Consider the following 144,179-nt stretch of genomic DNA (forward strand, 5'->3'; position numbering starts at 1 on the left):
GACCTATTCTCCAAAGCACCTGAGGATAGGAGAAGGAGTAATGGATGGAAACTTATCAAAGAGAGATCCAGCCTAGAGTTAAGGAGAGATGTCCTATCACTGAGAACAATTAATCAGTAGAACAGCTTGCTTCCTGAAGTTGTGGGTGTTCCATCACTGGAGGTTTTTTAAAAAGGGGATGGACAGCCCTTTATCCAGAATTGTATAGGGTATCACTGCTTGAACAGATTGCTGGATTAGAAGACCTCCAAGGTCTCTTCTAATTCTTGTAGACAGGCTGTAAGATCAATTGTTAATTTACTTTGAACTAGTCCCCCCTCCCCATTCCAATGGCATGATCGCTAGCCATGGTCCTGAACAAAAGCCAAAAATGTCAGCCAGGACAAGTCAAAGCTCTTAAACAGGGAGAACTGTATCAGGCATCCTTACAAGTTCTGACTTGTTTTGTTATCTAACTTGGACATCAGTATCTCCAAGTGAGCAGGACAGTAAAGAAGAAAGAATTGCATAAACAGGTGGTTCAACTAATGGGAGAAATTCAGTTAAGCCAAGGCAAAATGAATTAGCCTGGCCCATCCCCTGGGGAAAAGATTCATTGTTCATTTGCATTTCAAATAGATACTGAATAAAGCAAATCAGGTTGCATTGTTTGTGGTGAAAGATAACATCCCAGCAGGCAGGTATGTACGTCTCTAGATTATGTTAAAATTAATTTCATTTCGCATCAAAACCCCACCTTTTCCATTGGATTATGTTTCCCAAGGTTTTATAAGAAGTAAACTTTCTTCTTAGAATGTTGTCTGCAGAATTCAGGAAGAAATTGTTGCTCCACGCACATTTAATTGCCATGGAAACAAAGTCATGGCACCAAGCCCAGAAGCAGAGAGGTGACAAAATGCAAATAAAAGCCTTCCCCTACCTCCTCCACAAGGGCTGGTGTTAGCCTTGTGGAGACAGAAAGAAAACAATACATATCCAGAAAGGAGGGGAAATTGATCTAAAATGAGGCTTTTCACATTTGAAGTTAAGCCACTCTGAAGTAAAATTGCATTTGCCATAGTGGAAAAAAATATTTTCTGACACCTTCAAATCAAAATATATTTTCAAAAAATGAGTGAGAGCTACCTGCAAGAGTCTTTGCCTGGATTTATGCAACACACTAAACTCTGAGTAAAGAAAATACATTTGCTGTGTTCATGCAACATAGCACACTCAAACAGCATGTAATGAGAAAAGAACTCTGGGTTCTGTAATGATTCCCTGATCTTCCATGTTAGAATGCTTCCTCTTTTTTTTAATCATTGTATTCTATCTAATTTGTTATAGCAATAGCAACAGCACTTAGACTTATATACCGTCTCTCTAAGCGGTTTACAGAGTCAGCCTATTGCCCCCAACAATCTGGGCTCTCATTTTACCAACCTCAGAAGAATGGAAGTTTGCGACAACCTTGAGCCTGGTGAGATTTGAACTGCCAAATTGCTGGCAACTGGCAGTCAGCAGAAGTAGCTTGCAGTACTGCATTTAACCACTGTGCCACCATGGCTTATCCTCTTGTTCTTTTCCTAGAAGCAATAAATTCAAGATGGGCTACTCCTACCAATACAATTGTGTGAAAGGCATTTAAAAATCATTGCTGGTCCAATAAACACCTTTCAGTTCAATACCCTGTTTCCCTGAAAATAAGACCACCCTGGATAATAAGCCCAATTGGGCTTTTGAACGCATGTGCTAAAATAAGCCCTCTCCCAAAAATAAGTCTTCCCCCAAAATATCGCAACACAGTAGCAGCCATGAGGTGACCACACTCATTGCTTCCTGCACCTCAAAAATAATAACACCTCCCCCAAAATAAGGCCAAGTGTTTATTTCGGGGGGTCAAAAGAAAATAAGACTCTGCCTTATTTTCAGGATTTATTTTCATAACTGGTGATGAACATGAAATCAGAGAGCCTTGCAAATGACCATCCTCTCACCTTTGAACCTAAAAGCAATCGCAGAGCTGAAATTGTCAACCCCAGATTTAAAATAGGAAAAAAAGAATTGCTCAGAGCTTCTGGAAAGTTTTGATGTGTACAGTAAACAGGAGTGGTATCAAAGGGATGGGAATAATCATGACAGCTTCTCCATCAGACTTTGCTTAATATTGGCTTGCTGTCAACTTCCCTTTCCTACCTTGCTTATTTCTACTTTTTTTTGGTTCCAGGGCATCCTAGGGCACTCCAAAGGTGTGAAGCTAACAATTGCTGGAGTACAAAACGATCAACTTTTTTCACTGGTTCAGTGGCTACATCTCTGCACTACTGAAACCAGTGGATGAATGCCTATGTATGCTCATTTGAAGTAAATGTCCCTTTGCTCCTGATTCTGTCAGGAAAGGGTTATAAATTACCAAAGGAGTATGTGGCAGCACAATGTGCTGCACATTGCAGAAGTCGAGTCTTGAAATTAGAAAATTGATATAGAGAGCATGGGATAGGGAAGAATTTAAAAAACACACACACAAGTCCACATGACTGAATGCTGGTTCCTCCTGCTACCTGACCATCGGGGGGGGGGGGGGGGAGACTCAGCACTGGAAACATGAACTGGTAGTATCTATGGGCAGCTGACCTTCTGTCCAATTTTTCCTGCTTGAAGGACAGACTGCTGCTAGGACATTATGCTAGTGGTACCTGCTTGGCTTGAGTTTGTTGATGTAGAGGAGAAATTCATGCCAATGCTGCCTACTTGAAATACAAGAGGTTGGCCAATGTCACTTTGCTAGAGGCTGTTCTGCTTTGAAGACTCCTTCCCCTAAAGCAGAGGTGTCAAACTAGTAACATTGAGGGCTGTATTAGGGTTATATTTGACCTCAGGGGTGGAGTGTGCATGGCCAGGGTGGGTGTGGCCAGCTCTATGTCACTCATGTCAGGGGCACCTGTGGTTCCTGCAACCCTCTGCCAGTGAAAATGGAGCTCGGGAGGGCCATACGTGGCCCTCACAAGCTCCATTTTCACTGGCAGAGGCACCACGGGCCAGTTCTTCACTGTTTCCACAGTGTTCTGCGGGGCAGATCTGGCCCACAAGCAAGCCTTGAGTTTGGCACCCCTGCACTAAAGAAACTCAGGGTTGTCCTCCTATAGTCATAAGAGAGGACAAAAAGGACCCTCTGGCTAGTTAATTTCTCACTTCTCTTCCTATGCAACCTATAACACTTTCACCACTTTCATCAATCCCTCTATCTCAAGTCACTTGCTTGAGAGTCGTACCATGTCTCCTGTGCCATCTTACATGCCTATTTTTTTTTCAGACAAGGGGGTGAAGTGGGACTTTACATTAATCCCCTTCCTGTTTAACATCTATATCAATATATTGGTCCAAAAAAATCCCATTGATGACTGAGAGAAAAGATCCCACTGTCCTGCTGTTTGCTGAAGTTGCAGCCATCTTTTAACTTTCAATTGTAGTCTAAGAAGGGCCTCTGGATTTTTGCTTCCTATTGCTCTGAGGTAAAAATAATTTATTCAAAGATCAATGTCCTGATTTTTTTTTTCTAAGTGTTTAATTAAATACAAGTAGCAGATCAATGGACATAAAGTAGAGCAAGCTGAAATATTTAGATATCTGGATGTTGTTGTCCAGGTCTTGTGTTCCTGGATGGCCCACAAGATAATACAGAATCTTTCCTGATGTGTGTCACCATGGTTTTCAGTTATTTTTCCAAAAGGTGGGATTGCATATCCCTCATTTCATTCTTTGTTAGAAATAGGACAAATGAGAGATAAAACAAAATGTGACAGTGTGAAATGTTCCCTTTGTAGAGTAGCAATTCATTGTTTTCTGTCTGCTTCTAGTTTTCTTAACTCTCTAGTCAACGTTAGATGTTGACTGACTAGTCAAAACTAATTGGAGGGGGGGGGGAGGTTGTTGAGGAAATTTGTTTCCTTCTCTGAGTTGTTTTGTAAAAATGTTTTGTACTTCCGTGGATCTCAAGGTCTAGTAAAAAAGGCTGATAGAAAATTTAGATCCCCCTTAATATACAGGTAGTCCTCAACTTATGGCCACAATTGAGCCCAAAATTTATGTTGTTAAGCGAGAAATTTGTTGAGTTTTGACCCATTTTACGACTTTTCTTGCCATATTTGTTAAGTGAATCCCTGCAGTTGTTAATTTAGTATCACAGTTAAGTGAATCTGGCTTCTCCGTTGACTTTGCTTATCAAAAGGTTGCAAAAGATGATTGCATGACCTTGGGATATTGCAATCATCGTAAATGTGAGTCAGCTGCCAAGCATCTAAATTTTGATCACATGACCATGGGGATGCCATAACAGTCATAAGTGTGAAAAATGATCATAAGTCCCTTTTTTCAGTGCCATTGTAACTTTGAAATTACAGAATCCTTGCAGAATAACAGAGTTGGAAGGGACCTTGGAGGTCTTCTAGTCCAACCCCCTGCCTAGGCAGGAAACCTTATACCGTTCCAGACAAATAGCTATCCAACATCTTCTTAAAGATTTCCAGTGTTGGGGCATTCAGAATTTCTGGAGGCAAGCTGTTCCACTGATTAATTGTTCTAACTGTCAGGAAATTTCTCCTCAGTTCTAAGTTGCTTCTCTCCTTGATTAGTTTCCACCCATTGCTTCTTGTCCTACTCTCAGGTGCTTTGAACGGTTACTAAATGCACTGTTGTAAATTGAGGACTACCTGTATACCGAGATTGAAGGGATTTTTGGACCCCTTTAAGTGTTCAAATGTATAAAGTTACCTTCTCTGTGGGATATAAAAAGAATCACTATAACTGTCCATTTGGATTTTGTAACTTAAGTATATGGAGCTCCATAGTTTCAACTCTTTTTTTTTTCATCCACAAAAATTGCAATATTGATTGTGGTAGACTGCAAGGAAGGGCATTCAATCCTTTGCCTTCATGATAAAGCCTAAATCTAAATCACGTTCACAGTTTCTATAAGCCGTAAAGGCAAATGTGATAATTTAAATGCATGATGTGTTAGTGGGAGTTATTCACACATAATTTCCTTTTGACACAGGAAAAAATAAACTAAAGAATTCATAAGTCACCCTCAGGTATCATGCTCACGTTGACTCTTTAGGCTGACCACCTTTGTACTGGTAATCATTGAAGAGAGTATATTTGTTTCAATTTTGTTTATGTGGTAGGAAATAGTATTTACAATAACAAACCAATCATGCAAACCAAGTGGCATTGCAGTTCTTTAGAGATAAGAGACCAATCCTTTGGGTTCGTTGCCACTGCCCAAGAGTTGGCAATAGATAATATTTCCTGCATCAAATATACAAATATATACACTTCTTTAAGATCTAACGTTATTCAAGCACTGGCTCTATTTTACATGCTCCTTCACTGAAAAAGCAGTGCTGCAGCAGAAATTAGAAGCAAAGGTGTTGCATTATTTATTCTAGCAGAAACAAATCAGGGTTTCTCTCTCCTGCTTCCATTTAATAGCTTGCCCAGAGCTGGCCTCTATATACAACTACAACCATTTTTTTTTATCACACATTGATATGGTCTTAGTCTTGTTTTCCAGGTTCTTAATTGCTATAATTTTTATTTTTGTTAAACTCCCTTTCTTTTCTTGGCCCTTTTCTGCCAGTGTGAAATGTGCAGATGGCACACATCCAGCTGGTTTCTATTTATTTCTCCAACAGGAAATTGAACCAAGTTACTCAACAAAATAGATGAAGGGGGAAAAAAAATCTTTATAATAGATCACTTGCTAAGATGCTGCAATTTGTAAAAAGAAGTTTTAGTTTCCATAGGGACAAGATAATTATGCTTAAGATTCTTTCATAATCAGTGCTATCAAATATATTTAAGTATTTAATTCATTGTGCTTTGCCTGACACTTGATGAGTCACAGAATGTTAATAAAAAAAGAGAGAGGGACTATGATGTTGTAAATAATCATTTGAAGCAAAAAGATTTGCTTCCTAGGTTTGAAACAGAAAGAAAAATATGAGATTTTCAGTCCCTGAAAAAGTTAACACTGAAGTCAACGGAAGTCATCAAATACTTTCAGATTTCCAATTATGAATTTTAAGAATGTGCTCGTGATATATAGGCTGGGCCTTACTACAAAACATTCTGAATCCCAAATCCTTGATTTGACTTTTTACTGATGGAAAACAGTTTGGCCTTTTTTAGATTAAGTTTCCTTTTGTTCACTTTCATTTAATGCATTATTTACAACGTATAATGAATTAGAGATTCAATAGCTTTCCTGAATTGATCTGCAAAGGAAAAAGAATGTTGGCTGTCTTTCAGATATGTGATTCAAACACTAAGGAAGCTGTGGAGGAAGATAATGGAGAAAGTCTTTCTGGGTTGCAGGAAGTTCTCAGTCTGGCGAGAACAGCATCTAGAAAAGAAATGCTGGGATTGGAGATGTAGAAGGGAGGTGGAAATGGCTACAAATGGATATGGAGTATGTTGTAGTGCTGATGAAACTGGAAAGATTGGAAAAGAAGATGGGATGAAATTTCTCCATGAGTTGGGTTGAGGTATGAAGAGTATAGAGAGAAGGGGAAAATAATGAAATAGTGATAAGCAGGAAGAATGAATGATAGGACGCAGACCATCCTCAAGGAAAGGAGAGTAGAAATCCAATTCGAACCACATCTCCTGACCTTTTCTTGGAAGCTTTGGTGAATAATGAACTACATACTATTGAAGGCTAGCTAGGTCTGCCTGTAATTTCCTCCACAATTTGGATGAGAAATGAGCTCCTATATGCATTACTAAAACCAGGCATGGAAAGTAAGAGGATGCCGGTAGTCCTTGACTTACAACAGTTTATTTAGTGACCATTCATAGTTATAACAGCCCTAAAAGAAGTGACTTATGACTAATTTTCGCACTTATGACCGTTGTAGCATCTTCATGATCATGTGATAAAAATCCAGGTGTTTAGAAATTGACTCATATGTATGATGATTGCAATGTCCCAGGGTCACATGATGTCCTTTTCTAACCTTCTGACAAACAAAGTCAATGGAGAAGCCACTTGAGTCAATGGAGATTCACTTAACAACAGTTTGACTAATTTAACAATTATAGAGATTCACTTAACAACTGTGGCAATAAAGTTCATAAAATGGGACTCTCTTAACAAATGTTTCACTTAGCAATAAAAAATTTGGGCTCAATTGTGGTTGTATGTATGTATGTATGCTTATACATACATACATACATACATACATGCATGCATGCATGCATGCTCTAATGGGTAAAGGAAATGGTTAATGACTAGGTTCAGGAGATGTATAATTTATCTCTCTTTTAGGCAATCTTTTCTACTATTCAAAAATGATATGTTTGGCATAGATTCCATATTTTTCAACAATAGATTCTTACTTTCTACTTTTAAATTAGATGTTTTCATACTATGTTTAATTTTAGTATATACAATATGTGATATAGAGAACCAGTTTGGTGCAGTGGTTTAGGCATGAGGCTGGAAACAGGAGACTGTGAGTTCTAGTCCTACCTCAGGCATAAAACCAGCTGGATGACTTGGGGCCACTCACCCTCTCTCAGCCCTAGAAAGCAGACAATGGCAAGTCCATTCTAAAAATCTTGCCAAGAATATTACAAGGTCTTTCCCATAAAATTTCCGGAAGCTAAGAATGACTTTAAGGTATTGTATATCAAACTGTGTAAACATTTTTTCTTTTACTGTTCCTTTTTGTTTTAGTTATTATTGTCAGTTATTTATTAACTGGGGTTTATGGGGGTGTGGAAATGGAGTATTTTGTATATTCTTTAATTTAATAATAGCATTAAAATATTTTCATAAATAACTGAGAATATTGACAACACTCCTATACAAGAAATGACTATGAAAAGATTCTGAGAGGGAAAGAAAGTTGAGAAAAGGGGCCACAGAATTGAAAAATCTTTATAGAATTACAGAGTAACAGAGTTGGAAGGGACCTTGGAGGTCTTCTAATCCAACCTCCTGCTCAAGCAGGAAACCTTTTAACAGGGATCTCTAAAACAATCTCCCCTTCAAAAGAAGACAAGCTGGCTTGGTGAGTTTGGGCCAATCACTCTCTATCTGTCCAACCCACTTCACGAGGTTTTCTGCTGTGGGGAAAACAGGAGGGTGGAACATCATGCATGTTTGAGTTTATAAAAAAGGTGAAATATAAATCACATAAACAACAAATAGATTCCAAGAAACAGCCCAATAAGCTTTTAAATATATTCAGTGTGCTTCTAGTTAACTGTTAGCTTAGAAGTTTTAAAAAAAACAGTTTAAAGGAGAAATGGAATGGGAATGACTGGTAAAGTCAGGAATAAAAAACATACAGGTAACTCTCAGCTTATAAAGATTATTTTAGCAGTCCTTTGAAGTTATAGTGGCACCATACTATATAGTTGGTATTGCATGGTTATTATGACCAGTCTTTGGAATTCCCTGCACAGCTATAAATTAGGTAGATTTGTGGTCACTTGTGGGCCTAAGAAGGACAGTGTCAGATGAAACTAAAGGCAAAATTCTAATTCAGAATTTTGTGGTCAAAGAAGTCCAAGCAAAACTTCAGTACAATGGCATTACTTTTGTTTCCCAGCAACCATGGAAAAGCATATTCATATTGAAGGAAAAATATAAACACTGTAGACAATAATTGAGAAAATAATCAGTTCAGTACACTTCTTAAACTAATGGTTATTTCAGCATTTTGGGGCAATTAAGTTCATATATTATGTGTCTGGTTATGGATTCTTCTATTTATACCTTTATTAAATGATCCCAAATTAAGGTTTTCTGGGAAACCATGCCAAATTCACTATTTACTCTCTCCATAAATTTGTATGTAACTATCATATCCTATTTTTCTGGTTGAAAGTAAGAATGACCTAAATCTCTAAATCTGTGTTTGTTCACAAATAAGTTACTGTTCATTAACTTCTAATTTTCTGCATTTTTCTACCTTTTCATAATGCTTTCTAGAAAAAAAGCAACAGAACTTACATGCAATGTTCTAAAAGTGGGAGTTCAGCAGAAATTCAATGGGTGGCAGTATCATATCTCCTATGTTCAATCATTTTCCTAATAATCCTTAGCAGAGAACTCTTTTTTTTTAGTAGTATAGCAAATTGCACTTACATTTCCCAGAAACTTCCTGCTGTGATCTAAAGATCTATTTCCTGGAAACCTCATTAGCATATATGTAAAGCTGCTAGGGTTCTTTGTTTGTTTTAATTCTATCATTTTGCTCTTGGTGATTTGAAAACCCTTAAAAATATTATTCAGGCCAATCATACAACATGGGAAGTTATTCTAGAGTGCCTGACAGTTTATTTGGGATTTCATCATTGTCAATAAACATGTATCATCTGCAAACGTTACTGCTACAAATCCAGATTATTTGGAAATTAGCAAAATGATTTGATCTCAATATAGATCCACCTGGCAGTCCTACCATTAGACAGGATGAGATATTTACCTGAACTGATGGATAATGTTGAGTTGGTGAAAGTGTAACACAATCTGGCCTGTACCTTCTAAAACTAATCTGCAGTCACATCATTATTGCTGCAGTAAAAGTCATATGCTAGAGTTTGTCATTTTGGGAATGGTGGTTATGAAGATGGAGGAGCACCAAAATCCCAGTCTTCAGTAATCATATATATCAGCCCTGTACTTCTACTAATCTTGCTTTACTTGAAGCATTCAGTCATGTCAGGTTTCAACTTTCCTATTGACCAGCCATTTCTTCTCTAAATATATCTAGACAAAACGAATTTGGGGGATTCCATTTTCTCTCCTGAATGCTTGGTCAGCAGCTTAGTGGTATGAAGACCAGTGAGGCCATATTTGATATGAACTTCAGGATCAATTCATGTCTGAATCCAACCCTTCCTAAATCTGAATTTATCCACCCTGCTATTCTATTAAGCTCCTGTGTATTTTCCCCTTTTTATTCCTTCTTTGTTTCTCTTTTTCCCCTTCTGGAAGATCCTTCTAGCTACAAAGAAAATATTTAATTAATGACTCTGGGATGGTTATGGAGTTCATAAAGGCAAAGCTTAGAAATGACACTAGTTGTCCTCTTCATTTCTGCCTCTGATGAGAGTTGCAATGAACAACTCTCCTCTTCCAATTCCTCTATAAGACAAAACTGTAGTCCAACAAACAATTATCAATTTTAAATTCTTCCACGTAGTCCAGCAAGATACTATGGATTAAAATAATAAAATCACATAACTTCATCTTTTGTACTTTTTTTCTCAATTCCACTAGCAAAAGAAAGGATTGTGCATTACAGATCCGAATTAAATTCAGCAGCAATAGCAAAGCAACATAATTATGTTGAGCATAACAATATTCACCAGGAGACCTAACATATTTCAAACTTGAAAAAGTTATCTTTAGAAGAAGACTGTTCCCTGGACTCCCTGAAACATGTCCTGCAAATCCAAATCTTGTTCAAGCATTCATTCTTCTTTTTCTTGTATTAGAAATATACCCATTTGTCAGCAGAAGCCAAACTTCATAAGGGAAACATAGATGAAAGAAATGGAATTGCTAATTTAAATTTCCTGAAATTTATAGCAAGTGATATTTAGACTACAAAATGTATGGCAGTAAAATATCTTGAGCATAATGCCATTGCATTGGAGGTAGCATGCATGTTTGTTTTGTATTCCGTGTGATGAAAAAGGAAGGGTGTTACTTGTCCATAATATTACTGAAACTTCCTGATCCATCATCCTGTTTATTTAATTACCCTTGCTAGTAGCAACCTCTTCTAGACTGGGTGCTGAAAAAAGCAAAGCAGTTTGATACAAGGAATTGCTCAGAAGCCATATCACTACTTCCTTGATTTCATTATTAAGGTTCACTCCCAGCCCTTATTTTGTAGAGCTTATTTGAGGAAAAAGTTCAATTAAATATGGGTCTTGTCCATGTTTCATTTATTGTTAAGCACCAGTCTTTGATGATGACATATGGCTAATTCAAATAGCCAACATCCCACACTAGTGATTGTTTCTCCTAATACAAACACCATGTCAGTTTTCAACAGATAGTTTTATATGAAATCAACCTTGCGGTCTCTTCTAGACAGCCACAGTGAGGAATGAGAAAAAGGGCTCTCAGTTTTAGAGTGCTTTTATAAGTGTCAGAGGTGATCAACCAGATCCACAAATGCAGAGCAGGCTAATTACTTCGTTATGTTCTGCATATAATATCACCCCTGTCTGGCAGGCCATTCTTGGGAACAAGTAAGGGTTAGGACTAGCCTGGAGTAGGGTCAGTCCTAACCCTTTTGCAGTTGCATAGTGATTCCAGGCTAACTCTGCATTTGACCCCTCCTCCCTGCCAAGCCATGTGCTTCCCGACAGGAAGTTTTTCTTAGGATCTTACTATGGTAGATATTCAGATACAATGGCAATCAAAGTTCAGCTGGGTGTCTTAAGTTCAAAATAAACAACTAAGTAGCATCTTCAACAAAGGTTAAGGGGATGGTGTTGGTCATGGTGGCATTGCAGCATCACAGTGCATAGAGAGTAAGACAGATGCTATTAACAGAAAGATGCAAGAATCCTAAGAAAAGAATGAAAAGACTGAAAACATTATTGAAATCCTAGCATGGTAGCACGTAAAAGCAGCTAAGGCAATCACCTTCTTTATTCACTGGGTTATAAGAACAAAGAGAAATTGACCTCAGTACCAGGAAAGATTCTGGAAAAAATAATCAAGCAAGGAATTTGCGAACACCTAGAAGCAAACAAAGTAATAGCCAAAAGTCAACATGGATTTGTCAAAATCAGATCATGCCAGACTAATCTTATTGCATTCTTTGATAATGTGACAAAATTAGTGGACCAGAGGAATGCCGTTGATATAGTTTACTTGGACTTCAGTAAGGCTTTTGATAAGGTAGACCATAACCTACTACTAGATAAAGTAGAAGAGTGTGGGTTAGACAGCATCACCACCAGATGGATTCGTAACTGGCTGACCAACCGCACTCAACGTGTAGTCCTCAATGGAACTGCATCTACATGGAGGGAAGTATGCAGTGGAGTACCCCAAGGCTCTGTTTTAGGCCCAGTACCCTTCAACATCTTCATCAATGATTTGGATGAGGGAATAAATGGGGAACTCATCAAATTTGCAGATGACACCAAGCTGGCAGGAATAGCCAACACTCCAGAAGATAGGCTTAAGATACAGAAGGATCTTGACAAACTTGAACATTGGGCACTATCTAACAAAATGAAATTCAATGGTGAAAAGAATAAGGTTCTACATTTAGGCAAGAAAAATGAAATGCACAGGTACAGTATAGGTGATACCTTGCTCAGTAGTAGTAACTGTGAAAGGGATCTTGGAGTCCTAGTGGACAACCATTTAAATATGAGCCAGCAGTGTGCAGCAGCTGCCAAAAAAGCCAACACAGTTCTAGGCTGCATCAACAGAGGGATAGAATCAAGATCACGTGAAGTGTTAATACCACTTTATAATGCCTTGGTAAGGCCACACTTGGAATACTGCATTCAGTTTTGGTCGCCATAATGTAAAAAAGATGTGGAGACTCTAGAAAGAGTGCAGAGAAGAGCAACAAAGATGATTAGGGGACTGGAGACTAAAACATATGAAGAACGGTTGCAGGAACTAGGTATGTCTAGCTTAAGAGAAAGAAGGACTAGGGGAGACATGATAGCAGTGTTCCAATATCTCAGGGGTTGCCACAAAGAAGAGGGAGTCAAACTATTCTCCAAGGCACCTGAGGGTAGAACAAGAAGCAATGGGTGGAAACTAATCAAGGAGAGAAGCAACTTAGAACTGAGGAGAAACTTCCTGACAGTTAGAACAATTAATCAGTGGAACAGCTTGCCTCCAGAAGTTGTGAATGCCCCAACACTGGAAGTCTTTAAGAAGATGTTGGATAGCCATCTGTCTGAAACGGTATAGGGTTTCCTGCCTAGGCAGGGGGTTGGACTGGAAGACCTCCAAGGTCCCTTCCAACTCTACTATTGTATTGTATTGTATTGTATTGTATTGTATTGTATTGTATTGTATTGTATTGTATTGTATAAATGAGCAGCATAGTGATCTAGAAATGAAGAGGCTCGCCTCACATTCGGAGGCTGAGAGTTCAATCCTAGGCAATGACTGGGGTTTCTCTATCAGGACACAAAGAGAAAATATCTGCTGTGAACTCCACATAGGCGTCAGGAAGGGCATCCAGCCAGTAAACACTCAGCTTTATTCAATTGCTCCCACACCATCCCAATAAAAGGGTCATAAAAAGAAAAACAAATAAGAAGGGGGAGAGATACCACCCAATCAAACTCACAAGACTCTGCTATGATAGCCTATCTCAATACAGTGAAATTCTAGTCTTGCCATGGAATTGATTTCTTGTCCTTTCTGCTAGAGGAACTGACACCGTGCAAGTCCTGGGCCTTTTCTATGTGCATCACAATATTGCATGCACCTCCAAATGAGGCGGAGCTTGCCACAAGATGGAGCAAATGTATCATTTGTTTCAATTAAAGCAATGAGTTCCTATGGCCACCCTTGTAAATCTGCTTTTTCTTCTTCTTTTTAGATGATTATTCCTAGGGACTATGTTTGGGCAGAGATATTTGAGTGATCTCCCTTTCAAATCTTTCAAAAGCCTTTCTTTCTCCAGACTGAATTTCCCTTTCAGACTAGAATGCTTTCATTCTGTGTTTTTTGTTCAGACTTCATTTGTACATGTGACTACTTTCTTTCATTGAAATCTTTTTATTATACCCCATAGTGTTTGATACTCCCATTACAGTTGTTCTCTTTCTCTCTGTCTTTTAGAGCAATAGTATTAAATTGAAAGTGTAAAGATAGCAAGTCTGGTTGGAACTCCACCACGTTTGATTTGAGGGCTTTTCACCAATTCACTGTGCATGTATTATTTATTTATTTTATTATTTATTAATCAAATTTACATGGCTGCCCATCCCATGGAAAGTGTCTTTTATTATACTCACAGAAAATACATTTTTGCCTGGGAATGTATTAGTTAACTAACTATTATTAGGGTCAGGTTAGGACTGATCCTACTCCAGGCTATTAATTATTAGGGAATTAGTTTTACCACTAATCCTACTGGAAGCGTCTTCTGCTTCCGAACTTCCAGGACTGATGATCCCTGCATGGCATTGTCACCACTGAAGTGTTTCTCCAAACAGCTTGCACACTAAAGATGTAATCATATAGTCACAATGAAAAGGAAGAAAACCCTATTCTCTAAAACAACCCTTAATTTCCTTTGCTTGCTTGTAAAATAATTAGATGCCTGGTCTAAATTACACTGGTTCAAAACTTTGCAAATTTTAGAGTGCAGATCTTAGGGTCCCCCCCCCCATGATTTCTTAGTGCTGTGCTAATTTTAAACACAGGTTTAGAAATGAGGGGAGCATTAGATTGTATCCTCTCCTCCCCCCCAAAAAAAAACCCTTGTGTGAACAATTGCAGATGCAAAGGCACAGAGGCAGTTAAGCTAACTAACAAGCAGGCAAGAAGAGCCTGTAATGAGTGATGAGCACATTTCCTGCATGTGAATACCAGCTGTTTTTCTTTTGAAAAGATTAAGTATATTAATAAAAAAAGCCACACACGCATGGCATGTCTGCAAGCAGTGTTGGCTTTGTCAGCTGATGAAAAGCCACATACATAAAACTAATTTTATATGCTCTCATCAAGACCATTTAAACAGCAGTGTTTTACATTTGTACATCTAATCATGAAAGGATGAATCTGGCAGTTTTATTGTAGTCATGTGTTTAAAGCAACTTAAAACCCACAATTATTTCCAGGCCCTGTGAAGAAGTGTTGGACTTTTGAGATTAATAGGAAAGTATTTCTATGACAGAAAATGTATCAGGAAACTTTTAGTTTCTGTTTTGGAAATCAATCTTCTTCTGGTCTCATTATTTCAAACTATAACAGAAGGTATCAAAGCTTTTTACTTAGAAGCCTACATCATCTACAAATGCAGACATTTATCTTGGTTGGGAAAAGTGGGGTGGAGCATTCGGGCTCCAAATTTGGCAGGGCTCACTGTCGTGTTCTCAACAGGCACTTGAGACCTCCGGTTCCTGTGTAGTTTTGACCCCTGTCTCCCTGCTGAAGATGACATGACAGTGACATTTGGAGGACGTTCACCTTTGCTCTCCTGCCCAGTCTTTTGTTTCATCCCTGAAGTCACCCCTGAAGTGACGGCAGCCACTGCACTGATCAACATCTATTGTATGCCAGTTGCTGGCTGAATTTGACGAAACCAATCTCTCATGTGTTTGCTGATGTTCTTAATTTGGCTGAACAAAGCTGCCAAAAGGTTCATCATTTTGGTAAAAGGTTTATATATATACACGTATAGCATCCAGTCTAACAGCAAAACACTTAGTTGAAGTTTACAATTTCTGCAATGTGATTCCAAAATGTACCCCATGTTTTCTTATTTTCATACTTTTATACCACTGAAATAACTACTGCTGATGCTGGTCATTGTGAGTCACTTGCCTGACTCTTTGCTATTCTTTAACAAGTGATTCCCTCCTATGCACAACTTGTATTCTTGCCAAGGATGACAACAACCTACGAAACAACTGGAAACTTGATTTCCCTATTCCACCCTGGGTGAACTCCGTGTTCTCATGCATTCATCTTCCCAATGTATGACAGAGGACATACCATACTTATATGCCTGGGTGTTTGCATTGCAGAAGGGTAGGTATTTTGTAGGCTATTTGCATTTGTGCAAAACTGAAATTCAAGAACCCTTTTACAGGAGTTTCAAAGCATGTAGTTTTTGGCAGCAGTTCTTGGACTACTTAGCTTGCTTACGACAAGCTACTCTATACTTGGGTATATTCTTTTATGTACATTGTGACCAGGGGTGGGTTCCTGCCAGTTCTAATCTTTTCTATAGAAGAGGTTCCACAAATCTACAGTGCCGTTTAGAACCAGTTCCAGCTCCCTCCCCCCGCCTGTCTGCACATCATCAAGTGAGAGGAGGAATTCTGGGAGTTGAAGTCTACAAGTCTTAAAGCTGTCAAGTTTGAACACCCTTGGGGGTTTTTTTCTAAAGAGTTAGGGGTGCAAGGGTCTTGTAACTTGACAGCTTTAGGACTTGCACACTTCAAATGCCAGAGTTTCTGAGCCAACATTTTGGTTGCTAAGCAAGAGCATTGTTAAGTGAGTTTCACCACATTTTACAAGTTGGCCATGCCCACCCAGTCACATGGCTGGCAAGCCACTCCCACCAAGTCACATGGCTGGCAAGCCACTCCCACAAAGCAGACCACACCTACAGAAGAGGTTCTAAAAAATTTGGAAACCCACCACTGGTTGTGACATCTTTATATATTTTGTGTGTGTTTCAGAAAAAAGTTACCATTTCAGTGATAATCATGTATTACATTTTCATGTGCATTGTTAATAGGAGACTAATGCATAGCTAATAATAGTTATTGTCAAAGTACATTGGGATTCATGAGAAGTAGCAGAGCTGTAATGTTCTTCAGAGAACATCAGCAATTGCTACTAATTTAAAAAAAAAGGACCTACTTTTATAGTTTTAAAGGAAAAGAAGCTAAACAATGGTTACACTTGCAGATATAACCACCAGCATTGGAGATATATGGCTTCTCACTTGTGAAGCATGAACTGTGACTTGATGGTTCTGGAAATTTTATGAGAGGACTGTGATTTTGAAAAGACAAAAATACTTTGTTGTTGTTTTTTGTCCCTTCCATTACTGTTTGAGATTAATGTAGGTAAGTGCTGTTGGAACGTAGTCCCATCCCATAAACAAAGTCCCTTCTAAAGCAATAAATATTCACTCAAAACCTGTTCCAAAACTACCGATAATGCCTTATCCTACACTTTGATGTAGATTATGCACCAAGAGCACCAAACACAAAATCTTTCCAGAATTCCAAAGAGATGCCTGTGACCTTTAAGAGGTCCTTAGCCTGTTGACAATGTGACAATATTGTATAAAATATCTGGGGATTTAAATTTTCTAGATAAAAATAAAAACTTTACTCAGCCCATGCAAAGCATGAATATCTTAAAAACAGATGGTTTGAAAGGACAGGAACAACAATGTAATTAGCGATCCTGATTTTCAAGGACATAGATTCATCTTAAACTTAAGATTCCAAGAAATGCTGTCTAATCAACACATCAACCACTATTACTAGAAGGTGAAATCAAGACTTAATTTCTAAAGTTCACTAATCTATTGTCTAAATGTCTAAAATGTTTATTGGTATGTGTGATATGTTTTTGCAGATCTGGTGATGAAATAATAAAAGAAAACCTCTTTAGTTTAGTTTCTTATTGTAGCCTGTAATAGCCATGATACATGTTGCGTAATTATTAAGATTCTTTAATAATATATTTGGTCAGAGTTGCTCTTCATTTAACCTGTTGTTGTTTCTTAGTTCACACCACAAGCAAACATTCAAGTATTTCTAAGAAGATGTGTTTAGTCAACCTTTTCTCTGCAAGAGAAATATCCAAAATCAATTTAAATATGATGCAAGAGTTCCATTAAATAGGAAAACTTAGTGGTTTTTTCTTATTTTTAAAAAGCCACAGCTATTTATAAGTCAAGCATGTATCAAAACTTCAGCATCAGGAAAAAGCTTGACCATTTCTTGTGCACCCTGTCCTTGAATGAAATGCTCTAAACCACAACAAGCTGCTTCTTATTTGCAACTAAATTCTTAGAAAACTCTCACTTCCCTCCATCTGCAGCAGGCATGGGTTAAGAAGGTGATTTGGGCTTTCACTGTGTCCCAAAACTAAATTACATGTTGCTGATTTCTCGGGATCTACAAGAAAATTACTGGGAGAGAGTGGGAAAATTTGTTGCCTTCCGGTCTCTTGCCAAATTGCATGCTTAAAGTTGGAAAAATGTCACAGGGGTGGGGGTGGAGGGAGGATTATTATGTCACCTCCTGATCAGCATAATCACATGTATTATAAACTCCACATACAGGAATATAGTCCAGTTTGTGGATTAATTGGCTAAAAAGTTAATAGTCAAGTGAAGATGCCATCACTACCTGGCATCACTAATGGAGCAATAAGGGGAAAAAGAACCAACAGGATATTAGTTATCAGTATCTTTCATTAAGTTCTCCCCTGAATGTGTTTCTAGATCTGTAGAACAAAAAGAAAACAGTAGCTGGTAGACCTGGATAGATCTCAGTAGATTCTGGACATCACCATGCAATAGATTCCTTTTTATTTTGGTTGAGCCAATGTCTTCCTATGGGTTTCATCATTGTCTCTCCTTAGAGAGGAACCCTAAGAAGGCAGACAAACTTTGCAAGTTGCTCTTACAATACAATCAGCTAATAAATAAATAAATACATTTCACAACTGGAGAGCAGCACTGATGGAAGCCCATTGCATCTCAACTTCACAGCAAAAAAGATAGAAAGAAAGCCAGGCAGAGTCCATTTTTTTCCATTCCCTCTTGATACTTAAAGGTGCAGGATCTAAAGCAGATCATACATATAGGTTCACATGTGCATACTATCCTTGAGTGCAAACTACAATACAATCACTGGTCAACCAAAGCTTCTGTGCAGACGGATAGCTTTCTCGGAGTTTACAGGACAGGAATTCCTTCTCTTAAATCAGAAGAGGTGAAGAATTCTGCACAACACTGAACATGAAATCCATGTAGAAGAGATCGGAAACTGCGTCCATAAACTTGACTCATTCATAGAAGAGCATCAGGCATTTTTTAAAAGTCACAGATAAGCCACTCATGGCCAATGAGAGGCACATGGCTCTCAGTTGCAAAAAGGGCAGTTGGGGAGAAATAGGAAGTCCTTGCTGCCTATTTTACTGATCAACTGCACAACGTTGAGCTGGCTGGCAGGGAAAGGACTGACAGTGAGTTCCTTATTGTCATCTCATAGGACAAATGTCAAATAATCAAGAGTAAGAACCTTTTCTTCTGCATTTTTAAAGCTGAGTATCACTTTCAAGGCTCAAATGTTTTACATCTCAAAATTCGCAATGTATAGGTAATGAAGGCTTGTTAGAAAATCAGAGTTTTGAAGGTTCTCTTTTGCTTTGAGGTCTTTCCACTAATCAATTTGTACTTCTCACTACTTTCTCTGGGGCTCCACTGTTTTACTCCACTTTATATTAAGTCTGTTCCCCTTTTTAAAGCGATTTGGAAATTCATGAGCTGGCACAAGTCAAGCAGAAAAATCTAGATCTCTCAATATCCAAAAGAATAATTCAGTCCCTTCCCATCAGGAAGGGGAGGGGAGAAAAAGAGCAGGGGGAGAGGAGAAGAGATAGGAGAGACGGGGAGGAAGAGAGAGAGAGAGAGACATTGTTTGGTTTTTTTAACAGTAGAGAGAAAGATATGAGAAAGAGATAACATTTATATATATAGAAAGAGAGAAGAGTGTCTTCCAACCATGTCCTTTTTCAGTTATTCTTTAAAGCAAAGTGGACAGATGTCTTTGACACTGAAAACTGATGGGAAAGTGATTCTGTAAATGCTGAGTGAAAGTTAGTTAAAAAGTTAATCAAAGTTGAGTAATGTTTTTGAAACTATGCGGTAGAACATGGCTCTCTAAAGATTTGCAGGAATAGAAACTAGCTTGAAAATGCATTGTAAACCCATTTTGATAGTGCTTCCCTTTTTATGAGTTCCAGGGCTATTTTTTGTTTTCCTAAACTTGTGATTATCATGGGCTGCACTAAGACCTGGTTCCAATCCTAACAATCCACCAGCTAAAAAGCCTGCTGTTGTGTGTCCTTTTTATTAGTAGACTAAGAATAATATGGGAAAGGATCTTCCCAAGCTTTCAGTTCCTTGAGATTTCCTGTGGGGTTGTGAAAGATAGTTTTAACTCTTCCCCGGCTTCTGAAAACTCATATGACTCAGCTCCATGAAAATGTTTTCATGATTGCACTATGAAGGTTTCCCCAATCCAATCTCAAGCAGTACTTTCACACGATGAATTTGGTTTCTCCCAGTTGGGTCCCAGAATGATTCATTCCCTGCAGATTCCTCACGTTTCACAATCTGGAGCTGACTCCATCTGCCCATTCCTTTGTCCTTCTTTGAAGGAATGTGTAGCTCTCCCATCCTTACAGAAATATGGCTGAACTTGAACTTGTCTCTTCACAAGCTTCTGCAAGTTGCAAAGGGTGAGGAGTTCTTTGTCCATTCAACTTTCAACCATTCCAGGGCACCCAGGAATTTCTGTGGATAGAAGGAACTAATGTTAGTTAGCTGATGGTGATATACTGTATTAACTCTGGAAAAGTTATATCACAATTGTTAATTATTTATTAGATTTATATCATACCTTTCTTTATAGCACTCCACCCTCCCATTTCCCTCATCATCATCATTAACATCATCTTTTAATGACCCCATAATCTCTTGAGGGGTGGAGTCTGGGCAACTGAATGCAACTGAGTCAGCCTGCCCGGAGCACCACATACCGTTCTGGTACGGTGCTCCGGAGGGCCCATCCGCCCGCCCTAGCTCCTTACTGGTCTTTTAAATCTTTGGTGCTTCCGTGCACACACACGGCACATACAGCACCTGCGCGATGCTCCGCTGAGCAACTGGAGCATCGTAGAGGCGCTAAGATGCATGCGCGCATTGCACGCGTCCATGTGGATGCCGCCGAGCCCGTTCCAACTGTACTGGTTGGAACGGGATCCAGAACCCACTACTGAGCTGAGTGTTTACTGGCCAGATGCCCTTCCTGACCATCCCATTTCCCTCCCCCTCCACCCCAAAATCCTCCAATATTAGGTTGAGTAGATAGAGAGTGATTGACTCAAAGTCCCTTAATGAGCTTCTGCCATTGAGGATAGACAGAATCTGGGTTTTTCTTCTCTTGGTTTTTCTTCTTTTACTCAACACCTTAACTGTCACACAAAACTTGGCTTTTAAAGATCTTTCTTAAAATAGTTTATCGTTCTTCACTGTTATCGTATCTCAAACTGCTTTTAATATTGTATGCTGCCAAACATTATGGAATTGGGTTAAAACATGCCTCTGCATTCACACCTAACCAACAGCAGAAACCTCAATGCTTCAGTGCTGCTAGTTTAGGCCCATTATTGCAGTGAAGAAAGAAGTCACTTATAGGGAGAAGATCTGCCTGATGTGGGAAATAAAATCACACAATATATCAGTCTGTCAAACCTAAATTTTAAATCTTACATCTGCCCTTTCAGACCAATAACCTTTGACACTCTTTTTTTCCAGCTTGAAGATTGTAATCTACCTGTTCTATAAATACACAAAGCTTCTGTTTCACTGAGCAGCATTGATTCCTGCCTCACCAACTGTAGTCCTTACACTATTTATCATTTGTTCTTTTGTTACCCTAATATCATATTTCTTTCTAATTAAAGTCACGGCCCTTGTTCAGCTCATAATCATATTCAACGACCCCCCAAAATTATCAAGAAGGTTTTAAAATGTTTTAAAGCAAAATTGCAAAGAACTTGAAATGCACTGGGCTAACGGCTGAGAAAATAAAAGATGCATTAAATGTAACAAATAATAAACCCAGCTCCATGGAAAGAAGTCAAAAGCAATACATATTGGAGCAAAACACTGTCGCTTTTTCCACTATACTGATGGGATCTAAGTCAGAGGTGACACACGCCGTTGACCTCTCCTCTATAAACTTGGAATTGTGCAAGAGAGAACACTGAAAATGTTGATCTAGAATGCAAAAGCAAAGAAGGAAAAAAACACATGAAGGAATTCATATTTTTGAAATAAGAATGAAAACACAATTGGGACTGCCTGCACTTAAGCGATGAAAGCTATCAAAATATACAAAAACATTTGCCCAGGCATCACATTCTTTTGGCTTTAAAGCAAAGCTGGTGATATTTTTTTTTCTATTACCACATCACTTTTGCATTTTATTCACTATTTGAGCTGGAGATGCACAACCTCTGGATGGGATACAGCTTCCAAAAATATTGTTTATATATGCCTCCTACCTCTAAAAATTATCAGATTGGAGGAAAAGAATAAACATGTGGAGTGTTTTCATTAATTATTAAAAGTATTTATACAGTGTTTTTTATTTTAAGTACTTCAGAGTGATTTTTAATATTTGTAAATGGATAAGATAAAAAGGGTTTTAAAAAGACAGAGGAAAAATAAAATAAGAACAATTCATACAAAAGCAAATCATAAGGAAAGTTAATGACTGAAGAAAGCTAGTGAAAAAGGGTGTTGGTACTTACCTGATACGCCTCTTCTCATAGTGGGGGAGGAGTATCCAGGATGGGTTGACCTTGTCCTCTCTTGATTGGACTGAGTCAGATAAGCTCTTTTAGCCACGCCCTGGTCACCAGGCTCCACCCAGTTATCGGCGAAGAACTCTATCCGACTCGCTGTGTCATCCACTCTAGACTTTATTTTAGTTTAAAACCTTTATTTATTACTTCAACAGAACAATTCAACAAACAACATAACAATTTTGCAACATACCTATATCAGGGAGGGGCTGGATACTCCTCCCCCACTATGAGAAGAGGAGTATCAGGTAAGTACCAACACTCCTTCTCCATAGTTAGGAGAGGAGTATCCAGGATGGGACGTACCAAAGGCTACACGTCCCTAGAGAGGGTTACACATTTGAGTATATGCCCAAACTTATGCCTGGTGAGACCTCTCCCCCGCCTTGTGAACAGCCTGCAACACCCTATGTCTGAACGAGGCTTCCACAGAAACAAAGGAGTCCAACTTGTAATTACTCATGAATGGTGAGGGGGAAGACTCCATGGCTACCCTACAGATCTCAGATAGTGAGGCCTGGCCATGGAAGTGGCTGCGCTTTGTGTAGAATGCGCTGTGATAGAGCTCGGTGTTTGCAGACCCTGTGCCTGATAGGCAGAAGCAATACAGGTTTTTAACCACCTGCCTATCGTGGTGGAAATCACCTTGTTCCCCAGGGACCCAGGCTGGAAGGAAACAAATGGGCCTTCCGACTTCCTGTTTGGCCTGGTTCTTCTGAGGTAAATCCTCAGAGCCTTCCTCATGTCCAAGGTGTGCCACTTCCTCTCTAATGAGTGAGAAGGGTCTGGGCAGAAATTGGGCAATATCAGCTCCTGCGAGTGATGGAAGCAAGAGCACACCTTGGATATGAAGGAGGGGGGTCTAACCTTAGCACTACCCTGTCCAGGTGGAACACACAGAGATCTTCCCTGGTAGACAGAGCCTACAGTTTGGATATCCTCCTGGTGGAGGTGATGGCCACCAAAAAGGCCACCTTAAGTGTCAGCAACTTCAGAGAGACAGTACGTAATGGATCAAACGAAGGGCCTGTCAGAGCATCCAACACCTTGTGTAAGTCCCAGGAAGGGTACCTGTGCACGGTGGGCAGTTTAAGATTGGAGGCCCCCTTGAGGAACTGCCTGACCATTGGATGGTGAGTCAGTGTCTGAGATCTACCGCACAGGAGTACTGATGAAATGGCCGAGACCTGTCTCCTAATCAAAACTGCAGCTAGCAGTCAGCTGAAGTAGCCTGCAGTACTGCACTCTAACTCCTATGCCACTAGTTGCTTTAGTTGCTCTAGTTGCCAAGGCTATTCTGCTAGTTAGGTTGTCAAGCTGACTCTCCAGTTTTTGGAATTCCTAAGGGTCTTTACCCGAACTCGGAACCCGTCTTGGACCTGGCTAGCTGGGTATCTTCTATAGGGGTTGAGCCCTTCCCAAATAATAACCAATCCACAAGAGCATAACAATCTCTTCAGCTGAACTACACCTATCTTTTGGCCCTTTGGCTGCCCAAAGGCTTTGCACACACAAGGTAAGCTGATGTTGGTATGGTTGGGGTGTCTTTATTGCCCCTCGTTGTCAGGAAAACTTATCATTAAAGTTCAAATGATTTGGGAGGTCTGGGCTAGCTGACCTCTTTTTCATTCAAGTTTCGTTTCCATGAAGATCTTTCCACTTTTACAAAAGTGGAAGGCTTTTACAACCACTTAAGAAGTAAGGCTTGCAATCCGCATCAGGTTTCTCTTTCTTTGTTAGGCCACATGTGTTTGGCCTTAACAACAGGAGATCAGATTACATAGGTTGGGTGGGGTTGCTTTATCATGGAGCCCTTCCCCTGGAGCTCTATTAGATGGAAACAAGGTCGATCTTGCTTTCAAACAAGGAGAGAGAGGAAACATGCTTTTCTTTGCAGGATCTGCTTTCTCAGTGTATCAGAGAAGAACAAAAACAGGCTTTTCAAAGCAGATTGAATCAGCTAGGTGGTAGACGCTTCATTTCTCATGCAACTCTTGGCCCCTTTTTAACACATTTTCTTAATCACAACAGAGTCCTTCATCTCAGGAGAGATAAACAGCCTTTCTCACTGAAACTGGATGTTCCTCTTTGCTCCAAGAGGGGGTGGGGGAAATCCCGGCATCTGATTTCAGCTGACTGCAAACAGAGTTTGGGATTCAACTTCAATGTCCCTTTTACTCGAGGGGAGCTCAAAATAACCTCATCTTTACACTGTTCTGCCTCGGGTGGTTGCCCCACCCCCATGCCTGCAGAGGTAGAAGGGAGGCTTGAGGAGAATGCCCCGTAGTGAGGGTGACTGCCATTCCTGGATAGAACTCCAGATCCCTGAGATATCAATGGGAATCCTCACTTGCTGGGAGGGATCCTCCTCTGTGATTGCATCAGGCTCCAGACCAGGGGAAGCCTTCTTGCTGATGGCGTTATGGCAGATGCGCCCTAGGGCTTTATGCCTCTGCATTTCATATTTAGAGGCAGGTTTGGGAGGCTTGGAGCTGGATCTTGCCTCTTTAGCTGCCCTGGAGGAGGTGTGCTTCATTTTGTTCTTTGCCTTGCCACCTCCATCCTTGGATGGACCTTCAGGGGTAATCTCTAACCTGATTGGAGGCTCTTCTGCCCCTCCAGTGGGGCTGCCACCTTTAGAAGTGAGGACTTGATTCTTGCCTGTGTCCTCTGAGCTGCAGGAGGCCACCATCTTGGGCCACATGGGGACTCTCCTCCCCCTTCTTTTCAAATGGTGCTGCGTGGTAAATACAACAGCCCTGCCGGTCAGGGCTTTGAAAAAGCGGCTTGTGCTACTAAGAGCTGCTGCACTCTCTCCTTTGGCCTCCTGCTGTTAACAGCAGCTCGCTGAGAGCCTTGCCGTCCCCTCCTCCAGCTGCTTTCCTTTCTCTTCCTTAAAGGGAACATTTTTCCTTAAAGGGAAGATCTTCTTTAAAGGGAAAGCCTCAGCAGCGATCTGAGCCTCGTTGCCTTGTCTGGGCTTCTCCGGCTAGTCAGGCACTCAGAAAAGAATTGAACATGGCTTGCATAAATTGTGATAGCAAGGTTGTCGGAACACAGGATGACAAAGCCTGAGGTGTCGAAGGGAATCCTCACCTGGAGGGAGGGGTCCCCTTCTGCAGCCCTGCCAGGTGAAGAGAAACCTGGTAATCTTCCCTCAGGTTCCAGGCCAGGGGGGGTCTTCCTGTTTCTGGCCTTATGGCAGATGCGCTCCAAGGCTTGGTGCCTCTGCCTTTCAAACTTGGAGATAGGCTTGGGGGGTTTGGATCCACAGCCTGCCTATTTAGCCCCCTCAGTGGAGATATGCTTCCTTTTGGCCTTTGCCTTGCCTCCCCCGCCATTGGATGATGCCTCCGAGATGGTTTCAAACCATTTTAAGGGCTTCTCAGTGCCTCCGGTGGGGTTGCTGGCTGCAGGTCTGAGTGCTTGGCTCCTGCCAGCCTCCTCTGAGCTGCTGGGGGCTGCCATCTTGGACCACGTGGTTTCAAAATGGCTCCCGGCTCCAAATTCAAAAAGCTCCTCTTCCTGGGAGCACATGGAAGTGATTTGTGCCTTTGCAGGCTTCTGCTGCCGCTGGAGGCTCTCTCTCGCCTCCCCCTGCCTCCCACAGCTCTTTCTCTGGTGATCATTGTCAGTGCGGGCGCTCCAGAGCGTTTTAAAACATTATGGTTCGTCACTCAACCCCTGGGGAGAGCGGTGGAGTGCTCCGGTGCCCTTAGAGCCTCCTTGGGCATCGCCCTTGCTGCAGAGGCCTCTGTGGAGCTCACTTGCCTGTCTTTGGTGAGAGTCCTCACATAGTGCCCTGATTCTCGCTCTGTGACCTGGGCTGCGTGCCACCTTAGCGGTTGCTGCGCTGGCTTTCTACCCCCGCTGGGGGTTTCCTCAGCCTCTAGTGATTGTTCAGGCTGTGTGGAGGCAATTTCGATCGCTTTTGCAGCAATTTATAATTTTTCCTTTAAGTTTCTTCAGGATCTCAGGATGAACACAGCCGTCTGTTGATGGACTGAGTTGATAACTGGGTGGAGCCTGGTGACCAAGGCGTGGCTAAAAGAGCTTATCTGACTCAGTCCAATCAAGAGAGGACAAGATCCACCCATCCTGGATAATCCTCTGCTCACTATGGAGAAAAAAGATGCCTAAAATAAATCACTGTCAAGCCTTAGCATTTAAACTACAATATTTATATCTATATCACATGCATTTTTTAAAACCTGGCCTCTTGGTATGGACAAAGCTATATACTAGGAAATAGGAAGAACAATTACTGCTTACCCACCTCAGTGAACTAATATGCCTATTAAACCAGAACAATGAAAGGATTCCATTCAACATATTGAGCAGAAAATGTGGGTGTAATTAAATGATCAGAAAGAATATCTAAGGATAAGATTAACTTAAATGTAAAAATACTTAAGAAAAATATTCCTCTTTCATGATATGAGAGGGAAAAATGAGGCTTCACATTAAGCTGCAAGTCAGAGGTGCCAAACTCTCTTCTATGAAAATCATTGAGACTCCTGGATTGCACCCAGGCTACAGTAAGCCTACAGTACTGTTCTTAAAAGAAAATTCTGCCCTCTTGGATCACACTGCAAGCCTTGCCAATGGCCCATAATTCAGAGACTCAGAATGGGGTAACACCACTGAGAAGATGCTATGAAACCTGGCTTCCCTTTTGCAAGAATATGATTTGGTATCAGCTCTGAATTTAGGAGAACCCCAAATTCCTGGCCCATTCTTTCAGAAAGAATGCTACCTCTTACAGTACTTACTGTAATTAAGATATGTAAACCTGTTTCATATCTTCTGGGGAAAAGAAGGTATGGGCAGTTATATAGAAAACCCTGTTGGTGCAATAGTTAGACTATTGCAGGCAAACTTTGCCCACTGCCAGGTGTTCAATTCTGACCAGTTCAAGGTTGACCTAGCCTTCCATCCTCCCGAGTCAGTCAAATGAGGACCCATATTGTAGGGGGCAATATGCTGACTCTGTAAACCACACAGAGAGTACTGTAAAGCACAATAGAGTGGTATATGAGGCCAAATGTTATTGCTATATAATATTTATTGCATTTATTAAAGCTCACCACAAAAGCTACTTTGTCTGCTCACTTTATACCGCTGGCCTCATTTATACTAATTTACATTAATTCTAATTTCATTTGGAATAAGAAGGTTGGAGTAATCTAAGAATGTCTTTTTAAATACTTTTATCTCAGCCTAATTATAGAGCACATTAGATCTCTGCCAATTGGGGATCCTAGTATGTCAAAGAAAACATGACCATTTACAGTTCCAAGGGAATGAGAAATACTGCTGCTGTTTTATAAATCAGGAAACAATCTGCATGTTGGATTTGGAGAAGGAATTTCCTTTCCCCAACTCTCTCACACTAATAAATTGTAAAGCTGATCTCAAATGTTTAATAAATATAAGGTAGTAGAAAATAACAGATAACAAAATAACATATTTCTCATTAATTAATTGTTATCAAACTAAAAAGGAGTCATGTGCGACTAAGGATTAAAATATTAATTGTGACATTTGCTGATGGTTAACATTCATTTTACAAGGGCTTATGTCAGGGTAGAACTGCTACTACAATCTCCAATAGATACTAATAGGGCTTGCAATGACGGGATGTTGGGAGTTCTAGTTCAAACAACCTTGATCTATTCTATTTGTTTGGTTTGCTCATGACTATCCTCTTGGAATTTGTCTCTCAAAGAATAGAAATTCTTCAAACTCTGGTAAAATTACAAAGACAGACAACCCATAGTCCAAACTATATAAGTTTTTCTGTGAAACACTTCTATTATATTAAGCAATATTCATGAACAGATGGCTGACTATGGACAGTGTCTTGGCTGTAGCAAGGAAGTTATATTGCACAAAACCTTCAGCAAACATCGACAGGAATATACACATAAGAAACGGAACAGTGGAACAGCTGTTCCTTAGAAATTTGTTGTGTAAAGTTTAAAGTTGGTTAATGGGAAGAATAGTCTAGTTGCCAATTAGTGATAACTCCTTTCTAATAAATTCAGGATTGTTGCTTTGCTATACAAGAATGCCAAACCCTATACTTCTGTGAAAGAAGGGGACAATAAGGGTGCTATTCATCAGCCTTGTTGAGTATATTACAATATATAGAAATTCTGGATCCTCTACATGTCATATATATTATTTATTTATCAGCACAAATACAACACAAATATATATAGGTATATGCCATACCAGGGGTTGTAACACAAATACATACCTATTTCCCTGGCTTATCTGATAAGGACGAGAGCCTGTGGCTTAGTGGCTAAGACTCCTGCCTAATATGTAATACAGCCCAGGTTCAAATCCCAGTAAGGGTATGGCTAGCTGATGAGAGCTAAATAGCTTGAAATGGATCTATACTAGTCTCCCTTTATTTATTTATCAGCGCAAATACAACACAAATATAAAAAGGCAACATTAAAAATAAAAATATGGTTTTCTGCCTGGATGGTTTTCTGCAATGAGCCGAAGGACAGAAAGAGGGAGTCATGAACTTCCTCCCATATTTGGGCATACCAGGGGTTGTAACACAAATATATATATATATATAAATTAGTAGTGGTCCTGTACAGTTTCGTGTCCTGTACAGGACACGAAATCAACTTTGAAGGAGCCAGGTTAATCTCCAAAACAGAACACCTCCACAAGAGAATAATCATGGAAGCCATCGAAATAGAGAAACACCCCCACAGCATGAACAAACGTGATGATACCTCCCGCCTACCAAACATCTGGAAACCAGCCCTAGCCAACAAACGAACACCACCCACCACCCAAGCCGTTAAAATACAAAACTACAATGCACACACAACCTGCACCAATCAGCACCAATCTACCAATCATGATACAACCACACAACCAATCATTCCACTTACTGAAACAAAGCCACCACCCCATCCCCTCCCACCAAGACTTACAGAAAGACGGCAGCTCCGTTCCCATTTTAAGCCCACAGCTTGAAGATGGCAGGTGTGATCCTGCCGAAACGTTGCAAAGACAATCTCAACCTTACACGGGAAAAGACCCGAATACAACAAAATCAGCATATATATATATATATATATATATATATATATATATATATATATATATATATATATATATATATATATATATATATATATATATATATATATATATATATATATATATATATATATATATATATATATATATATATATATATATATATATAGGGTTGTATTTGTACTGATAAATTCAGACATACCAGGGGTTGTAACACAATATATATATATATATATATATATATATATATATATATATATATATATATATATATATATATATATATAATCTACGAAAACAAATATATATATATATATATGTGTGTGTGTGTGTGTGTGTGTGTGTGTGTGTTTTCGTAGATTTTACATATACATATGTATGTATGTATGTATGTATGTATGCATGCATGCATGTCTGTCTGTCTGTCTGTCTGTCTCTGTGTTTGTGTGTGTGTGTGTGTATGTATTGTGTCACAATCCCTGGTATGCCCAAATATGGGAGGGAACACACTGCTTCCCTTTTCTGTCCTTCGGATCACTCCAGGAGACCATCCAGGCAGAAAACCATATTTTTTATGTTGCCTTTGTTATTTATTTATCAGCACAAACACAACACACACACACACACACACACACATATGCTGAGTCTCACTTGCCATTTTTAGCCTGGTGTTTTCGGCTTTAAGCAGAAAACACCAGCCTGAAGATGGTGAGTGAGACCTCGCCGAAATGTTGCCAAGACAATCTCAATCTTACATGGGAAAAGACCCAAATAAAACAAGACCAGCATATATATATACATGTGCATATATATATACATGTATATATATATATATATATATATATATATATATATATATATATATATATATATATATATATATATATATATATATATATATATATATATATATATATATATATATATATATATATCATATATATATATATATATATACATAGCATATATATATATATACATAGCATATATATATATATATATACATGTGTGTGTGTGTGTATGTGTGTTGTATTTTGTGCTGATAAATAAATGGAGACTTTATTTATTTATCAGCACAAAATACAACACAAATATAAAAAGGCAACATTAAAAATAAAAATATGGTTTTCTGCCTGGATGGTTTTCTGTGATGAGCCGAAGGACAGACAGAGGAAGTAGTGAGCTTCCTCCCATATTTGGGTATACCAGGGGTTGTAACACAAATACATATATATGGTTTTCTGCCTGGATGGATATATATAGCCTGCTTTTATATAGCATATATAGCAAAGCAGGCTAAGTGGCAAGTTATAATAATTAATTTTTTTAAATTCACATAGCTGCTTATGTGAAGGTAGCTCCGATTTCTATTGTTTTATCCACATGTGAAATAGACTGGCAGGTTCCACAGCTGGGTGACAGGAATAAGATAGCAAATAAAAACAAATGAATAATAAGATGTGATAATAGTACTCTTAATTTTTTTAAAAAAATAATTGCACTCTATTGGCGGAGCATCATGGTGCAATTGTATTATTTGGGAAAGTTTATGAGCAAAATGGAATAGATGTAGAATATCCACATTCTATATCTGGATACATTCTGGGATCAGAATTGCATCACATTATTTCTAAAGGTAAAACAATGGACTTTCGGATCTGTAACCCAAAGCCCAGCCTGGTGAGATAATGCATTAAGGTCAGATTATTACCCTAGTCCTATGTCATTTTTGGAGCTAGAAAGGAAGGGCACGTGCTTACATGCAAAGTGTATATGTTCACAGCTTTAATTGTATCTTTCCTTTTTTTGCTCCTTTTTTTGCTCTTTCATAACTGAAGCACTAATGCACATATATGAATGGAGATTTCAAAGTATGCTTATTAATCCTCTTCTTTTCGCTGTTAAAATTGCAACTGCATTGTTTTGTTGCAGTGTCAGGGAAGCCTGGGAGAACCAATCTAAAGAATAAGTGGACTTTCCCTAAGAAACTATAGGGAATTTAAAAAAGCTCTTTCTTTGACCTTTAATCAAATTAAATCATGATGCTGGGTCATTTCCTATTTTCCTCCCACTCACAATACAACGGAGGTGAGGGTGATTTCCAAAGCAATTCCTTGAACCAATAATACCAAGAGGATAAAATGCTGAACTTTAACTGATGATCCTTACGCTCTAAATATTGTTATGTCACTGCTGTGGCTGTGGAATGAAGGTTAAATCATTTCCTTCTCCTGCTGCTGTGACTACCCATCCACATATTAAGCATTGTCACATTTAATTTCCTTGCAAAGTGCTTCCTTTTTGATTCCTGCTCGTAACCTTTTGCTATCAGTTCAGCAGGCAGACGTGAATCCAGATAGTGTTTCCCAAATAGTGTTGTGCTCTTGAAGCCAACTCAGACACATTGTGGTGAAACCAAACCCAGAACTGAAGAAGCTTCTTGGATGAGTAGTGAAATGTCTTCAAGGAAAAGCAAGATAAGTCCAGTTGCCTTTTGAAAAAGCACCTTTGGGGCCCATAACTGCTTGTGGCAAAAGACAGCAACTCTGCTTGTTATTAGTTAAAAACAAATTAAATTTGATAAATAAATAAAAACACCATTTTTAACTTGACCTTATTCCAAATGAAGTAAGAATATATTATATAACCTTTGTCCTCTCACACCAATCCTAATTTAGCGCCTCTGAATTGAGAAGTCAAAACCAACTTGGATTTCTTCAACTTCTTTTTTTCTTTTTTTCTTTTTTATTAATTTTTTTAAATAGGTTTTACAATTATCACCCCCCTTACCCTTCCCCCTTCCCACCCTCCCTCCCCCCGACCTCCCAAAGCAAAATACAGGGTATAAACATTAGACAACCATGCGCTAACATAAGCTAACTAATTTTAACATGTTACTATTCTTGTGCTTTAACTCCCCCTTTATTAAACTAGCTTTGAATAAATTGTAGCATTCTTTATGCCTTCATTCATAAGCTAACTGAAATTTTTTAGTCCGGTATTTGTTTTGAATATAGTCAATCCATCTTCTCCAGTCCAGCTTGTATTTCTCATCTGAATGGTCCTTCAGATACGCTGAAATTTTGGCTATCTCTGCTAAGTTTACTATTTTTAACGTCCATTCTTGGATAGTGGGCAGCTCTTCCTTCTTCCAATATTGCGCCACCAACAATCTTGCTGCCGTCGTTAGGTTCAAAATCAAATTAGCCTCTATAACAGTACAATCTGCAACTATACCTAACAAAAACAACTGGTGTGTGAACTTTATCCTCTTTTTCAAAATATTTTGAATAACCCACCATATTTTTATCCAAAATGCTTTTAACTTTTTTACAAGTCCACCAAATATGGTAATACGTGGCACTAACACAGTCACATCTCCAACATTTAGATTGTAGATTCGGATACATACAGGCTAACTTTTTTGGATCTAAATGCCATCTGTACAGCATCTTGTAAAAATTATCTCTCAAGTTCTGAGCTTGTGTAAATTTTACATTTCTTACCCAGATCTCTTCCCATGTTTCCATCATTATTGGTTCTTCAAAATTTTGTGCCCATTTTATCATACAATCTTTAACTAATTCTTCTTTCTGAGTCTATTTCTATCAATACATTATACAACCTTTTTATGTGCATTTGACCCTGGTCCCTAATTTGTTTTATCAAGTTATCCTCATTTTGGATAATACCAGATTTCTGGTCTTTTTTCCATCTAGCCTGTAACTGACCATACTGAAACCAGGTTTGAATTACCCTTTCGTCTCTTAATGCATTCAAAGATTTAACTGTGGTACACCTCTATCCATACTAAGAAGTTCTGCATATGTAGTTACATCTTGTTTTTGTTCTATACTTATGTTCTCTATAGCGTGTCTGGCCACCCCCCACATAGGTATCTTGTCATTTAGCCTATATTAATATTTTTTCCAAACACGCAGTAAAGCATTCCTTAAAATATGACTTTTAAAGATCTTGTCGGCCTTCTTGTCATATATTAGATAAGCATGCCAGCCATATACCAGATCATAACCCCCAATATTCAATATTCTATCCTCTGTTAGGTTAATCCAATTGCTAATTGTTGTTAAAACTGCTGCTTCATAGTATAATTTTAAATTAGGCATTTTTAAGCCTCCTCTTTCGCGTATGTCTTGCATTATCTTAAGTTTTATTCTCGGTTTCTTTCCTGCCCAAACAAAGTTGTTAATACCTTTCTGCCATTCTTCCAAATTTGCGTCTTTTTTAAGTATTGGTATCATTTGAAAGAAGAATAGAAACTTGAGCAAAACATTCATTTTAATTGCTGCTATCCTTCCCAACAAAGACAGTTGTAGTTTTTCCATTTATTCATTTCTATCTGTATTTTATGCCATAATGGTTCATAATTGTACTTATATAATTTTCCATTTGAGGTTGTAATATAAATTCCTAAATATTTAACCTTTTTTTACTATCTCACATCCTGTTACTCTTTCTAATTCTTTTTTTTTTTTTTTGGTTTGTAGTCATATTTTTAGCTATCATCTTTGTCTTCCCTAGATTTACTTTGAACCCAGATACTTGACCATATTGATTAATTATATTCATTGGACCTGCAACTGATTCCCCCGGGTGGGTTAAAGTTACAACCAAGTCATCTGCAAATGCTCTTACTCTGTATTTGTAGTGCCTAATCTTAATTCCTTGTAGTTCGTCAGACCCACGTATTCTGTTCAATAACAATTCCAGGGTTAAAATAAACAATAATGGAGACAAGGGATACCCCTGTCTTGTTCCTTTTTCAATTTTAAAAGATTCTGTTAAGCCTCCATTAACTATAATTTGTGCTGTCTCATAATATAGAGAAAGTAGAATATAAAGGGAAATAAGTTTTTCAACAGGATATGATTAAAAAGACTTTTTTAGAATCTTACACCAGATTGTATGCTGGTGACAAAATACAAGAGTCAGACGTAGACCGATATTTGGAGAAAGAGAAAATTCCTATACTTACAGATGAGCAAAGGGGAAGATTGAATCAACTTGTAACTACAGAGGAAATCTTCCTGGCAATTAAGCAGTTAAAAATCGGCAAAGCTCCTGGCACAGATGGCTTGACAGCAGTTAATTATAAAAAGTTACAACTAGAAATGATGGAACCTCTTAGGGAACTATTTAATAAAATCCAAATGGAGGGCAGGGTCCCACCATCCTGGAAAAGAGCCTTTATTTCATTGATTCCAAAAGAAGATCAGGATCCTACCCAGCCAAAAAACTACAGGCCTATTTCATTACTTAATACAGATTATAAATTTTTTGCTAAAATATTGGTAAACAGGTTAATGCCAATTGCGCAATAAACAATTCACAATGATCAGTCTGGTTTTATACAGGGGAGACAAATGAAAAGTAATGTAAGACAAATCATCAATATAATGGAATATTTGGGAAAGTATAACCAAGTCCTGGCAGTGCTTTTATTCTTAGATATGGAGAAAGCATTCGACCAAGTCAATTGGCAATTTTTAATAAAAATATTACAAAAGATGCAGTTTGGAGAGCATTTCATGCAATCTATCAAAGCAATATACCAGACTTCTTCAACTTCTTGATGTGAGTTTTTCCCATTGACCATCTGAAACAGTTAATCAGCTGGGAGAAACAGGGGAGAGAGGGAGGGAGAGAGGGAGGGAGAGAGGGAGAGAGGGAGAGAGAGAGAGAGAGAGAGAGAGAGAGAGAGAGAGAGAGACTACCCCCTAATTTTTCTCTCCTAAATTAGGAGAAAACCAGGGACTCATTTCAGGTAGTCTAACTGATCCAGATGTCTGTCTGTTGCTTCTTCACACAGATTGTACTTTGTGCATATTAGAACTGCATATAGTGAGTGAGATACAGGTTGCCACCAATCTGTTATTTCTGATGTGGAATAAAAATTTACTTGTGTTTACTAGCTCTCTGCTTGTATGCACACATGTGCACATGGTACTCAGAATCCCAGATCTTATTTACACTGAAACTACAGATCACCTCATACATTTTAAGAGGATAATTTTTAAGAAAGGTTTTCAGAAGCCTTAAAGAAATCCTATCATCTTTCACAGTTTTGCAAAATGAATTCTGCCCCTGGAGCTCATTCTTAAATCCATCTGTAACTCATGGAGCAGAACTAACAATATATTAAACAATGTGCATCCTCACTACCGTAAAAATTAGTCATCTATTTTAAAATTAAATCTGGGAAATGGGTGGCTCAAAACAAAACAAATACGGGGAATATCATTTATTGAACCTGGTTACATTCTGAATGATAAAGATGTTAGCACCATAATTATTATACGTAAAACACGAGTTTATTACCAATCATGCGAGAAACACTTTAAGTTCCTGTAACTGAAAGAGATTTTAGTGTTAGGTTGTCCAAATAAGACTTCCATATTATTTGATCTCAGAGGTTTTTTTTTTTACAATTATTTGATTATGAGTAATCTGTTGTTCATCTGATCAACAGAGAATGCCCTTGTAAAGAGAAAGGACAAACGTTCAGACTAAATCCCTTTTGAATTAACTAAATTTTGGCAAAGGTAGGAGCTGATTCATAATAAATTAAGGGAGGGACCAAAGAATCTGGAGCCAAACCCTCATTCCTGGAAACCACCCTAATACCTTAATGATTGGAATGCCAAATGGTTGCCATTTTTATACAAGTTCATGCCAGAGGCTTTTCTTGTGGATTCTGAGGCCCATCAAGATAATGAATCATTATTTATTCATGCATTTATTTATCCCATTTCTATACCGTTCAGGTTTTTTTTCCCTCCTCAACCTCTTCTCAAAGACTGATCTGCCTATTTCAGTTGTTCCTCATGCTGCATTTGCATCCCAGCAGAATAACTTTACACTCCCTTTCATCTACCTGGAGAAGAACAGTCTGGAGGCATTTTGGAAAAATATATTTGGAGTAAACAAATTGATTTATTTCCCTGGGTTTTTTTTAGATGATGATGATGATGATGATGATGACGACGATGATATGCATCAATGAGGTTTTGTGGAATTTTTCATACCAAGCAATAAACTACCCCCTTTTTTAACATGGCACAGAGAGTAAGATGAATGAAGGTAAACCAAGCAAGAGATCAAAGATTACAAAATTGATTACCGAGTTTACTAGCTGGCCTGGAAATCACATAATAAACAACTTCCAAATTTTGTACTGTATATTAAAAAGAATGAATGAGAAAATTTTATAGCTACTTGGCTGCATGTGATGGAAATACTTCTCCAGATGTAAGGCAATTGTTTATGGAATTTGAAAGAGCTGTGCTATTCCTAAGAGTTAACTAGTTGTTTTGAATATTTCTGGGAAATGTTACTTCCTCGTGATCAGACTCCCAGATTTCTTTTAGATGATATATTTATCTGATGCTAACATGTACATAGGGGGCGTATGAAGCATATTTTCAACATAATGTTTATGTTCTGACATCACATTCCTGTATATCAAGGTTATCATAACTAAAGAGGCCTGTGAATTTGTACTGTAATAATGCCTACCATTTAAAGCCACCCATAGAAACTCTTTATCCATATGCCTGCCAAGATATGTAGCTAATTTTTCAACTATTAACAGGAGAGTAGATTGCATTTCAATGGTGTGTGCAAAGATATAATTATGAACGACATGTATTTCAATATTGGTAAACATTAAAGCATTTTAATATTGGTAAATACATTGAAAAGCTATTAAAAAATACAGCCATATGAAATCACTTGTTGGCACAAGTAAGAGAAAACCATAACATATCCAACGGTGACAGAACCAGCAAAAACACAGCTAGCAGAACAAGTCCCTCTTTCTTAATTGAAAGAGACTTCTGTACAGAACCTGGTTTAAAAATAGTTCTAATGGAAAAGATCACTAAACCTATGTTTATAAAGAGTCTGCATAAGTCTGACAAGCAGAACGAAAAATGCCTGTTGGGCATTACATGGATGTATGACTCTGCAGAAGCCAGGGCTTTAGCCTTGCCAGCATCCCAGGCCAAAATGGCCTTGGAATGGATGGCTCTGCTCTGTGACTAGAGGGGAAGAAGCATGCCTCTATCAGCCCCTGGGGCCTATAAGAGCTTAGCAGATCCCAACCGCTGAGCCCATCAGCAGCCAAATGGTCAGGGAAAGGGGCCAAACACCACCCAAAGCAAAAATTAAGTTAGGAAAAGAGAAAGAAACAATTTTAAAGCATTCCCACCCATCTCTCTCTGTTTCTCTGTGTCTGTCTGTCTCTCTTTCTGTCTCTCCCTCCCTCCCTCTCTCTCTCTCTCACACACACACAATTATACAAAAAGAGAGATGCCCCAGGAAGGGGCTGGGAATGAGTTGAGGGCAATATAACGAAGACATGGAAGGAGAAAAAAGCAATTATTATTTATTAAATGTATTTAATCTTAAATACATTATAATATTAAAAGTATTAGGGCGCATCCTTGTTATGAGCAAATGAGGAAGAGGCCAATGCTATAAAATTAGTCAAAGAATTCTCACAGGTCAGGAAATCTGCCCCAAAGCCCCTTTTCCTGCCTCAGTCTCGGACCACAGAACCTGCCTGACACTTTTCATGCTACTAGCCAATTTATTCTGATATTTCAGCAAGCCATTGTCAGCCGGCGTATTTCATCATTTGGTTGCCCATTGATTTTTTCTTCTTTGTTACAAGGATTCATGTTCTTTAATCCACAAATATGAGTAATTTGAGGGTCTTTAGGGACATCAGAATTAGCTCTTCAAGATTTATAAGTATCTAACTTTTATTTATGCCAGCTTTCGGTAGACTTCCCTGAGACTATTTGCAGTGGCAGATTGCTTAAGAGGATCTCCAAGCCCTTCTTTGGCAACACGAAAAATGAAAACATCTGTGAAAAGGAGACATTGTGATCTAAATGATCGGATACCAGATTTGAGTTGTTAATGGAATGATATGGCATACGTATCTTGTCTAGCCATAAACAGGTGCCTGAGAGATCCTAGAGAGAGCTAATTGCATGCAGCCAAATGAAACTTTCTGTGCAGGCATTTTGGAGAAATTTGAGTCCACTATAACCCTATCAAAGTGGCATTAAGTGAACAAGAACTGCCTATTTTGGGGAGGAAACACTGGGGTAAAGAGTAGTTATTCATTCAGATGCATTCTGAACAGGGACAGACAGACTGTCTCAAGGAACCTACAACAGTTCCATGGTAAAGGGGAAAAAAAGCTAACTAAGACCATACATTGCTTCAGATTTGATTTAGAAGTGGTGGGCTGGAAGACACAAGAATGAAAATGCAGCGCCTAAACTAGCTGTGTTATTTTTCCGACTCATTAAACTAGCCATGGTATTTTCCAGGACCATTGTTTCTGCATGGCTGCTGCAGAGAAGCTTCTGCATTATCTGTTGACTCTGGAAACAGTCATGGCTGCTTTGCTGATTTATGGCTTATAGGTTTTCAGAAAACTTGAATAGTGTGAATCCCATAAATCCAACGTATTGCTTGTATTTGCAAATGCAGGCCATTTATTCCAATTCAAACAGCTAATTTTTTTCCAAGTGTGAATAGTTCATTTCTTTATGTGCTTAGATATCGTATGCAAACTTTTGCATAATGAAATTGTTATAAGGCAGCAGCCTCATTACTTATCAACAAGCACTTGTTAATGCAGTGAGTTTTGCTTCTGATTAACATGGCTGACACTGCACTGCAAGTGAATTAAATATCCAAAAGAAATAATATATGTACTTTGGGGCTCAACTGTGGAATACTTGGTGCTCTCTGAGCTTGGATGTTGGCTTGCAGCTGTTGCATTTCCTTACTGGGCAACATTGCCAATTCTAGTGAGTGTAGGGTTTGCTCCCTGTTTAAATACTTTAGCTTGCTCTGTCAGTGTTGGTGGGGAGTAATTTTCTCCTTGGTAGCAGAGGTAAGATTCTGGCAAACCAGTAGCGGAAATTTTGAGTAGTTCGAAGAACCGGCAAATACCACCTCTGGCTGGCCCCACCCCCTGATCTATTCGCTGCCTCCTGAGTCCCAGCTGATCAGCTGGGTCTTCTTTTGTTGCCTTTCTTAGGAGAACGGAGCTGGAAAGCTGGTTAGTGGGGTGAAGAGAGAATGGGGATTTTGCAGTAACCTTTCCCTGCCATGCCCACCAAGCCAAGCCAAGCTCACCAAGCCACGCCCAAAAAACCAGTAGTAAAAAAATTGAATCCCATCACTGCTTAGTAGGTCTTTGAATGGGATATTTTCTGCTTGACAATTGGTCCGGTGTTAATCCCTCCTCATCCTGGGTGTTGGCTGCTGGAGAAAAGGGTGGTGACTTTTTTGTTTTCTTCATAGCTTTTATACCGTCTCTTTTGAATGGTGTTTAAATGTGATTTATCTCTATCTCAGCTCATTTGTCTGAATGCCACGTTGCCAAGAATTCCCTCACATTTTTTTAAAATTTAGCCTGCATACTGTTCTCTAATTGGAAAGGATGGTTGAGTACGTCTATGTGTTGTGAGATTCAGTCATGTTCATCTTGTCTTCTGACTGCTGTTAATGTTCATGGATGGGCTCTGCTAGACTTCTGCCTCTTTGTCTTACATAGTGACTGTAAGAGTCCTTATACTGAATGTTGTAAGTGACATGTTTTTTTTCTTTTGGGCTCCTCTGTCTTTAGGTTTACTTAAGGTGCTTTAGAGGGCTTTAGTTAGTTTGTGTGCTACAGGGATACCACATAGTTGTAATAATCTATTGGTTATTTCTGAGATGTTTTGATATAGCTTGTGTTGGTTGTACATGTCTAGTACAAACACATTCCTGCAACTCAGAACAAAGAAAAGGAAACAGACTTCAACATACACCAACTTCCAACAGAATGGATGACTAGACAACTTCATCAGAAAATGCTTGACCACTCAATCCATTACAGCACAATCTATTAAACTCATCACTCAAAGAGACTAGTAACCAATACCCAGATAAGGAGGAACAAACAATCAAGCAGAAAACAATCCCTTAATCAAAGAACTACCAAGGAGAAAATCCCTACCAACTGGCAGGACAAGTTACCATATACAAAGACCAAACCCTACATTCTCTAGCATTGATGAAGTGCAACATCTGCAAGCAAAAACCCAAGCTTAGAGAGCACCAAATACTCCAAAGTGAATTAAACCTGTTCCTATCCTCAGCAGTCACATGTACTGTCTTTAAAAAATATTTAAAGCTATTTGGAGCATATTATTCATGCCCACCTCCTGAACTCACTATTGTAGCTGGAGCTTTCACAGCTTGAATGGCTACCTTTGAAATTTGAAGGATTTATCAGCCTCATGTAGAGAAAGCATTTTAGCCCTAAATCTAAATGTTGCTTGAAAAACCCAGTGTGATGCTAATAGACTAGACATCTGGATAAATGACTCTTTCAGTAGATTATAGTGATTTGGGAATAAAAGAGGGCATTTAGATGGTGACTTAGGAAAACAACATTAAACAAATGAAGCAACTATTCCATTATTCTACACAATCTAAATAAACACTTTTGTCCTCTGCTCATCTAGCTGGCTTACTCCTTGGAGCCAATGATTTTGTCAAGTTTAGTTTTGTAATTTACAGATCTACTTTCCTCTAACATCAAAGGAGATAATTAAACTAAATTCTTTGGAGCTGAATAATTATTTCACTACAAAGAACATTCAGTTTTCTCTACAGTATTCTAATGTGCTACATATTCTGCTTCCTTATTTTCTCTTCCTTGTGGTTAAGGATACTTTCTCTGGAATCAAGATTGCAGGAAAACTATGCAGTCTTTAAAATGTCTGATAGTCCTGTCCTTAAACAATTACTAGTTGTTATAAATATCTGATGCTTTAAGTCAGTCTATCCGCATGCAGGACCCCAGTGTGAACAAACAAAACCTCAGAAATTAGGGATGTTCTTCTATCTACAAAAATGTATCACTATAAAGGACATTTTCAGGAACTTTTACCATCTCCCTGTTTTTCTTACATTACTGAGGACACCCACATTCAAGATTACTGTTGTTTAATCTACAAAACATGGGATCTCTCAAATCAGAATAAGGTTCTGAGCAACCATTTGCAGATCAGATAAACCTTGAATAGTATGTTTGCAACAAGATGCATGTAAGAGTAAGTACTGAAGAACCCACGACCCACTGAGTCATTATTTCAGAGATGTTTTCTTACCAGGAAACCTTCAATGCCTTCTACCATGGCAGAGCCTCCAATGTACATTAATGTTTCTTTAAAATCCGAGGAAATATTTGGAGTTGTATCTGCCTTGAAAATGGCCCCTATTGAACTGTACAGCACAAACATCAGCAGTTAATTATAGTAAATGTTTTGTCATATTTTGTATTATGTCATAAAATGAGTTTATGATGATTTTATGCAGTGGTGAAATCTAATTCCGCCCCCCAAGAGTTCTGTGGGTGTGGCTTGGGCGGGGTCATGTGACTGGGTGGGCATGGCCAACTTTTTATTTATTTATTATTATTTATTTATTAATCCAATTTATAGGCCGCTCCCTCTCCACCAAGGGACTCGGGGCGGTGTACAATTCATTACACAACAAATAAATAGCGAGGAGGAGATATACAAAAAACATTGTACAATACATAATAAATAAATAATCGATTAGTTAAGAACAAGATAAGGCAATGACCTCCCCCCCGATATCAGAACCACTACTGACCTCCCCTCCTTCCGACAGAAACTGAAGACACACCTGTTACGACTGGCTGGTTTGGCATAATTTTAACGTCTACCTCCTGGCATACACATTCTTACTGGTTTTTAGAGGGATATTGTTTTAAATTTAACTTGATATCTTAAACTTTTGTATTGATTTATTTATTAGCTGTACAGTTTGGCATATTTTACCCTCCTCTTATACATGTATTTATATAGTTATTTCTACGTTTTAATCTGTTGTATTTTAATACGGACTGTACACCGCCCCGAGTCCCTTTCGGGAGAGGGAGCGGTATATAAACGCTAATAATAATAATAATAATAATAATAATAATAATAATAATAATAATAATAATAATAATAATAATAATAATAATAATAATAATAATTAAAAAAACAATTAAAATACCCAAAGTCAAGCATAATTTAAAATTTAAAAATTATCCAGGGGGATTAGAAAATATAGTTATAATTCAGGCCAGGCCGGCTAGTTGGAACAGGTGGGTCTTGAGTTTTGTGCGGAAGGAGCAGAGATCGGTAGCTGTCCTAATGTCCTATTTCACTTTCAGCTATTTTTTTTAGCTTTTTTTAGCTTTTTAAACCAGCAGGGACAAATAGCTTCTGAAGATTGTGTGCCTCACCTTTTACAATTAAAAGTTAGAAACGTAAGAGTTTGGGTATTATATAGATGTATGAGTATGTAATGTACATATGTAAATTTCTTTTCACAATTTGTTCAGCAGCTATCAAGAGGGATGTCTATATCTCATACAAGGCCACTTTAAGTATAGTTAGAAAAAGGAAACCGCAATTACATTTTTACAATAGAATCAAAAGAACTAATATTCTATGAGCACACTGGAAATGGAATTTCAAAGACTATGCAGAAAACAAAAGGACATTTCCTATGCAGAATTTAAGCTGCCAAAGAAGCCTAAATTCCTAACTAACCTAATTTCATTTAGTCATACTTACATGTACACATACAATTTTAATGGCTGCCCATCTCTCCTGCAGTGACTTTGGGCAGTATACAAAGTTTAAAATAACAATTCAAACCATTACACACAAGGTCACCAAAAGGCCAAACATCTTCACAGGCAATGTTGTTTGGCAAAAAACCAGACTGCTTAGGAAGGTGATGGATTGAGTTCACCTGCAGCAGTTAAACAGAACCTAGTCCTAGACCAATGATGGTGAACCTTTTTTGGCTCGCATGCCAAAAGCAGGGGGAGCGCAGGCGTGCCACACCCATAATGCTATGCACACGACCCCAGCATGCATACGCGCATGACCAGCTGCCCCCCCCATTTTTGGCATGCTTTTTTCACCCTCCTTAGGCTCCAGAAGCTTTATAGCCTGGGGAGATGAAAACAGCCCCCACCCCCTGTGGAGGCCCTCTGGAGCGTGAAAAACAAGCCCTACAGCCAAATCAGAAGTTCAGGAATGGACTTCTGGTTTGTTTGTAGGGTCTGTTTTTGCCCTCTGGAGCCTTCAACCAGCCCTATGAGCAAACCGGAAGTTCGTTCCTGAACTTCTGGTTTGCCCATAGGGCCAGTTTTTTGCGTTCTGGAGGCTTGCCTCCGGAGGGCGAAAAATGGCCTCAAAAGAAGGCCGAAGTTAGCTGGCCAGCATGCACATGAGCACTGGCCAGCTGACAGGGCAAGCCTCGCGTGCCCTGACAAATGGCTCCGTGTGCCACCTGTGGCATGTGTGCCATAGTTTCACCATCATGGTCCCAGACAGTCCCAGGGGAATGTAGTTGAGCTTCCTGAATGGTAAAGTCTGCATTAAGCAGGGAATTAAACCAGAACACCTTCAGGTCTGCTCCACATCTAGGATTCTATCACCCAGACCAGTCACATTCTGTGAGTGGCATGTGTTGGACTTGGGAAGCTGGTCTGTGCAGTTATATGAACCAAGTAGACATTTATTCAATGCAAAACTGCATTAGATTGGACTTGTTTTATCTGCTTGTTTAAAATATTTGCATACTGAGTTCCCATTAAGGAAAAAAAAAGGCTCAGCACAATTCTCAATAAAATTTTATTTATCCAGGACACTCAGCAGTCAGGAATGGTAATCATTACGCAAAATGGTCTTTCTCCATGAGATGGAAAATGATTGCCTATGTTATCTGATCGGTACAGTCATGCATATTCATTTCGGAACTTACTCAACTATTGTTGGAGATAAGTAATCAGCTAGAGGCTCAGTAGATGTTCCAGGTAAGATAAAAGATGGTGTTACCTAGTTCAACTTTCTCCACATTGGTGCCATTGGATAAATTGCCAGGGAATTATGAAAACTATAGTTAAGGACATCCAGAAGGCATTGGCATGCAGAAGTCTGATTTACATTCTAACCCTAACACTGATTTTCAGTATAGCAATCAACAATAGAAATGTCTCCCTGTAAGTTCATTATTCAGCATTTTTTTGGTTGATGATTAGTAAAGATTTCCACAGGACCCTCCTTTCCCTCTTTTGTTTACATTGTTGTTTACATTGTTTACATTGAAAATATATTTTATCATTGCAGAAGAAAGCTGTCTGTCTGCTTTTAAGATAAGATAATATCACTAAGGTTTCATATATGTTAAATATGGTTATGCCAGACATACGTTGATGATAGTTTGCAAGGGTAGACCGTAAATGGTTCGGCAGAATTAGATATAATTCTTTTTTTTTCTTACTACACACTTTAATTCCTTTCTCTTACTATCTTTTACTCATTATCCACTCTGTGTGTATTCAAATATTCAATTTTTATCCATCATGCCAAAAATTAAAAGAATGGCAGGGTTTTGTAAGGCCTAACTGCAAATACTGATAGAATATAAATTCAGAGTAAAGAAACTGTGTGTATAAACCTTTCCTATTCCCCTTTTATTGGCAAATACAGGATTGGCCCATCATGAGCTAAATTCTTGCCTTGTCCTTGGCCTCTAGCTGTGGAATATGGATCAGAGGAGCAGTATCCTAAAGCCTTTTCTGCTCTAGGAAGGCTAAACAAATGAGTTAATTATGTCGACATTAGAGGATTAAGAGTAAGATTACATCTCTGCTGCAAGATCTATTCTAGTTGCCAATTACCTTGTGGGCCTTGCTTAAGCTGTTGACTTTAACATGCCAAGTCCCAAACAGCCCGGGGATTGGTAAATACTTGAGGAAAGCCTTAATAGAAGACTTCTCAGATATTAGGGGTCTCCTACTTGCTTCAGCAACACATATACTATAATTAGAACGATACCAGGAGGATGAGTAGATATTAAGAATAATATCTATAGATTTCATTCTTCTCAGGCCAGTGGGAACATCCCATGTGAAGTCACTTCCAAATTATGGAAAAACACTCCCTGGGATTCTGACTGGTTTCCACTCGGTAACAAAAAGAGCCTCAAGGCACATGGCTCATTCTAGCGCTTGTGTTTTTAGTTTTGTTTAAATGTTAGGCTACCATTATTGCCTCAATTTTGTTTTCATTGTGTTTTTAATTAATATAGTCATTATATTTCTTTTTATTGTTGGTCATCCTAAGAATGATTTCTTTTTGGATTTAAATTGAGATATAATGTTCCTCAAAAAATCATCATCATCATCACTACTATTATTACTATTACAGTATTGTTCACCCTCAGTGTTTGCTTGTTATATAAGCTGCTAGCTATTATTAAATGTAATAATTACTTGGTCTTGCAACAGCATCCAACATTTAAATAATCTTTCTCTCTCATTTTCATATGTGGATTATGGGTGTGAAATAAACAACCCAAAATTATCTTCTCTTCGGAGAACCCATCACACTTACACTTTTTCAAGGTTTTGTTTGTGTAGGGAAATATTATATACAAGGCTATTTTCCCTAGGTCTCTAAGCATTTTACATGGAATAGTTACTCTTACCAAAACTATGACCAAAAAATCCACAAAATAAAACAGGGGAACTATATGTGGGGCTATTCCTCAGCTCACTTTATTCCCTCTCCCTCTCTGCCATTCAACCTGACTTCCAAAACAGTTTGCTTCCCCATGGGAATGGTTCACTCCACACTCCAGCAACCAATTTGAAGTTCTTCAATATACTCAGACACTCCCAGACACTCAGCATTATTACTTGACCTGCTCTGCAATGCTTCTGTCACTGTTGGGTTAGCAAAATTAGGAACACAAGTTGAAATAGGGAAGAAAATGGTAAGTGAGCACCTGTCTACCCTAGATGAGTTCAAATCACCAGGACCGGATGGATTACACCCCAGAGTTCTGAAGGAACTAGCAGACGAGATCTCAGAACCACTGAATTATATCTTTCAGAGATCCTGGAACACCGGGGAACTACCAGAGGACTGGAAAAGAGCTGATGCGGTTCCCATCTTCAAAAAAGGGGAAAAACAGATCCAGGAAACTACAGACCTATCAGCCTGACCTCAATACCAGGAAAGATTCTGGAAAAGATAATCAAGCTACGAATTAGCGAACACCTACAAGCAAACAAAGTAATAGCCAAAAGCCAACATGGGTTTGTCAAAATCAGATCATGCCAGACTAATCTTATTGCATTCTTTGATAATGTGACAAAATTAGTGGACCAGAGGAATGCCATCGATATAGTTTACTTGGACTTCAGTAAGGCATTTGATAAGGTAGACCATAACCTACTACTAGATAAAGTAGAAGAATGTGGGTTGGACAGCATCACCACCAGATGGATTCGTAACTGGCTGACCAAATGCACTCAATGTGTAGTCCTCAATGGAACTGCATCTACATGGAAGGAGGTATGCAGTGGAGTACCCCAAGGCTCTGTTTTGGGCCCAGTACTCTTCAACATCTTTATCAATGATTTGGATGAGGGAATAAATGGGGAACTCATCAAATTGACACCAAGCTAGCAGGAATAGCCAACACTCCAGAAGATAGGCTAAAGATACAGAAGGAATCATGACAAACATGAACATTGGGCACTATCTAACAAAATGAAATTCAATGGTGAAAAGAGTAAGGTTCTACATTTAGGCAACAAAAACGAAATGCACAGGTACAGTATAGGTGGTACCTTGCTCAACAGTAGTAATTGTGAAAGGGATCTTGGAGTCCTAGTGGACAACCATTTAAATATGAGCCAGAAGTGTGCAGCAGCTGCCAAAAAAGCCAACACAGTTCTAGGCTGCATCAACAGAGGGATAGAATCAAGATCACGTGAAGTGTTAATACCACTTTATAATGCTTTGGTAAGGCCACACTTGGAATACTGCATTCAGTTTTGGTCACCACGATGTAGAAAAGATGTGGAGACTCTAGAAAGAGTGCAGAGAAGAGCAACAAAGATGATTAGGGGACTGGAGACTAAAACATAAGAAGAAAGGTTGCAGGAACTGGGTATGTCTAGTTTAATAGAAAGAAGGACAAGGGGAGACATGATAGCAGTGTTCCAATATCTCAGGGGTTGCCACAAAGAAGAGGGAGTCAAACTATTTTCCAAGGCACCTGAGGGTAGAACAAGAAGCAATGGGTGTAAACTAATCAAGGAGAGAAGCAACTTAGAACTGAGGAGAAACTTCCTGACAGTTAGAACAATTAATCAGTGGAACAACTTGCCTCCAGAAGTTGTGAATGCCCCAACACTGGAAGTCTTTAAGAAGATGTTGGATAGCCATTTGTCTGAAACGGTATAGGGTTTCCTGCCTAGGCAGGGGGTTGGACTAAAAAACCTCCAAGGTCCCTTCCAACTCTGCTATTGTATTGTACTGTATTGTAAATGCAAGGATAACTGGTCTTCAGGAGAAGAGGGGAAATCCCAGGAGCCAGGACAAGGCAGGAGTTCCTGCCTATGAGAAACCGCCCATCCTGCCGCTCCAAAGGCCACACAGCAAAATTAATTAGGCAGCATTTATTCTGAACCAGAAGCTGAGCCAAAGCTTCATCAGCTCAGCTAAAGACCTCCTCAAGATGAGCAGTTCTGTAGGAACAGAGATGCACAGCACCGATCTTAGACCACTGAACCAACGTTTGCAGAAGGAGCCTCCAAAATGATGTCCTCTGTAAAGCATGGCCTATTGCCTTCTGTTTCTAAATAAGTCGCTTTAACAGAATTCAATTCCGGCCAGTTATTGAGATATCTCAATATGTAATAGCAAATTGATAAAAAGAGGTAGGATTATTACTGTTTTATGTGTAATTTTATTTCTTCTTCAGTAGACTCATCTTGGATGTTACGACAAGGCATATCTCTAAAATGTAATAATTTTGATATGAGATTCCCAAATCACAGCATTTTGACTAATGAAAAAATCAGTGAACCGCATCTTTATTTATTTTTTCTTGCACATTTGAAACACCCTGCAAACGGACACACACCTTGCAAACATGTTAGGACATATTGATTTTTTTAAAATAACCAGTAAAACAAATATGTAAATTAATGCCAAACAAAATAAACACTCTTACATTTCACGCTTGTTAACAGGAAGAATTATTTACCTATCCCTAGTTATTATATGTATTATGGTCTTCTAAAAGTACTATGTATCTTTAGAAGGCCAGATCCTGAAGATGAAACTCAAATACTTTGGCCACCTAAGGAGAAGAAAGGATTCACTGGAGAAGAACCTAATGCTGGGAAAGACTGAGGGCAAAGGAAGAAGGGGACAGCAGAGACGATAGGTGGCTGAGTAGAGTCACTGAAGCAGTAGGAGTCAGCTTAAATGGACTCTGGGGGATGGTAGAGGACAGGAAGGCCTGGAGGATCGCGACTTTGTCCATGGGGTCGCGATGGGTTGGACACGACTTTGCGACTAACAACAACAAATATTATGTGGCATAAAATATTCATGGATTTTAATATTTAGTAAAGAGCACTTCATTCTCCTGTGATCGTGGAGACAGCAGCCAGAATGGGTTTGCTCTATCTAGTAACCAATTGCATTGAGTCTACACTTATGATGTCATCGAGCCCTTGGTGACTCCTCCCAGTTTTAGACTCAATCCAACCAGGACTAGCTGTGAGAATTGATCTCTCCTCCAAATTTAAACTTTCTAACATTAATTGGTGAATTTTTTCCAAATTCTTTCCCTTTAAATTGAATTTTAAATGATTTTTTTCTCCTAAACATTTTTGAGGGAAATTCAAACTTGCTTCTAGGCTGCCTCCCTTCAGCTGTATGACTGCCTGTGGCCACGAGTTTCCTCAGGAAGCCTGCCTTGCAGTCAGATCGGCCAGCTCACGAGCTACAGTTTCACAGCTGTTCTAAACGGCGCTCCTCGTTTCTGGACACTTGGAAGGACGTGTGACCAGCCCTTTTGCGTGCAGTGGTTCCAGTCCATTTTGAGGCTCCAAGGCCATTTTGAGGCTCTGAAAAGCCTCAGAGAAAAATGTGGTGGCCATTTTGAGGCTCCGAAAGGCCTCAGAAAAAAGCGGTGGCCATTTGAGTTTTTTTTTTTAAAAAAAGCAGGAAGGCAGCAGCAGCCATTGGAAGTGTCCAGCGACCCAGAATCTTCCTAGCAAGACTGGATCAGGAGTGCCTGGACATCAAGCAGGTGAGACCGTTGCCTTTCTTTATATTGACCTTGACCTATCTCTGGAGAGATGGCTGACCTGCCTGTGGCAGAAGATAAAGGCTTAGAGGAGGCAGGGTCATTGGGAGTAAAGAGCAGCAGGAAGAGACCATCCAAAGATGCTCCTTCCTCAGGGGTAAACCCCAAGGCCTCTAAATCTGCTACCAGAGCAGAAGAGCGCAGACAGAAGGCCCTAGAAAAAGAATTTCAGAAGGCCCCAAAACAGCAGCAAATTCAAACTGCTCAGACCTCTCCCCCTCCTCCCGAAGAGCTCCAAGTTACCTCCCCAGAACCTCCAGTCTTATCTCCTATGGTTCCTTGCCCATCAATGACTGATTCAGATGGAGAATTGGCTTTTTCAGAGTCTTCCTCCTCTATTGAACCTGAAAACAGAGGCTATCTGAACTCTCTTCCAATCGGAGGTCACTTAGCGTTCTTTGCCTACTGCTGGGAAGAGACCACGATAGACAATTGGGTACTCAAAACTGTAAAATTCGGCCTTATGCTGGAATTCCTCTCCACCCCCCAGGAGCACTTTGTACCAGGCTGGACTCTCAGTGTTCTCGCAGGAGGTTGCTGATGGAACAGGCCATCCAACACCTGTTGGAGATCCAGGCCATCCAACCGGTTCCTCCTCATCAGAAAGGCAGGACTTTTATTCCCGCCTCTTCGTGGTAACAAGGAGCTCCGGGGGATGGAGAGCAATTTTGGGTCTAACATCATTGAACCACCATATTGTCCACTGGTGGTTCAAGATGCATTCTCTGCACACCATCCCGCAGAGAGTCAGAAAAGGCGATTCTTCACGTCGGTAGACTTGACCAAAGCTTACCTTCATATCCCCATCTTCATAGACTACCGAAAATAACTCTGTTACTCCTATGGAGGGAGGCACTTCCAATACCGAGCTCTTCCATTCGGACTGCCCTCAGCCCCCAGGGTATTCACAAAGGCACTGTGAGCACTAGCCGCCCACATAGAGTCATCTCCAGTTTGGATTCTCTGCTACCTGGACAACATTCTCCTATTGTCCAGGTCGCCGTCTAAAGCAGAAAGGGATATCGCTCTTACCATCCACACCCTGCGAGATCACGGGTTTGGGGTGAATCTCAAGAAGAGTCACCTCATACCTGGAACTAACATTCTTCACCTCGGGGTCTTAATAGACATTGTGGTGGAAAGGGTATATCTGTCCAATGACCGCATACACAGTCTGAGGGAAATTGTTTGGAAAGTCCTGCGCCTCCACAAGCCATATCTTCTTCTCTCCCAAGTTTTGGGCAAGATGATATCTTGCTTTGGGGTTGTCCCGTGGGCCAAGTTCCACAGCAGGACCCTTCAATGGTTCATGCTTCCGTATCAGAAGGCCGACAGGAGCTTCTCTCCTCTCAAGGTCTCCCTTCCCAGACAGGTTTTATGGTCCCTCAAATGGGGGCAGTCCCCAGCAATTTTGCAGGGAACCTTGTTCAGAGATCTGAGCCATCTCACACTTATGAGGGACACATGTCTGATGGGGTTGGGAGCACACATGCAGGAGCTAGTGGCTCAGGGTCAATGGTCCCTCGAAGAAAGCCAAAACAGCATAAATTGGCTAGAGTTGTGGGCGGTACGTCTTGCCCTCATTCAATTCCAACACATGGTCCAGGACAACCATATCCTAGTCCTAACGGACAAATCCACGACCAAGGCACACATAAACAGGCAGGAGAGAACACGTTACTGGTCCCTAATGCAGCAGTCCACCATGTTGTGTTGGTAGGCAGAATCTCACCCGTCATCTCTCAGGGCGCAGCACATCTCGGGGTCCTCCAACGGCCAGGAAGACTGGCTGAGCTGGACCAGGATAGATCAGGCAGAGTGGAGCGTCCACCCGAATCTCTTCCATCAACTGACGCTTCAATTCAGCTTGCCGGTCCTAGATCTGTTTGCGACTGCGGAGAACAATCAGGTACCCAGATATTATTCTCGGTTCGCGGATCCCATGGCAGAAGGAGTAGACGCCCTCAGGTGCCATTGGCCCAAAGGTCTCCTGTACTCGTTTCCGCCCCTCCCTCTCATCCAGAGAGTGATTTGGAAAATGTTGGAACAAGAGGCAGACCTCTTACTGCTGGCACCCAATTGGCCATGTCGGCCTTGGTATGTCAATCTAGTGTCTCTGTCGATCTCCAGTCCATGGCACATTCCACGGTAACTCCTATCTCTACACCAAGGGTCAGTTTGTCACTCCGACCCACAGTGGATGCAATTAACCACATGGCGATTGAGTGGCAAGCCTTAACAGCTGATAACATCTCCCTCAACATCATTGCTACCATTCAAGCATCACACAAAAGCTCTACTAACCACATTTACGATGCCACCTGGCGGGCAATTGCACTTTGGTGCTCGAACATGACTATTGACCCACTCAAAGTGTCCATTCCTCAGGTACTGGACTTCTTGCAGAGGGGTCTTGATCAGGCAGTCTCTTTTTTATAGGCAGTCTCTTTTAAAACGGTAAAAATTCATCACCAGGTGAAAATACTTTCTCTTTCCGTATCCTTCCGTTTCGGAGCCTTCATCAGCCTGGTGGCTGGACTTTTTGTCGCTGGCTTGAAGAACTTATCTGGGATCGATCAGGGACTTTGCAATGTCCCTGAGATCAGCAAGACGTATTCTTCCTGTTCCCCATCTCTGCGGGACGGTTTAGATCTGATTGGACCACCCAGGGGCAAAAGTATCGGCTGCGGTCTTGGCGCATCGAGACAGCATGTCCATATTGTTGCAACATTGGCTCCTCCTCCCCCGTAAGTGGCACACTCTTGACGTATGCCGAGCCCTCAAGATCTACATCAACCGCACAGCTTCGCTCCGCCATTCGGAGGCTCTCTTCGTGTCCTTTCGCTGAGCCTCATTCGGTAACAAGGTTTCACCGTCGAGTCTGGGGTGGTGATCAGGGCCTGTATTAAACTGTCTTATGAACTTCAGTCCTTGCAGGTACCTCTGAACATTACAGCCCACTCTACATGGAGGGCTGCGACCACTGCTGTTTGGTCTATTCAAGCTACGTTGGAAGAAGTTTGCTGATCAGCCACCTGGACATCTCCTATGGTCTTCATACGTCATTACAAGTTAGACAAGTATGCGTCGCCTGATGCAGTCTTTGGGCACAGAGTGCTGCAACAAGTACTTGTGCTTTAATTAACTTTTTTTATCTTTCCCACTCTAGTGGACAGCCCATTCTTTGGTATGTCCCATTCTGGCTGCTGTCTCCACAAACACAGGAGAATGGGTGTTGATTCTTACCTGATACGCTCATTCTCTGTTGAAGTGGAGACAGCAGCCAGACCCACTCTGGGGTATGTCACTCAGATATGAATTTTTTGTGTGGAGGAGAGAGAGTATGGACTTGATACATGTACATTTTGATCTCACAATTCTCACCTGAGTCTACAGTCTGCTTCTTCTAAACTCAGGGGAGTCACCAAGAGCTCGATGACATCATAAGTGTAGACCCAATCCAATTGGTTACTGGATAGAGCAAACCCATTCTGGCTGCTGTCTCCACTTCAACAGAGAATGAGTGTATCAGGTAAGAACCAACACCCATTCTGCTGTTGATCCATTAGATTCTTTTGCCTGGAATCTAAAAATCTCTGCTTCTTCCGACTCACTCCATTTCTTGGGCTCCAATAGCAACTGGTTCTCAAATTCACCCCAAGCATCATCATTTTCTTCTTGCACTCTTGAGGCCATAAATTATATATTACCTACAGAGATACTACCTCCTGGTGGTGCAATTCTACTTCATATACTAAGGCCCTTACCATTAATGGCAGTATTAAGAAAAGAATATTTTCCCTACTGTCAAGTAAAAGTAGCTTTTTCTACAGGTGCAACTATAATTCTAGCCACCTTAATGGTTCTTTGCATTATGATAAACCATTAAAGCAGATTTATATACACGAGTTTCATGTAAACACTCAAATGCCTTGTCTTGGGTCTGAACTAGGTTATGCCTAGAAAATTATACAGTTATGTAGATAGGAAGGAGATCACAATATTTAATTTTTGAAATAGCTCATTTTAACTTAGTAATCATTTATATTGTTTCCCATAAACCATATAAAAAGCAGGTCAACAGGTTTACTGCTCTCATGCAGCTTTTGCCACGACTGCATGAGAATATTACAGCATGCTCATAAGGAACTCAATTATAATCTGCCAAGCTTGACCAATTTCATCTTTTGAAAATTACAGAACGAGATGTTACAGGTTGGATTTTATAATGCCAAGCGCAGCCTCTCACGCGACTCACTGACAGTGGCTTGCTGTAACACAGAGCTTGAGAATCCAAATTCTAAAATATAAACAGAAGACAAGTCCCAACTTGGATTTCCTGGGTGGAGTGTATTAACACCCACACTTAGGAGCCCGATTGCACCATAGGCATCCCTAGGCTTTTTTTTTTTTTTTTGGCAACCACATTTAATAATAGGGCTGAACAAAATGCAGGAGCCATTTGCTTAGATATTTCAAAATTCGCCACATCCTTTTGGGGTGATTTGTTACAATTTGTATTAAAAGAGAGAACATCAGTCTCCTGAACTCTAGTCTGGGATGATGTCTCAGATGATGTCACTCTAGTCAGAACGTGATTCTGTCAATCAACAGGTTTCTCTTTAGGACAGAAGAAGAAATCTCAGTGCCTCTAAATAAAAGGTGGGGGAGGGAGAGACAGAGGTCTCTTCTTTTTTCAAGTGTGGGAATCCACCTCTTCCCAGAAGAATGAAATATTTTAGGAAATATTAAAAAGGCAGAATATTATATTTCTCTAAAGGAGAAATAGAGGAACATGCTCTTGGAGACAGAAAGCAGCCCCCAAGTCTTTCTTAATAACCCCAAGCAGATATTTTGTGCCCATTGAGAAAGACTGGGCCAGACTATCTACAAAACAAAAGATCTCCAGCTCCAGGATGATGGGATTAAGACATGAACCCCTCAGGACACAATAGGATTAACCCGCTACCATCTAGCAGCAGAGCTCACCACGTTGCACAATCTCCTTGAGACATTGCATCATCCTCCAGGCTTCAACCAAACTAAGCTCAGACAACCTGCAGAGCCAGCTATGACCTATACAACAGCCAATAGAATACATGTTCTTGCACAGGAATAGGAAGTTCAAGTGCAAAGCCCAAGAGAAGGTATAAAAGGTATAACCCTAACCCTAAACCCACACTCTCAATTCCATGTGGTCAGCTACCCAGAACCTATGTGGTTCTGCTTCATCATCAAACCGTCTTTCTAATCAGCCTCCATGTTTCTGGTGTCTTTCCCCCAGCTTGGAACTGAACCAGATGGATATTTCTTCCAACACAAAGATTTCTCTTTGCCCAAAGCAATATGGGGGCCTGGATATTGAAATGCAAGTCATTCTATGCATTTTAAACTAGCTCATTTATTTAATTCAGGTCCCTATTTTATGAATATTTTCAGCTATCCCAACACTCAGTAACTGAGTAGAACCCATCTGTTTGAACCCTTTGTAAAAAAAAACCCAACTCCTACCCCCTCCTCTGATTTATAACATTATTCATGGGCAAACTTTTTTCTAAATCATCTCTTCCCAACAAGACACCATCTAGATATGGTTAGTTCTCAAATTTTTCAGTCAACATTGATCAGGCTGACTGGGAATTCTGGGTTATTTCTAGAAGGTTGTCCAAACTTTTTGTTCCTTCACTAGCTCTTCTACAGACATAAGCATCATTTAAGAATGCAGGCTCTCTGTTTCTGATAAATAATTTCCATGAGGCAGAAGTGCTACCTCAAATGTAGTTGTAAGTTTAGAAAGGTACAGTTAATTCACAGACAATGTTCAACAAACAAGACAACATGGGTACTCTAGCAACTGCCAGAAAACACAGGATGCTTTCTAAATAACTGAGATGCCAGATCAAAATGCAGCACAGTAAGCCGGTTAAAAGCGTTGAGGATTACATACGGTTTTGCACGAGAGTGATTCAACATTCAAGAATCAAGTTACCTAATGTTATTACACAGGCTTAAAATATTGAAATCAAATTACCAAGACAAGTAGACATCACGGAATGTATTCGGTTCAAATCTGGCCTAAGAATGTACAGTAAATCCAAGGAAATCTTTTCATGGTATAACTTGCAGAACACATGATGAAATATTACAGAGGTGATAATAAGTACATACAGGATTTGCAAAATCTAGTGATTATTTCCCACACAGAAGATATACTGTAGCAGGCAACTCTGGAAGTTTGCCATCTTAGCAAAAATGAAGTCGGTGAAGTCTAAGATAACAATTTTAAACAAATTTACTTGGAATAGAAGTGAGAAACCCGTCACTTTCCAGATGTTGCTGTACTCTAACTCAGCATCCTCTGAAGAACTTCCTCATTCTTGACTTACAGGGAAACCCTACTGAAACACAGTACTGCGAACATGTTTTAGGAAGGGTCAATAAGAAGTTTACTTAGAACAGTTGATAGTACTTAATCAATCTTGGATGATCATGGACAAATGAAAATGCTAGGCAGGATCAAATCCAATTAATATTTGGATAGGAGACCATCAGCAAATCTCAGAATGTTATAGACTAGAATGGGAAGTTGAAAACTCGTGCCAGAATGTGGCAACAGCAAAACACACAAATATATTTGCCAAGAACATCACATAGAGAACTTTGTGAAGCCACCGGAAATTGAGGTCGTCTTGGGCGAATACATATTTATAAGTGCATAGGATAAGAATATGGCAGCATGAGCAATTCTGGGTGCCCAAAGAAGGATACATGTAACACCTTTGCTTTGCGAACTGCATTGGGTGCCACTTTGCTTCCAGGTTCAATTCAAGGTATTGGTTGTGATCTATAAAGTCTTACTTGGTATGGGCCCAGATTACCTACATAACCGTCTTCATTCTATTACATTGGCTCATCCACCCAGGCAGGGAAGGTATGTTATAGATCCTGTCAGTTAAAGAAGCTCAACTGGTGGGGTCCAAAAAAGAGCCTTCTCTGCCTTGCCCCCACCTGGTAGAATATTTTTCCCTCTGGAGGCAACTCAGGTCTCCACTTTCCCAGGCTTCCAAAAAAGGAGCCAAAACATGGCTCTGTGGCCTCAATTGGGAAACCCAGAGGAGCACCTAACCATAGGGCTGGCTAGTCCCCCAAAACTCTCAATTTTCAATTAATGTTAACAGTTTCTAATCATCTCTTGCTTCTTTTTATTATTTTTTTAACTTTTGTATCCTGTTTTCATATTTTAATATTTCATTGTACACCACCCAGAATCCCTCTCTGATGGAGATGCATGGTTCAAAAATGTGAAAAATAAAAGATAGATAGATAGATAGATAGATAGATAGATAGATAGATAGATAGATAGATAGATAGATAGATGACAGACAGACAGACAGACAGACAAGAGGGAGGGAGAGAGAGAGGGAGAGAGGGAGGGAGAGGGAGAGATGATAGATCATTAGACACAAATTCTAGACACACTTCTATGATAAGAAGTGTATAAACATGATAATGATCAAGTTAGCAAGAATTAACAGCAGCCTTGGTTGTCCGTGAAGCGCCATGAGAAGTGAAAGTCACAACCAATTTTGCAGTGTGGGATTTGCTACTCCCCAGAGTGCCAGGAAGTAGAACAGAACATAATAACAGAGTTGGAAGAGACCTTGGAGGTCCAACCTGCGGCTCAGGCAGGAAAACTGAGTAGTAGGATCTTTAGGCACTGGATTAGCACAGCTGACAGGCTGAACCTCCACCATCCCAGTCAGTAATGGAGGACCAATTCTGGATTGACCTGCTCTGGCTGTCAGCAGCTTCGGCCACATAGACTCTTCAATGAGGCACTGAACTGGATAATGGAGCAGTCCTTTCTCCAACTAAGCACCCACAAGTCAGATGCCTCTGCAGACTGCCTATGGCTGTGAATATTTATTCACTTATTCTATTTGCAGTGCACCTTTCTATTTAATTAAAGGCTTAATGCAAGTAATCCCAGCAAGGTACAAACATTCCAAAACCCTGACTAAAATCTAAACAATTGAGGGAAAGGGGTTAACGTTTCAGCTGAGCCTTGTCCACTTTGCCTAACTATTGCTCATCTTTATACTGAAACTGAGGTCAAGATAGCTGGAATGCTGACAATGTGTGCTGTGCTGCGTGTTTGATGGGTTCAGCACACAGTTTTTCAGCTTCTTATGATCATGCAGCAATGCTTCCCCTAGGGCTGGGCTTTTGCAGAACAAACAAAAGACTAAAATCACCACCAGAAGAATGACATTAGGCATTTTTAAAAAAGCCCTCGTAATAATATATGGAAAGAAGTGGGGAAATGGAGGGTGAACAAAGAACTGAAAAATTAGAGCCTTTGGAATAATTAGCCTAGGTTCAGTAATGTTCCAGGAGGGCACAAAACCACGTGCTCTGTGTTGACAGAGTTTGCATGAACGCTGCAGCTGTCCTATGAAAAGCTTCACATGTAAAGTTTCCTTAATTCATCATTGCTCAATCAGCATTTCTGCCTCAATACCTTTTTAGTTGAGACTCTTGACTAATATTCATTCTGGCAGGAAGAAATGTCTAGCTTTCACATTTTTTAAAAAAGTGAAGGCAGAGCATAAGTCTTTTAGGTTTTCTGTTGTTTTTTTTTAATATGCATCTTTGAAACAGAATGTCTGTACAGCCAAACTTGCTTGTCCAGGTTGGGCAACTTTTTTTTTTAAAAGAGCATGAATCAATTGGCCGGAAAGAAACAACTATCAGTACTCAGCTGAAGAAAGTTGGATGGTCGGGGACTAGATCCTGGATAAGGATAATTACAAAGTGTTAGGCTGATCAGCTCAACAGTAACAAGCTAATCTTAGGTGATTGGCATAAATGAAAAAAAAATGAAGACATACAGAGGTGGTATTCAGCAGGTTCTGACCAGCTGTGGAGAACCAGTAGTGGAAATTTTGAGTAGTTTGGAGAGCCAGTAAATACCCCTGCCCCCATCTATTCTCTGCCTCCCGAGTCCCAGCTGATTGGGAGGGAATGGGGATTTTGCAGTAACCTTCCCCTGATTGGGGATGGAATGGAGATTTTACAGTATCCTTCCCCTGCCACGCCCACCAAGCCACACCCACCAAGCCATGCGTGCTCACCAAGCCACGCCCACAGAAACGGTAATAAATTTTTTTGAATTCCACCACTGGAGACATAGGCAGATGAACAGACTCTGAGATGAGAATGAGTCGATAGGTCTAGTTCCCCAAACCCATTTGCACATTGTTGCATTCATTCTTGTAATAATTATTATTATTATTAGAGCACTCCTCTAGCACGAAATGTTTCAGACATGAATCTTGGAAATAACTGTTTCAGCCCTTTAAGTGCAGGAGAAATTTCCAGGGAACATAGTGAGGTACCAACTATTCAATACTTGGCTGCCTAATTTCCCTTGGTTCACCCAGGTGGTTCAGAAAATATCACCCCTGCAGTTGACTTAAGATGTTTAGAAAGCTGTTATTACCTCTGCATCATAAAGAAGAAGAAAAGCGAAGTGTTTGAAAGACTGTGGAAAGAGCTCCTTCTGTGGTTCATAATGCCCTTCCTCAATTGGCTTTCAAGAGGGAGTGTAAAACCCACCTCCTTTTGCAGTTGGCTAATAGGTTTGTTTGGAGCAATTTGTTCTGGATTTAAGAGAAGCAGGGAGCACAGCAAAGAGACATCCACTGCACTGGTCTCAGCCTATTTTTCTCTGACACATGTGGGTAACCAATTATTTAAACGATAATAAACAATTAATGAGCAAAGAGGGATGAATGGAAGAGAATCTGGTTATCAGCAGCATTTATCTGTACATTTCACTGCTGCTAGGAATGTGTCCTGAAGATTGGTATTTTATTGACGAGCCTGCCTGCCTTCACCAGCTCTGTTCCTTATTGCATCCCAGCAATGTGACTCATATTGATTACCTGTCTACAAATGAGTTTTCTTAGAAACAAGTTAGGTGTGTTGCTTTTCTATCAGTAGGGTGGCCACCAGCCCTCACCTTTTTTTTTGCCATGAGACAACTAAAAGAATGTCTCACAGGGCTCTCCTTTTCATCCCTGAACAATGAGGGCAAGACCGGCAAACTGCAACATGTTCCACACCACACCCAGCCATCAGCTTGGACTTGCACACAGCTCAGAGAAGACTGGATAGAAATAGCTGAAGGAAATAGAAAGAGCCAAGGGAAATCTTTGCGTGACATGCATGTGAGCTGTAGCCCAAGATAGAGAATACTACGAAACTAAGGGAAACAGTGACACAACTGCGCCTTGCTATGATAAATAAGTCCTGATGGAGGAGTCTAATAATCCTCAAAGGCAGAGAATATTATATACTCTTCATCCTCCTCCGTTCCTTTCACAGACGAGGAAGAAAAGGGCTCAGGTAGTTCTCTGTTCTGAGTGTTAAAATAGTACAAATCGGGAACAATTAAGGCTCTAAAGACAAGAAAGCCATACCTCAGAGAATGGATGGTTGGAATAACCCAGCAGAGGACAAATAAACTCAAGATACAATCTTGTCTGTAAGCCCAGCCTGGCTTCCATCTGTTTTCAGGCCATTGTGTGAAGGAGGCCTCTCTCTACAACAAGTGCAAAGTATGCAAATATAGTGTAGTCTGTACTGTGCAGAACTTGACTTATATTGGGAAAGTGCATACAGGAACAAATTTGGATTAACAGCAGGAGAAATAACTGCCTTTGCCTTATTGTCATGCCACCATGTTTACCCCATGGAGAAAGGCTGCATACTTCAAAATCTGGTCTCACCTGCAAATGGTTCGTGGTTTTATCCCAAAGGATCTAATGGTTTAATCCTGCTGTTTATATTGCTTTTACTGGTGCTGGTGGTGCTGCTGAGATTACAATAGTTTTCTGAACTGAAATATTTTCATCCTATTTTTCCATTGCAATCACAAAAACTAACTGCATCTGCCCTTTTCTTCAGATTTGGCAGCCTGGGAACTCCAGGATCACACACAACTCTAGTCCTAATTTTGCATGGCTTTCAGATTAATTTCCAAAGTTCTTGCCAAGCAAGAAATTCAACATTTGAGAAAAGCAGAAGTTGCTATTATTTAGCTGGTACATACCCTCACTTTCCTCCAGATGTTCTGTGTAGCATAGATGTTATTATCTTCTCTAATTCTCTAACCCTGTGAAGGAGGTTGGCCTGAAGGAGAGTGACTGACCCAAAGTCACCAGGCTGAGGTTGGATTTGAATCTGGTTGTCTTCAGCCTCCATCCAACTTTTTCACCTTTACATCACATTGGCTGCCATAACCTCCTTTCCTAATACTCTTAGGAACCTTTCTAGAAGGCAGATATCGTAAAACCCAGGCAAGGAAGATATTACATACAATTTATGGTTAGAATAGTCAGAAAACTCAGCAGTCTTCATTTGAGTGAGAGGCAGTGATGGGATTCAAAATGTTTTACTACTGGTTCTGTGGGTGTGGCTTGGTGGGTGTGGCAGGGGAAGGTTACTGCAAAATCCCCATTCCATCCTGATCAGCTGGGACTTGGGAGGCAGAGAATAGATGGGGACGGGGCCAGTCAGAGGTGATTTTTACTGGTTCTTCAAACTACTCAAAATTTCCACCACCGGTTCTGGTCAGAACCTGCTGAGACGGTTCTGAAATTAATATTCTGCCCTCAAGTCTTCAGGTTCTTAAAAATCCCCCTAGTCCCTTAGTTATTATGTTAGAAATGCAGCTCCCCCCCCCCAAAAAAAAAGATTGCCTGCTTCTTTAAGAAAAGTACATTCTCAAACACAGGAAGCCAGGACCAAAAGTAAAAGAAAACAATTTGCTCTCTGGATAGATAAGTGGTGTTTGTCTTAGATAAAAAATGTCTGAGTGGTTATTCATAAGCAACAGAAATCTGTCAATAAGTTGAAAAACAGACTTAGGAGCAGGCAAGGAAAGCAAACAAAATGCTTATGGGGAGCAAAGAGACTAGCTGATTGAAGTAACAAAGCGTATCCCTGGGCTTTCCCAATTTAAAAATATGAGTTTCTTTTTTTCCTTGAAGATTTAAAATAGGTGTAGATCAATGCAGAAAAGCTAAACAATGGATATGGAATTTACAACAATATTAGCAAGAATTGTTTTGCTACCACCTATCCATTATGAGGCAAGAAAATGGTTTTAATTTAATTTAATACTGATAAAATCCTCTGATTCTCTGGAGCAGACCTTTCAATTTCTTATGTTCTTAGTGTATGTTCTGTCTCTACTTACTACTAGTAATGTGCGGTGACTTCCCAAATGTCATAGATTTTTTAAAAAAACACTACAGCTATTTGCTAGATCATATGAAAAATGATGCCGAAGAGGCCTAACTCTATAGAAAAAGTCAATTCTAGACAGCAACTTCCCACAGTGTTTAAAAATAAAATTTAAAAAGTCAGGGAAAATAAGAGTGCTAGTTTCCTATCAGATATAGCCTTATCCTCACATTTTGGCAAGGAAAAAGACCCCAAAGAACACCAAAAATACAGGCAGTTGGCAATAAACTGCGTTTTAAAAATTCCCATATGGGGATTGAGTGTCAGACTTACAACATAACTGCGGTTAAAAGGGTTAAATAACCTAATAATATCATATCACAGGTGTATACCAAGAACCACCTTTATCAAGTGATGGATTCACCACTATGATATTTAATTAACATGCATGCTAGTTTTTGCACACCCAAAAGAAATATTTAAAAATTGAAAGCATAACAAAAGAAGAGAGATGGGAAAAAAATCAAATCAATACTCAGGAGAAAAATATCAATAATCAGTAGATTGAAAAGGGAAATCAAAATAAATCTAGGACTGCTGAATAGTCTGAAGTTGAAAAAGCTTCTTCTTCTTTTGGCATAGCAGAGTTTCACCTAAAATGATATGTCCTATAAAATGAAAATAGCAAATACCAAATTTGGGAAAGAAAGTAATTTTTGGCTAAGTCTGAAAATGAGCGCTGTCAAACCAGAAATCCATACAAACTTTGAATATGACAATGAAGAAATTCCTCTTTTTGAAATGAAAACAGATAATGAAACATTGCTAATGATTAAGAGCAAATATACGTATTCTGTATATGCACACAAAGCTGAGCCAAGTCTAGCAGGCACTTTATGTCCTTCAACACATAATCACAGTTATAGATGTGCACCTAGAGAGATTTTATGATATTCTTCCTACTGCCAGATTACAGACTTTACCAGTTGTGCTGTCAAGGTAAGACTTTGAGGGACAGAAGTATAAAGCTCACTCAATAGGGTGAGAACTACCTGGCTCACCATCTGAATGAAATGAAATAATACAAAACCAGCATAACAATATGCAAACCACATAAGGCATTCAAAGAGAGGAGAGATGGCTACAACAGGTAAAACAAACCTGTTACAAGTAGTCCTTGACTTACAACAGTTCGTTTAGTGGCCCTTCAAAGTTACAGTGGCACTGTAAAAAGTGACTTATTACCATTTTTCACACTTAGGGCCAGTTCAGCATCCCCATGGTCATGTGATCAAAATGTAGACACTTGGCAACTGACTCGTGACAGTTACATTGTCCCAGGGTCATGTGATCACCTTTTGCAACCTTCTGACGGCCAAAGTCAATGGGGAAGTCAGATTCACTTTTAAACCATGTGACTAACTTAACACCTGTTTAAGTTACTTAAGCACTTAATTCACTTAACCACTGTGGCAAGAAAGGTAATACATTGGTGCAAAATTCACTTACCAAATGTCTTATGTAGCAACAGAAATTTTGGGTTCAATTGTGGTCGTATACCTACCTGTATAGTCTACTGTACAGCCATGAAGACCTAGCTTTTTTTTTTTTGTCCAGTGGACAAAGATGATAGGTTTGTGAGAGTGAATAGCAATAGCACTCAGATTTATATATCACTTCACAGTGCTTTATAGCCCTCTCTAAGCGGTTTATAGATTCAGCATATTGCCCCCCAAAATCTGGGTCCTCATTTTACAGACCTCGGAAGGATGGAAGGATGAGTCAACCTTGAGCCAGTGAGACTCGAACTGCCAAACTGCTAGGAGCCAGCAGTCAGCAGAAGTAGCCTGCAGAATTGCATTCTAACCATTGACCTATCACAGCTCTTGCAATACCCAGTCTCCTCTATGTGTTGATTGTATATTGTTATGCTGGTTTTGTATTCGTTTTATTGATGCACTCCATTCACTCATATTGTGAGTGGAGTACTCGTATAAATGCTTTGAAACAAATAACCTGCAGCTGTGGTGGCACAGTGGTTAGAATTCAGTACTGCAGGCTACTTCTGCTGACTGTTGGCTGCCAGCAATTCAGCAGTTCAATTCTCACCAGCTCAAGATTGACCCAGCCTTCCATCCTTGCAAAGTCAATAAAATGAGAATCCAGATTATTGGGGACAATATGCTGACTCTGTAAATACATCTTAGAAAAAGCTGTAAAACACTGTGAAAACAGTATATAAGTGCTAGTCTTCTTGCTATCTACAAGTCTATTAAAAATTATAGTGTATATGATGAAGATAGCCATGAATATTCACCGGTCCATATATTTAAAAAGTCATCACCAAATCACATATTTCTGTGAGCAGAGTCCACCAAGAGTTTACTTGCTAGTTACCATAATGAGTAGTCCAAAATGGAGATTGTGAAATCCACTCCAAATGATAAAATCATCTTCAAACAAGACAAAATATTTTCTGTCGCAAGAAAAATAAGAGGTTTGTACTTAATAGAGAAAGCTGAGAGTGGGATGAAGAGAATGATGCAAGAAGAAAAGAACACAATGCGCTGTATCTGGAGCTGTATTCATAAAAAGAAACATTCATACTTTGGACCACCAAACACCTGTCACAAACCTTAACTGATGATAGAGGAGGTCTCCAGTAGTAATAAATCCCATCTGATTCAGGAATTATTGGACCATGGCAAGATTTAAATCATAGAGCAAATCATCTTAAAATCATAGAGCATCTATTAAGAAGCAAAAACAAATCTACTGTATGTCTGCCAATATATACTGAGGCTGAAATTACCAGAGATAGCCAAATCCTTAGCCAAATTCCCAAATCCTTAGCCAAATCCCCCCCCCCTGCTCCCAGAGCAGAGAGACTAAAATCCCCCTGTACCAGCAACCAAGAGAATTCCAATATTAGCTTGGCATCAAGTTCAGAAGCTCAAGAAGGGATCCTGCCAACCGTAAGTGTGACTAGTACCCAGTTAGAGCCTCTCTAACTAGTCCCTAGAGCTTAATTGAACACAAATACATTCATATCCTGCCAACCTGAAGACACGGTATCTGGTCTGGTCTGGACTATTTTAAATAATCACTTCCAACACCACTACCACCACAACCACACTTCATCAGTGCTGCTGCTGTTGCAGAACCCAAACATGGGATTGCAGATGTTCAGGTCTTGGTAATGCATGCCAGAACTGTCTACTTTGTTATGGATGAATGTGGTCTTTTTGCTCAGTGTATATAAGCAGCAGTTGGATTATCTAATTCTGTTCAATCACTGAGGTATATAAATGTGTCCTGATCCTCTTTAAGGATGTAAGCAATTCCAACTTCAGGTTTTCAGGGAGCCCCAAACAAATAGCATTAAATGAAACTAATCTTAACTAGTCTAACGTCAACACTAGTTTTCTTTTGTTTCCTTATTAGCATTGGAACAAGACAGACATATCAGTTCTGGCATATCTTTGAACAAGCCGCAAGAAGGAGCTTCTATAGTTTCTTTTTGTATCACGGTTACTTACAAGAGATACCAACCAAACATTAGGTCAAATCCAACTGAATGGGACATCTGAACATAACCATGATGAGGCTTAAAGGGACATTGAACTATATAAACCACCAAAAAGAAGATATGATTTTAAATAACAAATACTTTTGTTACTTAAATATGAAACTATAGGTTAGTGCTGAAGCTGACACAAAAACGAAACTAGAGCAATTGGCAAGAAAACAACCTTCCTCGCTTGGGTACCTCCTTTGCCCGAGGCTAGATTACTAAATTAACTTTAAGCTCTCTAAAACTGATTTGAAGCCCACTCACTTCCTTCTGCCTTCCTTTCTCCTGTCCACAACCACAGGCTGCATTCAATAATCCCAGCAAACAGATCTTCATTCTACTCCTCCATCTCTGTGGCTTTGCAGCACCCAGCACAGAAGTAAAGCCAATGAAATAATTTTATTTTTATTTTCATGGTTTGCCACTATTAGCAACACTGGAAACATCTCTAGAAAAGCAGGAAAGGACTGGCTGTCCTAGGGAAAAAAAAGTGCCCTCGAGGGATGGGGAAAACAGAATATAAATTTACCCTAATTAATAATGGTCTGGGTTCCTTCTTATTTTTGGATGGAGCAAAACACAGCCAGGTTAAGCTGGGTCACACTAATGAATAACGTGGATAATGTTTGCTTGTAGTTCAGTTGCAAAGGTGCCCATGAGCAGAAGACACTGGCAAAACAAGGCACACTGCCGCCAAGTTTGTCTCTGTGAGATCAGTGTTTTCACCAACAACTGACAGGCCAAAAAAAGAAAAAAGGCCAATAAAAACACAAACTTCATATAAGCAAGTGTGCAGCAAATCCTAAGGCTGTGATTGACTCTGGAGAAGAGTCAATCACAAACAAAGCCGCTGTTTATGAGCATTCCAGGAATGAAGTCAAGAGAAGGTCCAGCTTGTTTCCGTTCCCGGCCAGTGGTGACTCTCAGAAGATTAACTTATCATTGAGGCATGTCACAGTTTTGGAGCACAAGAAAAGGAAGTATTGAGAAGATCCTATATTGTAGCACAAATGGGTAGTTTAGACTAATCCCATGCTCAGTAAGTGCCAAACAGCTGCATATAGCAGAAAGAAGTGGGCAAGCAACCACAGGGAACATAGAGAAAGCTTTGGAGATAAGTGCACTATGCAAGTGGCATTCCGATTACAGTGAGATTGCCTGGACAATTAATTCAGGTGAAGCCAAAACATGTATAAACATGGCCAAAAACCAGCACAGTTGTTCTCAGATTTCACTCCAGTTCAGACATTAGGTTTTGTGCCACACTGCAGACTCCCTTCTAATTTTATGAGAGGGTTAGAAGTTTGGATAAAGTTTATATCACAGATGGGGATGTAGTATGCATCCTACCAAGCTAACCCAAACATTTCTACCTTTTTCATTAGATATTTGTTAGATGTTCACTGGTTTCAAAGGTTAACCCTTCCTTTTCAGCTCAACTCTAGCAGATATATTGATAATTATTCATGTGCTGCTGCCTAGCTTCTAAGATAAAATGGATTTCATAGCCAATCATAACTGAATATGTGTTTGTTTGTTTATTATCAAATTTATATGGCTGCCCATCTCACAAGAAGTGACTCTGAGCAGCGTACAGCAAGCATAGTATAAAACAATGAACATGTCAAACACAGTCAAATTAAACATGTAAAAAAATTAATGATTCTTTGTTTTCATAATTTGATTTTGATATCACCCAACTCCCATAAGGTCTGCCTCTTAAGGGGACAAATGACAATTCATGGTATACCTACTTAATCCCCAATAATATTTTTTATAGGATATTAGCATTCAATGTATATAGCATTAAGGGACAAGAATGCTTTCCAAGTAAATTTCCAAGTGAAACTTATTTTGCAAGTTTTATTTTTATGCTAATAGATTATACCACTTAATGATTTTTCTTATTCAGAAGTAGACATGGAGCTAAGTGCACAACAGTTGCTTTGCACATTTAAAATGCAAATTCTTGCTCCCCTCAAGAGTACCATTTGATATAATTATCTTAAATGTATACGAGCAGATTCCTCACTTCCTGACTTCTAATAACATATGAAAGATATCATACCTCACACAAATGTTACGGTGCTTAGTTAGCTTGTGGGTGGATCTAAACCAGTGGTGGGTTTCAACAATTTTTAGAACCTCTTCTGTAGGTGTGGCCTGCTTTGTGGGAGTGGCTTGCTGGCCATGTGACTGGATGGGCATGGCCAACTTGTAAAATGTGGTGAAACTCACTTAACAACGCTCTTGCTTAGCAACCAAAATGTTGGCTCAGAAACTCTGGCATGTGAAGCACGCAAGTCTTAAAGCTGTCAAGTTACAAGATCCTTGCACCTAACCCTTTAGGAAAAAAAAACCCAGGGGTGTTCAAATTTGACAGCTTTAAGACTTGTGGACTTCAACTCCCAGAATTCCTCCTCCAGTCATGTTGGCTCAGGAACTCTGGCATTGAAATGTGCAAGTCTTAAAGCTGTCAAGTTACAAGACCCTTGCACCCCTAACCCTTTAGAAAAAAACACAGGGATGTTCAAACTTGACAGCTTTAAGACTTTAAAGTTTAGATAGGACTATTAGAGGGTGGGGTGGGGTGATTGGTGAGCCAGCCAATCAGTGAGCGGTGGGCGGGGCAAGCATGGTGTGGATGGGCGCGGGGAGGGAGCTGGAACCGGTTCTAAATGGCACAGTAGATTTGTAGAACCCCTTCTATAGAAGAGGTTAGAACTGGCAGGAGCCCACCCCTGATCTAAACCATCTTTCTTTGCTCTTAAGGGAACATTAAGTTAAGATTATTTATAAATGTCCCAAGGTCACTTAGATGAGATGGATGGTGTAGAGTTTTGTAGATAAATAAGATTATTGATAATGATCCTGTGTCAGCTGTGGATTCCTAATCTTATTAATGCAATAACATATTTTCATTAATGAGATTACCAACACAGAGATAATTGACAGGTAGATAATAATGGCAAGAGATCTGTTTTTAAGAAAAGAATCAAATATCTTGGATTTCTTTTAAAAACACACCATCTCCCTGGCTATAGAGTTTTCATCTATGTCTCCAGGAGAATATTGAGTGCAGGAAGACACTAAGGCACACTACTGCCTTTTGTTTTAATTGTCATTACTTTTGGTTTACCCCCTATTTACTAGGTAAGCAATAAAGGATGAGCAAGAAATGTATACTCTCAAATATTGATAATATGCAGTTAAAGCCGACTAGGGAAACATTTTTTTATAGTTTTCTTGAAACGTGTGTGATGTGTATGGAAGCACATATGTCCATCACACCTGTTGTATCTATTGCAGCAGGCTGGAGACACTCAAGTTCAAGTATACCCTCAGCCATGAACCTCTTGGGGTGACTTCATGGGTTTCTTCAACCTATTTGGGGGAGTTGCTATTGTTGGAATGGGAACAATTGTTGGTCAGCACAACATGTGGATTAAAATGGGTTAAATGTCATTTCACATGTATTAATAAGTGGGGAGGAAAAGGAAGGGTTAGTTTGTTGCTATTTTCAAACACTTACATGTCAACATTCTTTTTATCATTTATTCATTTAACAAAGGTTTGTATCATCTACCAATACAATTATGGACGGTGAAAAAAAAAAACATAATGCACAAATTAGTTAAAAGAATTAAGTTGAGGTTTTTGATTAAAATAAATTTATCAACTCATTCAACAATGAATGGAAACTTCCCAGAAACTACTCTGTCCAAGCCTACTTGGGGTATACATTTATCTTATCTCTTTCTATGTACTAATGATGGTAAACTAAATAAACATGAATTGTCTCTCAATGCAGCTAGAGTTAATCAATAAATATCTCGCACTAGTCAAAGTCATTCTCTGAATTCTACTACAAAAAGTTATCTAAAATCCCACAGGATAGATACAAATAAATCTAACAAATACAAGCCACTTTGGTCTATTGGTTAAGGTAGTAACCTAGGAACCAGGAGACTGTTCTAGTCCCACTTTAGGCATGAAAGACAACTGGATGACTTTGGGCCAATCACTCACTCTCAAGCCAACTCACCTTGCAGGGTTGTCATTGTGGGGAAAACAGGGGGAGGAAAGAGTATTCGGTTATTGCCTCGGGTTATTTATAAAAATAATAAAGGCAGAATATAAACAAAATAAAATGCTACAATTGTTGATTATACTTCACTGTAAACCCATAGGGTTTAGCAATCCCAGAGTCGCTGAAAGAAAGCTCATCTCGTGTCTATCTGCTACTCAAAATCAGAGAACCTTTTGTTCATAAACATGGGCATTCTCAAGTCCTGTTAGCAAAACGCTGCACAAAATAGAGCTATTATACTAATAATGGAGGAGAAATAAAAGACTAATAGTTAAGGACAGACTGTCTGGCTCAAGTGGAGCTGAGCTGTGAGATAAAAAGAAAACTAGTCTGCCAAAGAAAGCAGCTGACCTGATAAGAAAAGAAAGATCTCAAAGGATAGAGCTCATCCAGGACCAGTCCTACTATCAGCCAGAGAAATGGCCCCTTGAGGCATCAGAGGAGAAGAGAGAGCAGAGGGCTAGCAAACCACAGGAGAATAGAGTGTCATATGCCTTGCTTTATGTTTCTAAAGTAAGCTTCTGATCATTGGGGTTGTGAGGTTATTCTCCTATTGCCCAAGTAAAAGGTTGTCCCAGTTTCCAGTGAAAGGACATTGTCACATTGCCCATTGAAGTAGGATTCAGTTACCGGCCCAGGGTCCAGCTGGGTTTCTGCTAATGGCCTGTTTTCCACAAGCATCAGCAAAATACTGCGGCCTCCTGGTAACCATTGTGTTTGCCACTCTTTTAGCTGTGGGGAAAAAAAAGCCCTGTGTGGTTCTTACTTTAACAGGCTCTTATTCACTCACAAAAATCAATTTGCAGAATCTGATTAATATGTACTCACAAAGGAGAGCTGGATGCACTGAAACCCAACTGTATTCATTCTAGATTAATCAGTGAACTCAGAGTCTTCAAAAAGAGATTGCAATAGCTAATAATAAAAAGTTACTGTTTTGTTAAGAAATCTCTGCATCAGAACATGAACATAATGACATTTTCTCTGTTGTGAATTGTGAATCCACGTAGCAATATCCAGCATTTAATCTTCAATGGAAGATACTTTTATAGAATGGAATGTTTATTACGGTCACAGACTCAACTAAGATACTCTTGGAAATGTGTTAATAGAAAGAACTTGGCAAATAGCACTTGCAACATCTTCTTTTCAATTTCCTGATTTATTTCCCTTCTCTCTCTGTTTTGTTACCATTTATCATCTTTTTATCAACATCATTTCTATAAAGGTTTTGAATGTATTCAAAGGTGTTTTGAATTTCTGCAGATTATGATCACTCTATTCTTCTTGGCTTCCTTGACTGCTTCCAAGATCCTGACATGAAGAAGCCTATGGAAATAATTTCTGTGTGATACTTTTGCTTCAGATTTAAGTGAAACAGGCAAAGATACAGAGGCTCTAGGCCACTGGGAGAGATTTCTATAATAAAAGGCAAGTTATTTGCACAAATCCTTTGATTCATAACTACATAAATCAAGAACAATCCAAGTTACATTTGATTTATCCTATGGAAAGAAAATAAAAAAAACTATTTATTTATTTTCCATTACAATAGTGGAAAGAATTCAGAATAATCTTTGACATGGTACGTCTCTCCAAATAATATTCTGTGGTTTCTACATCTCTAAATGTAAAGCTGCTTTCCCATTTCCCACTTCCATCAAAGAGGAACAGATGCAAAATTACAGATGAGCCTTAGTTGGCAACAAATAAATTTTAGAAAAATGTTGCTGTCATGTAGTGATCATTTGAATTATCACACACTGATGTTCTTAGATGGCACATGTTAACTCTTTATCAAATTCAAGCTTCAAAGTCCTCCTTTCTACAGATTCCAATACATGGCTTCACGGCATCCTTGCCATCAACAGAGTAAGCTTTAAGAATTGTGTTCAATATGATCAAATACTATACAATTGTGTAAAAAGTTTAGAATTACAAAATTTGGGGATGGAGAAAAATGATTGAGATTATCCCACAGGTTCCCCTCTTCACCTTCATCTTGTGACTAGAACTGTCCATGCACAATGCTTCTTCAAAGTTGGCAAAATTGATAGCTAGGAGCACATTGGCAATGTGTCTGAACTGGAGTGGCCACAAAAGCACTGCTGATCATTGTAGAAGATGACTAATCTTTCTTCTATCATTAGCCAAAAGCTAGAGGAAGTGAAACCTATATGCACAGCAAGTTTGTGCTCGAAGTACAGTTGAAAAGGAAGCAGCGAGCTGACAGCTTCCTGCAGGAAATTCAATTAACACAATAGTTCCCCCCCCCCCCGAAATTTCATGAAAAACAATCCACTGGACTGCTATTTCTCTTTATGAACAAATAGATTGCTTCCAAATGCAAACATACTACATACCTACACACTGAACATTACAGGAGAATGAGGTCTTTAGTGTTGCAAAGTGTGGCACATAGGATGATACACTAGGAGTGGGAGGATTCCGCCCTGAACATCTACTAAGTCATTTTAGGCTAAACAGTATGTCTTAGCCCAAACTACTTCATAGGATTGTTACTATAGAGGAAAACCAGAGAATATACCAACCTGGGGCTCCTAATGAAAAGTGGCATATGAAGTAAAAAATCTACTTTTACTAGAATCTTGAGATCTACCAACATAACTTGATGCAACAACCTATTTAGATTTAAGGAATTCTGAGTCCAGCAGTCTAGAATGGGATACAATTACAGTTTCTTCATGCAAAAACACACTTCTGGTAAGTTTCCCTATCCACAACTCTACAAGGAGAACCATTTTATTGTTGTTACCATTAATTGGGAAACTGTACCCTTGAGGATCTTCTACAGATGATCCAGAAAACTAGAAGAAGATTCCAGTTTACAATCCATTTCTGAAATAGTACAAAATGAGTTGGTCTGCATGGTCCACTTTCCATTATTAAGCTGCAGATAAATGAATAGTTGTGGAGGACTGCTGTGAGAAATGTTAACCTGCTGCTTGTCGATGCATTAGAATTCTGTTTGTGGAGCTATACGTTCTTTCTTCCCTGAAGAAATATCTGCATGTGATGGATAATCAATGGTTAATAATCTAAATTGCCTACAGAATTAGAAGCAGAGGAGTTATATTCTGAGAAGCTGGCTATTGTGCTCTTGTCTTCCTTGGGTTCTTCTCCTTGGCTTGTTTTAAACCAGGATGAAAACAAAAACCTGGATTAGGTAACATTTAGCGGGCTCCAAAGTTCTTCCTATTTCTTCATGGGCTGCCTGCAGAAAACTGAATGTGTAAGAGCTCCATACCCATCTTGTGTCAGAAATCTGTCTCCCAAATTTCCAGAAGTGGTCTATGAATGAAATCTGTTGGCCATTACACCAGGGAACATCAGAAAGTCTGCTTGTTTTAAAACTGGCAGTTATAAAGAACTGTTTTTTCTGGGTTGATGCATGTTAACATTTCTTTATTTTTTTTGCCGGTCCAAACCAAAGTCAACTTAGCCCTGCTGAGAAATCATATCACTTCCTGTGATATTCACTGCTGATTCTCAGACTACAGCAGCTCTGCATTGGTCTATGTGCTCAGTTCCTGGCCACAATTATAATTTTTTTCTGCTATAAAAAGTAATGGAATTGCATATTGTACACACTCCCAGGCCCTCATTAGTTATAGCACAAGGCTGTAAGGTTCAACATTGCTTGATACCGTAAGGGAGATCTGACTACAACCGTCAATGAGTGTTTTGCAGAAAAATCAGAGATGCAGAAGGAAGGAATAACAGCCAAAAAATGAAAATAATCTTCCATGTGATTCTGATGTTAGTGGTCTAGAGTAAGGGTGTCAAACTTGCATTGTCACGGCATCGTCGTGTGATGTATCAGGACTTTTCCCCCCTTCGCTAAACTGGGCAGGCGCAGGGCCAGCATGTGACACATCCAGCCAGTGAGCCGCGAGTTTGACACCCCTGGTCTAGAGTCTAAGTTATATTATTTTGGGCAATCCATGGACATTTCAGTTGAGGTTTCCCAAGCTGCTTACATAGCCAGGATTCACAGTCATGATATGGTCCTATTTCTATCAATCAAAGTTGTTGTTCTGTTCAGTTCTGGATCTATCTCACTGGCGTGAATATCATTCTGGGGTAGAGAACAGATATCGGCATTGTCGGGAGGTGCGCAAGGCGACAGCAACAATTCTCCATGCTACCTGTTATGTGTTTATTTTTTAAATTCACAATAGCAAACAGCAAAGCTCAGAAGCAAAAAAACCTCCGGGAAAAAGAGAAAATAAATCCAAATTTAGTCCAGTAAAAATCAAATGGTTCTGGGGTGATTTTGCCGTGGAAGAGATGTATTGTGTTGGAACTGGTCTTTCAAACTGGGAGAGCTTTTGCCAAATCTCAAGTTGTTTCCAAAGGAAATGCTGCATTTTTTTTTTTAAAAAAAAGGCTAGGTAAGAGAAAGATATATCTGAATCAGGTCTCTCTCACAACACACCAATTTCAGAATACAGGTAGTCCTCGACTTACAACAGTTCATTTAGTGACCATTCAAAGTTACAATAGCACTGAAAAATTGTGATCATTTTTCACGCTTATGTACATTGCAGCACCCCAATGGTCACGTGATTTACATTTGGATGCTTGACGGCTGATTCCTATTATATGACCGTTGCAGTGCCCCGGGGTCACATGATCACTTTTTGGGACCTTTTGACAAGCAAAGTCAATGGGGAAGCCAGATTCACTTAACGACCATGTTACTAACTTAACAACCACAATGATTCACTTAACAACTGTGGCAAGAATGGTTGTAAAATGGGACAAAATTCACTTAACAAATGCCTCATTTAACAACAGAAATATTGGGCTCAATTGTGGTCATAAGTAGAGGACTAGCTGTAATGAATTTACACTACTAAGATCTTCAGAATCATCCAGACTTTAGCTAGACTGGTCATGAATTACAACTTAGTGTCAATTATAAAATTCCAGTGAAGCGCAAAGTTTCTTCGAATACATGCTATTCCTTCTGTATGCTGTTATACATGATCTGCCAAAGAAGGCAAAACTCCAAATGTCTCACACAGAAAGCCAATGTGAAGCAGAAGGATGGGGAAAGTAGCAAGTCTCAATGGCAGGCAAGCTATTGCAGCATCTTTTTGCTAAATCATTCGTTTTGGAAAGTCAGACAGCATAGCCAACTTCCATTTCAAAATCTAGCCAGGGACGTGCGGTCAGGGGAAGCAGGGGAGGCAGAGCCTCACCTCTCATCATGAAATAATAATATATAAAATAATAATATCCACGAGGGAGTTTCATATATATAAGAGGAAGAGGAGGGAGGAGGAGGAGCGCGCATGGGGTGGTGCCAGCTGGGCAACTGGCGGAGGCAGGAGGGTTCTCGGAAGCGCCAATAACCTTCCTGCCTCCGCTGTACTTTGTGCGCTCCTCGCGACTGCAATAGATGTCCAGAAGTGGCAGGGACTTGATGACGTCGCCGCAGCTGCCATGCATGGATGGACGGAGGTAGCGAGAGTGGCGCCGAGGCAGTCCGGCGGACGAGCGACCGAGGATCAGGCTGCCTGATCCTCCATCCCTCGCTCGCTCGCTCTTTCGTCCGCCCGGACCCCTCGGCACCACTCTGGTTACCTCCATCCGGCCACGCCCAGCAGCGACGTCGGTGATGTCATCAAGACGAAGTGGCTTGGAGGCAAAGTGCTTTTCAGTGCTTTTCTGTGCGTCTGGCGTTTAGGTAGATATCCGGATGTCCTAAACGCCAGACGCACAGAAAAGCAGCTGCTGTTGGGGATCGTGGAGCGCGAGCCGGCGGAGCACGCTCAGGAAGGTGGGGAATGGGATCACGTGTGCTGGAGACCGAGGCAGCCTCAGCCTCCAGCACACGTGGTCCCATTCCCCGCCTTCCTGATGATGTCACCAGCCTCACCAGGCATAAACCTCACCGCACGTCACTGAATCTAGCATACACTTCGATAGACTGCACTAACCTTAAATTTGACTGAAATGCAGGGATACATTGTAATGAATCACTAGCATATGTCCTTTATTCATTTACTTTTCATGAAAAGTGAAATCCCTCCTAATTCTCTTTTATTAGTTTTATTGTTTTATATATGAGGTTTTTATACTCTTGTAAGCTGCCTTGAGTCGCCATGTGTGAATAGGTGGCAATATAAATGTCCTTAAATAAACAAACAGTCTTCTTTATCCTGCTATGACTGACCTTCAAGTTGATTTTGGGCATTGGTTTAAGCCAGGATTTTTCCAAATTGTGGTTTGTTGAACAATCCATAATACTCACAATGGCTGAGTTATCCAAATCACACTATAATTTAGTGTTAAACAGCAATTTTGTAATTGTTTTAAAATACAGCTTATTGTTTTAAAATATATCTTATTCTCTCTCTTTCTCTCTCTCTCTCTCTCTCTCTCTCTCCCTCCCTCCCTCCCTCCCCCTCCCTCCCCCTCCCTCCCCCCCTCTCTTCCCCTCTCTCTGTCTCTGTCTCTGTCTCTCATTGTATATACAAGTAGCATTTGTAAACCTCTTTGGAAGTTTTTGTCATTGTTTCTCTATATATAAAATTTTATAAATAGGATACTAACCAAATGGAAGTACACTGGAAATGGAAAAGTATTTCACATAGAAAGTAAGTATAATAAATGATGTTAATAAGAGAACTCTAACAGATTTATGTCTGAAACAAACGAGATTTGGCTACACATCTCCTTTTGTATTTTACTGCAGTTCTACTTAACCTATTATTACTAATTATTGCAAAGCAAGAAGCTTAAAATATCCTTGCTCTCTTTTATTATCTCAGAATCAGGACTAATACGTTTGGATCCTGCTTATATTTTATATAAATATGAGGTTTGCAAAGTTTTAAATCGACTCATCAACAAATGTGTCGGCCTGTTAGAAAGGTACACGTGCTAATTTAATTCTTTAATTTAACATTATTTGAAAAGTACCCTTCTAGAGGAAACATCAGTCCTTGTTTCACATGGGAAAGTATCCTTTGTCTAATATAGTTCAATCTACACTAAATTTGTAGATCATTTAAAATAAGGGGAAATCAGTTTATCCATTTAAGTATTGACTGTATATGTAAATTGAATTAACTGGCTAAAGAAGATACAGTTGCTTAACTAAGCTCGCTTTCAGCAAGTAATATCTTCATAAATAGATTTCTGTGTATCCTGAGATACCCAGCAGTACACATTATGCAGTCCACACTGAACAATGTATCAAATATCAGAGTGGTTATTCAATCCATAATAAGAAAACATTAGAAGAGGTACAAATCTGGGCTTTAATACCTGAATGCAATACTACAATCATCTTGACTTTAGTTTCCAAAATATTTTGGGTGCCATGCATCAAAGAGATGCCAGGACGAACACCCTTGTTGGGATGTTTTGAGCTGCACATCTAATCTTCTCTCTGCCTTTTTCACACATCAAAAATAAAATGAAACCAGGAAATCTTCAATGAATTAAAGCTTCCTGTTTTGTTTGAACTTAAATGCTATGGTTACCAGCTTTGGGCAACTGGTTTCACAGTTTTTAATCTGAAGCTCATTTACATGGTTACTCATTTGCATGAATGGGAAATTACAATTAAGTAGAAATTTTCTATTTTTACTGTTGCGGCATGTGATCAAAGGAAGAAAGGATGTATGTATAGATATCACTAACTTCCAGACAGGTGAAATAATAAAGAAATATATAACAATACAATAGAGAGAATGAAAAAAATCATTAGCCTACATATGCAGAGTGCTGTGACTGTTTATATCGTATTTTTTTCCGGGACTGTAACTAGAATTTATATAATTCTCCCAGCATCGAGCTAAGCTTACAGTATAATATTTCAGAATGTCAAGCCCACTTTTAAAAAGTGCATCAGAATCCTTGTGGAAATCTATATCACTTGCAAATCTTTCCCTACTTAAAACTTCCATTTAAATGAATAAATTCAGACAGAGAAGTCAGAAAAGAAATTGATACTAATCTGATTGATAAGTAAACTACATCTTCATCAACAGTCAGTGAAAACAGAGTCACTAGTTCTAGTCACGGAGGATTTAGATGAAATGATTTCACTATTTTTCATGAATTAACTAACAAGGAAGGACATACAGTACAACTATTTTAAGAGCTGCTAAGTGCTTTCTTTCTATGCTACAACTCTAGAAACCTCCGATGAACAAAAGGTAATAGAATGTTATCAATGTTCTGGATTTAAAACTATCTATAGTGGTACCTGGATATGTATCATTAATTGGTTCTGGGAAGTATGATGAGTACCAAAAGTGATGAGTACCAAGCAGATTTTTCCCATAAGGAATAATGTAGTGAGACACAAGGCAACCGATACCGACAAGTTCTAACTTGTACGTTGAGTACCAAACAAATGATGAGTACCAGGACAACAGTTTCATATCACAAAGCATTAAGTATCATTCAAAGTAATTCAATACCAAAGTATTACTGTAATAATAATAATAATAATAAACTAGTGCTGTTTTCATTTTTAGAAGGGGGAGAACTGAAATATACAAGGAATCTCCAGATCATAAGTACTGTATGTCTTTCACTCTTGCACATCTCAAGCTGTTCTCAAGTGTCTTGAAGAATGTGAAATGGCTCCATTGTGACACTTAGGGCTGGGTTACCAGTGAGTACTTAATGCTTAGAGCAAACATATAGGCACACACCTCCCTTAAACAATTATATTTGACATGGGCATATCTGGCAGTGATTTATGAAGGCTGCATCAAGATTTTTTTCTTTGCTATCAAGGTAAAATGCCTGCAATCTCTCAAACAAATGAGCAGCAACTGTCTTTTTACCATGTTGTACAATTTGTTGATTTTCTGGGAAGGTATCAAGTTTGCTCAGTGAGGTAATAATTAGATTCTGATCAGGAAAATCCTTTGTAAACCCCAGCACACTTTGGCACACTTACCGTACAGTATTTTATAAGAAAGCAATTAACCTTTCTTAGACAAGCTGGGGGGAAATCTGGCAAAGCATATAATAGTAAATTTTATTTTAAAAAGACGACACAAAACTTAGAGGTAATAGAAATACACATGTCAAGTAAATTGAACCTTCAGTAAATGATCAAACTGTCCATGGATTTTGTACTGTAAGAGAAGAATAGAAATATCATAACATGTCACCTCTGCCCCCATGATAAATTATATAGTTATAAATATAATTGCCATTAAGAAGGATAAGTTGGAATGGAGTTTTTACTGAATATTCTTGCTGATTTCCAGCAATACTGGAAATCTGTTCAATGTAATTGTCTATTACTTTAAAAGATATCATTTGAGTCAGTGTCCTATTCTTTGATGATGTTTTCATTGAACCGATCAATCAATTAATTAGGAAAGTGTAGGGTCAATCCACCATTTAATTTGCTCTCATTGTGATTTATATTAAGCAAATGTGTAATTTTATAAACATGTAAGCAGGCCTCCTACTATACATGGGTCTTATTCCCACATATAATATTGCACAGCAGAGTAGGGCAAGGGGAACTAATCTGATGTCAGGAATGTCATGACATAAATCTCACCTCATTTCTACACATGGTTCTATATCATTTACAGGTCCCAAAGTGGCAGAGCTTGCAATATAACACTGCTCTCTTTATTCTGCTGAGAACCTGTGGATGCCACGAATAAGACAGATAATTTCTTCTGAATTTCTATCATAATGCTCATTAGAGCCCTCTTCACCAGCATTCCAGAAGAGAAAAAATTCATTGCTTGCCTGCCATCAGATCCTTCACCAACACTTGCCGTTTTCTGCAGGAGAAAATGACACATGTGTTTGCTGGACAGTGAGAATAACTCTCTGAATGAGAACTATAGTATTTTCAAGTAAATGTGAACAGAACATTATCTCTTTATTCTTTCTTGTTCTATTCAGGTAATCCTCAACTTACAACACTTCATTTAGTGACCATTCAAAGTTACAAGAGCACTGAAAAAAGTGACTTATGTCCATTTTTCAAACTGATGAAAAACAGCATTCCCACAATCACATGATTTACATTTGGATGCTTGACAACTGATTCACATTTAGGATGGTTTCTGTGTCCCAGAGTCATGTGATCCCCCTTTGCGACCTTCTGCAAAGTAAACATGAAAACCAGATTCACTTAACAACTGTGTTACTATTGTAAGAATTGTAGTGATTCATTTAAGAAATGGGGAGAGCAAAGTCATAAAATGGGGCAAAACTGACTTAACAAATTTGTCACTTAGCAACATAAATTTTGGGGTCCATTGTGGTCATAAGTTGAGGTCTATCTGTATAAACAGGCCTGAAAAAGAAAAGATAAGGATGTATGGGGGGAACTGACCTCATATGCCGTGTTTCCCCGAAAATAAGACAGGGTCTTATTTTCTTTTGACCCCCGAAATAAGCACTTGGCCTTATTTTGGGGGAGGTCTTATTATTTTTGAGGTGCAGGAGGCAGCAAATGTAGTTACCTTATGGCTGCTGCTGTGTTGCAATATTTTTGGGGAGGGCTTATTTTCAGGGGAGGGTTTATTTGAACACATGCGCTCAAAAGCCCAATTGGGCTTATTATCTTGGGAGGTCTTATTTTCAGGGAAACAGGGTACTTCTCAACACACACATTCTCTGGAATCCCTAAAGATAGCTTATTTCACATAATGACCCTGATAAAATGTAGGTTACTAATATATTCCTACCTCACTGTGTCTGACAAAGGAGATGCAGTCCACCTTCTTAACAAACAAAATGCCTGTTCGGTGGTTAGGTTCCCATCTATGTAGAACTCTGTCATTAATCATCTCTATTTATTTGCTGTAAAGGCAATGCAGCCTACACCTGCCAATTCCTTCTTGGAACTATTGCCCACTCCTCCTGTCCTATCTTCTGCAATGGTCAAAATTCTAGCTATTTTTTCTTTCAAAAGTTTAGTACTTTGAAAGAAAATGGAGGGTGAAAGGGGAAAAAAGGGTCTCTTCTCCCTTTTTTCCCAATAAGGCCAAGGAATTTGAAAGAATACAATAAATTTTGTAAATAAAGATGGTGACAGTTTCACAAAGATTACTAGGTGCAAATAGAAATACATGTTATTTTCATAGCAATGAAGATAAAGCAGGAATGCTTAAACTGATTACTTTATTTAAAGAGAAAAATACGTTGTTCTTTGGGTATCACTTCTGGAATTGGTGCTTGTGAAGTGAAACTTTGATCTTGGTTTTGTTGATTAGAAAGATTTGGTGTTATAGAAATGACTAGTTCTATATTAATGTATAAAAGCAAACGAGGTTGAAGTGTGTTTATCTTGTACTCTGCTAGGAAGAGCTGGAAGTCAATGTCCCCTTTTTCTTTCTTTTTCTCTTCCCCTTGTATCTCACACCTCCTTTTCCCTCTTCCCTTTCCCTCCCTTAATTTTCTATTTTCTTTTCTTTTCTTGGATTTTATATAATAAAATAAAAATGACAGAAAGTGAAAATTCTAGCAATAATGTTATTAAACTGAGAAACAGCATGAAGAACAGGACTGATGAGCCACAGGTAGGAGGAATCTTATTTTCTATCAAAACAGGAGATTTAGAGATAAGATCCTATTTAGCTAGCTTACCACTGTAACTTTGCCAACCATCTACTGGAGCAGCAAAATCACAATTGTCAAGATCTCTGTTTGGGAAGAGTTACAGTTTTCCAGCTGCTGCATTTCACTTGCTTTCATGACAACACCTATCAATCCATCAATTGCTTTTCTGACTAGAAATTTACACACAGATATTAATCGGAATATTTCAAGTCAGCTTTTGTGGAAACATCAATGCTTTGAGTAGACCTGAAATGGTGCAGACCATGTACAGAACATTTGCTGCATTGAGAGACGTCTATAAATCTACTTCTATAAAAGCTTTGAAAGAGAAGAAAGTAAATCAATTATTATCAACTTTAAACAGTGAAACACTTTAGTTTGATTAGATTTTGAAAAGAGATCCCAATTTTAAAGAGGGGAACTTTAAAGTTCCAAAACTCTCGGCTGGTTTAAGTTGTCAATGACTAACTGTGGCAAGATGGTTTCAGCTTCTGCTGTGAATTTCTCAATCATTTAGTTGTCTTGGCATGGAAGATGGCATGTGAGCTGATTTAGGACACTTCATTCACACTTGTGAGGATATATAGATCAGACACAAACCTCTCACAGAAATTCAATGGGGAAACGACAGCACAGCCTCTGTCCTTGACTTTGATGGTAAAGTACAAGCAAATGCCAGTTGGGAGCACATGGTTCTTACATCCCTAAATTTAGATCTATGAAACCAGGACAGAAATTCTTCAAGGATTACGACTAAAAATCAGTGAGATTACACAAGATTCATCTAGATTCTAAAGAGTAGCTTTTGTGGACTGAGTTGATTTTTTTTTTCCTTTTCAGAATTGCCATGGCAGACTCCACCTCCATGTTGATCTGTGGCAAAGTAAAAGGTTAGCAGGTAATATGCTAATAGCACCAGCTTGCCTTTTGTTGATGGATATCGCTTAATAGATTTCTTAACTTTCCCATATTTTCACACACTTTCATGAGGGCATGAACTTGCAGATATAGCACGACAACTCAGCATATTGTATTGGCCCTGAAACAACTGAGGGAAGAGTGAAGTGCTCCTGAAATGGTAATTTGAGTAAAATATGACTCAGGATATTTTGGAAGCTACCCACCGTAAAAAAGCTCACATACTTTCACATAGTTATGGAGCCAATTATGAAATCACAGAAAGACAATGAATCCAGCATGGATCAGGAATTTCTTCCACCCACAAGAATCCACTTATATTCCGCTCAGAGGAAAGAGTGGAAGATGGGGCAGGGTGAGGAGGACTTAAATTTGAGAGAAGTGTCATTGAAGTGGCTCAAATGCCTCTCTAATACAATTTTCTCTTCCCATACAATTCAACCATCTGTGAAACGCACAAGCACAATAAACCCTCTCATGTGCATTTTCATCAGCTGATGTTGAGAGGCAATTTATGGACACCAAGGGACAGTTTTGGGTACTAAGCAAAACTAATAGAGGGCTTGGCGTGAACGTTCACATGCAAGTTATAGCTGTAAAGGATTTGTTCATGTGGTAAGGACATTTATATTGCAGTATACACCCAATTATAGAGCCACATATCCCATTACCTGAAGGTAAAACTATCCCTTTTTATAAGTATCTTTTAGAGATGGGAGGGATAAGCGATGTGTGCAAGATTGCATTATTGCAAAAGTGAGGCAAATATGTCATATATTTCATTTACATTATGGCATAACTGATATGAACTACAGGTATGTCATGATGTGTACAGTGACATTGTGACTTTTCCCAGATGGCTAGGTCCTCCTTCCACACATCTAACCATCTTCACAAGACTCACATATCATAGAAGTATTGGCTGGCAAAAGACCTCCGAGACAGAGGTTCAGCAGATCATATAGCATGAATACATATTCAAGAGGATCTATTTATATTCTTGTCATTACTACACAACTATATCACTGGTAGGGTTGCTGCTGTCATGCAATACATCCTTGTGCAGAATTTTACATAGCAGCACACACAGAGGGACACACACAGACACACAAAACCCAAATCCCGATTGTTAACATTTGATAAGATGTGTTTCTGGTGCTGGCAATTTTTAGTTCTCGATACATATTTAGCATTATGGTGCCTTCCTCATGCAGTGTTCTTATAACTTATATAATTTTGCACATCAGGTTGTGGCAACCTGAATAACCCAATCTCATGCAAGAACTGAAAATAAAGATTTCATTTTTCTTGATCATAGCTAGTATAAACATGGCTCCTATGTTGCCTCTTATCTATAACTTCATCCATTACTTTTTCAATATATAGTCCATAGTCTACTAACTATTATGGTGCATAAGCTAAAGGGCTGGGTTTATCAAACAAAATAATCACAAGATCCCATTAATTCACCAAATGATAGAAAATGCCTGCTTTTCTTGTACTATTTTATATTTTTCTGCAGCTTAGATCACAGAGATCACTATTTGCATCTTGTGATTTAGATACCAATAGTCAGCTTGGTATGTAAAGTATGTCCATGTGCTTCCTGTTGTGGTGGGTTTCAATGTTATGACACTTCCTGGCCTTTTAATGAGCAATTCAATCACACCAGGTTTTTTTAGGGGACAATTTTGAAATTCCCAGGTATAGAATTACTACCAGTAGTTTGGAACTTGCTGATGCTCAAAAACTTTCATTGCCCAAGAGTTTAATAAAATTACAACAAATGTAATCTACTCCTGGATAAGTTCCATAGATTGGATAATACAGCATTTTGTCTTCTTCAGGAGAAAAGCTGATGCAGAGGGAATGTACTTGTATTTCAGTGTATCTGCTATGCTTTATGTCAGAAGACTCCTTTGTCTAAATCCATATAGATAAATTAGGCCTCATGAACAAACAGCTTCTGATTATCCCAAGTCTCCAAGTCTCTCTTTTGTCAGGTTATTCTATTCTAGAACAGCCTGTTAACGTTTACCTTAGGAGAAAATATTTTTGCAGACTTTACTCAATTATGTATCTTCCCAGTGTCATTATTCCACATACTGCCCTGATAACAAGCTTTGCCTTGAGATAACATTGCACACTGGACCATCTTTTTTTTTTATTAAAAGAGTTTTATACAAACAGATTTTCCCCCTTTTCACCCCCCCCCCCGCCATACAATGTAAAACACTGGACCATCTTATGACATTGTAGAGAAAATAAGTGGTGTGTGTGAGAGAGTGAGAGAGAGAGAGAGAGAGACAGCGAGAGAGACACAGACAGAGACACAGACAGAGACAGAGAGACAGAGAGACAGAGAGAGAGACAGACAGACAGAGACAGACAGACAGGCCAATCCATGATAGGAAAAAAACAAAACCAAGCATGATGTCTGATTTCACTGCCATCAAAAAAGATAGCTTAATGTGTAGCAAACAAGGGGCTGTGAGACAAAAGTATCTCAATTAATGGTCCAAAATCTAACCATAGAGAGAAGTTGCTGAGGAATCTGTAAGGCTGGTGTTTCTGTAGCCTTTTCTCCTTTCATACTTGTGTTTGGACATTTCTAATGCCCACCCTTTTTGTTTGCTAGAGCAGCACCTTGATTGAATCAACACAAATTTACAAATAATATGCAAGATTTCATTTTGAAGAATACTTAATCAAAACAGTTCGTACACAATGATGGACAATACTTGAGAATTGTCAAGTATTCAAGTTATGTGAATACAACACCACCTCATGACCTTCAGGTCTGGTGTGCTACTACAAGAAGTGACAGGGCTATATTATTTTGGGGAGAATGAGGGTAAGGAAAAGAGCAAAAAGGTTGCACAATTTCAGAAATGGTTTCCGATGGCACCAAGTCTTTCAGAAGACTGCTAGGATGAAGCACAAAATAAACAGATGTGGACTACCTAGTGAAGATTTAAAGTTTGAAGACTTAAAATCCTGTTGCTATTCTGTTTAGATTAATTGTGTTTTCTCTGCCACATAGCAGATTTCTTTGATTCCAACCAGGCACCACATAAATACTACACACAGAATTGCCCAAAGCACACATTCTGCTAGAGAGAAATTCCCTGAGGATGACCCCCAGCACGAGTCCAAAAGCTTGGAAAACTAAACCTCTGATCCCAGTGAACAACCCAGATTGTAGTCCAAAGATTCTTATCTTCCCCCACAAAAAATAGGGAGGGGACATAGAACATAATTCCCTGAGAGAGTTTTATCTGAAGCACTCTAAGCTTAGTGAACAATATTTCTAGAAAACTGCTTTCTTAGTTTCTCCTTAGGTGCAATCTTCCCTTTCTGGGTCTGCTTTCATTCATTGTTTCAATGCTGTACATATTTCATACAATCATAGATTCAAGGACCATTTATGCAATTGGACCTAATCCCCTGCTTAGTGTTTTCTCAGAGGTGTTTTCTCTAAATTAAATAGGTATCGCTTAATAAAGTTTAATGCCCCACACCATACATCAGCTTTATAGTACAACCTAATATCATTCAAAAAGAAGACTGCCTGAGTTTGGGAACCAATGAAAAGCTGCCAGAGACAGTGGGTGGATTTGGGGCAGGTGCTGTATACCAGAGTTATCAAATGTTCAACTTGGTCAGCCTGTTTCTGGCACAATCATTCTTTTGATTGTCAGGCAATAATGCTTCAATGCCTTTAATTCAACTGGCTCCTCTGCAACTTTTTTTAAAAAAAAAACAAGATAGGTGGAAGCTATGATAGCTATGAATGACGACATCTGACGTTGACTGAGAGTTGTGCCAATCATAGCAAAAATGCGGGAAGGAAGACTTAGATGGTATGGACACATTGTATGCGGTAAAGAAGATTCAATGGCAAGGACAGCCGTATGTCTGGACCCTTGCAGACCCAAGAAAAGGTAGATGGGTTATATCAAGGAGGACATGAAATATATGGGTGTCACCCCGAAGATGTCCTGGATTGACCCAAATGGAGAGGACTTTGCTGACAAGGGGATCCTTTCATAGTGCAGAAATAACACTAGAAAGAACAAGAAGAAGAGACAGCTGGAAACTATCTACGATGGGAAGTATAATAACAATGAGTAGATACACACACACACACACACACACACACACACACACACAAACAGAGGCTCAGTGGTTAAAGACATTGAACAGTTGAAAAGCTGACATCCTGGGTTCGAGATCCAAGCACAATGTGAGCTTCTGTCCTTGCTCCAACTCCTGCCCATCTGGCAGTTCCAAAGGTGCCTTTTCAGTGGGAAGATAAGAGTTCCATGTTCCGTGCCTCACCGTATAGTCAGGTAGCCACATGACCACGGAAATATCTTCAGACAATGCTGGCTCCCTTACCATCCCCTAGAGTTGAGTGTGTGTGTGTGTGTGTGTGTGTGTGTGTGTACACACACACACACACATATATATATATGCACACACACATACATACCTACATGGAATATTATATAGAATATATTTCTTGCCTTTTTCAGAAGGAAAAGTGTGCTACGTTTGTTTCTTTAAGAATACTGAACAGCTGTTTCTTAGCAGAAAGGTAAATTGATAATTCCTTTCTCATCCCAGGATAGTTTCCCCTCTATAAATTGCAGGAACATGTTTTTCTTTTACATCCAACTCCAGGAAGGTTAGGGCTTCTGGCTCTCTCAATAACAAAGCTCCCACTTGGTAGGGCACAAGTTAAACATTTATAAAGGTGCACTAGGAAGCCATAAATATGTCTGTGAAAAAGGATCTTTGTGAGAGGCAGAGCTACAGTAGGTATCTTCCAAACTCAATGAGAAAGGTTTTATGAAATAGCTAGACATCACAGGACCAATGGGATCATTCTTGCTTCAGAGGTATTTCCTTAGACAGATAAACAGGAATTTAAGTAATATATACTGTAGATGACGTATTGTGTATTCTGCAAATCAAATCTTTGATGGACTTAGTAAATCTAAGTACATCTTAGTAAACCCACAACAGACAATTTGTAGCAGTCTTGTTTTGTGCTTTCAAATTGTTGTTATTTTAACTAGTTGTGTTCAACTCTTGGCATACTTTAAGGGCAAGTACTCTCCATGCTATCCTGCCAACACAGGTAGAGGAAAGGTAAAGGTTCCCCTTGCACATATGTGCTAGTCGTTTCCGACTCTAGCGGGTGTTGCTCATCTCCGTTTCAAAGCCGAAGAGCCAGCGCTGTCCGAAGACGTCTCTGTGGTCATGTGGTCAGAATGACTAAATGCCAAAGGAGCACGGAATGCTGTTACTTTCCCACCAAAGGTGATCCCTATTTTTCTACTTGCATTTTTTACGTGCTTTCGAATTGTTAGGTTGGCAGAAGCTGGGACAAGTAACGGGAGCTTACTCCATTACATGGCGCTAGGGATTTGAACTGCCAAACTGCCAACCTTTCTGATCGACAAGCTCAGTGTCTTAGCCACTGAGCCACTGCTTCTTTCAATTGTTGGATATTCAACTGTATCAGATTTTATCAAGCCAGCATGTTCTTTGCTTGCCTTTTCTTCTTGTTCCACTAACCATTCCTAGCATCATTGCCCTCTCCAATGAATTTGCACGCATGGCCAAGATAAATCAGGCATAGTCTTATGATTTTAGCTTCTACTGATGTGTCTGGTTTTATATGATTTAACACCTCTCAGTTAGTTACTCTGGCTGTCCATGGTATACGCAATAATTTACGCCAGCACCACAGCTTTCAAATACAGGACATTAATTCTCTCAATCAGAAGGTACAATGACAAGGAGCATATGTTTAGTTGTGCCCATTGTAGCATTTGTGAAGCAAAAACTAAGTGTAAAACCACAGAATGTGCAATCCATGCTTTTATATATACGAAACAAAGGCAGATTCTCCCAGTGCATTTTGCATTGGTCACAAACAGCTCTTAAACAAAGATATCATAATTCATATAATTGCCATCACTTTATCCTTTTGTAATCTTGAATACATGTCAGGGCAGCTTCCATCAGTAACCAAGAAAGAAACCACTCAACTCCATATTTCAGAATTAAGAATACTTTTACTGGTTATGAGTAGATAGCAGCTAGGCAAAGCAAGATCTGAGGCCAAAGCGCACGTAATCATAGATATCAATATGTGACCCAACTCCCTCCCACTGGTAACCCCATCCCACAGTCCAATCCACTCACCCCACAGGTGTCATGTGGGTTGCATCTTCAAAAACCATCATCAGGTTGGTATGCCGGACAGTTGGCCGCAATTCCACTATCTGCAGCATGCGCAGCAGATGGTGAGAAAAACACTCCCTTCTTCATTCACTCCTGTGCTTAAGCTTCCCCTCCCAAATACCATATCATTCCCCCTCCCCGTTTCAATGGCAGCCGAAAGCAAGCAGCAAAGCAGAGGCTGACAATACGTTTGGTGGAAGCTAGAAGGGTTTCTTTCTTTTGTTTTACTTTTTTACTTTCATTGAGAAGCAAATGTGTTGTAAACAACGTCACAAATGACCAAAAGGCCCAATTGTGCCCCACAGCCCCGATTGGAGACTTCTGGTTTAACTAACAATTATTTTTTTTAAAAAAATGTCCAACAGACCCTTGTTTGATATAACAATCCTTTACTTTCTCAACTTTTTAAGGAGACTAAAATACATTAAACTTTTATCATGGTGGAGCTAATGGAATTGACTAAGATGATGAAATTGACTTCTTTGATGAGATAGAAGATCTTGTCTAGCTTTTTTCCAACTGGAATCCACTTTTGGACTCTTTCCTTGAAACTGGAAGAAGTGCAACTATAATTTTGGGATTTGATGATTATGATTACAGATATGCTTTGTATTATTGTTGATTTCAGAATAAGAAGCTAATGTATTTTATATTTATATCTATATTGAAGAAAGTTGGAAGCTACTCTTTTGCTATTTTCCCCCTTCCTTTCCTTTTCTGCACTTCTAATCTTGTTTTTTTCTGACCTTTTTTCCTAATTTATATATTTTTGTTTCTTTATATTTTTGTTCAAGTTTAATAATGTTTTCTTCTAAAAAAGAGTTTTATCAATTCAAAATCTTCAGTTAAATGGCATTCTTAGTGAGGCCATGCAAAAAATTATCACTTGATAATGGAGTCTGAATATTTCTCTCATGGATCAGAAGAACTATCTTTGTTTAAGCCTATAAGTAACTTCCTTTTTTTCTTCTCTAATGTTTTTCCCATCAAGATTCTATTCTAGGAAATTTTGTATTTAAATCCTTGAGGACTAATCTGAATCTTCTAATCCAGCTGCCTGAAGTATGACACGCACCATTGCTGATCAGTAGCTATTTCAAGCAATGAAATCTAGACCTTTCTGTTTTTTCCAGATAGCATAACCAAAACAACACTTCTATCCCAACAGGATATTGTAACTCTGATAAAAAAAGTATCCCAACTAAATAAATTTTGCCTTTAGGAAAACAGAGGCACTTAGAAAGTCACCTTACCTATTGAAGAATAATTGAGCTAAATGAAGAAAGATCCTTTCTAAACTCACATGATGTGATTTAAACCTAACAAAATGTCCTTGCCTTTAGATCAGGGGTGTGAAACTGGCGGCCCGTGGACCAGATGCACCATGCACAGGCCACACCCACCCTAGCTCCACGAACAGAAAAAATGTTGTGAAACGTTACATGATAGCATCATGACGCTGCAAGTTTGACACCCATGCCTTAGAACAGGCATGTCCAAAGTCTGGCCTGCGGGCCATTTGCGGCCCGGGGGGTGGTTTAAAACGGCCCTCTAACAGCCCTCCCTGCTCTGTGTAAATGCGGCCCTCCCACGGCCCTCCCTTCTGATTGAGGGCGGCAAGCAGAAGACTGTCTGCCACAGGAGGGAGGGCGGTGAGAGGGCTGGGGAATTCTGGGGGTTGAAGTTCACAGGACTTAAAGTTGCCAAGGTTGAGAAACTCTGTCCTACAGCAAAGGTACCTGTCATCCACAGGCCAGCCTAAAAACAGGCAAGGCGACTTGCTTGTAAACTGGTCGGGCCACATTCGTACCAAAAAAAGGGGGGAAACTTCTGTCTCCCTTGGGGGGGGAGAGAAAGGGCGCCTTTTGAGGAAACGAGAGACCAAGCCTCATGGGTATCGCTGAAGAACGCGCGCCGTAGCCTTCGCAACACAGGCTGCGAAATGGGCAAACTACCAGGCAGCGCAGGTGCAGTACGTGAAGCACGGGGCCAAGGGATACTTGTAGCTTCTCCGCCAGGCTCAGAGAGGTCTGGCAGGTGAAAAGCAAGGAACCTTCCCCCAAGGTGGGTTGGTTTTTTGTTTTTGTTTTTTTTAAGGAAGGAAGGAGGAAATATTCAGCCACGCATTAACTTCTCTGCTTGAAGAGACCAAAGAAAAAAGAAAAAAGAGGAGATGGCCCATTAAAGCTCACATGAGCCGCTATAAACAAATATCGGAAGGTTTTTAAAGGGTATCAATAAGCATGTGTGTGTGCGCACTCGCATATTTGCCGCGTCTAAACTTTGGGGAAGTTTATTAATATCTTAGTGATGTAGAGAATGAAAGAGAGGTGCGGGTGAGAAGGAATTGAAGGGGGTAACTCAAGTTCCCGGTTTCTTTCCTTGGGCACAACAACAACAAAACTCACATATTTTGCTTCCGCTTTAACAAAATAATGATTCATTGGGAAAATGGGACAGTTTCACCCTTCACATTAGTGCAGGTAAGTTTTTTTTTAAATTTATTTAAAATACATTGTGAAAACTCAGCTGTCAGTTGATCTTAATGTTATGAAATGAAAAGTATGCTATTTGCAATTAACTTGGCATAAAATAATTCATTTGCATTTAATTGTAATTGTTCAAAGAATGTTCGGAAAAATGTTTGGCCCTCCAGCATGTTCACTTCATCCAATCTGGCCCTCTTTGAAAAAAGTTTGGACACCCCTGCCTTAGAAGATTATTGCCAAATTATGATTAATCAAGTTGATTTTATCCATGTCATAGAGTAAAAACTTTTTTGGTAATAATCATACCAAAACATTGCTATTTTGCTCTTTCTTCTGCATGTTGTGGACAATCTGTCCTCCTTCCCATTTCTTTTCATTTTCATAGGATCCCTTGAGTTGAGCCTAGATTGAGAACTAGTTCACAGTTAATCAAAACAGAAGTAAAGATTTCCTATCGCTTTCTCACAGGCGTGTCATCTGAAGAGTGCAGAGAATAAGTATAATAAATCCTGAGAGTTGATTCTTAACAAACTTGTAGTTGGGCAAATTATTATAGCAGAAATTGAAGAACTTCATTGTCAACAAAAATGAGCAAAAAACATTATGCTCTTTTACATTTTCCTGATCTTCACAAGAGTGGGAAAAAAAGTTGAAATGCTCTGGGGAGTTTAAAATAGCTCTCAGCTCCAAATAATTTTTTTTTAAAATCCAAGTCTTCAGCTCAGCAGTCCAGATATTATGCAAAGGAATAACAATGCTCATAGTAATCGTAATACTGCCACTACTAAGAATAATCATATAGGTCATCAAATAAGAATGGAAATGCACATAATTTTCTAAAGGATGCAGGTTACGCTATAATTTCCATTGAGTTTGTTTTCAATATTGTCATGCATCGAGCTCTGAAAACAAACAAAAATGTGGGGGTAGAGCCCATACCTCAATCTCCAACAAACATATCTAAAAAACTGTTTTGAGTTCCAGCCAAAGATTATTACTGCTCAGTTTTTCCCTCTTGCATCCAAAGGAACTAGCCCTTGCTCTCCACTCATCTCACACCCCTCCTATTTTTCCTTTTCCTGCACCTGTTGACTCATGTCTGAATATCAACTTTCCATGTAACAGCTCCGGAGAACTGGCAACCGAACCTCAAGCAAATCCATAAGAAAAGAAAAGAAAAGAGACACACTGGGAAAACATCTAACAGACAGACTGTTTAATTGGGCATTGATTTCAGGATTTCAGTTTGGTCAACTACATGATAGGGGTGGCTGGACAGCGGCCTTGCTCTGGACATTTTTCCAAAATCTAGTTGCATTTTGTTGATGCCCCTCCTCTAATTTTTTTCCATACATTTGTAGCTCACCTTTCCTCCAGCCCAACTCAGCCCTTCTCCCAATCTTCCCTGCTCTCTCTCTTTCACACACACACACACACACACACACACACACACACACACAAACTGTGTGAAGTATGGGGGACTGGGAGAAAATAACAAACCCAAAGTCACCCAATGAACTTTCATGTTGGCCAGGGCAGGAGGAAGACTTGAACCTGGATCTTCCTAGTCTTAATCCAACACCCTGTCCGTTAGATCACTTTTTCTCCCTTCCTTCCTTTGAAGAAAATTCTTCCTAACCAGGTACTCGAAATACACAGCACTCTACAATGTTGAAGAGCATTTCTAGACTGTTCCTGAAGTCTGTCTAGAAATGCTTATTCCTTTGAAATACAAACTTAATGAATCACCAACTTAGTTGCAAGGAGTCTTTGTGATTCTAGAAAACATGCCCTTGCACAGTTTCCACCCTCCACCCTCCCCCACGCGTATTTAAATAAAATAATGATAGCCAGTCTTTAGATAGTCTTTGATTACCAGATGAGGGAGCTCTGTGCCAAAGGAGAGATTGCAAATAAACTTTGTTATTGCCAACATAGACTTCTCCTTGCCAGGTAAGCTGCCTCAGATTCTGCAATGGGAGGTGGGAGGGGTGGGGGTGGGGCTCAGGAGACAGCTATTCAGCGGCAGACAGGAAAATATCCGGTGGTTCAGTTAATGCATATGTGCGTATATGACATACAGTATATACATCTCCCTCCTACATAGCATATATCTGAGGTGCTCAACACAGCCACTCTGAGTTTACACAGGAAATCTCAGTTTCAAATATGAAACCAAGAGAAGTTTAGAATCGTGTTTGAAGACTCATTTGTCAATATTTTCTATGAGATTTGGGGGCAGGAACTTCTATTTTTAAAAGAAGAACTTAAACACTTTGTACCAGATGGATGGGGACTGCTGTAGGTTAATTGTCATGGAGAGTGGCAATTATCTTGTTATGGCTTCAATAATCAGAGCAATTTGGATGAAAAGGCAACAAAACAGTTTTATTTTTTGCACAATTATATACAATGCATGATGGAATGGCTTATGTAGCCAGCTCTCTGAAAGAGCCATACAAGGTTTAAAAAACCAACCTGTCTCTACAGACAGAAAGGGAGCAAAACTTCAGATTCAGCTCACTGAATCTAAAATGCTAATGATTAACACCACCAGGGATAAAGTAGTTGTCAAGTACACCAAGCACAAATTTAACAACCAAAATTAATATGAGGAGTCTGATCAATTCCATGTGTATTCCAGGACTCATTGCATGTAGATCCTTGTGGGCTGTGTTTAATCAAAATGGAAAAAGAAAGAATATTGATTGTCTTGGTCACTTTAAATAGTGAGATGCCTTTAAAAATCCTTCCATAATCATAACTAAGTTTGCAAAGAGAATCTTACATGGGCATTGCTTGCAAGCTTCTTGCTGATCTAAAACCAGCAGAGCAATAAATACCTTTATCTTCCCGGCATGACTTGATTAGGGAAAGGGACAGAAAGGGACAAGTGAAACCATTGACACAGTCGGTGGTTTAATTAGTCTATCACTTGAAATGAAAAGTTATTTTATATTATAATACAACTTAACCTGAACAGATCATTCCACTTAGGTATCCCACGGTGATTATTTGGGTTATGCCAGCAACGTAGTAAAAAAAAATCTGATTAATGAGTTGTTGAATCACAATAAGATTTTAAGCAGACAAGATTCTAAATCTATGAGATATTTTGCGGATATCTACAATCATGAATTGTAGATATTTAATGTAATGAATGGAGAGTGAAGATGGATTAGCTATACCTAGCAAAATTAGGCATAATTTTGTAACCTTCTGAACATCTAAGATTGGAAGAAAACTGTCATTAGACAACAAAGAATGAAGCAATACTAGAGAAAACTTTACACTCTGACATGATGGTATTAAAAGATACGATGCTAATCCAAATATGAGGAAGTTAATAAAGATTAATTGAGATAATTAGGGGACTGTTCCTTAACAGTATACTTTCTAAGTATAAGAAATTTGGAATCAGCTGCAGCAAAGCAGAATCTTATTACTAGCATGGACAATACAAAAAAGTAAACATTTGACTTTGCATGATTCCTAAAAACTGTACAACCCATCCAACTTCTTGCCTCATCGGCAGATTAAAAACTGCCAGTATCACTCAATTCCTGCTTGACTTCAGGAATTTCCCTATAGGAGCAGCTGATAAGTTCAATATCATTGTTATGCTAAGAGGTAGTTGAGTATTGTAATACATAACAAAAATAAAAGTGAAAAAACCCCCCTTTCTTTGGAGTAGGAGGCTCTCATATTCAAATCCAATATGCCCTTCCTTAAATATTTCTGTAGCCCATGAATAAAAACAACAACACAAGACTCTTCCCACATTTGAGGTAAAGGTTTGCTCACCAAGAGCCGTAGTCACTATAGTCTAATAATCCTTGCTCTGGCCCTCTGACAGCCACAACAATCATGTCAACAGGTAGACATTTCTGCTATGCTCAGTCTGGTGGGACTTAATGCTACCATGCAACACAGTACCTTTGCAATGCACAAACTCTTCCCCAGTAGGGGGACTTCCTTCTTCACATAGCCATTGGCCAGCCTTGTGTTCACTTGCATGATAGTCATTGTGATCCCCATTGCAGTCACTTTTGCCATTGCTATTGGAATATCCGTTGACATACATTTTCAAGGCAGACCTCCGGAAACAGAGGATCTCCTGGAAAGCATACCTGAAATCTGGGCTTCGGCAGTAAATTAAAGGGTTGAAAGCAGAATTGGCATATCCCACCCAGTTCAAGAAGATATACACATTTTTGGAAATCAAGGTCTCTTCAATAACACGCACAATGTGGACAATGAAAAATGGGAGCCAACACAGAGTGAAAGTGCCCATGATAATGCCCAGAGTTTTGAGAGCTTTGTGCTCTTTCAAGCAAAACTTTGATGCTTTCCTTTGGTTTCCTTTTCCCGCGTTTCGCTCCTGGTTGGAATTTTGCTGGTGGAATCGCCCTTCACATTTGTCTATTTTTTTAAGCTGCTTCTGAGCGACCTGGAAGACTCTGGCATAGACGAAAACCATGACCACCAAAGGTACATAGAAGGAGATGACCGAGGAAGCGATAGCATACTCCTGGTTGGTGAAGAAGTCGCAGCAGCTCTCGTTCAAATAGCAATACTCGGCATCCGGCCCTTTGGCTCTGTACCACCGCATCTGGATAGGTAAGAAGGAAGTCAAGATTGAAATGATCCAAACCAAGAGGATGACCATCCTGGCTTTATTTTTGGTCAAAAGGCTCTGATACTTGAAAGGAGAAGTGATGGCAAAGTACCTGTCCACAGCAATGACACACAGCGTCTCGATGCTGGCTGTCACACAGAGGATGTCAATTGAGATCCAAAACTCACACCAGAAACTCCCAAACTTCCAGGTGCGCTGGATGATGTAGCTGGCTCCGAAAGGGACCACTCCCAGGCCCATCAGGAGATCCGCGCATGCCAAAGAAGTGATGAAATAGTTAGTTACCGTCTGCAGCCTCTGGAATTTGGCGATGGCCGTGATCACCAACACGTTGCCAAAGAGAATGGCCAGCACGATCAAGGACATGAGAATGGACATGCCCGCCACCCAGCCTTCTCCAGACGCGGTGGAATTGTCCGGGCTCTGCCTGTCACTGCCGTTGGCGCTCAGCGCGAGGTGCGCCGAATCGACGGGGCTCAGCGTCACCATTGTGCAGGTAGCCCTCGAAGCAAGCCTCGTTCTTCTTCTCGGCCCCGGGCGATCCGGAATAGGAGCGAATCCCGCCGGGGCTCTTGGCGAAGGCGCTGCCGCGCTCGGCTTGCTTTCGTCGGCTCCACAGTTCCAAAGTCCCCGTCCACTTAACCTTTGCGGGAACTCTGCTCCCAGATGCTACTGGCCAGCTGGAAGAGAAGAGCCGGGCTTGGCAAGCGAACCGGGGGGTGGACGCGATAGTGCGCCTCATGCAGCCAGCAGTCTGAACGGCGTTTGGTCGCGTCCTGTCCTCGGCTCGCCTCGCTTTGATCACCTCTCGCGCGCCTCGAAGTAACCCTTGCCGGCTGGAACTTGTCCGGAGCCCGTTATGTTTAGGGAGTTTATAGGAACTCTCACTTGTGACGTCAAGCTCCCTTCAACCAATAGTCTGCCAACACACACACACACACACACGCACACACACACACACACACCGTGGGGACCGCTCGGCGGTGGCAGCTTACAACCAGCCAGTGCGCCTTGCGGCCGCTTTGCTTCCTTACTCCTAGGCTGAATGCTTCCTTCTGCGCCGTGGCTACAGCTTACGACTCAATAAGCCCAACTAAAGTTAGCGCCTTCTGGCCGCTGAGAAACAGCCGATCCTGTTGCCGGCTTCTGTTCCTCTCCTGTCCTCTGGCTCGGGAAGCCGCTCGGGCTCCCTTGGAGAAACAGGCAGGAAGATCAGGAAGGGGACCTGGGAATGGGATGAGGAAGGATACCGGGGAATTGAGATATTTTAGCGGGAAACGCGGGTGAGAGTTTGATCGAGAACTTGGTGCCCTTTGCGGTGCATCATCGACCCTCAGGTGCTGGGAGCGTCCAGGCAGGCACCTTCCACCGAGGCACCAAAACCTCACCTGGGAACGCAGGGCGGAGTGGAGCCCCAATCCCACGTGCAGCGTGAAGTGTTCTTGCTGCCCTTCGGACCGCGATTTTGCAGCCTCTGCGACATTGAAGCTGCGGGTTTGACAACCGTTTCCAAACTTTTCCAATTGCCTTGAGCTGATCCCACCGCCAGGGAGAACATCCTTTTTTTTTTTTTAAATTGGGAAGGAGAGCGTCTGTTCATAAGCAATTACACTGTGGTGTTTCTACTTTGCCTCCTTCCACTGGTGGCATTATTCACAGAACAACCACTATTAAATAGGGTAAGATCAAAGGTGAGTTTTGTTGTTTTTTTAAAGGAAAAAAGCTATCCAATCAGTTTGCAAATAGAATACGTGTGATTATACGCTATCTCCTATATCAGAAACAAGGACCCTCTAATAGAGTGGAACCAAACTGTTGTTTTCTTTAAAAAAAATCAAATGCCTTCCAGCCTATGGATGAAGAAGTTGTGAAATGTTCATAAGTTCTTACCAGAAGAGCAAACTAAACAGAACTCTCATTCATCTGTACCAGCCAGTTTCGACACAGCACAAAAAGAACCATCTTGTGTTTGTTTGCCAAGTAGGTGATAGATATAAGGAACTGTCAGACAGAAGGCCAGTAATTTAATATCATAAGCATGGCTGAACACACAAGGATTTCTTTAAGCTTCTAATAGATAAAACTATCAGTTTCCCCCACTCTTTAAGTTTTTTTTAAAATGTTTATATTCTGCCCCTCTTATTTATCAATTTGTAGTGCATGATGATTACCTAACAAGAAAGCAAATAAAATTCTTAGCTCATCCACACTTCTGAAGAATCACAGCTGGAGAGCAACAATTGAGAGAAGGCTGTGGGATTCCTCAAACCCACCAGCTGATGAGTTCTCAAGCAGGACTATAAAATCCCTGGGTACGATCCAGAAACAGCACTTTTGTGTTCTAAATTAGTTCAAAGCGGCTAACTACAGTAGTATGTGTGGAGATGTGAATAAAACTGCTCAAGCAGCCAGGCTTCCAATAAAAATAAAGCAAGGGCCACGCATTTACACATTTGATAACCTTTCAAGTACCACATGATTTTTTATTGGTTTTGCTGCCAAAAAAGAAGAAGAAGAAGGGAGAAGAAGTGAAAATAAAGTGTCTAATCTGCAAATGGTTTGAAAGTGATCTTGTCACCGTCTTTTGATCATCACATTACAGCAGACTGTCTAGCACAATTCTGTCTTAGCCTAATATAACCCTGAATAGTCAAACTTCCTGGTTATACAAATATTCTGTTTTCAGGTCTAACCAGTAATGTTCACCCCCCAACTATTATCTTATTTGAACGTAAGTAGTAGGTTGTAATACTGATGATAACTTTTATATAATGTTTTAAGAACTAGCTTATCTTTCTATCAAATGTACTTAATTAGATTTGGCTCAAATCACAGTTCATAATTAGTAATAATTACGAAACATGGCTTCCAACCATTCCCATGTACAGTTTTTTTGTCTGAATTTAATGTATTTGCTTTAAGAAGATACAAACTTTCCTACTTAGGAAAATGTAGAAAAATAATATATGGCAAAAGGATCTGTCATAGAGAAAAGAGATTATTCTTTTATTAAATTTATATTACACTTTTTATTCAAGAGCTCAAGGTGGTATACACGGCACTTGTTCCTCCATTTTTCCAGTGAGATAAATCTGATGGAGAGAAGTATTTGTTCAGATTCACCTAATGAGTTTCAGGAGTACAACGTCTCTAGGGTGCCAGGCTGATGTCTTAACTTCAACACTACATAGATTTAAGAGAAGGGTAAGTGGAAATTCTAGATGAAATTGGGAAAGTTTCAACTGAATACAATAAATCCCAACATTTCCTGAAGCTATCTTTATAAATAATACTCATTCCATAGGTAAGGGTAAAGGTTCCCCTCGCACATATGTGCTAGTCATTCCCGACTCTAGGGGGTGGTGCTCATTTCTGTTTCTAAGCCGAAGAACCAGTGCTGTCTGAAGACGTTTCCATGGTCATGTGGCCGGCATGACTAAATGCCGAAGGCACATGGAACGCTGTTACCTTCCCACCAAAGTTGGTTCCTATTTTTCTACTTGCATTTTCACATGCTTTCAAACTGCTGAGTTGGCAGAAGCTGGAACAAGTAATGGGAGCTCACTCCATTATGCGGCACTAGGGATTCAAACCGCCGAGCTGCTAACCTTTCTGATTGACAAGCTCAGCATCTTAGCCACTGAGCCACAGCATCCCTTCAATACTCATTCCATAGGTATTTGAAAAATCAATCTGATAAATATGTAGTACAGAGTGAACATGATACAGGGACTTACAATTTTAATTAAACAGGTAATGTAAAATACTTGAGATTTGGAGAATGCAAAATAAATGACATGACTGGAGTAGCTGGAAACCGGCGTCCAGTTTAATCATTAAAACATTCTCACATTATATCTAGGAACTTTAGAAGGACATGGTGATTCTTTTAACTGAATTACCGGTATCCACAGGTTGGACACAACCTTGTTTCATGATATGGAATGTCAGAGAATGCACACAAATGTAGATCAAATACTATCCACTCTGTTTTAGACCGAAATAATTGCTGGTTGTAAATTTGATACTTAGCCATCTCAGTTGGACTTGGGGGAGTGGGGAGGAATACCATGCAGATGTATGGAAAAATAAGCCCCGTAAATCTGGTTTAGGTTTCCTTTGGAGTAAGCATGTGTATAGGACTGGAATATTTACTTTACTGAATGTTAACGAGAAAATCTTTATTTAAAAAATGGGTTGTGATTGCTGTGTCATTCAGCTGACCCACATACAACTCTGTGAAGCTGTCCCCTATGAGGTTGCCAAGTCCAGGATTGTATTTTCCTTCAAGACCAGGTTTCCTAGACTGATGACTCAGGGAATAAAAACAGCACATTCCTACTACCTAATATGCAGCTTAAGTGGAGATGACAGAGGGTGAAACTGGGAGCTGCCAGATGTCTGCACCTGCCTCACCTTTATGCTATCACTTCCTCCCCGATCTAATGCATTTTTGGGGATGTATCGTTGTTCAGAAACTCATAGCAACAAGTGCTGTTCAATATTGTCAAAAAGAAAATCTAGCAAAGGAAGGAAAACAAGCAGTAGACGTTATTCCCTTAGACACTGGGATGGCTGTCATCCCATATTTCAGTCTGGTTTCCAGAAACTGCTGGCAAGCTGCCTTGGAAAACCTGCTGAATAGATGTATCTTAATCTGGTCTGCAGATATGCCTTTTAAGTATATGAAACTAAAGTCTTCTGCTTTGTCCACCCTGAAGTCCATTCTACAGGCTTCCTAGTCATTCCTAACAGTGGGCTACATCTAATATTGTTACCTTTGGGAGAAAACCTATCTAGAATATAGTAATAGTTGGGGCCAAAAGGCAGGAATCTGGGGAAGCCAGCATATTAAAACAACAGGCTAGAGACCATCCTGCCTATTTTCAAGCACCAAAGGGTTTGTCCCGGTAGTGATTCCAAAATTAATTCAAGAGGAAAAGTGGACGATAGCATTGTACCACTTGAACTAACATAAAAAACGTACAAGGGAATATAGCAATATGAAGAGGCCCAAGGAAAAAATGTTCTTCAAAATGCATTACAGTACTTAATTTTTGGCTTCTTCTTCTAAGTACCTTTCATACCGTTCAGCCCATCTGCATTTAAAAGACAAAAGCTACTCTTTTGAAGACAGCAATGTCCACATTTTGGACAGAGAGGACCATCAGTTTGAAAGAGGAATCAAAGAGGCCATATATATCAAAACTGACACAGAGGGGGAGGGATACGGCATCATCTATCTCCAATCTACAACACAGTCCTTTCAACAGTTCCAAGAAGGCTCCACACCCATTTGCACTCCTCATGTGACCCTAATGACATAGATAAACCTACAGGTGGCCTCAACAGCTTTCTAAAAAGAAAGCAAGTGATCAGCTGTCTTCAAGGAGTATAAATCTTTCCATTCCCCACCATCCAGTCAGAGCTGAAGAAGCCTCTTGCATGAGAAGTGGAATGTCTTCAAAGAAAAACCAGAAAGTCCAGTTGCCTCTTTAAAAAGCACCTTTGGGACTACCTTTCATACTGTAATGTGTAGACACAATTTTATTAGCTAGACCATGTCACCTGAGAAATTTGGGGATTTCATATTTCTGGGGAACACTCAGGATTGGAAAGACAGTATTTATTTATTTATTCATTCATTCCTTTTTTTTATTAGCCATCCCTACATGGCTCTGGGCAATTTACAAAATATGAAGTAAAATGATAAAGAATCCAAAATAATATATAATGCAAAAGAATAAATGCCAGAGAAAAACAACCACCATTTAATGCCCAAAATATTTCACAAAGAGTCTTCCATACATTCTAACCCAGGGCCTAGGAATGGAACCATGTTTTAAGACATCACTTAAACAGGGTCAAGATGGGGGCCATATGAATCTAGGATGGGATGGTCTCTAAAGAGCAGGTGCCATGATGGAGGTTTACCTCTCTATGAACCTGTTAAGCATCTATAGAAATGTTCTGTCCCCACTGAGATCAATAGAGCTCATTCAGAGATTAAGCGATAATCATTTAAAAACTTCATCCGAATTGAAACCATGTTTTATTTTATATTTTCTTGGGGACTATTTATATAAATAATATACAAAGAAAGGAATAGAGTCTTGTTTACAATTTATTCCACATTTTTCAAAAGATAGTAATAACTTTAACCATGTTCAAGGATTAATTTAATTTCTTGCCTTCCTGCCCTTTTGGAGGAGAAAAATAATAGAAAATAAAAAATAATACTAATTGAAACAATTAATAGCAGATGTATGCAGTGAATGGCATTTCTTCAGTTAACAGTAGAAATAACTGTGTAATGCAATGTTGACAGCTGTTAAAGAACTGATCCGTCATTTTAATTATTTTCTCCTAAATAAATATCCTTAGTAGATGCCACTATGTTTATTTCCATCCTTTGAAATGACATCAGATGTAAACCAAAGTAAGTGGTGGATATCAATACTAATATCCTTGGAATAAGCTACATGTTCCATGCAAACCTGTGTCCTGATATATTTATTTTAAAATGAGATGAAATTGAGAGAGGGGGTGTCCATGTTAAACCCTTTCCCTGCTCATCTACTTGCTTCTCTGAATCTCACACAATTTGAAAAAATATGTTGGGCCTTTCTAAATATGTTTGCATACATCATACCACAATAGTCTGTCTATAAATTAATGATCTTTATATTTTACAGTATGTTAAATTGTAGTCAATTCATCAAAATGTAGTGAAGCAACTAAGCAGAAGTATTAAAACTGTAATTTTTTATTTGGGATATTTCTGCATTTTGAGTTTCATTTCCTCTTACATATTCACAATGAAACTACTAAATGCCAGGCTTTGTAATCTTGCCTTATATTAAACTTATAACGACGAGCAGGGCAACAAAACACAAATGAGGAAAAGGTTTGGGGCTGTAAGCAAAATCTTGTTATATATCTCACTTTGAGCAGTGAGATTTCAAGGGTTATAGTGTTAACTTACAATGTGGTTTTCTTGAAACGGGGTGCTAGAGACTAATTGGCATTGCAGCATTTGCATTGATTTTTAATCCACATATTTAATGCTTTCAAAGAGGTTCAGAGCCTTAAAAATAATGAATTGGCCTGGGAAGAGATCCCAAAGGGCTGTATCAGCTGTATTACAGATTTTCTCCTTAAAATCAGCTTAAAAGATCATTGAACAATTGACTTGAAACTTTGTTTAGAAATTATGTGCTCAAACAGGTATTGATCTACCCATGCTATCACAAGGCATGACTAGCATCCTTAATTCCTTGTTCTAGCAGATTAAGTTGTAATAATGTGACATACCAACGATTCTCCTCCCAGAGTTGGCGAGAGTAGCTTTCTTGGAGCATTGTAGGTATACATCTTAAATATTGTCAGCCTTTGATGCAAGTAAACCTTCCATTTGTTAAGTTGGTAGCTCAGAGCACATAAAGGGCCACACAATCATCATGCCAGGTACCACTGGGACTTAAATCAAACAGACATCATGAACTTTCTACAGTTCAGTTTTGGAAAGCCATCTTACAAATTTCCACACCCCATAAGTAGTGACTTCACCATCAACTTGCTTTGCTGTGCTGATTATTTCCCAAAGTGTTAGAACGTAGAGGGTTGTCATTCTAGTCTAAACATTTATTTGCTGCAATCGTTGCATGATGTTCCTCAGAGATAAATGCTGGGCAAAATCCATGTCCAATTCTGTTCTGCAGAAACCTTTATTTCTTTATCATTTGTCATTGATTCCTTGTTTAAAATTGTTCCCAATTAGACTGACCCAGATTCAAAAGAATCAGAAAAGGCACTGTATTCTGGACAGGTGGATTTTTTTTTTTACCTTTCTCTAGAAGGCTGAGGGAAATCTTTTATTTGGGGGGGGATAAGATACAAAAGTGAAATATGAAGCTTACATGTGTAGTTATGAATGTTTTCTATTGCCTCTAGTCAGTGACGTGCGGTGAGGTTTACAGCTGGTGAGGCAGCAATTTTTTTCAGACTTGTGGACTTCAACTCCCAGAATTCCACAGTCAGGCATGCTCAGTTGCGACCTGCTGCCCTCCGCCCTGGGATTCGGCCACGGCACCGCCTGACAGAGCTGCGCGGAATCCGGGGCGCACTTGTCGGGCGATGGCAGCGCAGATGGGGAGCCGACGGAGCGGAGGAAGCCTCTCCCCCCCCCCGCTTCCCACACCCGAAAGAACAAAGGGAACCTCTGTCGCCGCCTGGGCAACCTGGCCGGCCTCTCTCGCGGCGGCTCTCTGGTGCCGAGCTTGGGAGTCCCTGGAGGAGCTGGTGGGGGCTGCAAGCACCGCAGGCTGGACTGGAGCCTCGAGTCTAGGGCAGCGAGTCATTCGATAGGAAACTTGCCTCTTGGAAGGAATGACTCGGCTTGGCTCCTGCTTTGTGTTTCCTGCCTCTTCACTTCTCCGTTCGGTCGTTGGGCAGCAGATTGAAAGCGGGAGCCAAGCTGGGTCATTCCTCCCAAAAGGCAAGTTTCCCATCAAATGACTCGCTGCCCTGATGATGAGAGGTTAGGCTGTGCCTCATTTGCCTCACCTGACTGCACGTCACTGCCTCTAGTCTATATTTTGTTCTATTGCTATAGTAATCACTATACACTATTACTTCTTAATTACTATTACAATGGAACACTTTGTAATAATAGAGTTATGTAACAGTATTTTCTTACAAATATTCTCTTAATTCCTCTTTCTGGAATTCCTCTTTCTTCTGCTTTTTTCTTCCCTGTTTTTTTTTAAGTAAGTAAATCTTTAATACGGTCAAAGACCAGCAATACACATTAGTTTTTACAATATGTTAAAAAGTACTGACATTAAAATATAATTAAAAAGTATTGACATTAAAAGTGGAAAATAACATACATGTTCTCAGATTGTTCAGGTCACTCCCTGGTTTACTTGGGTGCAACGCTGTTAAGTATAAGAGTAAATACAATGGTCCAAAGATTGTTAGAGATATCTCCAGATAATTGGTACAAGATGACAACTATACTTCTGTAGCCAATTTTTTTTCTTATGGACATTGCAGCAGCGCAGAACTTTGCCACTGCATACGTGGTAACGGGGTTAGTGTCCTGGAGGAGAAAGCCTAGATAAAAATTGTCTGCCCTCCCTGGCAATCTCTCTAATAAGGGGAGAATATGTGCGGACCTACAAGCTCTGTATAGCTCGCAGTGTAATAGAACATGTGAATTATCGTCCACTTCTCCTTTACCACATATACAAACCCGTTCTGCTATAGGTGTTCTCTTATACCTGACCTTGAGGAGTGCTGAAGGAAGCATGTTAAATCTGGCTCTGAAGAAAGCTATTCTTTGTTTTGGGAAGATGAGGTCATTTAGATATCTGCCGATTCACACACACCCTGTTTGATTCTGTCTCTACTGTGGAGAGGCAACCTATTTAGTTCTTCTTGGAACTCCATGTCCTTCATTCTATTAATTACTACTTGCTTTGCTTGATCAAAGCCTATTAAGAATAATGGTGAGAGCCCATAAGAGCCCAGTTTGTGATCAAGTGCCTGTTTCCAGGGGGAGGGGAAATTGTCAGTCAACACTAGGGGGGACAGTCCCTCTGGAAAGAAATGCAGTTTAAGCCAATGAATGATCATCATCTTCCAGGCTCTTACCTGAATTTAAGGCATGCCTGTTTCAATTCTTAACTGGGCATTTGGAGTTCCATTGGGTGCAATGGTGTTTCTGGCCCGGCACACAGAGTTCTTACAACTTTCCACATTGTGTTTTTAAATTTGCACTTTTCCTTGCTATGCCACTCTACTTCTTTTCCTCTGGACAATTCACTCCCTTTGAAGGAAAAGCACCTTCTTTGATTTGGTTGGTGACTGTAGAGTCTGCAAGAAAACCACCAAGGACCAAACAGTTCGACTGTGAGTTACAAGTATTCTCTTTTATCAAGTGTATCTCATCCTGTCTCCTCCCATACCATTTTAAAGATTGCAACTTTATTGGCAACTCTGCCAATCTTACCCAGGATGAAGGCCACACAGTTGCCTGTAATTTTTCTAAGCAGCCTTCTCTTCTATGCATCTATTCCCTGATTTCTTCATTTCCTCTGAGATAAAATAAAAGCATGTTTCCATCTCTCCGGGCTTTGAAAAATCAAGAGGAATTCATTTCTTTTCTATGCCAACATTGGTTGTTTAAATCTCTTCAACATGCAATCTGGAGATGTAAGATAGCCAGTGCATCATATTCGGCATAGTCAAAAGCATTCTGTTTGCAAGCAGGAATGGTGCAAGAAGATAAAGCCAAAACAGGAAGTTTAAGCCTGACCACAGTTTCTCTCGTGATATTTCTTCTGCCCCCTCCTCCCCATATGCTACTAAAACTGTGATTATTATGACTTTTAATTGGGCGAAACAATGCATCGTAAAGCAACACTTTTTGAATCAAGGTACTTGCCCATGGGTTAGCTTACAGAATTCATCCAAAATTCAGGACCCATGACTCCCAAAGGAATGAAATTTTGGGAAATTGTTGCTCTTTCACTGCTACTGGCTGCTGCTGAAGTCATGTTGTTTTTATTTTCAATGTCCCATAACAATTTCCCAGCCAGGCTCATAATCCCTCCTTTCTCTACCCAGCAGCAGGCATTTACCTGATGTTGGAAAGGGAAGGGAAGAAGGAGGAGGAAATAACTCCCCCCATGAACTCCCCTGACCTGTGCCACCCTTTTTCCCACGAACTTTCCTCAACCTATGCTGTCACCATGTGCCTTCCACAAGATCCACAACATCTCTCGTACATTTCTAGGCATCCTTCTTGAACCATGTTACATCCCCACGCACATACTCTGACCTTTGTGTCACTTCTTGTGCACACCCAGGTACCTTTCCTAAACTGTGGTGCCCTCATAAACCTTTCATGGTCTGCATGACACCTCTTGCTCACTCCCACACATCCCCCCCAATCCACACTCATCCACGTGTCTTCCCTGATGTATGTGGCACCTCTTGGGCACCCCCACAACCCAACCTCTTCTGATCTGCAACATACCTCTTGCCCGCTCTCAAGCACTATTCCTAACCCATGCCAGTACCCCAGCTCATCTCCCTCACAATCCTTTACTGACACAGCATATATACTTGCAACCTTCATGCATTCTTCTTCACCTGTGCTTCCCTCCACAAGCTCCACTAGATCCATGTGGCACCTATTGCACACACCTGTGGTCCCCATGCACTCCTCTTTGTACTATCCTCCCACATGCCCTACCCATATAACACCTCTCATGCACCCTTGGGTACCCTTCCTGACCTATTTGCATTCCTCCCTGACCCATGCACTATCTCTGTTACATACTCGCACATCCTTTCCAATCCACATAATTAGGAAGGGATGGAGGGAGGGAGGGAGGAAATGAAGGGAGGAAGGGAAAAGGGAGGGAGAAATGAGGGAAGGAATCATTGAATAAAGGATGAGGAAGTGGGGGAAGGAAGAAGAGGAACAGTGAAGAAGGAAGGGAGAGAGAGGGGGAAGAAAAAAGATAAGGTTGGAATGAAGGAAAGAGAGGGAGGGAAGAAAAGAAGGAATGGAAGGAGGAAGCAATAATGATTTCTGAAAGTTGCTCCCTGCCAGCTTCCCACAAGGATATTCAATGAGGAAGTTGGCAGGAAGTCAGAAGTCACTTTAGCTTCTACTGCACTTTTGCACATTATGATGTTCACTTACTATTTATTTGGTTATTTCATCTAAACATGTCGTGCATATTTTGGGGGAGGGGTGATTCATAGATTACTGTGTACAATCATAATAGTCTAAGTCTGAGCCCACAAAAGCAGATTCAAGGGCCAACATTCTCATACGATCAATGCTACTTCGCTGTGAATCCTCTGCACTATGGTTACAATCAGGTTTCTTATTATTCAGTGCATTCTTTTTGATATTTTCGTTAGGTTCTGGAAAAGGGAATAGCTATCTTAATAACAGTTTGACTGAAATTCTGTATGAACAAGAAGATCATTTCTCAGTCAGATAAAAGTTCAGGACATGGTTAGTATGTAAACTGCAAATTTTCCTGGGAAGAGGAAATGTTTCTTTGAAGAGATCTCAATAGATCAGAGGAAGGCTTTTAGAAAGAACATCAGAAACAACTATATAGAAAGGGATCCATTGCTACTAAACTGAAAAAGAGTTGTTGTAATTCCTGGAAACCCATCCTTTTCATCTGACTAAATGTCAGTAAAGAGAACTGTGTGAGAATCGTGCTTGGAAAAGAATCAGTTTAAATTTTAAGATGTTCCCAGAGAACATGGCAATTTATAGTACTCATTTTTTTCACATAAACATTCTTATTAGCTTCACCAAGTATATTGTGAAAAGAAGATAGATTATTTACTTAACCCACATGCAAAGAACACAGATCCAGATAATAGTTTTGCCTTGCAAATCAGCTGGGCTTTTGAACAGCTTTGAGTAGAATGGCTTTAAAGTTTCAAGTTGTTTGTTTGGAAAAGAAGACTTTTTTTAAAAAAGAAATCCCTCTTTTTTAAAGTGGGTGGAACTCATAGATGAGTTTTCTGACCCAAAGCTGAAAATAATCCTTGTGATTGTGGAGAAGGTGTCTCTTCATCTTTTCCACAAAGATGAGACTCAGAAATATGCACAGAAGGAGAACCATCTTGTCCTTTTTGCCCCGAGCAGAAGAAATGGCTCTTTGTTAGCCTTGTGGAGAATTTTTCTTTCTTTCCCTTCTCAAAAATTACACTTTCATTTAATTTGCTTGTTCGTGGTTGGAGGAATGGCAGAAAGGACAATAGGCAAAGCTGATTCAACCTAAGTCTGAAGCAAAGGTACATCCTTTAAAAAAAGTTGTGTGCTTCTTCTTGAGAAAATTGCTCAAATTTTCCCAGTCATTCTCATTTTAAGATGTGTTTTCAGCCGAATGATTTCAAACATGTGCAGGAAGCACCACTGTGCTCCTTCTTTGCATTCCCTGTGGCCCATCGTTAAGTAGACAAAATTGAGCACATTCAAAGCGGAAGGGAAAATTACAACAAAGTAGCTATCAGGATGGACCACAGAGCTTCTTTTAGCAGAAAGATAAAGCAGATTATGGTAACTCTCACAAAGAATAAGGGAGTTTCCAAATACAAAAGGGCTGCCAAATGCTTTTTTATCTCATGAAAATTCGAACAAGAAATAGGTATTTTAATAGATTTTGATTAGACTACAGAAACCTATTTACCATACTTTTTAAAGAGACATAAAATCAAACAAGCTGCTTAAAAACATTACAAAATCTTCTTCAATAATTTTTAAAAGAAAGTTATCTTAGCTCATTAGCTTTACCCTAAATGCCAAAGCATCTATTATTCCATTGTACAGTAAATTATATCTAACATGCATACCCAACACATTTTAAAATGCTTCAAATTTCACGAAGTTGCTATATCTGGAGGCTAGGTTTTCAGGTGAGTGCTCATGATATTTTGAGTGAGAAGGCATGAGATCTTGGGGTAGGAAGTGAGATTCCAGAATCTCACAATATCTTATGATCTTGTAAGATCTGTGTGTATTTCAAAAAGCTGAGGACGTGGACATTTGCACAAGACCATATGATAAAGCATGGGGGTGTCTGAAACAATTGTTAAGGCTATTCGTAGGTTGATTTAGAAAACAGAGAGAAACCTCAGTATTTTTGCTATTTCTGCATGGAACCAAGCAATTCTGAAGCTCCCTATGCTCAATATTTGCTCAGTCACATGCCGTAATGTGTGACTACAAACCAATCTAATTAGAGATGCCTTCAAACTATCTTTGGGATATTTAATTCTTGGCAAAATAAGGCTTAAATATTGATGGCAACAGAATGTTGTGTCAAAGGGATGGAAGCAATGAAAAAATTCCGCTTCACTTCTTTCTTGAGAGTTAACAAGTTCTATCAAGAGTTAGTGAAACATACCAAGTGAGAGAGATCTATCCTTTTTGCTCTGTTTTGCACTACTGCAAAAGCATTTGAACAACATTTGGCACATTTTCAGGCAATAAGCCCTAAAATATAAAGAAACTTTGGGGCAATAAAATCTTGAAGCTTGCAACCTCTGTAAATAGGATGATTGTGTATTGCCATGGAAAGAAACACTATCCAATATAGAATTATGACTGACTTAGAGTAAAGAAACTAAGAGTTAATGGTTTGCTCTTGGACAAAAAACAGGACAGAAGCATTTTGTTATTTCTGTGTAGCACTTAAAACCATTTATGCATACACTAGAAAACTGATATACATTCATTCAGATCTCTGTTATAGGTTGGCTGCTATGAAATTCCCATCCCAGTGTAAGAACATACCTGTTGGTACATTAGACTTTCAAACAGGATTAGAGTAATAAAAAAAGACATCTAAAAGCCTTGCCCAGCATAATTATTTGTTCTGAATGGAAGAGTGCCTTCACAGCTGTTTGTGGGTTGGACTCCACAATTCTAACAAAAGAGCTTGGCAGAAGACTTGTATATTTTTATGATCAGTTGCTGAGGGAACCTAACATGACAACCAGTGTGGTGTTAGTGATTAAAGGGAACTGCCCTGAGTGATTTTTAAGAGTGTCATTAGCGTAACCTACTACACAAGGTTGTCACTATAATATAAGAAAAAAAAGTATAGTGTATACTAACTTTTGCTTTTGGACAAAAAAAACAGGACAAAAATCTAAGAAATAAGCCTGCTCATCTGTTATCAGTTTAGTACCTTCCGTTTCTCACTTTTGAAATATTACACGGGATGTTTTGAGATTGATGATTCATAAAAAAAAATGTGGGTTATCTGACTGGGTTATGATCATACAAAACTTAGCAACTTGGGGTTATAGGATTTTTTCCCCAAGCTAATCAGGTTTATTCATATAAAGTGAGAATAATATTAGAACATTTGCTTAGTCTGAGCAAGCCAAAAATAGATGGTTTAGCTAAAGTAGAAAGAATAGTACTGTAATAGTATGTGTGTCAGGACTGGAAGCTATCTTGAGTGTTGAATCTTCAGGCCTGCCACATTTAGTGTTGTGAGAAACTCAGAGGGGGGTGGTATATGGATCTGGGGAGATATATAGTCATAATAACATTCCTTTCTCTGAGAATCAAGGAAATTCTGCCCTGCACCTGGAGGGGTGTGACTGGAAGGCATCTCCAGTTGGGACAGTGCTTTGATTGGACCATGTGATGGACATGTGGGTGCTGGGTAGGGGCTTAGACTTTATTTTGGGTGGGGAAAACCTTGAAGCTTTCAGATTGGGTATTCCCAGATGTGCCAATATGACATCACTAATAAAATGGAACTTTAAGGAACTTCAAGCCTCAGTCTTCTTTTGTTGGTGGTGTTACTTGGAACCCTGACAATGTGAGGATGACCCTGAGGGATGATGGGAAGAGATGCTGTCTAGGAAATGATCAAACGAGAGGGGGAGCAGCCTGCAGTTGCTTAATGGTCATAGAAAGAAAGAGCCATCCTAATAGATCACGCAGTTAAAAGTGTGGTGACTTGACTTTTCAGACTTGCAAGGTTCTGTTAATGTAGCCTTACAACAAAGCAGAATTAGCTCATCTGGTTGTGTTTCCTGTCTGCTTCACCTGAGAAGTTTCAGAAGCACAGGCGCAGCCACCCTGTAAAGCCATCTACTCATCATAACAGTTTCATTAAATCATTTGGTTTTATTTAGTAAGAGGGTCACAAAAATTCATTTAGAATTGTAGAAGTCCATGGTATTGCCAACTCTGAGGCCCCTCGTAATGGAATATAAATCACAGTTAACTCTGGGGATCTACTTTCAGAGTGACTTAAAAGACTGGTGAACAAAGAGAGCAATGCAATTTAATTTTGTGCTTCCCCAGGCCTTGTCTCGTCTAAACAGTTTTTTTTTTCAATATATATTTTTTCCAAGTATATTAACTACTGAAAAAAGTCAGGAAGATATAATTTCGACTAAATAAATCCACACAAAGAAATATATAAATAATTACTTCAAAAATGCCATTCTTCTGCTCAATCTGAAGCCATCGCTGTTATTTTATTTCCCAGGAGCACAATACCTCTGAAAAAAGAATGACAGACCTACATGTAAAAAGTAATTGTGTCTTGAGCTGTCACATAAAACTGGTTATGTTTTAACCAGAGACTGATTTTACTTATTTATTTAACACATTTACATAGCCCTTCCCACATCTTATGTCAAATTCTGGGTGGCTGCATTATTTTCATGCAGTAGACATTATTCGTCATTTCCAAGTTTTCTTGGATAAAATCTGTTCTATTCCAGATTTCCTAAAATTATGATTTGTTATATTCACCTTTGGTGCCTCAGCATCTACATTATCTCACAGCCCCATGAAACTTACAGTTTGGCCTATAACTGTATGTAGAATCAGTAGCAGCTCTGTGTGCAGGAAGGGAAGATGTTAGCCATCTTCTGTTCATGAGGCAAGATATAAGAGAAAATCAAGAACAGTTATTAAAAAGGCAACTTAGTCAGATACATTCCCAAAAGGTGAATTCTTTCATGAGTTCTCTGGCAAAGACTTGATTCCCTTTTTATCTTTCTATCACAACCTTGGCCCTGGATAAAAACATAATTTTGGCTGCTACTACCACTATCTATCATGTTGATAGGCAGCCACTTTATTTCAGTTCTCAGCAGATTTAGTTTTACTCTGTTTTTTTCTATTTCAGAATATTTGGACTGTCTGTCATTGTTGCCAGATTTAGAAACCTAAAAGAGTACTTTTGCAACATCTCAAAACTATTTTTCAAACTCCCTTTGAACTACAGTTGCTGGAATGTCACCAACCAAGCTTCCTTGGGCTTATCAATTATGGCAACCAGACATGGAAATCAGTTGTAATAAGAAAAGTGTGAAGTACATACATATGAACTTATAACATGTACACGTTTATTAAGAGGAGCTATGCTGGATCAGATAAAAAGGCTGTTTCTTCTGAGATTACTTCCATAGTTTTCAACCAGATGCTTGCAGGAAGCTCTCATAAACAATGGAACTCCATGGTACTGCAATTTTCCAGCAATTAATGTTCAGATTATTCTGTCCCTGGTTTTACAAATACCAAAATAGTAGTACTGAATTAAGGAAACTGTGGCACTAATGAACCGATATGGGAAAATATAGTCCCTTTCTGTATTTATAATTTGTTTCTGGTGAAACCTAGGTCAAATCTTGACTCTCACAGCATGGGACTCTTAGATACCACCGTACATAATATTGCTTATATAAGGAGATCCCTCAGCAGGCAATAATTGCAGAAGGCAAAACACTTGGTGTAGTACAACAAGAAAACTGCATGGATGTGGCTAAGAGTCAAGTTGAACTTGAAGCTGTTTTTACTTTATGATGACAGTGTCAGGTAGAAGAGCCTTTAAAAAAATAATTGTATGTATAATTCAGCATTCTGTGAGAATATTCTTCTCACAAAGGATTAACTAAAAAGTTTCAGCTCCGAGACATTCAGATTGCTTCTTCTTTTGCAATGTTATCTGTGGCTTCATTCCTCAGAGTTTAGTTTGCTGCAAAACATGTATCCACTTAGATCTAACCACAACGCACAACATACCATGCCAATTCAAGAATAGTGCTTTCTGATGACTCAAGGATAGGTGGATAGACTGCAAGTTGGTAATGGGAAAAGGCCTTAGTCTTAGTTTTTATTTGTAATAGGACATGCAGATGCATGCCCAGGATTTAGTGGATTGGACCTCAGTTGCTCCTAAAGAATATAGAAGAAAGTATTGTATAGTAGCCTTTTATTTTGGTTTGGTTTGGGTTTTTTTTAGAGAGAGAGAGAGAGAGAGAGAGAGAGAGAGAGGAAAAAATGTGTGAGAGAGTATACGAACATTTTAAAAGAAATGTAGACATTTTCATGAGAAATGCAAAGATAAATCCTGGGATTGAACATGAGAAGCACACATTATGACAAACATGTAAATCTTCACAATAATAAACTTTAATTGGTGGTAGGAAACAGGAAGCTACCGCATCTTAAATCTTGTCAAGTAAGCAAGGTGTCGCCTGCCTGCACAATGCAATGCCAACATTAACAATGGCATTTGTTGCCGTAATTACTGGAGAGTCTGAATGCTTTAGGGTCATCTCTGGATACAATGGACTGTACAATGCAGTGTCCCAAATGACTGACTTGGGGAATTGTTGTTCTTTTTTTACCATAGATCCAGATGGAGGTTTTTCCACTGACTGTTAGCAGAAATCTGGTAGCAAATCAAAAGGTTATTCAGAATACCATTTAAAAGATTTCAGCTGGGGTTTTTTTTTTTAGGAGTGATGTTTCTTTCTGTGCAGTCAGATTCTGCAGAGGTTACAAAGCAGCTCCCAGTTTCTGTGATTCAGAGCTGGCCATGTTGGGAAGCTGAGATGATTTATTTCTGGCACAGCTGAAGTGCCGTTGGAACCACAGCAAAGCTCTCTCTCTCTCTCTCTCTCTTTTTTTTTTGCAGTACTTTCAAATGCTGTGGTTTACTCGAAGCCTGATCGCCTTTTGGAGAGCTCATTCCCACCGCAGGTCCTTCATGGAGAATAGCATAGCAACAGTACTTAGACTTACATACCACTTTACGGTGCTTTACAGCCCTCTCTAAGCAGTTTACAGAGTCAGCATATTGCCCCCGACAATTTGGGTCCTCATTTCACCCACCTGGGAAGAATGGAAGGATGAATCTTGAGCATGGTGAGATTTGAACTGCCAATTTGCAGGCAGACAGCAGTCAGCAGAAGTAGCCTGCAGTACTGCCCCACCACGGCTCTTGAATGGTGGCTGTATGTTTCATGCCCCAACTGTTTCAATGTAAATGTGCATAATGTAAAACATATACTAATTTAGGGGAAAATACCTGCATTTTATTAATCTATTTGGGGGGGGGGAACCGAAGGCCTTTTACAACATTATCTCTTTCATCAGCTTGTGGTAGAACAATGATTGTTATTCTTTGCACCTGGAGATCCGAAGCTGTAAAGACAGCCTTGGAATGGACAGATTCTGTTTTTTGACATGTGGAAGAATAAAACCAATTCATAGAAGATATTGTGAATGTCACCAGAATAGATAATTAGACTGCCTGCTCATCTTGCATACCTTGGCATAACATGCTACAAAATGTGATAAAATGCCGTATCTGGGACTTTTAAATATGTCACCGTATTTATGGAGGTGAACTGAGGTGAAGATATGGGTTCCTCATCATCAGATAATAAAACCTCCACAGGAAATGAAACAAAAGCTGAGAACAATAAGAACCCAACAACTGAGCCCTAAAGTACATATATTCCAGATTATGATAATTAAGCTGAATGAGCACTAGAACTGTGACCAAAAAGGGTGAAATTGCCCATATACAAACGATTTTCTAATATGAGGAAATTCTGGTTTCATTTGTGAAGCAGACAGAATGCATTAGTAACCCCTAATTCTTTCCTTTTATTTCTTACTTATATAGGGAACGTTGGGCATGACTAGTTTGCAACATGGAGTCCTTGGTGCTCTCTGAGCTTGGTGGTTTTTTTTTTTTGCAGACATTTCCTTACCAAACTTGATAACATCGGTTCACAATGAACTGAGATTCTTTTTTTCTCTTGCTCAGGACTGAGCTCTGAGGAAAGACACGGAGACAGATTTGCTTGAACTGCTTTAATAACAACTAGAACAACAACAACCAGAACACTTGCCATCTGACAGCTCTTTTATACATCAAGCTGTCAGACAATTAACCAATGGAGCACCTTGGATTCTCCCAACAGTCAGATAGCGCATCGGAGCCAATGGGAGTGCTTCACAGATGACAGGCAGCGCACGGTGGTAGGCGCAAGGACTTAGCATCTCTTATCTTTCTTTCTCTTCTCAACATTTTCTGTTTGTCTCTTTGATAATATGCATACGGACAATCTTCTTCACAGTGACTGAATAAGTGGAATCTACAGTTTCCATCAAGCTATCATACTTTTTAGTATGGTGGGAGTGTACATAACTTTGATACAAATCAAAGTGAAGCACACCAAGGCAGCTTCTTTGCAGTGGTTGATAATCTAGAGAAAACTGGAAATGAGTTGAAGGCTGCTAGAAACTATAGATGCTACAATTTTTTTTAACTTCTCCTACTTCAATTATAATTCTGAAAAAATAAATCTGAGGTCAGAGTGAATGAAGATAATAAAGGAATGCTACCAAGGATATCTTCTAATTCCTTGGAAAGAATTGCTGTTTGTACATGGACAGTATGATCAAGAAAACTGTTTGTGTGAATGTCCCTCCTGTTTTAAACAGTAAAAGGCCAAAAAATTCTAATGAAGTATATGATTAATCAGTTTAGGGATGAACAATGAAGTCAGTAAAAATAGATCAAATTATTTTTTTAGAGGAGAAGGTTGGAAAGGAAACTTAGCCAAATGGGACTTACTGACGTTAGTGGGTCAGAGAGGAGACACAACTAGGAGGTGGTGGGAAAAGGGGAAGGGAGGTCACTATTTCATGATTCTACAAAGATCTTTCTCTTGCTAAATCTAGCACATCTGAATTAAAGTATCAGAGGAGAAAGCAAATGTTTGTGTTATCTCTAACTTTTATCTATTTATATCTTACTCTCTGTCCCCCTCCTTCCTAACCATTGCATATCTAATGTAATGAATACTTTTTAATCACTTCTCCAGTGCTCTTTCTTGTAATGTCTCCATGCAGCATGCCAGGTGTATGTTTTATCTGCAGAAAATGAACATTTGTTTAGACCCAATGTTAATTGTAAGTTGCTTAAAAACAACCTAGATCACTGATGGCTAACCTTTTTCCCATTGTATGCCAAAAGCAGGGGGGAGCACTGGAGGGTCATGCACGGGCATGCCCACACCCATAATGCTATGCACCTGACCCCCCGCGTGCATGTGCGCATGATCCCTGCCCTCCTCCCTGCTTTTGGCATGACCCTCCAGTGCCTCACATGCTCTAACAAATGGCTCCATGTGCCACCTTTGCCATGCGTGCCACAGGTTCGCATCACGGACCTAGATCAAATCCCACAAATGGTGGAAGATGCATAGTGCAATAACAGGATATAAGAATGCATAGTATAATATTGGGTAAACCATCTGACAAATAAATCAAGATATGTACCTTGCCTACCAGTGTATGATTTCTGGGTTGTGGTCTCCATATTTAGATTGAGAAGCACATTCACAAAATACATTTTGATCATTGTCTACCTGTCCAGCATTTTTAATTAGTACTATATTGTGATGTGTGAAGCTGAAATGTAGCATTAAATTATGTTCTAAGTTTGGAATGGGAAGTGCAGATGTGATTTTACATCCCAAAAAGAAAATGCAATAGCCAACAACAGCTGATTCCTTTCTTATAAAATCTAGTGTTGCATGTAACAACGACAGATCAAGAATGAAATGTGACCAAATATTATCATTTTTAATTGAATAAGTATGTAAGAATGGCAAATGGATGTTAGAAAATGTTAATAATGGGAGGACAACTGGAGAAATAAGAGCATTTCAAACCATTAGTATAAAGCTTTTGCTGGGAGGAGTTGTTTTAATTTTATAACATACTTTTTGTTAGATTCGGGCAACGAGAGAACAGACTCCGGACACGTAGTGACTTAACAGCTCTTTATTAGTAGTAGTAGTGATCCAGCTTGCTCTGTGGTCTGAGGGTTCCCCTTTTATAGGGATCGGGTACGCCTCTCGACCAATCAGAGCGATACCTGTTTCCCGCCGTAGCGGCGGACCTGAGAGGAGACTTGCCGCGATATATGTTAATATCTAACACCCCTCCCCTCTTAGATGGAGCATTCCGGTTAGTTACATAGTCTTTCAAATAAGTGGGTGTTTGTCTCACCCGGGTGGAACGCCGTAGTTCGGGTTGATCGGGAGTGGTTGCAGGATCGGTTGTTCTTTCAGCTTTGCTTTCGGGGGTCTGCAGGCTTTCATCGCTTTGGCGCCGTTCTGGTTCGCATTCAACCTCTTGTTCTATCCTGAGCTCGCAGGTGTCGTGTTTCTCTGTGTTGGGGCTCTCGGGTGGCTGACTTTGCTCTGGCAGATAGTTTTCGTTCTCAGCTCGTAGGTTTGAGTGTGCCAGGCGACCCCGTAGTTGATCTATGTGTCTTTTCCAATTCCGTCCATCTTCAAGTTCTAGCAAATATGAACGTGGACCCGTGATGCCGATTACCTTTGCCAGCATCCACAATGTTCCCCCTGCATAGTTGTGGGTGTATACTGAATCCCCTATGCTAAACTTCCGAATTTTGCTTGTAGAGTCTGGGGGCGATGTGGCAGAGTAATTTGGGTGAAGACGGTCCAGGTGAGACCGTAGACGGCGGCCCATGAGTAGTTCAGCGGGGCTCCTACCCGTCGTTGCGCTGGGGGTAATATGCTGAATTAAGAGATAATGATCAATGCGTGTTTGCCAATCACCTGGACCCATCCTAGCGAGGGCCTCTTTTGCGGATCGCACCATTCTCTCCGCCTGTCCGTTCGATGCCGGATGGAATGGCGCGACGAGGGCATGCCGAATTCCCTGACCTGCTAAATACGTTTCAAATTGCATGGCCGTGAACTGTGGCCCGTTATCGGAAACCAGGAGGTCGGGCAGGCCATGAGTGGCGAAAAGTCGCCGTAGCACCTTAATGACTGCCTCTGCCGTTGTTGAAGTCATTAGGACTACTTCTAGCCATTTGGAGTATGCATCCACAACTATAAGAAAGGTCTGACCTTGGACTGGCCCTGCGAAATCGATGTGTATTCGCGACCAGGGTGCTTTAGGCTTCTCCCATTCTGTGGTGGGTGCTTCAGGGGGTGCTGGTCTCGATTCTTGGCACGGATCACAAGTGGCCACCCATTCCTCTATCTCTTTGTCCATGTTTGTCCACCAAACGTAACTTCTTGCTAACGCCTTCATTCTCACGATCCCCGGATGCCCAACATGTAACGCTTCTAACACATTTCTACGTTAGCATAGGGAATAACAACTCGATCCCCCCACAATAAACAACCTTGTAACACTGAAAGTTCATCCCGTTTTGCCCAAAACATTTTGAATTCCGGGCCCACGTTTCCCTTCGGCCACCCCCTCCAAACCCAGGTTTGAACTTGCTTTATTACATTGTCCCTAGAAGAGAATCTGGCAACGTCGCATGAAGAAACTGGTCCTGAGTCCAAACAGTCAATTAACAGAACCGGTACCTCAGGAGTGGGGTCTGGCAAAAGATCCGGGAGTGGGCAACGGCTGAGTGCGTCTGCATGTCCTAGAGTGGAGCCCGGTCGATGTATCAGCTTGTATGAGTACGCGGCCAGGAAAACAGTCCACCTGGTCATGCGTGGAGAAAGGGAGACTGGTGTGGGGCGGTTTCCCGCCAAAAGTCCCAACAGCGGTTTATGATCTGTAATTAGTTCGAAATCGCGGCCGTAGAGGTATTCGTGAAAACATTTGACTCCAGCCACAGCAGCTAACGCTTCCCTGTCCATCTGGCTGTAATTCCTCTCGGCCGACGAAAGAGTCCTGGAGTAGAAGGCGATGGGTGCTTCGTTCCCGTTTGGCATCCTGTGGCTGAGGACTGCGCCGACACCGAATGGGGATGCATCGCAGGTCAATACCAGTGGTAGCGTCTGGCTGTATTGCACTAGCAGCGAGTCGGTGGTGAGCAGGCGCTTGACTGCGGCAAAAGCTGCTGCTTCAGATCGTCCCCATCTCCATGTTGCGTTCTTTTGGAGTAGTCGATGTAATGGCTCAGCAACGGTCGCCTTCTGTCTCAGAAAAACGCTGTAGAAGTTAAGTAGTCCGAGGAAGGCCTGCAACTCGGTCTGATTTCGTGGTGTGGGGGCGTCCTGGATTGCCTTAATTTTCTTTGAAGTGGGGTGTATTCCCTGACCATCGATTCAATATCCCAGGAATTCTACGCTAGGTACGTTAATTTGGCATTTCTCTTTTTTGAGGCGGAGACCCTTCTCTCTGATTCTGGCCAAAACAGTTCTGACTCTTTTTAATAGTTGTTCCTCGTTTGCAGCGGACACCAAGATGTCATCGAAATAGGGGACGACTCCCGGTATCCCTTGCAAAAGCCGTTCCATGACGCTCTGGAACAGACCTGGGGCAATACTTACACCGAATTGTAGCCGGTTGCATTTGAATGCTCCTCTGTGCGTCACTATAGTTTGGGCCTCCGCTGTGGCACTATCCACGGGCAATTGCTGGTAAGCTTGTGCCATGTCTAGTTTAGCAAATATCTTTCCTGGCCCCAACGAGTGCAATAAGTGTTGTACTACTGGCACAGGATATGCACTTTGTTGTAGCGCGACATTAATTGTGCATTTATAGTCTGCACAGATGCGGACTGACCCGTCTGGTTTGACTGGGGTCACGATGGGGGTTTCCCAGCGCGCGTGATCCACCGGCTCAAGGATTCCTTGTTCTACTAATTTATCGATCTCTTTATCAATTTTTGGGCGGAGTGCAAAAGGCACTCGTCTCGGTTTAAGTCGGATTGGCGCCACTTTGGGGTCTAAATTGAATGAGATAGGTTTACCCACATACTTACCAAGACCGGGGCTGAACACATCCTCGAACTCCTTAAAAATCTGTTCAGCGCTGCTGTTCTCCACGGCGTTGATCCCGGTGACTTCTAACCCCAAGGCTTCAAACCAATCTAGTCCTAGAAGGTTCTGTAACGGCGCGCTGGCGATGGCCACGGGCAGCTGGGCTACGATGTCCTTGAAACGAATTTGGAACGTGCCTTGGCCCACGATGGGGACTCGGTTCCCCTGGTAGTCTCGTAGCAGGATGTCTGGTGCACGTAGTTGGCTCTTTTTGAGGCTAGGGATAGCCTTTTTCATGGAAGCCCATGAAATGATCGTCAGGGTTGATCCTGTGTCAACTTCCAGCTCACAAGGAGAGCCCTCCAAGAGGACTGTGACTTTCAGCTTTTTAGGCCGCTTGGTGCGGACCTGACATAGTGGTGAGATAGGTTCGCAACTCCTCTCTCTGAGTCAACTCTATCTCAGCATCTGTATCCTGGCAATACTCTCGTTGGGCGTCCTGGTAATATGCTCTCTCAGCTCTTTGTGTGTAATCTCTCTGGGAATACGCCCTTTCAGCTCTTTGGGAATTGTCTCTCTGGGTAAACTCTCGTGGGTTTCTCTCTGGGCGCCCTTTTTGATTTCGCCAAGTCCCTGGGTTGGACTTCTGTTGGCGGTACATTGGAGGCTGCCGTGAGGAGGCAGGGACTTCGCTCCGGCACACTCGTGCGATGTGCCCAAGTTTGTCGCAATGCGAACAAACAACGTTCCTGAACCGACAGGTAGACCGGGGGTGATTCCCTCCGCAGCTTGCGCAGGGTGGCAAGCGGAATCCGGATCTCCCCCCAGGCCTCATGTGACTGCTCCGCATCAGGTGACTGTCCTCGAACTCGGGATCCTCGAAGTCTGGATTGGTGTCCTCGTAGTGGACTCTGGTGTGTCTGGGTGCTGGCTGGCTCGCGTTGAACCCGCGTTGTATGGTTTCTGATGATCTTTCCGCTGACTCGGACGCCCTTGCTTCGTTTAGCACTATTTGTAGGGTTAAATTGGGATTGGCCAACAGCCTTTTTTGTAGCGAAATGTCCTTTAACGCACAAACAAGTCTTGCCAGGATTTGCTCGTCCAGATCCCTGAATTCGCAATGAGTCGCTGCTTTACGTAGGGCTGCAACATATTGGTTGATTGATTCTCCCGCCTTCTGGTTCCGCGTGTTGAATTCCTGGCGGCAAACGTGGCGGGAAGGTTTTGGCGCGTAATGAGTTTGCAGAGTCTGTTGTAGCGCCGTCCATGATACCGCTTGTATTGGTGTAGGTTCGGAGAGGTCTCTGGCCGTGTTGAAAACTTCTCGCCCACAGTAGCTGAGGAAGATGTTCTTTTTCCGGGAGTCGGTGATCCCCGTGTATTCGTTCGCTTCGAGAAAACACTCGAAACGAATCATGTAGGCCTCCCATTGGTCGTTCATCGGGTCGAACGGTGCGGGAGGAGTGTGCATCGCCATCTTTTCTTCGTTGAATTTGCCGCGCTGTGATGTCCTGAAATGGCTGCCGGAATTACTGCCGAATTCCTGGGCTGGATCGAATCCTGGGATTCTGAAGGTAGCTTTCTTTGTCCTATCTGTCTCTCGATCCCACCTTCGTCGCCAATGTTAGATTCGGGCAACGAGAGAACAGACTCCGGACACGTAGTGACTTAACAGCTCTTTATTAGTAGTAGTAGTGATCCAGCTTGCTCTGTGGTCTGAGGGTTCCCCTTTTATAGGGATCGGGTACGCCTCTCGACCAATCAGAGCGATACCTGTTTCCCGCCATAGCGGCGGACCTGAGAGGAGACTTGCCGCGATATATGTTAATATCTAACACTTTTGACTTATGCCAGAGGCCAGTCAGAGGTGGCATTTGCCAGTTCTCTGAACTATTCAAAATTTCCGCTGCTGGTTCTCCAGAACTGGTCAAAACCTGCTGAATTTCACCTCTGGTTTAATCAGTAAACCATATTAAGCAAAATATGACTTAGTGTAATGTATAACTCAATCCTAGCACAAATGGCTTGGCTTGTTATAGCATATTAGATTAGGAACTGAGGATTGCTAGATGTGTTGCTTGATATCTTCCAGTTACAAGTTTTTCACTCATACTTCCATCTATTTTTCATGCATCTATTTATATTGGAGTTGTTCTTATAAATATATATTATTCTAATGTATAAACATAATGTTTAAATAAATTTTATGTTGTTGGGTTCTGCTACATTTTAAAGTGAATTTATTTATTTCCTATTATATTACCCCTCTCACCAAAACAACTCTGCCCAGTAAACAGGATTTAAACTGGACAATGTAAGTAAGTGTAAACCCTCTTCCCAACATATACTGGTAATTAAAAAGACAAAAAATGGTAGCTAAGTATTTTTTTTTAATCCTCAAAGTAATGACAAATCGCCAAGAACTCATACCTTTCCTGATGCGTGTGCTCAGTTAAGCAGCCTAGTGTAAAGGAGTTTCTGATAGTTATGTAATTTGGGGGCCAATCTGATCTGAGATTTCAGAGGAGAAACACTGTGATCAGAAAGATGCACTTCAGGGTTCCGGTTCCGGCTGTGGATCGCGACGGGCATGTTTTGCTCGCCCTGTGCGCTCTTGGTGGGCTCCCCCCTGATCAGGGGGGCACAGGGAGCCTTGTAGGGGTCCCTGCCGAGGGGGCAGCTTAGCGGGGGACCCCCTGTGTCGGCGGCGGCCGGGGGGGGTTCCCTGCATCGCCCTAGGCACCGGGAGGCAAAAGGGGAGGCGCTTCTGTGTCTTCGCGTCGAGGCAGCCGGGCGAGATTGACGATTTGAAGGCTGCAGCTACAATGCGGTGAGGTGGAAATTCCCCCCATTCCCTTTCTTGACTGAAGGAAAAACAAAAGGAATGTCGGCTTTTTAAAACTTCAATCCGCTCTTGGGAAGTGTGACTGGAGGGAGGGGGATTTCCCCCCCTTGGATAAGTGGCTCTAAACTGCTCTCTGCCCCCAGAGGAGGAGGGGGGTGAGCTTTGGAATGAAGTCAAGCTCATAGCAACTAGCAGATTTATCTTACTGCAATTGTGAAATGAGGTGATGATCTGACTTTTCGAAAACTTTGAAAACTTTTGGTTTGTTGCCTTCTGATCCCGGTGCTGGCGAGGCAAGATGGCACACTTCCGTTGTCTTCATGTACTTTGAAATTTGACTCCACCCACAGAAATTGCTGGCATTTTGTCTTTGTCACCGTGCACTCAGAGATATCTCTTGTTATATTTTATCCTGGACTTGGAACAGTGGGTTTTGCTGCCTGGATTTAGGCTTTAGATAAGGTCCTTATTTGTCTGGACTGCCTGCCTCGTGATCTCTCTCAGCTATCCACTTCTACAATCGCTGTTTCCCTGTATTGACACAGACACTTCTGAGCTCCTCTTACTACAATGGCACCAAAAAAACCACCACCAGGGAAACGAGGCTTTGCTGGCTCTGCCCCGACATCCTCAGCATCCAGCCCCAGTGGACAACAGACCTTAACATCTTTGCTTCAGCCTAAGCCCCTTGAGGTGGACCTAACTCAACAGATGTTTCAAAAGATCTTAAAGGGGCAGGAGGAACTAAAGAACCAACTAAAAGAAATGAATGAACAGCTCAGAGAAAACCAGAACCGAACGGCCCAAAATACACAAAGATTGGAACTTTTGGAGGAGGGGATGACTGAGATGAGGAGGGAGGTGGGGGTGTGTGTGTCCAGAAAGGATACCAAGAACTTGAGAACCACCAGATAAAAATGGAATTTGAAAGGATGTTTTTTTTCCCTTAGATTTCAAAATGTAATTGAAGCTGATGATGAAGATTTGAGGGACATCATGACAAATTTATTGGCTGAATATATCAAAAAAGACAGACAACAGATGGGGTGGGATATTGACCTGGTCTATAGAGTAAATTCAGCATACGCCAGAATACACAATGTTCCAAGGGAGGTCCACATCAAATTTCTCAGAAAGACTACAAGAGATGAGATTCTGAGTGCACAAAGGGGGCAAGTATTAAAATACAAGGATAGAGAAATAGCCATCTTGAAACAAATCCCAAAGAAGTTAGAGATAAAAGAAAAAAATATTCGCTTCTAGCGAAGAAATTATACCAGAAAGGGGTGTGGTTTCGATGGCTTATGCCAGAAAGTATGCTAATATTCTGGGAGGACACTAGAGTTAGAATCAACACAACTATGGAGGCTGAGGCCTTCATGGAAAAAAACAAAGTCCTCCTGGATAAATCCAATGACACTACACAGGATACACAGGACACGGGAGGTGCTGGAGCCTTGCTGGTGGGGGGAGAAGAGGCAACACTGAGAAAACTTAGATCACAAAAATGAGCATGAAAATCTGTTTGATATAAAATGATTGAAATCATTTGAAGACAAAAGGTTAAAATATGCTGACAAATTATTACTAAGTAGTAACAACTTAATGTATTAACAAATGAAAGTTATGAGAATGGGGGGGAGGGCCATTTCCTGCATAATGTAGCTGTCAAAATTTGTAACCCTATCCACCATCCCTTTTCCTGATTATTTTTTGTAAAACCAATAAAAATCTTGTTTTGAAAAAACGAAAGAAAGAAAGATGCACTTCAGGGGTCCCACAAGATGACGTTCTTTACTTGGATCAAAAGAATGCTCTTCCTACCAGATCTAACTAGGCAAGTGATAGAGAGAGTTGGTCCTTCAAGTGCATAAAAATTTTAATAATAACAACAACAACAAAGTGGAAGAAGTTACCAAAAATGAGAAGGTGAACATCTTGTGGGACTTTCGAATACAGACAGATCATCATTTGGAACACAACACTCAGGATATCATGGTTGTAAAGGGCTGAAGTGTACAGTTTATTGATATCGCTATACCAGGAGACACCAGAGTCAAAGAAAAAAAACTGGAAAAAATCACGAACTATGGCGGCCTGGCCATCAAAACTACACAGCTATGGATGAAGCATGTAACAGTGATACCCATTGTCATTGGGGCATTTGAAACCATGTCTAAGAATTTTACAAAACACATAAAGGAATTCCAGCTTCCTGCAATAACACCAGCAGAACTGCAAAAAAGTGTGCTACCAGGAAAATCATATATTTTAAGAAGATACTTGGTTGATACCTAGGATGCTGGCAGCAACACCTATGAACCATTAGCACCAGTCAATGGTATTTGTGACAAACCTTTAAATGTTCAGTTGACTGAGTTTTATGTTTAATGAATAAAAGAAATAATAACAATAACCGTAATAACAGAAACACATACAAACACCATAAGAATTTTTTAGCACAGATACAGCAATGAGATTTGATCTAGAGAAACATGCTGCAATGGCAATAAAGTGAGATAAAATCAGAAACAGTAATGGAATTGTAATGTCGAGTGGCAAGACCATCAGAATAATGTGGTTAGTAAAAAAAACTAATCCAATGAGTGAGAAAATTGCTGAAGACAAAATTGAGTAAGGGGGCACTATCAAAACCATTGATGCCTGGACCATACCTGCAATATGATACACTGTTTAAATTGTTAACTGGACACAAGCTGAGTTGGACCATTTCGATAGAAAAACAAGAACATTGGTGACTAATCTCTATGCGTTATATCCCAGTAGTGATGTTGATAGATTAAATCTGCAGAGATGGAGGCACAGGTTTATTTCAGGTCGAAGAAACTGTCAACAGAGAAAAGCGTGCATAGCCTGATTGTGTAAAAGGCAGCCAAGAACAAGCATTGATGCAAATTAAAAATTGGAACTTACTAGATGTACAGGGAACAAAAAGTGAATATCAGAATAATGTAATTAAAACATGAACAGAATGCTGGCAAATAAAACATTTTCTACAAAAGATTGAAGGGAAAGTAGATAAAGCTAAAATCTGATGATGGTTTGCAACTGGAACACTTAAAAAGAAGAAGGAAACTGAAGGCTGGATTTTGGCTGCTCAAGAGCAAACTGTTTGAACTAATACAATCGAGACCAGAACTGAAAAATCATCAAATAATTCAAAATGTAGATTGTGCAAAGAAACAGAAAAAATAGTAGATCATATACTCAAGAAGATCACACAAACTGATTATAAATTGCATAACACAGTTGCCAAAATGATTCACTAGAAAAATTATCATGTGCCAGTAATGAAAAATTGCTGAGGAGATAATAATTGAAAAAGTAGACAAAATGAGCAAATACTGTGTGTGACTTTTGAACACTGACTGACAAAATCTTGGCATATAAAACATACTTTATAACGGTGATTGAAAAGGGAAGTATGGATAATTGATGTGGGAATACCAGGGAATAGTAGAATAGAAAACAAAGAACTGGAAAATATCATGAAGTGTCAAATTCTTAAAATCAAAACTAAAAGATTATGCTATAAACCAGCCCATAATGGTCCCAGTGGTTATCAGCGCATTGATGATGCACTTTAGTGCACATGGTGCACTTAGAAAATCTGTGCATTGACAAATTTCCATCTGTCCATTCTAAAGGCCACACCACTTTGATCTACACATATACTATACTGATAGATTTTGATATAGCAATAGCACTTAGACTTAATATATATAACACTTCATAGTACTTTATAGCATTCTCTAAGCAGTTTACAAAGTCATCATATTGCCCCCAACAATATGGGTCCTCAGATTCCCAGAACCATCCTAGGTTCTTGGAAAGAACTAGATGTAAATGAAAGCCGACACTAGCTAAAGAATTGGCAGCTATGACTTTACATTGTTGTGAATAGGTAATAATATTTATCCTCAAAGATGTTGAAGAACATATGTATGCTGCAACTGGTCCATAATGTGACAAGGAGAAATTTCCTAATGGTGAGAACAATAAACCAGTGGCATGGCTTGTCATCAGAAGTTGCTGGTGTTCCATCACTAGAGACTTTTAAGAAGCAATTGAACAGCTCCTTGTCTAGAATGGTATAGGGTCCCCTGCTTGAGCAGGGGGTTGGACTAGAAGACCTCCAAGGTCCCTCCCAACTCTGATATTTTTTTTTATTGAAAGTTTTTTTATTTTAAATTTTCAAAACAAACACAACACAAGGAATCCTCCTTCTTTACATACTGTAGAAAGTGTATCAGTTGGTTACAAAAAGCTTTCGTACGTCTCTTCCACTGTCGTCACAACATTCGTATTAACTCAAGTATTTTAAATCGGATATTTTTATACATATTACCATCATCATACCTCCATTTTCATTTGACTATAATTGTTTAAGCATCCTTCATCATAAAATGTACCAAGATTTAAAACCTGACCACATACTGGCATTTCATTTGTTATTTCTAATATCCTCCAATAAGACTATATCCTTATGGCCTATTCTGACTAAACATCAAAAATATTTAGTATTAACAAAAATTTCTAATCCTCTTTTCTAAATCACTGTTTACAATTTACATCCAATTTCCTTATGTTGTACCCATACATATATATACATTATCATTATCCCTCCTTCATTTAACTCTATCCATTATCATAACATTTCCTCCCTTAATAATCAAAATTTAGCTAAATTCAACTTAGTTCTTTTTTATTAACCTTTATATATAACCAAATAATTTCTAATCTTCCTTTCATAGGTACCATTCAATATTCATATCCAATTACTACTTGTCATACCAATACATATGCATACATTATTATCATTATCAGTTGTTTATTTAACCATATCTATTGTCACTAAATTTCACTAGATTTAACTAGTTTTAGATTATACACTTTCATCTATCAACCTGTATCTTTCCAGTAGCAAAACAATCTAATTTCTTCTGCCATTTGTGGTATCAGTCCTCTAATCATCTCCTTAATCAAATTTGTATGGACTCCTCTTTGCAACTCATTGCTTATTAAGTCTCTCATGTAATTTCAATGCCCTTCTTCTGTTTCCTTGATCAGCTTATCTTTAATTGTCAGTGGTGTTATCAATGATGTTGCTAATAAAATTTCTCTCTTTAAATCCATACATTCTTTCATTTTTTCTTCTTCTGTATCTTGCCATTTGGGGTAGAGTTCCCCTCCATTTAATTCCTCTTTCCATATTCCACTCTTTCCATTTCCAGACACAAACCAATCACCATAGATATCAGCGGATTTGATTTCTTTGTGGTCATTTTTCTCTTCAGTTTTTAGGACTCCCAACTTCATCAGCCTAGGGCAGCGATGGCGAACCTTTTTTGGCTCGCGTGCCACAAGTGGGGGGAGCGCAGGGGGGTCATGTGCGTGTGTGCCACACCCATAATGCAACGCCCCCCCCCAGTGCGCATGCACGCACAACGCACCCATTTTTGCATGCTTTTTTCACCCTCCCCAGGCTCCAGAGGCTTTATAGGAGCCTGGGGAGGGCGAAAAGAGCCTCCCCCGACCCCCGGAGGCCCTCCAGAGGCTTCAGGGAACATCTGGAGGCTTCCCTAAAGCCTTCGGAACACTTAAAACCACTTCCGGGTTGCTCGGATGGTCGTTTTAAGCGTTCTGAAGGCTTCAAGTAAGCCTCAGGATGGTCCCTGAACAGGCACGAGATGAGCGTCTCCATCGCCCAGCCCCGGATCGCCTCCGCCACGTGGTGCCTTGGGCCCGGCATCCTTGCGCCGCTCCGCCCAGCCTCTGCGCACTCGTCAGGGCCCGGCCTTCACATCGCTGCCGCTGCCGCCACCAGGACGGGCTCGGCCGAAGGGAAGTCCGTCAGGCCTCGGCCGCGCCGCCATCGCCTCCTCCTCCTCCTCCTTCTCTAGCCATGCCACGCCAGGCAGGCCACGCAGCCGCCTCGATCCCGGCCTCAATAGTCGCAACTCGGCTGCCTGTCGCCTTTCCCCTCCTTTGTGTCCCAGCCGGGGCGGCCCGCCACCGAGTTGCGACTATTGCTACCGCTGCTGCCGCCGTTCACAGGACCCGCCTCTCACCCTCTTCCTCCAGTTGGCAGGCTCCGACTCGTTCGCTGCCTGCCGGGCCCCGGCGCCGCATTCGAGCCGGAGGGGGAAAGGAGGAGAAGGAGAAGGAGGACAACAAAGCCCCCTTCGCTTTCCCTGTCTCTCCTTGGGAAACCTCGGAGATACTGCAGCCATCTACAATGATACGGATTTTTCCTCCCTTCCTCTTCTGCCTAACATACAGAATAATAATGCCTCTTTCGAAAGCGCGCGAGTTACTTACTTTGTAAAAAATCATCTTTAAAGGGCCATAGAAGCCCATGTTGTCGGTATTTTTCCCCTTTAGCGATTCTGTGCCGCCAAGTATCCGGCTGCTTGGTAGTCGTTGACAATATAAACCTTTTTCAGGTAGATATGTCACAGACTCTAGTGTGGACATGCTCGGGCACGTCAGAAAAGGAAAACTGGGCAACAGAACCAGCGGCCAAACTCCGCTGCGAACGAGAAGGAAGCCCGCGATCCAACAGCTTCGCCCGGCACACATACATACATACGCAGGGGCTTGTTATCCGTCCCCCCCTTTCGGCTTAAAACTTGTGACGCCCGCGCAAAGCCCCGAGGGGACAGATTCCTGTGCGGGACGCATGGCAGGAAGGCTATATCCCCCCTCCCTCCGCCGTCCAGACGGTCCCTGAAGCCTTCAGAACGCTTAAAACGACCCTCCGAGCAACCCGGAAGTCACTCCGGTTTGCTTGGAGGGTGGTTTTAAGCGCTCTGAAGGCTTCAGGGAAGCCTCCGGACGGTCCTTGAAGCCTCTGGGGGGGGAAGCTCTTTTCGCCCTCCCCAGGCTCCTATAAAGCCTCTGGAGCCTGGGGAAGGCGAAAAATAGCTTTTAAAAAGGTGAACTCAGCTGGCCAGCACGCGCATGCGCGCTGGCCAGCTGACAGGGCAGCGCCTCGTGTGCCCTGACAAATGGCTCCGCATGCCACTTGTGGCACGCGTGCCATAGGTTCGCCATCACAGGCCTAGGGGCTGTGCTTTTATCGCCAGCTAGAAGAACTTCTCCTGGGTTGATCAGTGACTTTGTGGTGTCCCTGCAATCAGCAGGATGTATTCTTCCCATTCGCCATCTCTATGGGATGGTTTAGATCCGATTGGACCATCCAGTGATAAACGTTTCGGCCGCAATCTCAGAGCATTGAGATCGCATCACCGTCTCGTAGTGACGTTGGCTCCTCCTCTCCCAACTCTGATATTTTCTTATTCTGTTAATTATAGGACTTTCTCAATACCATGTTGCACGTTTGCTTCGTGAGCTCACCAGCTCTCAGTAGGTTTTGGTGGGTTATTATTATTATGGTCCATCACAATCAGACTGGATTTGACATTTTTATCTATCTATCCAATCTTCCCAAGGATCTGGGAAAATGTTATTGTTTGATGACATTAAAGGTATTATCAGAGGATGTAAACTTTTCCAAATAAAGCTGCCTTTTGCAATTAACTGGTGGTGATTTTATCAGTATTGATAAAGTGATGCTTCAGATATTTTGGATTACACCCAAGATGGCTAATACTGTTGGTACTATCTTTGCTTTTTTTTTTTTTTTGCTTCAGTCATTTTACTCCAGATCTTTCTATTTTGTGATTTTTCTCCTGTTCTTTTCTTCTGTTCTGCTGTCTGAGTGTTGCCACATCCACTATCCAGATATTTTTTTATCTTTCTTATTGACAGTTGTTAAGTCTAGGATGTTGTGTGGCACATGCTTGTCTGTTTGAATTCTAAAATCCCAGAACATTTTAGTTTCCTCATTTCTGTTACTTTGTCTATTTTGTGGTCCTGCCAGTTCTTCCTTGCAGGCAAAGGTAAAAGTATTAGCTGCAGGTATTTCTTGCAGCTCTTCCAATGTACCCATTGTTCCTCTTTTCTCATGTCATTGTTAGTAGTCAGTTTATTATCTTCTTGCAGCAGCTAATGAGATTTGGGATTTGGTAACAAAGTTGTGGGAAGGGAACCTTAATCCGGGTGCACTCAAAAGGCTTTTGAGGAAGTTGCAATCACAAATTGGTTTAGCATTCTTGGACAGTTCAGCATTACAAACGTTAAGTCATTTGGGATCCTTCCATGTTGCATGCTGGTTTTTGTTCACAACGTCCTTCCAAGCGTTGATACGTTTTGAGGTTAATTTGCTACTGCCCGCCCGGCTCCCCGGTTAGATTTTTGCTGGGAGGGGTGGGGGGGAAGCTCCTTGGCCTCCGTCTCTTTTTCTCCCTCCTCGCTTCTTGGGGCTCCACCAATGGGGGAGCAAGGCCCGCCCAGCGCCAGGCTTTGGGCTAACACAGAGGTCTGCAAAGTTGGCTGTTTTAAGACTGGTAGACTTCAATTCTCAGAATTCTGGGAGTTGAAGTCCACCAGTCTTAAGAGCCAATTTTGCAGATCCCTGGGCTAATATGATTGATGCCCTTGGTGGACTTCAATTCTCAGAATTCTGGGAGTTGAAGTCCACAAGTCTTCAAGCTGTCAGGTTTGAAGACCCTGGGTTTTTTTTCTAAAGGGTTGGGGGATGCGAGGGTCTTGCAACTTGACAGCTTTAAGACTTGCATGCTTCAATGCCAGAGTTCCTGAGCCAACATGACTGGAGGAGGAATTCTGGGAGTTGAAGTCCACAAGTCTTAAAGCTGTCAGTTTTGAAGACCCCTTGGGGTTTTTTTCCTAAAGGGTTAGGGATGCAAGGATCTTGTAACTTGACAGCTTTAAAACTTGCGTGCTTCAAATGCCAGAGTTTATTGAAACTAAAAACAGTGTACCATCCTATGTATTTTCGGTTTTAAAAATGTGGCTCTCAAAATAAATTTCAATCGTGGTTTTGGCGAGATTTGGCTCAGTTGAAAAAAAAGGTGGCCCACCACTGCCCTATACCCATTGTACAGCATATATTACATTCCTTAGGCCCTGGCAAAGTATTCGCTAAATTGGACATGGCGCAGGCATACCAACGATTGCCTGTAGATGGTGCTGCGGCGGAGGCCCAAACCATTGTGATGCACAGGGGTGCGTTCAAATGTCACCGGCTGCAATTTGGAGTTAGTATCGCCCCTGGACTTTTCCAAAGCGTCATGGAATGGCTTTTGCAGGGGATTCCAGGAGTCATCCCTATTTTGACAACATCTTGGTATTGGCTGCAAATGAGGTGCAACTTTTCAAACGTTTGCAAACTGTTTTGACTAGAATGCGAGACAAAGGCCTCCATCTCAAAAAAGAAAAATGCCAAATTAATGTGCCAAGGGTTGAATTCTTAGGGTACCAAATTGAGGGCTCTGGGATTCACCCAACTACAAAAAAAATTCAAGCAATCCAGGATGCCCCTAGACCTCGCAATCAAACCGAGCTGCAGGCATTCCTCAGGCTCCTTGATTTCTATAGCATCTTTCTTAAACAGAAAGCCACCGTTGCTGAGCCCTTACATCATCTCCTGATGAAGAACGCAAAGTGTTCCTGAAGCAGAGCCGCATTTGCTGCGGTAAAAAGACTTCTGTCAGCAAACACGTTCCTGGTGCAGTACAGCCAGACCCTGCCACTAGTGTTGACTTGTGACGTTTCCTGTTTGGCATCGAAGCCGTCCTCAGCCACCACATGCCCAATGGAACAGAGGCTCCCATAGCCTATTACTTAAGGACCTTGTCCACTGCTGAGCTGAACTACAGCCAGCTGGACTGTGAAGCTTTGGCTGCAGTGGCCAGGGTAAAAAGGTTCCATGAGTACCTCTACGGCTGTGATTTCGAACTAATTATGGACCATAAACAGCTACTGGGCTTACTGGCTGAGGACCGACCTACTCCTGTGTCATTATCACTGCGGATGACCAGATGGACTATTTTCCTAGCAGCCTACACCTATCATCTCATCCACCGACCTGGCTCCAATTTGGGGCATGCCGATGCTTTGAGTCGCTGCCCACTGCCTGAACCTCTTGCAGACCCTACCCCCGAGATGCCAGTCCTTCTGATTGACTGCTTAGAGACTGGTCCTGTCTTGTCTAGTGATGTTGCCCACCACTCTGCAAAAGACTCCACCATCAAACAAATTTTGAACTGGGTGTAGAGGGGGTGGCCTAAGGGGTCTGTTGGGTCTGATTTCATAATGTACTATTGTAAGAGAGATGAATTGTCTATTATTAATGGCTGTTTGCTATGGGGGGGACCGGGTCGTTGTTCCACCCAAACTGCAAGTTGCAGTATTAGAGGCTTTACACGTAGGGCATCCTGGAATTGTCAGGATGAAGTCTTTGGCCAGGAGTTATGTGTGGTGGCCTAACATGGACAGGGAGATTGAAGAATGGGTGGCTACCTGCACACCGTGCCAGGAGTCCAGACCAGCTCCCCCAGTGGCGCCCACTGGGCAGCGACCTCAAGCACCGTGATCTAGGGTGCACCTTGATTTTGCTGGCCCAGTTCATGGCCAGACATTCCTAGTAGTTGTGGATGCCTACTTGAAATGGCTAGAGGTAGTCCTGATGACCTCCACTACGGCAGAAGCGGTCATCAAGGTACTACGGAGACTTTTCTCCACATACGGCCTGTCTGACATCCTAGTCTCTGACAACGGGCCCCAATTCATGGCCATGCAATTCGAGACCTTTTTAGCAGCACAGGGAATCAGGCATGCCCTGGTTGCACCATTCCATCTGGCCTTTAATGGTCAGGTGGAGAGAATGGTGAGAACTGCAAAAGAGGCCCTATCTAGCATGGGCCTGGGAGATTGGCAAACACGGGTTGACCATTATCTTCTAATTCAACACATTACACCAAGTGCCACTACAGAGAGAAGCCCCTCCAAGCTTCTCATGGGTTGCCGGCTAAGATCCCACTTAGACTGGCTACACCCAAACTCTTCTGCCGCATCGCCTCCAGACTTCACAAGCAAAATGCGGAATCTTAGCATAGGGGATTCAGTTTACACTCACAACTATGCTGGGGGAACTCTGTGGATTCCTGCCACTTTGATAGGCATCACCGTGCCTCGCTCTTATCTCGTAGAGCTTGAAGACAGTCGGAATTGGAGAAGGTACGTTGACCAACTCCGTGGCCACCTCTCAACTCCACTCTTAGGCAGCCAGAGGTAACTCGTGCTCAAGTTAGCCAAAGCCCTACCCAAAAGGAGCACGAAGTCACTCCTTCCATAGCCAACACAAACCCGAAGACACCGAGATACTTAGCTATTTGTGTTGCAGGCCCGCAGTGAGCTCCCAGCGAACAGGCTCTAGACGCTCCAGCTGCGGCCTATGAAAGGTTCCAGGAGCTTCCACCAAGCAAAGCTGCAGAGCAAACAGGTACGTCCGAAATGTCTGAAGAACACCCTCTGACTGAACTGCGTAGGTCTGGCAAGGCTACCAAAAAGCCCGCCTACCTGCGTGACTACATTACCAGTAGGATGATTCCATCTAAGAGGGGAGGGGTGTTGGATACTAGCTACAGTTATAATGGTTTCCACCAAGGTCCTCTGTTCCGGGGGAAACAGAGGTTTAATCTCATTGGTCAAAGGGTCTGACAGCTCCCTATAAAAGGGCTGATGTCAGACTGAACCTTTGCTGGATTGTACATACTTGTTCTGTTACAATAAAGAGCTGTTGTTGCCTTTAGCCTGAGTGTGCCTTTCTATTACCCGATCTAACACAGTCTAAATTATAATATGGCAGCCATGTATCTATAAGCTATTTTTTAGTTTGACAAAAGATTTAAGAATAAATTTTTCAAAATTAATGTACTGTAGGTATGTAGAATTTGATAATTACATGGGGTGTCCATTCTATGGGCCAGCCTGCCACCTCTAAATACCACTTTTCTAACACACACACCCCAATTCTCTACTGGTTCTATCATCTTCTAAGTCCTTATTATGACCACATATTTACTCCCTTCAAACCAACAAAAGGTCAACAACCTAGTCCTAGTTGTTGTTATCTGTCTCCTTCCTTCCAGGGTGATAAATCAGTTTACTTGTTTCTTCTGCTGTGTAATTTAAAATGCCTCACATCATATGCCCCAAAGCACATGAGTTTTTGTTTGCTTGGCATTGCCTCAAAGGAACAATCTTCATTTTGCCTGGCCCAGTTAACTGGTTCTTCTTGCAGTCAGTAGTATTCTTAGTAACTGCCTCCAAGTTTTATTTCTTTCGTTCTTTTTTGGTATGTCTATTTCAACCATGTCATATATTATTGGGGGAGGGGATTGTCTTGACTGTTCTGATGTAATCCTTCGTGATCTAGCCTGAGTCAATGTCATCCCTCCCAGGAAAACAAGTCAGGAAATATGACTAGATGACCTTTCCACATTCTATTCCATTCTCCCTATCTTTATCTGTTCCCAAATCACCCCCCAAAACCCCAAAACCATCTAACTACACATACACACACATCTTTGTCATCAACTGAATGGACTAAGTGAGCCAGGTCATATGGTGACAAAGCTCATCCCTCTCTCACTCTCTCTATTCTGAACCTCTGCATTAAAAAAAACCCTCTAATATTGCAGTAATTTCTCGTTCATTGTATGGCTTCCTCAAAATAATAAGCAGGTGTTCTTGCATACCATTACTCTGCTATGTCTCACATTTTGACATGATCATATATTTGAAGACATTGCTATAGTAACTACAGCAAAGTACTGTATGTCAATCACTCATAATTTTGCAGCAAATTGCGGGAGGTGATAAAAACAATAATTAGAAAGGATGTAATATTAAATCCTTTCTAGATGTTGTTTTTATCATTCCTTACAATTCACTGTAGAATTTATAATGTCTACCACTGCAGCTGTAATAGGGGCACAGACTAATATAAAGTTGACATTTACTGAATTTCCACTAATTCTATTAGTTATATCTCTTGTATATTGGATCATATCAGAGAAACACTACTCTTTTGGTATCGTTGTGATTCTTTATATGTTTACATGATTTAAACATGCCATAACCTTAAGGTGTGGCTCAGGATATATAGTTACCTGAAGCTTCATATTTAGTATTTAGATTCACTGATATGAAACTATCTTTTAAGTTTGTTTTGTCATTGTCGATGTGTCCTCGTACTCAGATATGTATGTTTGTATGCATGTGAGAGAGCGGAGGGGTTGATTGAAAACTAATCTGGCATAAATTCTTTTGGAAATTAATCTCAGGGTTCTGGTGTTGTAGGAGTTATGTAAGTGAGGTTATACATGAAATAGATAATAAGTGCCTTATCAATTAAAAACTGTATTTCACTTCTGTAGTTCAGATGATGAAACTGTCATCTATAAATCTTAAGTAAATTTATTTGTTAAATTTCAAGAGGTGCTGGGAGACTTCTTTTTGAAGGTTGTGATGAATAATGTAATAAAAATATAATATTGTTCTGAATTTGACAGTCATGTAAAATTCACATTTCATTCTAAGAATCATTAGTAAAATAAAGAATAAGTACTGTTACTGCATTTGGGATTATTAACAAGACAGCAAATAGGAGTAGGAGTTGAAGAAATAAAGTGTGCCTATTGTAGATAAAAATTCTTCCTTTCCCATAATCCTAGAATTGAGGATTATCTAATTATGTGAATCAAGGCAGATTCAAGACAGATTCAATATAAATTATTTCTTCACAGCAGTCATAATTAACTATGGATTTTTCTTCACAAGACATAAGGATGGTCATTAACTAAATTGACACAAAAAAGGTGACAAGTGATAAAATTATCAGTGGTTTCTGGTGAATCCCACTTTCAGCATCAAACAATTCACACAATTTGATGTTTCAATGATCTCAAGTTCCTTGGCCATCAGGACTAAAACCTTTATTGTACAATAAATACACTGAGCGAGCTAAATAGGGCCTTAGGCTTCATCCTAAGTAGGAACCATAAGCTTGTCCCACCTTAGTCATAAACTCCAGCTGGGTGACTTTGGGCCAGTTACTCATTCTTAGCCCAATCTACCTCACAACATTGTCTTTGCGAGGACAATAGGAGGAGGAAGGTCTGTTAGATGTGGTCACTGCTTGAATTATTTGTGAAAATAATAAAGATGGGATATAAATAAATAAATTCCCTGACCCTTGCATTTTTTAGCTGCCTCATACTGTTTACCTGTTTGCTACTCCTTATGCCTAGAACACATTGTCTGGACATGCACAGTACATTTTGTCTTCCCTTGTCCTTATCCCTCTTCAAAATCCATTTTTCTGCAAAAGCCTCATCCACACAACTCCTGTCAAGTTTAATTATGTGCAACTGCATTCAGCTCTTTCTTGCAATTATCTCTTCTCCCTGGTTTCTGCAATCTTCTTCAAATCTCTTATGTTTAAGAAAAGGCTGGCGTGGATGGCTTCTTATTGTCAAAACTTTGTTCAGTTCTATGAACAGAAAGGAAATTGTAATGCAAATAAACCTGTGTTTACAACTAATTCTCATTTAATGACCACAACTGGGATAGGCAGCCCAATCCTTAAGTGAAGCCGTAACTAAATGAAAATGTAGCTGTACTTATTTCATCTTTCCTTTGCGTCAAAGACCTGAAAATATAAAGGTTGATCACAGTTACTTTTTCATCACTAACTTAACTGCTAACGATTGCTAAAAAAGACAGTTGCTAAACAAAGACTACTGTATTTCAATAGGGGAAATTAATATTATTTGTCAGATGTAGCTTTTACATTGGAGGATAAATAGGTGCTTAAAATGCATAATGAATATATGTTTAGAACTGCTGTATTTTTATAAATTTAACATGCATGTATAAATATAAATATGGGAAAATGGGCAGAGAGAATTGAACTTTCATGATTTAAACTTTAGTTTTTAACTATCAAATTTTGAGATCATTTCTTTGTTCTGAATGTTGACAATATATATATACCACAAATTATTTAAATATTGGTTATATAATAGACACTGCTCATTGTGTTTCCCCCTTTTTATTATATTGTTATAAATGCTTTATATTGTTTAATACAATTATATTTGTACAGTATTAATTAAAATTATTGACATTCTTTATTTAGATAACTTAGATTATTAAAAAATAAAGAAAAGATAAGGATAAAGAAATACTCCAGCAGTATTAATTATAATTTAGGACAACAATATTACAAAGTTATTACCATTTTCATATGAAGTTGAATATAATATTATTAGAAAAAAGATGTTGATACAGATTGCATTAATGTATTTATTGTACAATAATAATTTCAATCTTGAGCTAGTTACTTAGTAATGAAATCTCCACTTTGTGTACACACGCACACACAAATGTTAACTAAAATAAATAAATATAAGGTTAGCAAAACCTATGTATCAAGATTGAAATATCAACATAATTTTAAAAAAAGAAAAAAAAACTAATTCTAATATATATTACTATATGATTGATTATATTAGATATTGTTAATGGAGATGTATGCAACCTGTAGAACTTTTTGTTCCAATTTTCCTTTTAGTTGTAAGTAATTACATTTTTCTTGCTGTAATTATATCCAACATGGAAAACATTTGAAGGAGAAGCTAGAGGTGAAATGTTTGGATTTATCATTCTTTTTGAAGAACTTCATTCTTTTACCAAAATTTCTCTGATGATGTTTTAATCCTTCTTTATATCTCTATGTCATAATATCTATGCAGTCCATTGGCTAAGACGGATCATTCTAAAATTGCTAACTGTAATATTCTGGAATGTTATCCACTCAATGCAGTTTGCTTTATTTTAAAAGTTTGGAAGAGCAAGACCACTTCTTTCTTATAAGATTTATTGTTGTTGTTGTTGTTGTTGGTGGTGGTGGTGGTGGTGGTGGTGGTGGTGGTGGTGGTTCTGGATGTTTTTCCCATGCCATATAAGTTTATTGACAGTTCTTGCCCTTTCTGAAAAGTTCTCTCTGAAATTCTGATTAGCACAATTAGAAATAGAGAAATTTCTGGTACATTCATTTCAGAGGTTGGTTCTGGCCGATACGCACCACTATGGGCGTACCGATGCCAGAAATTTGCTGTACTTTTGCGTACTGGATGCACGGTGGCATTGCCACACACCCCTACTGGTACGCTCCCCTGCCCTGCCCCCGTTTGCAAGGAGCTTCTCAAAGAGAAGGAAGTGAGGGCAGGGCTTCTTTAAAGGACCCGAGGCAAGAGAGGTGTGGAAGCCCTCTCTGAAGCAGCTGGAAAAGGTACGCTTGGGTCAGAGGCAGGGGAAGAATTCAAACTTCATCCTCCTGGTGTGTTGCGGGGCTTTGGGCAAAGGCTGGAGGGAAGATCCCTGGCCCGCTCACACTCTCTCCCTTGCTCCCTTCCTTGTGTAGTTTGATGCAGCCTGCAGTCAGTGAAGCTGGACACACACAGAGAGAGAATTTGGATTGGATAACTCCCCCAATGGCTTGAAAGCAGCTCCTCTGCCATCCCCCCTTCTCCAAACACACACACCCATTGCAAATGCAGCATGCTGTCTGGGTGGAAAATGCCTGGAACACAATATAGGCCACCCACTCACCTCCTGCTGGCAGGCTGGGGTGAGAGGAGTGGCAGAGAAGCTGGAGGGGAGCCTTCTGAAAGAATGGGGCTGAGGAAAAGTGTGTGTGCTACAGCATGCCCCTTTGCCTGACTTCCCTCCTCCTGTGGTTTTCAAACCTGTAGTCAGTGAAGCTGGGGTGGATTTTTGCATAGCCTTACCCAGCTGTGTGTGGGGGGAGAAATGGATGGGGGCCTGGGGAGAAAGTCATTCCCCTCCCCCAACAGCTGGATAAAGCTATACAAAAATCCAGCCCAGCTTCACTGACTACAGGTTTGAAAAGGCAATGGGATTCCACTTGCAATCAAATAGAGTAGGGAGGGGGAGCAAGGCAAAGGAGCATGCTGTAGCACACACACTTTCCCTCAGGTCTTTTCTTTCAGAAGGCTCCAATCGGCTCCCCTCTGGCTTCTCTGCCTCTCCTCTCACCCCAGCCTGGCAGCAGGAGGTGAGTGGGTGGGCTTTGCTGAGTTCCAGGCATTTCCCACCCAGACAGCAGGCTGCATTTGCAATGGGGGAGGTGTTTGGGGAAGGCAGGGGGGATGGGGGAGGATGGCAGAGGAGCTGCTTTCAAGCCATTGGGAGAAATATCCAATCCAACTTCTCTGTGTGTGTTTGAGAGAGGGAGAGGGGAGAGGGGAGAGAGAGGGAGATGGAAGAAGGAGGGGAAGGGACAAAGAAAGAGAAAGAAAAAGAAGGAAATTTCTTTCGCAAAGGAGAAAAACAAATACTATCTCTTTAAATTGGAACTGAGCATGCCTGGCTGTGGAATTCTGGGAGTTGAAGTCTACAAGTTCTAATGCTTATACCTTTAAATTGAAGCTTTAAATTGAGAGGTGCAGGGAACAACAAATTGGTTATATGTTATATGGTTTTATGTTTTTGAAGTTTTGGGGTTTGTGCAATATGTGCTTTGTGTTTCTAAAAGGGTTTGGATGATTCCCTGCTTGTGAATGGAGCCAAACTTTATCTAGGGTCGTTATCTCATTATCTCTATCTGATAGGAATGTGGAATGATCCTCAGGCAGGTTTCTTTGTTAGCAGAAAGAAAGAAAAATAGCACAGCAATTTAGGCTAGAAAGCTACTCAGAGGTAATCTAATCCAACCTTCTGCTGCAGCAGGAAACCTTACATTGTATGGATTATTTTGGTCCCTTTAACAGAGAGGAAAACTGCTAGAAAGGAGAAGGAGTTTACTGGCACAAGGCTGCCATGCAGAGGAAGGCAGAGATAGTCCTTGTCACTTATGACTACAATTCAGGCCAAATTTTTGGTTCCTAACAAGAGCGTTGTTAAGTGAGCTTCACCACATTTTACCCAATCCATGACATTTCCTGGTGAGTGACATCAAGTTGGCCACTCCCACCCAGTTACATGACTTCCAAGCCACTCCCACCTGGTCACATGACTGCCAAGACACTCCCACCTGGACACATGATTGCTGAGCCATTCCCACCCCAGTCACATGACCGTTGAGCCATTCCCACAAAACAGGCCATACCTAAAGAATAGGTTCTAAAAAAAATTGAAATCCACCATTGATTCATAGTTATTTTAGTATTTTTCTTGATTGTTAGCTGTCAGGCACAAACCACGGTGAGTGTGTGAGATATCTGATAGCCAGATTCTTCTGGCAAAAGATTGATATCTCCCTGTGTTAAACATTTTGTAATTATCTTGTAATTATTTTTGCTTTTTGAATATTGTTCTTATATCCAGAATATTCACCAAAACTATGACCTATTTTCAGTAACTGTTTTATTGTCTTTTGTAGTTCCATAATCAGTTAATACTGCATCTTCTGCATAACATTTAAGATAAAGTAATTCCTCTTTGTGAATTTTGAGACTTGTTATAAGTTCATCACCTTGGACTTTTCTTGCCATTTTTTAAAATTCTCTTACATAGCATTGTGAGTACACAGTCACATAATTGTTATTCTTCTTTACATTTGTCATTCTTATATATTTGTTATTCCATTTAATAGGTTATAATATACAGTTTGGGTTGCTTTATTTACCATCCCGCCTGTTGTAACACCACCTTATTTTCCCTTTCTTTTCTCCTTTCCTCCCTTCTCTACTTCTTTCCTTCCTCCTCTCCTTCCCCTTCCTTCTTCCCTTACCTCTCCCCTACTCCTATTCCTACTCTTCCTCTTCCCTTTCCTACCCTCTCTCCTTCTCTTTCTCCTTTATCCTCCTCTCCTTACCTTTCTTCCTTCCCGCCTCTTCCTCTCATTCTCTCCTCCACTCTCCCTTTCTTTTTCTGGCATTTATAGGTGTCTCTTTCAAATCTTAATTTATGTTTTCTTGGGATGGTGTTTCTGCAAACCCAAGTATAATTTAACATCATTTCTTATTCCCTTACCTTCGCTAATCTATCCTAACTATGTTAAATTTCTCCCCTTTAAATCTCACTCATGAATATATACTTATATATTTAGTATTTTCTTTTCTGTTTTCCCCCTTTTCCCCCTGATCACCTTTGACTAGTCTAAACAACGATGAAGAATAAAAGCAAGAGTGGACATTCTTGCCTTGTTCTTTTATGATTTGGAAATCTGCTGAAGAGTACTCTATCAACCATAATATTTGCTTTTTGCTGTTGATATATATTTCTAACTCCAGTTTGAAACGCTTCTTTGGGGTTTATTTTATTCAGAACTGCCAACCAGAGTGGCCACTACAAATGGTCAAAAGCTTTTTCTAAATCCTCAAAAAGTGTGCACCTTTCTTCCCTTTTATTTACATACGTTTGCACACACATACAGGTAGTGATAAAGCTAATATTGGACAGGATGATATCAAACAATGTCGTGAATTTGTGGAATCATCAATTTGGGAAAAGAAAACATCTTTTTCTCAGTTTGGAAATAGTTCTATCGGCATAGTTATGTAACTGATAGCTCAGAGTTAGTCATCCTACATTACTTCATCTGTTTTGCAATGCAACACTTAACAACCCAGGTAGAGTTTGCACACATGCAATAATGTTCATCAGCTTCATCTGCTATTCGTTGTACTTGATAAGCCCAGCCCAGGAAAAACCAAAGAGGATGGCATTTGCAATAAATGCTGATGAATACAAGAGTGGAGTGCTGTAGGGTTTGGTGTTTTTTTGCATGAGTATCTATGTGTACAGGCACATAAGGGTGTTCCCAAGACTGAGATGCCAGAAGTTGTTTATAAAGGATGACAAATGCAGCCAGTCTTGTGCCAAGGGCTGCAAACAAGAAAAAACGTGTGTCTGAACTCAGTTGCAAAAGGATGTGTGATGAGAATATTCCACAGTTTCCACCTGCCGAGAATATTAGTCTAATTCCCCAGTTTCTTCAATATACCCATGCTTTAAAGTTAATTGCATTCAGATACTCTTTGAAATATAAACCAACATATTCAAAATCTTATCATTCTGGTCAAGATAAAGTATTTAAAAAAATTCAGACAGTTTGCTTTTGACGATTAGATGCCATGGCTAACAGGAATTCATAGTCACACGAAAAGTTATGATTTATCACACCTGTGTGTACTTTTGATCAGCTAGATAGCACTACTTAGATGTTCTCAAAAAGGTTAGGACTTGAGTAGATAACATGTCTGGAAACTATGCTGAGGAATTTAAAAAACATCCCCGAAGAAGGCAATGACTAACTACGTCTGCCCTGTTGCCAGAACACCATGAACGCATCCTGGAATTCACTAGGAACTTACACAATGTGAAGGAGACTCTATTTATGTGTATCTACTGTGTAAGTTAGCAAAGTAGATCCTGGCACCATGGAACTTGTTGACCTTTGATGTACCTCCTAGCTTTGTTATTCTATAAATGTATCTTAAAAGCCAGACTCTCCTATGATTACATTTCAGTTTCAAAGGTTGCTACCATGACTGTTTAGATGCCTTTTTATCAGTGCTGTTTAAGATCAAAATAGCCAACTCCAAAGGCAAACCAAAATATTAAGCCCTCTTCATTCCATTCTTAAATGCACTAGACCAGGGGTGAGCAAACTGCAGCTCTGGAGCTGCATGTGGCTCTTTCATCCCTCTGCTGCGGCTCCCTGTTGTTCAAAATATGTGTCACAACTGCCAATGTGCGACACCCCCCAGAACGTGATTTATTGAGCTCTTTGACACCGGAAAGCCAACCATGGATAAATCCAAGAAAACAAAAGTTTCAGAAGAAAACAGAATGTTTCATTCTACTACATATGCTAGTTTTGTGGCTGCTCAGGAAATAGCCCCCTGTGTTTTCTTTTCTGTGGGAAACAGGTCCAAATGGCTCTTTGAATGTTTAAGATTGTCAACCCCTGCACCAGACGCTAACAGCTTGATGAAAAACTCATGGAAACATTTTGACACATAAGATAAAAATATTGTTCTGCCACTATAAATGTTAAAAGAAGCGGGGGAAAGCCCCAAAATTCCATATGATTTTCTCTTCTGAATCTTTAGATACTTTTTTTGTTCTTTCTCAGGGCCACGTGGAACAGGAACTAAATTTTCTAAATTGCATTTTTTCTGACGATCGGAACAAGCATGCTGAAATATAAAATTATTAAAATGAACAGTTTCTGAGTCACCATATTAAATCTTAACATTTCCCATGATTCATCTTTTAA

The 144,179-nt window shown here is 40.2% G+C and overlaps 1 protein-coding gene across 1 annotated transcript; it reads right to left on the reverse strand.

The window, feature by feature from the left end:
- Positions 1 to 16,420: 16,420 nt before the first annotated feature.
- Positions 16,421 to 96,419, reverse strand: ADRB2 (adrenoceptor beta 2). Its single transcript, XM_081942221.1, has 2 exons — positions 94,839 to 96,419; positions 16,421 to 20,273 (listed from the first exon to the last, which is right to left on the reverse strand). Exons 1-2 carry the CDS (start codon positions 96,028 to 96,030, stop codon positions 20,239 to 20,241), a joined length of 1,227 nt encoding a protein of 408 aa, XP_081798347.1. The 5' UTR covers positions 96,031 to 96,419; the 3' UTR covers positions 16,421 to 20,238.
- Positions 96,420 to 144,179: the final 47,760 nt, after the last annotated feature.

The sequence above is a fragment of the Natrix helvetica genome (genome assembly GCF_964273705.1).
Source record: "Natrix helvetica genome assembly, chromosome: 1".
NCBI lineage: Eukaryota > Metazoa > Chordata > Lepidosauria > Squamata > Natricidae > Natrix > Natrix helvetica.

Coding starts and splice junctions, on each gene's coding strand:
- ADRB2 (XM_081942221.1), bottom strand. CDS start 96,030: ATGGTGACGCTGAGCCCCGTCGATTCGGCGCACCTCGCGCTGAGCGCC. Junction 20,274..94,838: donor AGAGTTTGTGCATTGCAAAG/GTACTGTGTTGC, acceptor TTCTATCCACAG/AAATTCCTGGGTGCCCTGGA.